General features: G+C 38.9%; 5 protein-coding genes across 7 annotated transcripts; 4 read left to right on the top strand and 1 right to left on the bottom strand.

Moving 5' to 3' along the window:
* Positions 1-34,268: 34,268 nt before the first annotated feature.
* phf24 (PHD finger protein 24) lies at positions 34,269-73,225 on the top strand. 2 transcript variants are annotated; one of them, XM_074617900.1, is made up of 9 exons: positions 34,483-34,626; positions 47,930-48,345; positions 51,626-51,811; positions 60,881-60,959; positions 61,668-61,870; positions 63,542-63,708; positions 67,538-67,570; positions 69,986-70,063; positions 71,642-71,848. In XM_074617900.1, the coding sequence occupies exons 2-9, from the start codon at positions 47,932-47,934 to the stop codon at positions 71,736-71,738; spliced, it is 1,257 nt and encodes a 418-aa protein (XP_074474001.1). In that variant the 5' UTR covers positions 34,483-34,626; positions 47,930-47,931; the 3' UTR covers positions 71,739-71,848. The 2 variants fall into 2 exon arrangements, with proteins under 2 accessions (XP_074474003.1, XP_074474001.1); XM_074617902.1 differs by lacking the exon at positions 67,538-67,570 and having other exon boundaries at positions 34,269-34,626; positions 71,642-73,225.
* A 24,993-nt stretch (positions 73,226-98,218) lies between these two features.
* Positions 98,219-107,603, top strand: prkab1a (protein kinase, AMP-activated, beta 1 non-catalytic subunit, a). Of its 2 annotated transcripts, none has more exons than XM_074617785.1 (8): positions 98,219-98,348; positions 101,055-101,237; positions 101,333-101,502; positions 101,908-102,001; positions 102,425-102,539; positions 103,424-103,557; positions 103,910-103,978; positions 105,695-107,603. In XM_074617785.1, exons 2-8 carry the CDS (start codon positions 101,088-101,090, stop codon positions 105,770-105,772), a joined length of 810 nt encoding a protein of 269 aa, XP_074473886.1. In that variant the 5' UTR covers positions 98,219-98,348; positions 101,055-101,087; the 3' UTR covers positions 105,773-107,603. The 2 variants fall into 2 exon arrangements, with proteins under 2 accessions (XP_074473886.1, XP_074473887.1); XM_074617786.1 differs by lacking the exon at positions 98,219-98,348 and adding an exon at positions 98,415-98,553.
* A 2,864-nt stretch (positions 107,604-110,467) lies between these two features.
* Positions 110,468-112,006, top strand: LOC141757531 (phospholipase A2-like). Its single transcript, XM_074618061.1, has 4 exons — positions 110,468-110,612; positions 110,730-110,877; positions 110,960-111,093; positions 111,620-112,006. Exons 1-4 carry the CDS (start codon positions 110,564-110,566, stop codon positions 111,733-111,735), a joined length of 447 nt encoding a protein of 148 aa, XP_074474162.1. The 5' UTR covers positions 110,468-110,563; the 3' UTR covers positions 111,736-112,006.
* Positions 112,007-112,894: 888 nt separating this feature from the next.
* On the top strand, positions 112,895-114,446 carry LOC141757150 (phospholipase A2-like). Its single transcript, XM_074617440.1, has 4 exons — positions 112,895-113,341; positions 113,459-113,606; positions 113,710-113,843; positions 113,972-114,446. The coding sequence occupies exons 1-4, from the start codon at positions 113,293-113,295 to the stop codon at positions 114,088-114,090; spliced, it is 450 nt and encodes a 149-aa protein (XP_074473541.1). The 5' UTR covers positions 112,895-113,292; the 3' UTR covers positions 114,091-114,446.
* A 4,547-nt stretch (positions 114,447-118,993) lies between these two features.
* Positions 118,994-120,655, bottom strand: ppp1r3c2a (protein phosphatase 1 regulatory subunit 3C2, duplicate a). The gene is made up of 3 exons (XM_074617389.1): positions 120,571-120,655; positions 120,367-120,450; positions 118,994-120,259 (listed from the first exon to the last, which is right to left on the bottom strand). Exons 2-3 carry the CDS (start codon positions 120,378-120,380, stop codon positions 119,215-119,217), a joined length of 1,059 nt encoding a protein of 352 aa, XP_074473490.1. The 5' UTR covers positions 120,381-120,450; positions 120,571-120,655; the 3' UTR covers positions 118,994-119,214.
* Between the last annotated feature and the right edge of the window lie 23,524 nt (positions 120,656-144,179).

Below are 144,179 nucleotides of genomic sequence, written 5' to 3'. Positions count from 1 at the left end.
GATAAGAAGTAATATGTAACACTACAATTACATCAATACCAGATAAGCTATTGGTCAAAGAGATGTTTACTGAATTGAATTTCATGCACTTTGATTGGTTTAACTCTCCAGTTTCAGGGATAATATAAATACTGTTATACCTGAATCTGATGCCACCCAAGTTTACCATTTCAGCGGACCTACCAGAGGGCTCAAGGAAAGGAACATGTCCACAGTAAAAGGCTTTAGAGTGCTTCTAAAAAGGGTCGGATACAATATACGGCTTGAAATGCACAGTGAGGGCAGCAGGTTGTAGGCTGTACAGGACATATACCTTACACCTGTTTTGCTTGTGAAGAGAAGACATATGGACTGCATTCTTGACCCTATCTGCTACATGCCAGCCCTAGCCTTAACCTCAATTTAAAAGATAATTATATAACCTTAACATTCAAACCAGCACTGAATCCTGAAATGAACAGTTAACCTTGTCCCCTGGAGAGACGTGAGCCCATAATATGACTATGTGGACCCCAGGCTATTATATCCTAATAATGTGTTAATACACACACGTACACGCACACACACACTTCCTAACCCTGTGATATTCAACTTATGGCCCGCAGGCATTATGGGTGCCGGGTGGACCACCGAGCATTTTTTAATTCACAATGAAAATAAATTCATTCACAATGAAAATGTTTTTTTGTACTTTTATATCTTCAAATCTCATACAGGGCGGCTTATTTAAGCTGCTTCAGCCTGCCTACCCTAGCTGCTTCCTCTAGAAGCTGCTCGCAACCCACCTCCACCCCAACACCTTCTTTTAATACGGTGTCTGACTTAATCAATGTCATTTCTGTTGTCATTATGTTCTGCTCCCAGGGGGGGCTTTGCTGCTGCTCTCCCTGCCTTTGACTTTCCATGTATGCACATGGAAGGGCAGGGAGGTCATAGAACAGAGCCATACCACCGTAATTAGGTGATAATTGGCAAGTAACCTACTTGATGTTTCTTTGGAATTACTGCCAAATTACCCCTATATTTACCTCAGAAGTGAGCCTAAAATACTTTATTGTAAACATTATTTAATAATTATATTCAGCTATTTCCCAATATATATTTAATACATTTAATAATATAATGATACATTTAATTAATTAGCAAATAACTTCTTTAATACATTTCTTAAAAAACTCCCTGAATCATTATATTGGCTACCAGGTTACATTTGTGTAGACAATAACACAATGTATTTTGTATTTATGGCCTTTAATAGGCTATTTATTGTGTTTATTGTTTTTGTTTGATGATTGTGTGGTACTGCTGACTGTACAACAAATTGCCCCTAGGGGGATAATAAAGTTTTCCTTGACCTTGACAATAACACAATGGTGAGATTTGTGCCTGATCAGAAGTGTCTTCTATTAGTTTTGGTTTTCCACCTCCGATGAAGAGCAGCACACAGCTGCTTCTCAGGCCTAAGAGACCTATTTTAACAATTATATGCTATTTTAGCATATAATCGTTAAATCATGTTTATAATAAAGTAATTTTCGATACATTTTGAGGTAAATATAGGGGTAATTTGGCAGTAATTCCAAAGAAATTTCAAATAGGTTACTTGCTAATTATCACCTAATTACCATGAAATTTGCGGACTTGTAAAATTAAGTGTTACCCAATTTTTATTTGACTAAAGTGGTCCTGACTGAATAATCCATACTGAATAACCAAGGTGTAACATCTAAAATGTGTGTTTACTGTAATTATGGGGATAAAAGGTGCAATAATGGAAACGTAATCCACAACCGCAGATAAGAGCAACTGGACACAAAAGTCCTCTTTGTGCATTACCAATCTATGGGAATTCACAGCGACAGAATACTGCAAGTATGTCATACTGTACTCTCACTTGCACACTGAAATGCAGGCGTATGCAGCCCCCACAGACGCATAGCATGAATCAAACTGGACATATTCCAAGTTGAGGGTTAATGATCTTGACTCACACAGAATTGGTAGCCGACGTTTGGAAAGAGTGAACGTTTTATGCTCGAAGAGATTTTCCGTTGGGTCACAGCAACAGCACACATAATCGACTGAAAACACACACACAGAGGAGCTATGTGTTTGCACATGACTGCACTTGTGTTAGCTTTCTCTACTATACGTGAGATCTGCCTCAGCTGCAACAAAGCAGAGGAGAAATTTATTTTCAGAATGATATATAACCACGGAGGGAGACAATTTGTTGCCTGAATGCTTTGAGCTCGCAGAGTTACTTTTTTTGGAGACACAGGTAATTACATGCTGCAAAATGTGACAACTTTGCAATCAAAGTTCTGCAGTTTAGAAGAATATTTCATAGGGTTCAGCACTCACACCAGAAAAACTAATTTAAATGTGTTTTTAGATGCACAACAGCAATAAATGCTGATACAGCCCAAGTCTAGCAGAAATCATAAACAAGTAATGGAAGAAACCCCAGGAGAAGAAATTCAAAAATATATCTCTCCCTCCATAGATGGCTCTGGATGCAATAGAGCAAATTATCAGAAAGTTGTAACAAATAAAAGGGAAAAAAAAAAAAAAATCTATAAATACAATTTAGCTAATTTAAAAAAAATATAGTGATATAATCCAATATAGGAATTCGATAAAATAAAATCCATAAAATGTGTCCAGTGGCATTAGTTAAATGAAATAAGTTCATGAATAGTGAGTTAAAAGGTTTGTCTTATCAATAGTTTTACACTAACAAAGGATCAAATCACAATGTGTAATGTCAGGTGTCACTCATGACTACGAACCCGCGCTGACCAATCAGCCAATTCCGCAGTTCCCTCTCAGTTCTACAGAGCGTTTTAGCGTCTTTTAGCTCATTGTTTTGTTTTCCAGCACGAAGCTTAATTCTAGTTTTGGTGACAATAGCGGAGCATTTCGTAGCTAACGAGCCCAATATTTTCTCCGGACTTGGTGGAGACTATGGTTAAAATTGTTTTCAATTTTCAATTAGTTTTTATTTTATTTCAGTTTTGACTTTTCGATTTAATTTTAATTGTAGTTTTCAGAGTGCATTTGCTAGTTTTAGTATTTCAGAAAGGTTTAGTTTTTGATATATTTAGTTTTACAGTAGTTTCAGTTTGTGTTTGTTTGGGTCAGGTATAATGTCTCAGAAGTGTGTAGCTATATTCAGTACATATAATGGCAATTTCAGTGGTGCCGCCCACCCGTGTCTCTTTCTCTCTTTAAACTACGTCCCCACAGCACTTTGTCCGTTCACTGTTGCTGCAGATGGGCAATGGAAAGCCTGGTGCGTCTCATAGCGGCTCCTCATGCGGCTGGTATCTAACGCCAACAGCCCTGACAAAGAGTCGATATTTGACGCCCTGGAAATGAGAATAGGCTGGACCAATTAAAATTAATTAAAAATGTGGACACATAAATGAATGCTAATGTTATCTGTCTGTCATAATATGTCAGGGTTGTGTTAACAGCTTGTTCTGCTGAACCCAAGTGGCCACTTTTTTAATTAATTTTAATTGGTCCAGCCTATTCTTATTCCCACTTTTTTTTTTTTTTTTAATCAATAAATAAGTATGGTGGAACAAGGCTTTATATGTCAGGAGAAATCCTCGGCTCCAACAGGAAGCCCAAGCAGAGAGGCCAAGCCTGGAATTAGGATGCTAATGCAGTGTGAATTTGATGATGCAGATGGCAAACACAGATGGGCAGCAGTAGAGAATAATAAATATGCTCTTTTCCCACTGCAAGACAGCTCCTACTGTGAGAGTTAAAGTCAGCATCCTGTCTGTGTAATCTAACATACTCTCACCTCTCTGGCCAGTCGATTCTTTGGTCTTTCCATTTATGTGTTTTCCACAAATCCAGCCTATTTTTGTGTCTTTGTAATCGTGATCATGCATTGTCCTCTACAGTATAGAGCCTCGCTATAAATTGATTTTCCCAGGAGGATGACGATATCATGTTTAACTGGAAGAAAATACAGAAACATAACAGAAATCTAACACACAATAGACAAAAAAAGGTTTTAAGATTGGGCGAGTGGTTATGTTTCAGTCCTTGGAGCAGAAATTGCTTGTAGGCGTTTTGAAGTGTGAAAGAGAGGTAATTGCTGTGATGAGATAGTGATCTCATCCAACAGTTTTTTTTCTTCTGCTAACAGGGTTTCAGTGCTGCTTTTGAAAGCTGGTAAAGGTCTCCGTGCTTGTGGGGAACCTCAGTCTGTGCCCTACTTTTTTTAAAAGGTCACAGAGCTGAGAAGATTCCAAAGAACTCTGAAACAGCTGCTAAATGAACTGCTGTGACGATTTTACTTCACCATTGATGCTCTGAAGTGGAAGAAAAGACCAGATAGATCAGATTCTGGCATTATAGTGACCTAGTGATTTTCTATGGATCCTCCTGAGGACAAAAAAATCAAAGGTCAGGTTGCTGAGGCTTGAATTCAGGCCCAGCAGCTCTAACACGGTCTCCCTGTCGAATATACCAGCGTGATGCATGGACTGGGTTTACTGCATCAGGCCAAATTAGATAGGGTCAGAAAAGTCATAAAGTACTAAAGTAAACACATGACTTTACACTGATATCTTGTAACATTGAAATGATTTCTTCAGCAAACAAGACAATTCAGCAAGTTCAGTTTTGAATCATTTCTAACCATAGACTGTATATATAGATGGACGACATGACAGCTCCCCAAAAGTGAAGCCAAAACATCTCGATCGCCCCCTGGTGGCTGGCTGCAGTATAGTCCTGCCTCCATGTTAGTGGATGGGGACATGGGCCAAACTAAAAATAATCAAAGAACAAAGTCAAATAAATTTCTCCCAAAGATGGTTTCTGTCATTTTAGGTAGTTCTTATCACACTGTCTATGTTCAAGTGTTAATTTTTCTTATACGTTTGGTTTTAATTAGTTATTTGATGCTATAAAAAGGGTGTTGAGACGTCATGATTGACGTCTGTGAGTCTCTGTCGCCGACAAGCTGCGGCCGCACTCTGCTCCCGATTGGTTCGGCGGGTGTGTGGGGCGGGACTCCAGCTTGGATGGCAAACAGAGCTCAACCTACAGGGGATCTATATACAGTATATACTGGGGAGCTGATTAGGCGATTGGCAGCAGGTGTGCAGGTGGGTGTGTGTGGATCAGGTTCTGGTGACAGCAGCTGGGAATAGGTACACTGACGACTAGTGCAGGACAGATTAAGGGAATGGCAGGCTCAAATAGAACGGAGACATCATTAATGTTATGAGTAACACCTGTGCTTTTCCTACTGCGACAAGTCAAAAATGTCTGCTGTGGAAAGAAAAAAGCCTGTGACAGAACAGATGAGTGATTGGCAGACAGAGAAAGCAAGACAACGGGTGAATGACATGACCATTCTGGTGACAACTTTGCTTCCTTCAACAACACTCTAGTTGAAATATGTCAACGTCTCAGTATAGTTTGAAATGAGTCAGACGGTGGGCTCACTGTCAGTGACTACGTTTACATGCACACTGATATTCCATTATTATTCCCAGTATGACAATATTACAAATTTGATACGGGTCATGTAAACAGCATAAACAGGTTTTAGGAGCATTCTTTGTTTATTATTCTTTCCTGAGAATTAAAAGTTAAATAAAAAGTAGGCTAAAATGCTGTGGCAGTGTACTCATTATTTTGCTATTTTAATTTTTTTAAAGGAGATATATCATGAAAAACTAACTTTTTCAGTGCTTTTGGGAATACATTTGGGTATCTGGAGTGTCTACCAAACCACAAACTGTGAAATAAGACAACCCAGTCAGTCAACCCACGGCATGAGAACAGCCTTTCCAAAGTTGCACCATATTTTTCCTCGCAAGCCAATCGGAGCAGACTGGGCTTTTTTTGGGGAGGGGAGGGCTTAAAGAAACAGGCGCTAATACGGGGTGTTTCAGACAGAGGGTGAAAACAGGTATATTCAGACAGACACTATGAGGAAATGTGTTTTTTGAACATTAAATAAACATGTTCTAGTAGAAACACAAAGTACGAGTATGAACCTGAAAATGAGCATGACACCTCCCCTTTAAAAAGTCATAAGAATACAGGAAACAAAGTCTCTGAAACTCCAATTTTAGTACGTCATGTTCATTTCGCATATTTCTCTGAGATCAGGCCTTATTTTGCCAGACCACTGAGTGGGCTGATCAGACTGAATGTCCCACTCTGACTGACTGACTTCCCACTGCTGAAATGTTCATGCATGAGATGGAGGTGTGCAGCAGACTCCAGGCTCCATTGCCCTTACTGTTTGATGTGGGGGTGAGAAAAGTGTTTTCAACACCAGTCTGTCTCCCTGTAATGTTTGCTATAGTTCTCTCTAACGTTTCCATGAAGACGAATATCGAGAATACTTGTGGCAGGAAAGTATGAAGTGATTTTGGGGTGAATACATCAATTGTGTCAATATTACAGATGTTTTTTCATGTGTATCAAGGGACAAAATGTCATATCATAAACACTGGATGGCACAGTTTTCAATACAGTACACGTAGAGTGAATCCACTAAGCACACACTGTTCCATTAATACATCATCCAATCACGCCAGAAGAGATAAGATAATCATCAACCAACATTTCCTGCAGTTAGAGGAGTGACTGCATGCACAACAAGCTTGTGAGGAAGGAGCAACCAGACACCAGCTTTGCATGGATATGAGCTGATTTCAGGTGAAAACTAATGGGGAGGCTTCTTCTTTGACTGTTTCAAAGTGACAATCATTATCTACACATCAGATAACTGTAAACTGGTGTAATACGCTGACTTTGTACACCACTTTGTGTCTGTTTTGTGGCTCATCTTAATGAAAAAATATTGTTTCCTACTCATGCTGATGGATATAGTCCAGACCCTTTTTTGATGGAATTTGAAGACCAGTTTTAATGGATAATTTTTCAAGTTTTACACATATTACACACATTTGTATGCACAAAAATACACAAACTTTTTGTGCATGCATATTGAAATATTTATGAAGGGTTCAAAAATCAGCTATTCTAGTGGTGTTGCTGCACATCATGCTGGAAGAATAAAACTTTAATAAAGTTTGAACTTCCTTTCACTGAAAAATATGTATTTAAAGGTGCAGTGTGTAGGATCTGGCAGCATCTAGAGGTGAGAATGCAGATTTCAACCAACTGAAGCTTCTCCCGTGTGCCAAGTGTGTAGGAGAACTATGGTGGCTGATGCAAAAAAGCCCCTTTCTAGAGCCAGTGTTTGGTTTGTCTGATCTGGGCTATTGTAGAAACATGGTGGCCAGCGCTGTGAAGAGGACCCGCTTTGTATGTAGATATTAACGGCTCATTTTAAGGAACGATTCCCATTTTCACGTGATTATACACTAAAGAAAACACACTTACTAATATTATATTTCCATTTCTGCCAATATATCCCCCTAAATGTTACACACTGTTCCTTTAAGTAAGCGTTTTTTCAATAAACGAATCAGTTTGAACCATTTTTCAACCAGATTTTAGAACCTGCCGCAAGAAGATGCTGTTCCCCTGACTGATACATTCCAATAAAATAGAAAAAAATAAAGAAATAAAAATGTCTTTTTCACTCAGTCCTTGGAAGACTATGAAAGGAATCTCAGTACAAATGACCCTGGTTCTGCTTTTCTTCTTCTGGCACAAAGTACCTTTTCCCTCATTCAGGTGCATGTTGTTGAATGTATGTCGGCCTATCATCATGCTGGCAGGCAGAAAACTCCCGAGCTTTACAAAGGGAAGAGACGTGCCCGGAAAGAAAAGTAGTCTTGTTTTTGCAACCAACAACCAACACCTGTGAAATATATAACGTCATCACCCCTCACACACACACACACACATACACACACACGGTTATGTTTCCATCACTTTAGAGGACATTACATTGACTTCAATTCATTTCCTGGAGACTTACCCTAACCCTAACCCTAACTGCTACTTGTCTTATCCTAACCTTAACCTAAGCCTAACCTTACACAAAGTCTTCACCCTAAAATGTCATGATTTACATTATGGGGACGTGCATTTTGTCAGGGAAGGTACGTCCCCACAGTGTGACTGTGCAAACCGATTTATGTCCCCACAACATCAGTAATACAAACACACACACACACACGCAAAAATATGAATTGCAAATGGATGCAATTACACAGCAAAACTCTTGGGTTATTTGGCGTGTTACTTTTTCCCCAGCTGCCAGGTAATCCGACAAATTAGTCTCAGCTGTTCCTTCTTCGTCTCTGGGGGGAATATTTTTTTCTTCTCCGTGGCTCCTGAGAGCCCAGGCTTCCCTTGGCACGAACTCACACACAGACACACACATATAACAAGTGCACGTCAGATGCCTCTCCACTGCCTGGAGCACATAAGGCAGCGATATCTCATCTAAACCCCCAGTTGTATACTTTTTTTTCCAGACCAAATAAAATAATGTCATTGATTTAGATATGACCCAGAGAGCGCTCAGGGAGTGGTTAAAGTGTTTTGTAATGCTCAATAGACATACTAAAATAGGTGGTGGTGCTGTATGTGTTCCAGTTTATCGTAACAGGAGGGTTGTCCTGATTCTACCACACATCTGCCCGCAGCTGCACAACAATCTCTGATGCTCAGCCAAGAAAAATCCTCTCCACCTCACTGCTTCCAAAGGTGGCTTGCAGAAATGGTCTCGATCATACAAACAGAACGGACGGAGGTTTCTGATAATTGAATCCCCGGAGACTCAAATATCCGGCGCCCCTTTCTTTCCGACCTGGACAACTTGGCTGTAATGGGAGGCTGAATCTGGAACTCATTATTTTCAGACATACTGTGTACAGTAGCACTTTTTGGTAGCACTGGGTGCAGGTGGTCTGTGTCCTCTTGCTGTGCTTTTCAGATTTTGATTGGGGACTCTACAGCTAGCGGTAATGATAGCAACACTTGAGATTGCCAGGTTTAAAACAATGTAAAATTTGGATGACAGTATTTCCCCACCTGTGACCAAATACCTTTTTTTGTGTTCTAACTTTATTTTAAAAGCACGTTATCTGGCATAATAGTACATATTCATGCGCGTTCGATTGCATGTTTCCCAGTGAAATTAGGTTTTGGTAACATTCCCTGGAGTGAGCGGGATATTTTCACGCACATCATGAAATGTGTGATGTCTCTACTTTGCATGGCTAATCATCACGTTTGCATATTTGCAACCTGGAGCAGTGAGCTCTGGACCTTTCAGCAGCACTGACAGCTGTGAGGCATATGCTGCTGTGGCTGTGCGGCAGATGCTACTGGATGCATCCACTGGATGGTAAAGACACTTCCACTGGCATATGAGCGAATGCAGAATCAGGGCCATTACTTTGTTCCAGAGGATTTGGGACACACAGATAGCACATTTCTCACTGAAAAACTAAGCTGTGCGACAAATATAATTAACAGCTGTAAATTATGATAGTTTTTTTATTTGCTTTTTTTTTGCCTTGGGTGGCTGATTGGGAACAGTCTGTAACAGCCCCACACTCATTTAATCTTTTTCTCATTTCCATTTTCATATTTATTTTGGTGTGTGGCAAATGCTTTTCTCATTTTGGCTTCCACCAGCACCTGACTCATTTATACTCCTGTGGATTCCTGTCTCTCCCAGATTACAAACTGCATTACTTAATTAAAAAAAGGCCTTGCTATCTGATCAAATATGCAGTGACCATTGCAAAATTTATTTTCACAATTATAAGAACTGTATCTTCTATGGCCAAGCCATGTCTGGGGAAAAGATCAAACTAGTTAGTGTAGAGTGGTACATATTAATGGTACATATTAAATATGTTGTTATGTCTGTGGTCTCCTATGTTTTAAGGTTTCAAAATCCTCTGGTGTGGACCAGGCTTAAGAGAGTAAAAGGATAAACTTGCAAAAGATATATGTATATCCACTTTCTAGGTGCAATAAGACAGCTGGCTTTAGTCTGCCATGTAATCGTTCATCTTCTTAGTCTGAGTACAGGGCATTTAGAAAGGGAATGATACAAACAATTATGACCAATCATTATCTGTTAGAGGAGGCATAACTCACTAATACATTGCAATAATGTCTGTCTCATCACCCCAAACACAACAGAAAGGTGAAAAGAGAAGAGCACATGACATGAAGTAGTCATTGGGGCATTAACGAGATTGGCTATTGAGTGGAAAAGAACACATTAGGCTAATGGATGAAGACAATGGACTTCTCTTCAACCTCCCCAGCCTCCAAACACCATCTAGAACCTCTGCACACTAATGTATCCTCCATCCAAGGCATGCTGGACAATTGCTATCCTCCCTAAGAGACTATACGGGATGCTTTTTATGGATACATGCATTTTGGAAGAGAATACTTTCCAGAAGGAGCTCGAGTCTGAGGTTTGAGAAAGGCAGCTGCGGAGTGAAGCATTAGTGGAAAAATAAGTAAATTACCGACAGTACACATCAAAACATCCATAGAAACTTCTCAAACCACTTCTGGAGCATCTTGACTTTTGGAGCATCTTGACTTTTGTTTGTATGCCTCGTGTTACCATTTTATTTGAGTCTCAGAGTATCCGATTTTCCGAAAAATAAATACAGCGCAATCTTAAAATACTCTTCTTAAAGGTGCTATTGATAACATTGAGCCACTAGATGACGCACTCTCCCTCCTCCATCCCATTGCATTCACTTCACAACAAGTGGTTGCCAGTTCGTTACACAACCTGCATATTTTATGGGCGATTGGAGTGAGACTCAGACAGTCATATCAAGGGATGAATTTTTCATGGTAGAGTGATGAAGTCATTTTGCAACATGTAGCTATTGGCCTACATTAGGTGTGTGTGTGTGTGTGCGGCACAGTGTGCACCCCCCTCCCCCGCTCCAGTAATTTCAGCTTGGAGATCGGCTTTTCTAAGGTCAGATATCTTCCACAGAGATAAACAAAACATTCATTTTGGACCCATCGGATTCTTTTTAATTTTTTTTATTTACAATCACAAAATTTTATTGGGGACATTTCTAAAAGCTCTGTGGATGTAGACTATTATTATTATTATTATTATTATTATTATTATTATTATTATTATTATTTTTTTTTTTTTTTTTTTAGTCTACATAAAAATGTTATTAATATGACCTTTAACATCCTGGTGAAAAAATATTCTGTCCACTGCACTATAATAATAATAATAAAAATAATAATAATAACAATAAAATCAAACCCATTTCCAAAGTTTCGCCCCCTTTTCCAGAAACTTTACTTGAAATGACAAATTTAGCCGGAAATGACATATCTCCTTGCTAAGTTTGTACAACATGAAACTCATTCAGTTATACTGGTATATGTGTCTTTCTTATATTTGATATTTTCATATATAAAATAAAATGTTAATATTTATATTGTATTTTAGAGCATTGCCGGTTAATTGTTGTTAAACTACACTCTGGGTTTTATCGACGGGTATACATTTTTGGAAAATCGAATGCTTAGCTCTGTGAATCAAATGTAATGGTAATACATGAGAGGCTATTGATCCGTATGTTCAATTATGTTTTTTCTTGGTTAATACATTTTTTAAATAAAGCTTTAAAGCTAGGAGACAGGGAGTTCTGTTGTGGAGAAATAAGAGTGTCTGGATCAACAGTAGAAAATGGATTAGGAGTGGCTTTAGAAGTTCCTGTTAATGTTTTGTTGCCGTTGGAATGAATCCATTGCAACGGTTGTGAATCCAAGCGGACAGCTGCTGTCCTCTGTGAAGGAGCAATCTACCAACTTTTCAGAGCCGGCAGGTGATGTGTGTTCAAAAGATAGATTTTCGATGAATTTTTCAATGGAAATATTTTTTTATTATATATTTTTAACGTTAAGGGGTATTTGATAAAAAAACCTGGAGGTACACCTCAGAGGACAGTGAAAGCCATCCCTCTCAGTAAAGACAAGGACAAAGATGTCATCATGAGACATCACGTTATTTTAGAGCACAAGAGTGACAGCGGAGGCCTTGAATTATTCATGTGTAGTTTTAGTGACATACCCATAGGGCAGGTAGATTCTCCTTGATCCAAGGTGGGCTGACAGTAGGCAGTGCAACAGATACTCCACTGAAAACTGTATGATTTAACCATGAAAGTGAATTGTGGGTTCATGGATGGCCAACAACATCTGCAGCCAGACTTTGATGTGAGTTTTGTGTTCATTTTATGACTGCTTCTCAGTTCCTGTAACATCCCCTGATTTTGAACAGGTTTTGGCAGCTGATGCATAAAGGGTAGCATCCACACTGGCATACTGAATCAATGATAATGCTCGTCAGCTTTTTACTGATGATAGGGAGGGTGCATTTGTGTCCCACGGTTTGATGTGAATAATTAGCAAAGCTACAATTAGAAAGAATCACACTGGGCTCCCGTTGCCCAGTGTGATTATGGGCTGGCGTCTCTTTTGTCAACCTTCCAAGTGCATGTTCCTCATCCAGCTGGCATGTTGTTAGCAGGCTTTTTGGCTTTTTAGAGTGATGCTCGCTTTCAAGAACCACTGAATGCCTTACACTTAAGAGTCAAAGGGTTATGGGGGCAGTGCAGAAAGTCTTTAGGATATCTTATTGTTGATTAGTAAATAACAGATCTCGATTGAGAAAAAAGTGGGTACTTACTCGGTCACTTATTCCCCCTACCTAGTGCTCTTGAGAAGTCGTGACTCGTGACATGAATATATTGATGTCAAAATAATCGAGAGCACGTAACAAATTTGAGCGCAAGTCAACCTTTGAGAGCGCACAGGCACTGATTTGTGCATGAGGGGTGACAGAAACGTGAGCGTAACAGATGATTTGAGCAGCGAGAGGAATTGTGTAACTACATTTGAGCTTGTAATGATCAAATCTGTTTGGCAGTCTGAATCCCCTGAGCACAAAAATCAAAATGATAGCAGACCGTCACCTGTTCAATTTAACCAGGAAGTGAAGGGTCATCCAGGTAGACTCCTTCCTTCTACATTCAAAATAAAAGCTGGGCATTTTTTAACCACCAGATGAAGACAAAGAGCATTGTTTCATGTCTGTATTATCTTAAAAATCAAAATGCGTTGACACGGAATGACTGAAATCACATTCAATTTGTAGGCAAGATCTTGTAATTTTGGGAGTCAGATTAATTTAAAAGTATTTACTAGCTATATAGTGTTAGCTTCTTATTTACTTCTATTTCTAGTGTGTTTTCTCATTTCTTCTTTTTACGTTTTTATTAAATTATTTTGGGCTGTGGTTACATTCAGAATGTAAATCCGACATACTGATATGAATAAACTATAGGCGAAAGTAAGCGGATCAGTTGGATCATCAGAATTTCACTGAACTTCAATCTACATTGCAGACTTTAGGCCCACAATAACTGAAATAGTAGGCAAAATGATAAGGCATATTGGCATAAAATAGTCAAAAGTGGTTGGCAAGCAACCTTTTGTTCAGAAGCTGCCAAAACAGCTTGAGAAAATTGAAAGAGCAGACTCAGAAAAACGCGCATGATCAGGATTACGCTCTCAAAGTAGCGCTCAGAATTAGTTTTTAGTCCTCTCAAATTTTTTGTCATCAATAAACTTCCATACATATGACCAGATCTTATAGATGCCCTCGGGGGACTATAATCATAATAAAGTCCATGCATTGGGGAATGCAAGAGCGATCACATTCATATTATTACTGCTGCTGTAAGCCGGCGACAGACAACACAGACGGATGTGAGAGCAAAACAACATGGTCGAGGCTCTCTCACCTAAGCCACTTATTTCCAGATGGAAGGAAGATCAATACAGTTAGTGAGATTTACTACAGCGAGAAAGATCATTTACACTGAGAGCAGGACAGTGTTTTAGTGCTGTTTTTTCCTTTCAGTCAGTCTTGTTTTTACTGTTGAAAATATCTCTAATGCTTCTGAGTCAGAGAATGCTTTCAAGTCCTTTATTTCATCTTGTGATGACAATCACTACTGCTGCCACTGTATTTTTGGTATTGATATTTTTAGCTGTAACTTTCTTTTACATAATAGAACACAAAAAAACTTTTCAGCACCGCTCGTCTCTTTTTTTTTTAAATGTCAGCACGCTGCCTTGTCTGCTTTTGTGGTTTGGCCCAGCTGTTTAGTTTCCACTTCTTAGTTCCAGTGGGATTGTGGATGTTAGTAGTACATTTTCATTCCCAGAATCTTAGCCAACATTGACCTACTGAAAGAGACATAACCGTACAAATGAAAAGTGCTTCTAGTGCCACGGGTCAAACAGCTAAATCAACTTCTGAGAAGAGATACTCTGGGCAGTGGAGGATACATTTTAACCTACTAATAAGGAGTTGCAGTATGTGTGATTCCACAGATGCATGCAGGTTATTAAATAAAAACTTTGCATTAAAAAAGTAAAGTTATATCTCTATTTGTCCGTTTATTTTTAATTTTTTTTTACGAATATTGTAATTCTTTTGTATGTTAATGTCATAGTTTTCCTGATATTAACCTTTCCCTCAGCAGAACATCACATCCTCTCATTAACATTTGTTGTTAATACCCTGTCTTTCCTGCAATATCCACTTTATGCTGTGTTATAGTCTGAACAGCTTGTTTAAGCTATTGCTCTACTGTGCGGGCTAGAGAAACAGCGCTTTTAAATGTTATTGTTAACATGTTCTAATATGTCCAATCTCCGGAGGTGGTTTGGGTGGTCAAATTAGTCCACTCTCAATGTGTCTTGAGTGCATTTACACCTTATGGTTAAGTGCTCTCTGGTTACAATAATGTCAACCAAGAAGCATGCTAGTACAGGTTAATTAGATCAGAGAGTGCACCATAAAAACTCATTGACTAATGGTTTGAGACAGAAATACTTCAGATGCATTCAGCATAGGGCACTGAGAAAAACTGCTTTTAAATTCTAAACTACAAAAGATCAGAGATTCTGAAATAGGATATGATGACAAAAGTCAGGGTCTATTAAAGTGTTTCAACTATCTGTAATTGTAGATTCATAACACAAGCGTCACGATTTGATATTCTATAACCCTGAACATCTGTAGGCTGTTTCATCTTTTATGGTTTCTAACCTTACTAACCTTTGTTGTTCGAAGCTCTCACAGGAAAGCTTCTTCTGACAATAATAATATCCATGCACGAACCACTGGGAGGTGCAATGGCATCCTCACCAATGTTGGAGGCGTGGAAACCCTAGAAGAAAAGTCGTGGGTGTCAAGTTATTGGACACAGAAGAATCGATTCCCAATCCCCACTGACTGATGGCCTTGGGCTTTTGTTGTGAAAATCCTAGCACTGTGAATGGGCAAAAAAAAAGAAGCTTGACTCCCACTGAGACTTCTGCTTATCTGCTTGTTTGGATGCTCTCTTTGGTGCAAAATCACATTGGCACTCAAGTAACACACTTTTCCCAGTCAGAGAGCCAGACAGCTGAATAATAGTGATACTGTATTCACTGATGGCACCGAGTAAGCTTTGGACACAAGCATCCACCAGAATGCAAAGCAGCTGCATGTGTCGTTTTCCATTATAACATCTGTCGTGAGGCAGTGAAGACCTTTGTCCCTGCTGGCTCTTAAACTTACACAGTGTATATTGTTACATCAACTTGAGTTTAATGAAATCACCCAAAAACTAAGTGACACACAACAAATGTGTGTGGACTTTTTATGCACTGGGTTTTCGCCTCTTAGGCTACATAAAGGCTACTCTTCCTTAATGGTGAAGGTTGTTGGGGCTGTATGAGTATCAGGTTTCTTACAAAAAATAAGTTTATTCAAGTGTGCTAATTAATTAAAATAAGAGAGTATGCTTTTAGTTTACTTTTTATATACTTATCAGAGACATACTTAACAAAATTATACTTAGGTACTTGCCTTATACCGACAAGTATACAGAAAAATCCAAGCATATTTGGCTTATATTGAAAAATTTGCAGAAAGTATAAGTATATTTGGCTAAGTACTATAAGTTCACTTAAACAAAACTTACAAGTATACTTGCAGTATAAACTATTAAACTAGTAGTTTACTGAGAGTATACTTTAAAGTGTACTTTCATAAACTAAAAAGTGGGCTACAAGTTTTAAAATAACAGTATACCTATGAGTTCACTTGTAGTATAGTTCATATTCTAGTTGTAGTACAAAATGCAACTTGGATGTAAACTAGTTGTGTACTCAGAGTTTACTACTCCTACATTTAAAGTATACTTTTATAAACTAAAAACTGGGCCAATTTATTCCCAATAAGTATTGAAGTAGTACACTTACTAGTATACTACTAGTACATTGATATTAGTATACTTATTACATAAAGTATGCTTGGGATTACTTGAACTATACTTAAGTATATTTCATAAAATAAACTTGAAATATAATTTTTTGTAAGGGTGTATCTATAAGAAAAGAAAATAAGAAAATAACAATTATTTTAAGTAGGGCTATTGCATTAACCATATAGACTAAGGTTGACATATCATTTCTGTTCTTTTATACTACCATTACTCTGAAAAGCACAATACCCAGTTTAATCATTATTTGTTTGATTTAAATGTATAGGCATGCAGATGTAATACTGTGTATATACATATGAATATATATATTTTTCTGTTTTACTTCATTGTGTCCTCTATATCAACATGGACGACATGACTGCTCACCAAAATCGAAGCCAAACATCTGGATCGCCCCCTGGTGGCTGGCTGCAGTATAGGTCAGAAATCCCACCTCCTCCATGTTAGTGGATGGGTCATGGGGCAAAGCTAAAAAGTCAAAGTACACGTCAAATACATTTTTCCCAAATATGGTCATCATGCTGATGTATGTTCAAGTGATCATTTATTTGATAAGTTTGGTTTTAATTAGTTATTTAATGCTATAAAAAAGCACTCTACCGGATAAGTACTTAAAGTGGACAAACAACTAGTGGAGTATTTAGCAGCTAATGAATTGGTAAAGAGCAAAATCAGAGATAAAAAGAAAGTGAATGCTGGACTTGCATTTGTCAGACCATCTAGCAGGTAAATGTGGTCTTGCTTCTATAAACGTGAAGTAAAGTACTGGGACACATTTGTGGCAGAATGCCAGAGTGCATCTATTTTGCAATCTGAAAGTCATCAGTCAGAAGCAGTGAACAGTGAATGACAACAAAACACATTATTTCTGTGAGCAGAAGATGGTCCCATTCAGTTGTAGCCCTTTCACTGCATATTGAAGACGAGCTGTCGTTTTTTTGTTTCTAGAGACGGATGACATCTTTTGAAACACAATTTTTCCATTTGTATGGTTTCCAATGAATGACAAAAAAACTAAAACATACAACAGCAGCTTTATTTTTCCATTTCTCTGCAGCTGTGTACCACACAAAACAATATGTGATGGGACATAAAAACTGAAAAAATAAAAAAAGTAAAAGATGGGAAAAACTGTAGGTGTCTAACTTTTTGATGCTATTGAGAGTTTTATTCAAGTAGCTGTCGGTCCAACTTGCCTCCACAATCCATTTTGCAGCGTAGCGCTGGTGGGCACAGTAGATGACAGATTATGTGGAGTAGCAATAAAGCAGCTTCAATAAAGCATCAAATGAAACTTTCTGGATGAAGCAGAGGAAGATGAACAGTTCTGTGATGCTGTATGAACTCGTACCTCAGATGAGTAAGATGTCACAAAATCAAAATGCCATAGGTGGAAAGATAGACCTGTCTGTGCCTGCTGGCAGTTTATAGCTGTGAACAATTTGAAGCACCAGAGACACACTAAAAAAGCAATTATGGAAGATCATCACCAATCAAAAGTAATGTGAGTTTATGGATGTAAGTGACAGAAATGTCTCTGGAAAGAATGCAGGAGAAGCATCACTCTTCCAGCTTTCAAAATCGTCACATTTTATATTGTGGATAAGTGTCATAAAGCACAAAGAACACCCAACCTGATCTCATGGGAAGACTTGGAAGACTTAGACTTACTACTCAGAAGTAGTAACTTCCAAAACATTGTTGTTGTTGGCTTTATTTTACATGTTAAAGTTGAGTGATCCAGGTCAGACTGGGACAGAATGAGGAATGAACCAAATTCAAATCCCAGACCCAGCAAACATGGTGTGTGCCTCACCCAGCGAGCCCTCTTCTTAATCAAATAAGTGCTCAAATCGTCTTCATACGACTTGATATTGCAGTCCTATTTATAAATCCTCCCTCTTAACCTTTTGACCATCGTGTATCCATTTTGGCAACAGCCAGAGAGGCTTCGCTCGAGAAAACAAGACATCCATAACAGTGCATCTGCGATAAGTGGCAGTCCATTTCCTTTCACATTAGGGCCCAGCCAAAGGGAAACGTTTTTTTTCCGACTCTCATTGTGCTCAACAGCATATCCGTCTTTCATCTAACCCAGTGACTCGATCAATTATGCATGCAAGCTAAGCACGCCTTTCTTACTCAAGTATATGAGAGCATCACGGCTGATATAGTGAGGCGCCAAGGTGTTTGTGTACAATGACAGGGTGTCGTCGCTTCTCTCCTGCTTGTGGTCAGACCTTCAACTCTTACTTCACTAGTGTCAAGAATGAATGAAAGTTTTTCTTTCTTTTTTAAGAAAAATATATTCAGTCCTTTCATACCAGAGTTGTAGCTATACATCAGCTTAATGTGTCCTAAAACAGATGAGTGATCCTGTATCCTTAAAAACCATGCTCATTGAGGCTGAAAAGACTGTGATTTATGCCACAGTACATCATAGCATTAATGATAATATTAAAGGCCCTGAAAACCTACTTTTTCCAATGAGCTTTTACTCTTAGTGATGGGGCTCTCCATGAACATTTTCTGCCAATGTTTCAACAGATTTCACACGAGAGATTACTGGATGTGTTTTTGTCTCATTGGTTTAAAGTGGGTAGAGCTCAGTTGAAATAAGGTGAAGTCAAAAAAATGTCCATGAAAGATTGAGTGTTAAACTTCAACGTTACATAAGGATGTTTAATTTAAGCTTGCTCCGATCAGTGTTATCTGATGTTATCTGTGTTTATTGAGCTTAAAAACAACTGATAGGCAGGCTATATAAAGAATGACATCATCACAAACAAAACATTTTTGCTTCCTTTCGGCTGGAGCCACGGCATCAGCGGCCTCCGTGACTTCAGACTGTATCTCATACTCGCTGTCATTGTCATTAGATCTGCTGGTTTCACAAGGGCTTTACCAAATAGTTTGAATCTTCACTCATAACATTGACATTCAAAATTAAAAACAGTTACAAACAGGCTTGGTAGTGAATATTAGGTTTCTATTTACTATTTATAGAATTAGATTCCAGTAGTGGTTGGATAGGATGTTTCCGACTAGTGTGATCTAAACATTTGAAAAGAGATAGATGTAATAATTTCCAAAATTCACAACATGTTTTTATCTAACAAAATGTTATGCTTCAATCCATATTTGTTGGCGTTTAGCCTTTCAAAAACAGCATTTTCTCTGCGGTCAAAACAATGTTTTCTCTCCCACCTTTCACACACAAAGGGAGGCACGCACTGATAAGTTACAGATCAGCTACACATTAATTTATAGAAGGACATGTAGAACTTTAACTCTAGCCTGTTTTGATACTATTCAAATTGTGCTTTGAGGGAACTATTTTCACCGGAGATTATGACCATCGCTCTCGGGTAATGCAAACATGCATATTTTATCATTTATCAGAATCAGATGGACCAATTTATATCATATAATATATCCTTTAGGCCTATATCATTTTCATAAATTATCAATGTGTTTCCTTGCCAGATCACTCGCAGAAAAATATAGATCAGACAGACGGCGAACCGCAGCACTGGGCCCACGCATATGTGTGTGTGTCTCCAGCTGTGTCTTTAATTAAAGAGCAGGTGAGAAAAAACAGGCAAATGAGTATTGAAAATGTTTCAATTCAGAATTCATGCATCATCTGATCAGCCTTTATAGAGATCAATGATAAAAAACTATTTAGAACGAATATCGTCTGGTAACGATCGGTGACCGATTGATCGAAGCACTCTTAGTTTCATTCTGAACTTAGACTAGACAATTAATGTTATATTGATTGATATTGAAGGGGCCTTAATTTCTCACACTAAATAGAAAACATTTAGTTGTTATTCTTTCCCCCTTGAGCATTTTTCTACAGTCTTTTTTCTCCATTTGTTTTTGCATTTTAAACATTTGTCATTGTTTAGTTGGAACACACAACAGCAACACATAATATCTCAAAACTAAATACCTGACAAACTGTAATAAACACCTGAGGATCCTTCATACGGAGCTCCAATTAGCCCGCCTGCTCAGCCAGGGACTTCTCTGTTTGTTTCCGTGTAATAGAGTTGAAGCATGAGATATTTTACTTATTAACATACCCAGTGATTTGGGGAGGCAGCTGTACTGTAATTGTGGAGGATGTGCGGAAGAAAGTAATTAGATCATTGCGATGCTGTGTTTCGCCTGCAGCTGTCTGTTTTTCATCAGTTTTCTTTTTCCAAACGGGTTTGTCAGATCCCTCCTTCTTCTTCGTCTGTACAGAAGTCCAATTGCGTTTTTATTTGTGTGTGATAATTCAATAAGCATTGGATGATTGCTGTTAGACATGCCTTGGATGTGACAATGGGTTCTAGACAAGGCCCACGGGGGGGCTTTATACTTGGTTGGTGATGATTTCAAGTGATGGCATATCTGTCTTTTGTGCTTTTTCACTTATTAGAGCTGCATTCCCACCAGCACACTCCAAAAAATCAACCGCAAGATGTCATCTTGTGGTTAGCTTGCATGTTTTCTTTGTTTTTGTATAGCTGACATCCGAGCTACTGACCACATCCTGTCTATTGTGATCTTCCTCCATCTGAAACACAGGGTTTCCATAACAGGAAGGGTTCCTATCAAATATTAAATTGCGCTAAAATGCTCTGTTGGGCTCCTGCCATGGAAATATGGACTGTCATTCGTACTCTAAACATTATCCTAATTTCTGGATCATTGTCGGCTCGCAAAAGAGGCAGGGAGGTGGTTCTTATATGCACAGCTAATGGCTTTTCCTTTCATTACTGCCTTCCTCAGAGTGCACAGAAATTAACCTCCATATATTAAAAGATGAAGATGACATGGGGGGGGAAATGATTCGGATAGTTTCTCGAAATAAACACAAGCAAAGAAAAACTCACGTGAAAACTTCACGAGGCTCTGTATTGAAATTGCGAGGCTGAACCTGACTCTCTGGTGGTCTCAGATGTTGTTTCCGTTTCTGTCACTTCATGTCTAATTAATTAACCCTGCCAGGTCCTTTCAGAGCCCTCGGCGGCAGAAGCAGGTTACCTTGGTAGCCACAGATCACACTACATCTCTACGTGCGCTGGTGTGAGCAGAAAGTACTCAGTAGATAAACATCTCTTCTTTACTGAGGGATTTAAAGTTATTCCAGCCTTTCTATTTCTGCAAACAGGCACAAATAGGATGTAGTCACAGTTGCTCTATAACACTTAACATCAGTAAAACATCTTCATGTACAGGTAAGGTTTTTATGAATAGATATATTCACAATGGCTGTAAGATTAAATGTACATTGCCCTTGCAATCACATTGCCCACTGTTTCCATTTACAACTGCCATCTTATGTTGTTATGTCTGATGAAATAGCACAAACAAGCTTTTGATAAAATTGAAAAGAATACAGCTTTCAAATTTAGGTCGTCAAAACAAATCCAGTCTAAACTAGATTTAGGACATGAAAGGAGGATGACTAAGCACAAATGTTTATCCAACCAAGCCTTCAGGGTTAAAAAAAAACACTGAAAAATTAGGAAAACAAAAGTTGAGAAAACAAAACCGATATAGCACAACATATTTCACAGTCAAATCACGCTACTTATTGCATTGCATAATATAAAAAACAAGACATGACTGATTATCAGCCCTCAAATATATTATTCAGCTAGCATGCCTTAGGACAAATCAATTTTTTATCAGAGACAAACGCGCTCAGCTCCTCAATCTGCCGGGATAATGTGTACTTTTTTTTTTCCAGCATGGATTGATTATTGCTGCCAGAAAAATGAAGTTCATGTCATAGCAAATGCTCAGAGAAATCTAATATGGATCCATCAAGTCTCCCTTGAATTTTTTATCATCTCTCTGGTACAATTTGAAGACATCACAAATGTATAGCTGTGGATTGTAGTTGTTTTTTATTCACCAATATTGGCTCCGGAGTTTAAAGGATTTAAAAGCCCTAAATTGAGTTGTATTATAATATTGTTATTCGGAGCTGACAGGCAATACCGCCATGTGTTTTTCTATCAACCTTATCTTCTCTCTAACAATTAATTTCAAAAGTCTGGCATCTTGTTAAAGCTACGGTTCCCAAGTGCTCACATTTTGAAAATATGTGGCTCTTCGTTCACAGCGGGAGATAAATGAGGTAAAAATGTTCTTGCTGCGCTCGCAGGAGTTACAGCCTGTCCCCTATTACTGCATCCAGGCCATAAATAGGCAGCAACCTGTGACACATTTAATTAAATTCAAAAGCCCAAGCTGTCAGACGTTGTGTTTGGCCCGCCCCTTCTCTGGGTCCTAATGGATGCTTGTGGTCCATAATGCCCCGGTGCCAGATCCACTCTGTCAGCTCTGGGGAGTGATGCTGAATAATGGGGCTTTGTCAGATCTGGCAATAAATCTACATCGTCAGACAAAGACGTCGAATTGTCTGAGGAAAAGAGCACATCTCCAAATCATTAATCAACCCTGAGGATTGAGGAAATGACCACGTACAAGCACAATTTAAATTGAATTTAGAAAAAAAAAAAAACATCCACGTGATGGGCAATTTGCGAAAACAAGAGGTAAACAGCGCTCAGTCTGTCAGAGGAAATCGTCTGATCCGGTTTGACGAGGAGGAGAAAGGACAGTGGCCTTGATTTATCGAGAAAGGCTAGAGCAGCATCAATTTGGCAGGTAGCATCTGGGTAAAATCACACCAACTGTGCCTAGTCATGAGGTAAGCAACATGTCACTGAACGAGCTCCACGATGTGACAAAGAACAGCTGTGCTCCACCGCTACCAGATTAGTCAGTGTTCTTCTTCTCTGCTTTGTCATACTGTTCCGCAGTGATTGACAGGTAGATAAGAGATTAGCATTTGGCAGCAGTCTATCGGATTTCAGCGCGAAGATGGAAATCCAATTACCACTTCATTCTATCATATCATGCAGGGGTGTGTGAGTGCGGGATAAGCTACTCCAGAGGAGAGACATTAGTAGTAGTCTTAAAGGGGACAAACATTCAATTCAAAGCTATACAGTATGCAGTCATTTTTACATTTTAATATCAATAAAGGAATATTCTGGAGCTATCGTCATGGGATTTACTTGTGTAAATATGCGAGTCAACTGGAAGTCCATTCATTCCTATGGGAACCTCTGTGATCCCCGATGTGCGAAACTCCTCCTTCCATTTTTTTTGCATTGAGTATATTGAAAAATTTGCACTTCTGCAGCAGATTTCAGACACACCATGCTGTGTGCCACAAGAAGTTAGCAAAAAATAAATATAGTATAATAAAAAGTAAGCATTTTTATGCTAACTTCATGTGCAGTTAGCGAATTAATAACTGAGCTCTGTTTATAGTTTTTTTTCTAAGTGAAAAGTTTGAGGCAACTTTTTGCAAGTTTAGTGAAATGTTTTGTTAAAAGAGAAATTAACCAATATGCAAACACTCTATATGTTACACAGCTACCTGTGTTAGCTAAATATGTCGTTGAACTTTTCACCAAAGAAAAAATGTATAACATTAAATGTGACTGGTCTAGACTGGACGGCGAAAAACGGACAAAATTAACTTCTCTCCCATCTCTGCGGTTGCGTTTCTATCCATCGATACCACAGATGCATTTCCTTGCGTTGAACACTAGGCGGTGTACTCAGTATACTATACGTAATTACGGACACAAAAGAAAACTGTTTGGAGGCGTAACAATTAGGATCTTCACAGAATCACATTTGATTGTATACGTGGTTTAGCGACACCCCCGACAGCAGCATGACTCACCAGAAATATTTTTACAAAATAAAATAAAAACAGGAAGATAAAGATTTATAACAATTACGCATCTTCACTCTCCTTTTAGCTCTGTTTTGCATCTCCACCAACTACTGAGGGAAATATATAACAGTCATTTTAAGCCAAACCATTTAGTTTTTTTTTTACTAAATTAACAAAGTAGTTTCGTTGCCTAAACCTAACCAAGAAGTTTTGCTGCATTTTTTTTTTTTTTTTTCCAGGGGAAAATATGTTTCCCTCGAAACATAATTGAGAATACAGTTTAGTTGTATGGGAATGTTATTGTGAGAGACATGGTTGGTTCACCCAGCTAGTAGCTAACTTTGTCATCTGTGAGTGCAAGAGTGAATCAAAACAGCAAAGTTACGGGCTGTAAAACCAAAACAATTAGCTGGAAGACGATAAAATGCTCTATCGAGCTGAGGGGCTAATTCTCTAAGGCTTTGTCACTACGAGTTCCCCCTTTCAAGTACATACAAGTGATCTATCGTTTATATAAAAATTTTGATTACTGCCTCTTTCACGCTTGAAGCCTTGGTGAAGGAAGACATGCATGAAACATTTTGTAATGACAGAAAACTTCAATAAAAGAAAGTAGAACAAAACTAAATGGGTCGGAGAGCAAAGCCCAGTTGCAAAATCTAGATCAACATCATTATTGCTTCTATTTATTACAGACTTTCTGGCTTTGCTATGTGCTTCTTCAACACATCTGATTGCACAACAAATGCAGCTATTTTATAGATTTACAGTTGATGCTATAGATGCCATATATTGTACATAATGTATTGTCTTGACCTGACCTGGCATGACTCAGAAAGTCCCAGCTGGAAGGTTTTGATAACATCCTCAGTGCAAAAACAATAATGAAATGGATGTGCAGCTGTCACCCCCCCTTCTTGCCACAGATAATATTAATGTCACCAATTTATGGTAGAGCTCTCTAGCTGGTTAGCAGAAATCACCCAACGGCAAACTGCATTTTAGTTTTGAATTGTAACTTTCATTCAGTGTCCAGCTTTCACAGATATCTATAAAGCATTACAAAATGTGTATGCAGCATAATCAAATACAACAACCCCAAAACTATGCAAGTAACTAAAACTAAGCCTGCAATCTGCATAACCTGCACCCTTGATCTTGAGGATATGAGGTATAAAATATGCACATCTTATCACGTTGAAGCAGAAGGTGTATAATATTCACAACTTCCTCCCCCTCAGATATTCAAGTACTTGCGCCAGCGCTTATTGCTCATGTTGAACTGTCTACCTAGAAACGCTTTGTGGTTTGAGGTCTGTCCCTTCACTTGGTGGTGGTAAGTTTGATAATGTACAGCTTTATTATAATGTGCAAAGAGTATTGGTGGTTTAAGGTCAGAATCAGGAGCTGGTAATGTGTCTTCATTAAAATATTCAAATTAATGTTGAATATGAGATTATTTCCACTTGTAAATGCTATATAAAATTCTTAAGCTTAAGTTACAGCCCCGAGTTCTTTGGTGATAATTGTTATATTCAACGACATATATGACAGAACACGGAGGTTTAATTAATACAAATTAAATTATTCTGTGACAAAGTGTGAAGGCAGGCTTGACTGCAGTGACTCAGTGTTATTTTTCCGTGAGACAAAGTTGTTTAAGATGAGTTGGCGTCTGAGGGACTGATGCGTTTTCTAAAAACCTTGAACTCACACTTTAAACTTTGTAAACAGAAAACAGAAAATTGACTGAATCGGAGTGAATCTAAATCAGTTGCGAGACTGATCAGTTGCCTAGCAACAGTCTTGGTATTGGCATCAACAGGTTTTCTCCAGCCTACAGTCTTTAAAGACATGCTTAGAGACGCAACACACGGTTTCTGAATGAAAAATAAATATTCCTTAGTATTATAAGGTTATGATACACTGAAAGGAAAGACAATTGGGGAGGATCTATTAGCCGAAATGGAATATAATATTCATAACTATGTTTTCATTAGTGTATAATCACCTGAAACTAAGAATTGTTGTGTTTCCGTTAGCTTAGAGTGAACCCTTCATATCTACATATGGAGCGGGTCCTCTTCACTGAGTCCGCCATGTTGCCCCGCCATGTTTCTACAGTAAAGCAGAATGGACAAACCAAACACTGGCTCTAGAGAGAGCCTTTCGTCAAATTGGGCCAGCAGCCCTTTCTCATTTCCAGGGCATAAAATACCGACGCTTTGTCACGGCTTTCGGTGTTCGATACCGCCGCACAAGGCAGCTTATAGCGCTGGTTTGAGATGTACCAGGCTTTCCTTAACTACAATATAAACCCATCTACGGCAACAGTAAATTCTCAGAGAAAGTGCTGTGGTGACGTTGTTTAAAGAGCAAATGGAAGTTGATGGGTCAAACAAAAAGGCTTTCATCCAGGAGACCGTGTTTGTGGCCTGTGCGTTACGTTTCACTTAACTTTACAATCAGCTGCTCCTTCGTGACCTGTGTACACAACGTACAGACACATTTTCATTGTAAATACGTAGTAATTTTAAGCCCACCATGTTTGTTTTTTTCCTAAACCTAACTATAGTGGATTTGTTGCCTAAACCTAAGCACGTGTTTTTGTATAATTCACAACATTAAGCATGTGTCTACTGCGACTGAAAAGTGATGCCGTCAATGGCCCGTCCCTACTTCCTACCTTCTTTTGGCGCCCTTGCTCGGACCACATCCATCTTTGAACAAAATGAAGCCTTCATTTTGACATCAGCTACACACCTGTAAAATGTTGTGACTGCATCTTGCACGGTTGCGACGCTATCACAGTCACAAAATCTGTCCACCTGGCAAAACACTCAACACCACTTCAGTAGTAGTAGTAATAGGCCTACTGTCGGTGTCCCCAGGACCACATTTTGCTACACGCTGTCGCAGCTAGTAAATACAGTGTTTCAATTCAGAGTTATGTTTCATGTTTATAGTGAAGTTCTGAAACATCCGTCCATCTTCCTTTCCTAATCCACACTGTGCTGAGATGCGAGGCTGAGTCATCTTTCAGTTAATCTGATCATGCTGGAACATCAAACAAAGCTTCGAGCACAGCCTTCACTCAGACTGATCCGAAACTGCCTCCAGTCAAGATCTTTCTGTAAAATGTTGAATAAATGTTTAGATAATGTGACATAAAAGATGTCTTGTCATTCCCCAAAGCAAAGCAACTTCACCTTAATTATTTTGCATGCATAGCCGATACTGCCTTTGGGCAGTGAGCATGTTTGACCTCTGTATCTTTGACTTTCTGTGATTGCTGCTTTTTGTTCAGTTACGTGGGCTGAATAAAAAAAGGACGTAATCCAGAATTGAATGTTTCTTGAACAAAAGAGATAAGGACTTATTGAAATGAGACAATGACATGAATAAACATCAGGGTCGGACAATGAATGATGATTAAAACAAAGGTTGGAGGAGAAAAGGCTCCTTAGTTGTTGTTAAACTTTACTCGTTCTCGTATGGCACAAATGCAGTTTACAATGATAACAACGGCAGATTCTAATAGCTAATATTAGCTCAATGAGTTGGTCGGAAAATGCTGTCTGCACCATCACTGGCTACATTTTTAATACTTCTAGTTGACTCGTTTTAAAAGGAGAACCACGTAAAAGTGTAGATATCACAGAAAATACGTGAAATGACCCCGACCTCTTAACAACATGTAATGTGTTAAAATGATGCGCCGCCACCACAGAAACAATTTAACGTTAGGTTTAGGCAACAAAACTGCTTTGTTAGGTTTGGGAAAGAAAAGATCCTCAGCGTTAGTGACGTGTTTTCCATACATCTGTTACGTTGGTTCCGTATTTTACTTAATTTACGTACGTATTTTAAGCCCAACCATGATGTTTTCCCCAAACCTAACAAAATGGTTTTGTTACCTAAACCTAACCGCCGCCGTTACTGTATTTTTGTTGTGTTCCGATGCCGAGGGGCACTGCCCAATCGGCGGAATTTGAGACCGGGTTGGCCTACTATGAACACAATTTTGAATCCATTCTTTCACTTATACATTTATATCAAAGTCAATGTCATAGTTATGTATTTGCATAACCTGAAATTAAACCCTGCATATATTATGATCAGTTTTATAAATATTAGATGGACATTTAAGCTACTTTTGTCTGTCTTTTTTAGCCTATTTGGTTTGGTCAAATTGGTATGCATGTCTCCTCCTAGCAATCTGTAACTTGCAAGAACAATACAACGCTTGAATATTCTTAATGATCTCTGGATATTTATGCAAACACATGCAGTGTCAATGCAATCAGTTTTTTCGGCAAGAACAATGTGTCCAGATGAAAAAGAGTGGAGTATTTGCCATGTTCTCTTTTAAGTGCCCAACCAAAAGGAATAAAACGTGTTTGTCCCTTCAGTAACATATTCAGACTCTTTCATGTGAAAGCACATGTTCGTGGACATGAGAGCACCAAGCAACTCATTGTGTAGAAATATCATTTGGAACAATGACTGAGGTCATAGGTTCAGGGACAAGTGTCGTGCTGACATGAATGTTTTCCATGAGTATAAAGGACATGGCAGCTACCTGAATGCAGCAAGACACCGGTAATGCTGTAGAGAAGTAGCCTTCAACCACAATACAGGAAGTATACATGCTGTATGTACATAAACTCAAAGTAATTACTGAGGAAACAGAATGAAACCGTGTTTGGAATGAAATAGAATAGTATATACAATATATTGGATGCCAACTGGGAATAGTGAGTGAAACATGACTCATGTTGAATGAAATATTTTGTGACGTTACAGCAGTTTCTTAATATTTATATATTCATTAATTAAGATTTTGCTTTTTTGTTTTCACAAGTCAGTGCTCATTTATCCCATGATGAGATTTTATCCAAAATAAGCCAAAATTGGAGCACTGCTCCGTCCCTGGGGGCTTGTCACCTCCTCGGCTTTCTCTAGTCGCAGCATTTAGGATTTTAAATGAATAAATAAATGTTGTGAAATCAGAGTAGTGTTTCTGGAAAGAGTACCATATGTAATTCTGACCTTGTTATCTCCGTAATGAGTTCAGTATGTTGCTGGTTCAATCAGTTCCATTTGGTTCATTGCAAAACTAGGCCTATATAATCACTGTTGATGAAGTTTAACTAATAGTTTGACATATTTTGAGAAATACACTTTCTTGCCGAGATTTAGATAAGAAGATTGATACTACTTTCGAGATTGGCGTCAATCTTCTCATCTAGACTAACTCAAAGGAAGAAAGCAACTAAGTATATCCTAAAAAGGCCAAACATGGCAAACACTTATCTGCAGAATTATCACATCGTGATAGCTTTTGTTGGCTTTTGAGGTCCTTCAGTTTGAACATGTGTTGCATGAAATGACAACAGTGTTTTCAATCACAAGTCGATGGAGCTCCAATGCACAAAATTACTGATTCTGTTTGTGGCACGGATTATCCACGACACGTCACAAATGTCACTAAAAATGTGACAAATGCCACTAACGTAACTTTCAAAGCAAAACATCGGTTGCGCACACCGGTCTCCTGGTTGAAAGTCCTGTGTTCCACCCACCATAAGCAGTCTTTCTCACTTTTTATTCTACGTCACTAGCTCTTAGCGCAGCATATTGACGTGGATACATTTACATTGCAGTCAGTAAAGACTACATGGCGTACAAATGACATGCCTAAAGCAAGAACGGCATTCTTATTACACGTGTTTGCCTTGCACATTATCGAGTCATTCATACGCCTTTTCATTCCAGAGAAATATTATTTAAATTTAAACATAAGTCTATAGGCTTTTCTTCAGCATTAATTTGTTGTTGTTTTTAATTCAGTCATTGACTACCTGAGCATTGCTTTCATTAACTGAAGCTACAGTGCCTACATTCTACGTTTGCAATACATTCTCCGCCCAGTCCGGTTGCGCAAAAAGGCGTGTGAATTACACAATAATGCGCAAGCAAAAGCTTGTAATAATGCTGTTCTTAATTTTGGCATGTCATTTGTATGCCATGTAGTCTGTACCAACTGCAATGTAATGACGTTGAATAAAAGGGAGAAAGGCCATTAATGGCGGGAGCGAGGGGTGGTGAATGGGTCCAACAAACACAGGACTTTCAACCACGAGCCCGATGTTGGAGCCCGGTGTTTTGATGTTTTGTTAGTGACATTTGTCACATGTTTTCCGTAGTGATGTTACGTTGTTTCTGTACGTATTTTATTTAGGTTGAGTACTTATTTTAAGAGCAACCATGACGCATTTCCTAAACCTAAGTGAGGTTTTGTTGTTTTGTTGCCCCCTACTGATACTGCACCTAATATTCACGCCTCATAGTGATGACACTGACAAGTTATCATCTGGTGGACAGGCAGGTCTATTACACACTTTGGCGTGACATTGGGTTGCTCCACCAATGCTTCCTACTGAGTGCATAATTGCTCCACAATATAGTAAAAATGGAAATTTACACCCTCAGAGTTAATGCTGATGGATGTTTATCACCTCAACCTTAAAGGATTATAACTAATTATATATAGCTACCCTTGCAACCCGTTTGGCCCCCCCAAAATTTAGCTTCCTACCATTTTTGACCAAAGTCGTGATTAGCGGGGGAGATTAATAACATGACAGATGCTGAATAAGGGGTCATTTCTCTAATTGGTGCTCTTGCAGTGAAACTACTTCACCACAGGAACAAGTGACAGAATAGAAAGAGAAAAGGTGCAATTACTGCTCACTTGAATGGTCCAATCATCAGGTGCCTTCAGGCTCATTGTTCTCATTCCACAGGGAACGTAATTCAGGGCTGAAAAGGCAGTGATTGCAGTGCTCCAAAACTCCAACTCCAAATCCATGGGATGCTTTTATAGTAAGAATGCAACTGGACAGTGAATGGACTGCTAATAGTGACAAACTGCCCCACTGAGACCATTACAAGTATTCTGAAAGAGGAACTGAGGCGATTGCTATTTGCTTTCCCAGCCTAATTCTTCTTTTAAAAACATTCCAAGCTTGGCGTTGCCTCCGGCACTTGTCTTCATTGAGAGCCCACCTCTGTAAAAAAAAAAGAAGCAAAATAAAAGTTTTAATCAACACATTTTCTCTCCTCTTATAGACTCATTTATGTTTCTTGGCTGCTTGTGTGAAAAGCCATGAAACACATTCAGATTGTCAGACAATGTTAAAACAAAGGAGTTTAATTAACATATTTCACGCATTTTTCAAGGTTCCACATTTCTTTTAATGTGTTGCTCTCCTCGAACAAGACGCCACGGTTGCCTAACACAATCTAGCCAACGTGGAAAGAAAATCCATATCCCATTTGTTTTGCAAAGAGCAGAGGTGACTACAGGGAAAAAGTGTCAACGGCAGGTAGGTCAGGGGTCAGGTTTCATTTGTGACATACCATAGCATACCATTTCTCCCTCTTCCCTCAAGACCCATGGGGTCATTGTGCACTTACGTCTTCTGAATAATGCATGGCCTTCCATCTGAACCAGCAGGCTGTGGAACAACACAGTGGGAGGGACATGGCGCATACCAGTTGTTCATACATTAACCATATACCCTGCTGTAGACAGGACCCGCTGTAATGATACTGACTCAGCGGTTTACCCCTGTGAGCTGTCATGCCACATATACACACATTTTTTATCTATGCTTGGATTTTTATATATTATGTGCAAGGAGTCACTCATTTATGCTGTAATATCCTTTATGTGTGAGTTTCATTAAAAAATGCTGACATACAGCAAAGATGGATTTCAAGTTTTACTATTCTCCTTGTGGGGGATTATTATTTCGCACAAAAATGTCACTAAATGTAAATCAATTTCATGTGGGACTGATGACGAGTGCTGAGTACTAAGCAGAGATTATTGTCCCCACTCATTTATCCTGCTTATACTGAATATGTTGAAAATAATATTGCGAACAAAACGAAACCCCTTCTGTATGTTAGTGCAACTTAATATATCATTTGAGTGGGACATTTTCACTCAGAAGCAGGATTGTGGACATTTTTTCATTATATTGTACACTGTAGTTCAGTGAAATTTCACTGAACAAACCAGTTTTAAGCCCAACCATGTATTTCTTTCCTAAACCTAACTATAGTGGTTTTGATGCCAAGGGGCGTGACGTCAAGGTTGCGGTATGACGAGTTGGGATGAGAACTTGTTGAAAGGTCGTTAGATGACACCTACCAAATTTGAAGTTGCTCTGCTTAATTCTCTGGGGGAAGTTCATTAAAGTATAACGCCCATGAATGACTTCACTTAGGGGGGCTCCCTCGAGATATTTTACCACACTCAAACCCAAAACCCATATCAGATATTAAGTTTCGCCACTTTTGATCCATGTGTAAAAGGCATATTTTTTAATCCCATAATATGAGGATGATATTCAATAGAGGCCTACAGGAATGAACCCTTAAACATGGAAATTAATTAGCATTTTAGCACTTCCCGTTCCCTTGTCTGGAAGTCAATGTTTTTTTTTTTAATGGATTTTTGGTTAGATGCCTGAAATAAGATCTGTGGTTAACACAAAGTTAACAGATTTTAACGTTTTGCTCTATGACATAAAATATGTTAATAAATACCCCGCTCGTGAATTTTGAAGCCTTTACGCGTCATTAAAAAGGCGGTTGCTGACAATGAGACTATACTAAACGTCATCACGCCGACCTGTTCGCCTTTACAGCCTCGTTGTGTATACTTGCGTTAATGCGACTGCGTTGTATTTGTTTATAGCCTAACGATAGCTTTTTTACTTCTGGAGATTATTTTACGGAAAAAAAAGTGTAAGTATCATAAAAGTTTGAGCTTATTTTCTGCAATATTTCAAAACCCAATAGAAAAATCCCATTGACTTTTCGTCGAGGCAACCCAAGGGCGATGCTAACTTCCTGGTTGGCCTACAAAAATACTTCATCCCTCTTCAGCACTCTATATACAGGATGTTTCCTGGTGTTTGGGGGGATTATTGCAATCATCAAATAAAAGGAATGGAAGCACTGCACTAATTATGTGGGAAACATTTAAGAACATAAATTGCTTTTTAATCCCCAATTTCTTTTTATTTAAATCTAAATTGACATTTCTTTTTTTTTAAAGATTTAAATCTTTTTTCATGTTCTCCCCTCCTCAGCATCACAGCAGCATATATTTAATCTGCACAGTGCAGCTGCAGCTCTGCTTGCGTAAAATACAGCTCCATGTCTCACACGTGCTAAATCCTGACTTCAGGCTCCCCTCTCACTGCGAAGCATACCATGCATAAATGTCTCTCTTGGTTTGAAGTAAAAAACGGACTGCTGCATTCATTGATGGTTTTCATTAAGAATGTCATAACAACAAAGACTCACTTTATTTTTTACAAAAATGCAAGAATGGAATTCACTCCCAAATCAGATTACACAACAAAATACTATATATAGTTTAAAAAAACAAAACTAAAAGTGCATCACTTAGGAAGAAACTTTAGTAATTAATAAGTATTCTTTGGTGTGTAAGGGTATTATGGGCATTCCATGTTAAATGATGATATTTATCTCTTAGATCATGATAGATTCAGTCAGAGCCTTTATTCTATTTTCTTTGTGTTTTTGTCATTTAAACTGTCAGTTGTTATTGTTTTATTTACAGTTGACGTGCATTACAATGTGTTATGTTAGTGAATGATGAGTCATGTGAATGTGTATTTTTGTATTGTCACCATGTAAACTATGTTGACCCCAGGAAGAATAGCTGCTGCTATGCAAAAGCTAATGGGGATCTAAATAAACAAATAAACAAACCACCACAACCTTGAAGCTGCATGCACTCCCCATTCTAAACCAAATGATCCCCTTTAAAAAAAAAAAATCCCTGTGTGACATAATTGTCTGCTGAGGAAGCATCTTTGTTCCTAACGTCATAATTTGGGGTCCTGGTGGTGGATCAAGCGTGAGGAGCCCACAAGTTGTGAACCTAAAATGATCATGACTATAACTCAGAGAGGAGGGGGGAGGAGGAGGAAGAGGAAGAGGAGGGGGCTGCAAATATGATGGTTATAAATCCTGCGATTGAACTTCAGTGGCCGCCTGTGAGTCTGCAGCAAGGTCTCCTCCTGCCTGCCTGCCTGCCTCCAACTGCCAGCAGAGCTGCGTGTCTCCTTCAGATGCTGAGGGAGTAGCTCGGGGAAGGAGGGTGGAGGAAGAGAAACAGAGAGAGAGAAAGAGAGAGAGAGAGGAAAGGAGAAATATTTCAGCACCGGAGCTGTCCGTGGCTCTTTGGGAAGAAGTCTCTATTCCGACTGTACATTTTCTCTGTGGGACTGTGAGAGAGGGAGAGGAAGGAATAATAAACCGTGCCGTGCCATTCATCTCTCTGCGGGGGCTCCAAAGGCGCGTAACGACGCACATACTTCATTCGAGCGCAGTCTTTGCCATGCTGGACGGCCGGGCTTGAGACAGAAAGGATAAAGTCTCCACATAAAGTCGAGCTGAACACCATCAGCCTTTTACTCTTCTTTTACGGTGAGTCCACTGCTCTTTTAAAAAAAAGGGTTACATAAGAAAACTGCACATGCTGAACATGCAATATACTGCTCTTTTCTTTGTTGATGTTGCAAAGCTGTGATGGGATGGGATGTGTAGTATTAGGTGGGGTTGGTTTGCTGGGAAGCCTCATTACAGATGCGTGCATGGGATGAATATTTAGGTCAGCATCCACATGGGTGTGGATGGATGTATGCATTATCAAACTACAGGAGTTCACACATGCACACTGTGGGTTTTTTGCTGCTTTTTTTGTCCCCTTTTGGGAAAAAAATCAGTGGGAGTGAAAATTGAGGGAGTTCTTTTATTTTGGAATATTGGTGCATGTACGTCATTGGGAGATTAAAGCACCAGGATGCTGCTTTTTTCATGACCTTAAACAGGAAGTAGTTGTATCAATGAGAGATTCTACAAACTAATGGATCATTGTGAATTCTCTGCAGCAGACTCTTTACTCTGTCCCCCCATGAAGCAGCTCTTTCCACTTTTTCCCAGCACTGTCCCACAGGGGAGAGTCCATTAAAGCACTCCATCAGCCTTTGCTTACAATTGTTGTTTTCTCCCAGCCCCACTACACTATACGTCCACCAACAAGCCAATCTCAGCAGCGTTAACCTTGGAGTGAGTCCTGCTCCTGCACTCTGTGACAGATCCCTGCAGCCCTGAGCTGCTTCACTGACGCCTCTTGCTCTACTGTGGTTATTGTCAGACTCTCTCATCCGAGCGTTTCGGCTGGCACACTCACTCTCCGCCTGGCAGCGCCTGAATGCCAACGTGATGTCTCCAGTCTAACGATGCATTGAGATTTAAATTCCTCCTCCATTCAGACACTTTTTTAGTCCGTTCACGAGCTGAATTTCAAACCCCCGTATGCATTTAGTTGAGCATATCTTTTGTGGAGAATGCTGTGTTCAGGTACAAGGATGGGAGAGGAGGCACAATGACACGCCAGAGGGAGAGTTTTGTGCACATAGCAGTGTTTTCCTTCCAGACAGAAATGAGGACAGATCAGCAGACGGCAAAGAGAAGCACACTTTAAAAGCTCTTGTATTTGATTTATATTTGCCCCTGTGTGTCCAAGTGCACGTCCATCTGTAAATGGCTGTTAATGATTCCACTCACTCGCTATTACAGGGATCAGGGTGAACTCGTTAGTGTAATTAGTTCCAGGTCTTTGCTTCCCTGGTCCGTGGGTGCAGATCTCTCGGCTAAAGGGGGGGATTCATTCCCATGAAAAGGCATGCTTTGTGGTGCTTCCATTGAAAAAATCCCCCCCTCCTCTCCTGAAACAAGCAATGAAAAGGAGGGCTTGGTTGGGATTCTAATCAGCATAGCAGTGACATCCAACAGCTTTTGGGAAGAGAATCATACAGTCAGAGGAGCACTAACTCGCATAACATGCGAGCAAGCCAGATACAGATTAGCATCCTTTTCATGCTTTTATTATGTAAAATGTATGTAAACATAACAGTGTGTCGGACAAATGTGGTTTGAAAATGGGGGTCATTAAAAAAAACACTAAAACATCCCATTTAAAGTGCTATATGACTGGATTGCTTGTCATGAAAAGCATTGGTTCCTATCCTAACCTGGACACTGAAAGGGTCCCGAAGATAAACTTAAGGTGTCACAAGATGGTTAAGATTAAAAGAAAACAAAACTATTTCTGCTACACATTTTGTTTTTGACTTTTTCTCCAAGTGATGCACCGGATACATTTCCCTCTCCAAAACCCTGCAAATACAACCTGAGAAGTAAAACACTTTGGTTGAACTGCTAACAACACACCTCCGCACTGTGACTTTAACCTGTGACAAATGATTGCAAAATTGCTTGCTTTTAAGTGTTCACAAGCCAAAATGCTGGAAATCGCTGATGTAAGTTTTGTGTTGATACAGATAATGGAAAATAAATCTTGCCTCTCTCTGTTTTGCCAAATATGTTGTGGAGAAAATACCCATTGCTGGTGGATTATGTGTTTTATGCAGGCTGTTCTCATACACCGTTTGTTGCTATGCCTACAAAAAGTAATGCACTGTAATTTGTATATACATTATACATTTAATTAATAATTATGTAATCCACAAAATTGTGAACCAGGAAGTATAAAGAGCGACAAACGTCGCATAGGGAGGTCAGGGCGGATGGGTGGGTCAAAAAACACAAAACACCGGACCTTCGCCCAGGAGACCGGCGTTTGTACCCCGTGTGAAACCAGAAGTCAATGTTGATTTATTTGTCACGTCACTTCTGGAGTTAGTTTAACCCAAACCACGATCTTTTCCTAAACCAAACTAAGTAGTTTTGTTGCCTAACCCTAAGTTGTTTCCTGTGCAGACGTACGATTATTTTGAAAAGACTGTATGCATGTAATGAGCGGAAAATGGCGCACGTGTTGCCGGACATTTGCAGGAAAACGCACAAAAAATGAGGGATAACTTTTCATAAAATACCATATGAACCATTTTATGATCTTTTGACAGCGCACTCAATAGAATGGTGCAAGAATGAGTCATAAATCCCGGAAATGAGTTAGCATTTTAACACTTCCGGTTCCCTCGTCTGTAGGTCAATGTTTTTTTTTAATGTTTTTTTTTGGTTAGATGCCTGAAATAAGGTCTGTGGTTAACACAAGCTGAAGAGATTTTAACGTTTATTCTACGATATAAAATCTGTCATAAATATACCTTAAAAAAGTCTTAAAAAAAGCAGTTTCTAACAAGTAGCTAAACTATTAAATGTCATCACACTGACTTGTCTGCATTTACAGCTTCGTTGTGTATACTTGCACTCATGCGACCGTGGTGTAGTTCGTTTCTGGTGTTATCTTTTTACTTCTGGCGATTGCATGTAGCCTTTGCTTCAAAAGCTATCAAAGTGGTGGTCATTTGTGGAGATTATTTTACGGAACAAAACCCGAAAGTATCATAAACGTCTGTTTGCCACATATTTACATGCTGTATAATGTTAAAAAAACCCTATAACAGTTATATATATATATATATATATATATATATATATGTATACTGTATATACTGTATATACTTTATATATGTATGTAATAATAAAATGTAAATTCCCAAATAGCCCATGAAATAAGGAATAATCCCACAACATTATTAATTATTCATATTCTACATTAATTATTATTAGTTATTCTCAGACTGATATCGCTGTTTGTTGGGGTGCAATTTACACGATAAGATAGACACTAGAAAGTATGTTGTTATTATAATAATACATACAAGAGGCTAAAATACACACGATCCCATTGGCTTTTTGTCGAGAGAACCCATGCGGTTTCTAACTTCCGGTTTAAAAAAATACGTCATCCCTGCACCACTCTATTACGCTTTCAACATGACAACATGCGCAATTATAAAGGTCCGCCTTTTAAAGAAGAAGTTATCCAAGCTTAATTGTCGAACTTGGTTGTCTGTCACCGTGACCTTGTGCATCATCTTAAAGCAATATCCTCTCTGGCACCTGGCCAGCCAAATGCACTTTCAACAGGGCCTGGTTCTATACACAATTACAACTGATAGAATACTCTATTTCAGCTGTAAAGTGACCGGGTGTTGACAGTGATGTTGGTTAATATAGTGGTGGACTATTTTCTGTAGACTGATAAATGGCTGTTATATATATGAGCTCCTGCAGGTCTCAATAACGTCCCCATGGTGACACTTGGGCAGCAGAGGACTGAATACTAATATAGACCTTAAGGTGTCCCTGCTGGCCTCTAATACACTGCTGCTTACAGGAGGAAATGGATTCCAATTCAAACTAAAGTTTCATTTCCTGTTCAAGCATAATATACTAAGTTCTTGCTACCCAGTCTAGGTGACAAAAATAGATCCGACAACATGCTTTTTTAAAATTTTTTTAAAGATGCATAGCATTCACATAATGAGCGAATGGTGGAAGTAAGAATTTCACATACGCAGTGATGATGGAACGCCAGGCCAGTGTTGTTGTTGTGAACTGATATAGAGTTGGAAGAAGTGTGTTTTTGCCCCGACATGGTCTGGTAGTGTTAAATTAATGAGTGAAGAGTGGATTGGGCTACAAAAGGATTACTCAGAGGAGCAGAAAAAAATCACGAGGATTTGAAGAGCACTTTGGTGCCACCACCCTTCTACAATCATCAATATTTAATTAAACCAAGATGCTCCTGAGAGCTTCATCATGTGAGAGCATGTCACTCCCCAATTGCTGACATAAATCAAATATACTACATATTGAACCTAACATGTTTCACGTGCAAAATGTATAGAAAGTGTCAGAGTAAATGGGGGAACAAAATGACGTATTCGCTTCTCCGTATGTGGAATATGGATGGATCCGAGATCATTTCACGCGAGACACAAGAATGATTCGATTGCAGCCATACCTCACCATCTCGAGAATATTCTGTCGCAGTGCAGCTTGACAGAATAACATTTCCTCAGCCATATATGTCAGGTTCTGCCCCAAGGAGTGGCCCTGTTTTCCTTCCCTTCGTCCAGATCTTTTTTTATCCAGGGGCATTTAAATCATTCAGAGGGGTCCGGGAAGGAGAGCAGAGCAGCGGAGGCAGCTGCTCGTGCAGGAGTCTACTGAACGTCAAGCCTGAGGGAGTTTTATCCCATCCTCTTCTATTGCCCTCAAATGCGATATGAGGGGTGAATTTGGGTGACTGCTGAGCCTCAATGGCATCACTTTTTTGATATATATTTGGCACTTGAGGGAGAGTTTTCCATTTATCACAACTTGTGTCTGGTTCTGGCCATCATTTCTATCAGGTAGGATAAAATCGCACTCAGCAAAGCCGTGGTAACACCGTTCGCCTCGCTCAGAGGCCATCATCACCATAATAACACTACTTTTGGAGCAACGGAAGTCAGACGGCAGCTGGTGGCCTGTAGGTGTTGCACTCTGCAGCTCACGTTATTGCAGTTTCACAAGCGCACTGCAGAACTACGGTGGCCTTCAAGTAACGTAAAAATTCGAAAGGCTCTCTCTAGAGCCATCGCTTGGTTTGTCCATTCTGGGCTACTGTAGAAAGATGGGAGGATCAACATGGCAGAGTCCGTGAAAAGTTTGTGTCAAGAAGGAAGCCAGCAAATTGCGAAATCTGATCTGACATCCGCAAAAAAACTCTCACGAGACGCGCTGTCCGACAACCTATCCTAAACTTTACTATTCGAGATCAATGCCTAACCTTGACAATCTCTAAGAGTTTCCCCAGTTTGCAGGCTCCCTTCTAGCCACCACTCTGTGAAGAGGACCTGCTCCCTATGTAGATATGAAGGGCTCATTCTAAACTAACGAAAACACAATGATTCATAGTTTCAGGTCATTATACACTAAAGAAAACATACTTGAATACTATGAATATTATATTCCACTTCTGCTAATAGATCCCCTGAAATATTACACACTGTTCCTTTAAAACCATAACTGAGAGCACAGAACATGTCTGTAATAATCCCTTATTGCACAGGAAATGTGTGTTCAACCACATTAGGTTGAAAGTAGGAATTTGGCAGTGTTGGGCAGGTTACTTGAAAAATGGAATCAAATACTCATTGCAAATGATTCACTGAAAAAAAATACTTTTTCTGTTGAGTAATTAAAGTAATGTAATCAGTTAAATTACTCGTTACTCAGCCTAGCTCGACTTAATGCTTGGCAAAGGCAGCGCAGAGCAGATCCACTTCTTCCTTTCTTACCTTTCACAATAAAAGCCAGACATTGCTCTGGGTCAATAGGATCCCAATAGTTGGTCCTCTGCCTGCCTTAATCTATTGAAACATTAGATAAGACTTTTTAAATTTTACAGGTCCACAAATTTCATGGTAATTAAGTGATAATTGGCAAGTAACCTATTTGAAATTTCTTTGGAATTACTGCCAAATTACCCCAATATTTACCTAAAGAATGATAGAAAATAACTTTATTATAAACATTATTTAATAATTATATGTTGATATAGAATATAATTGTTAAAATAGGGCCCTTAGGCTTGAGAAGCGGCTGTGCGCTGCTGTTCATCAGAGATGGAAACCCAAAGCTAATAGAAGACACTTCTAATCAGGCACACATTGTGTGAATTAAATTACTAGTTTATTACTGCTTATTGGGAAATAGCAGAATATAGTTATTAAATAATATTTAGAATAGATATAAAATAATAATAATAATAAAAGTCCAGAGTCAAGTCCCAACTCAAGACAGCCAAACAAAGTAATTTTTCATCAATATTGAGGTAAATATTGGGATAATTTGGCAGTAATTCAAAAGAAATTTAAAATAGGTTACTTGCTAATTATCACCTAATTAACATGAAATTTGAAGACCTGTAAAATGAGGTGTTACCAAACATTTTATTGAAAAAGTGTTGCAAGTGTTTTGCATAAATGTGTGCAAATTTGCATCACTGCCAGTATGAATGATGATGATCATCCGACTCCTGTTCCTTGTCCCCTCAGGTGTATTTTTAGCATTGTCAGATTTCAGCAATCAATGAGTAAAATGTTATTACTACAGATAGGGATGGCCAAAACTACAAAAAATAAGATTGTGGTTAAATCGACATGGATGAATGTGTCTTTTCTGTAGATACTCACTCGAGTGCTGTGGTGCATGGAAAACAAATACATCACCTATCTCTCTTGTGAGTATAAAGTGCACGCAAGCGTTGAGCTGCACAAATGTGGCTGTCAGTCAGGCATGAGGAAGGGTTGAGCGGTTTGACAGGCATCGTGGTCAAAGGCCTTATAGGATCTCAGACTTGCAAAGCAACCAAGTGGCAGGTTACTCAACGCTATCTAATAAACTAAGGTATCAAAGCCAGGGACTGACCCACTTGTGTCAGAATAGACTTGTACACGGGGAGAAAAAAAACCCACGAGGGCCCTTATGTAAAATTCATGAGTTAACCTGAAAGTGACAAGGTCTTCTGTGCGCTCGGATATTTCCTCATCAGCAGTGGCTTCATTTCCAGCTTTGTTTGAAGATTCAAATTGTGAGAGGTACATGATTTCTAAAGCATCTTGTCTTCATCTTCCTTCTGGCATCATTTAATTCCCCTGTACATACATGAGTGTACATTTCCATTGAAATATGTCAGCAAATTGTATTTATTAATAATGCAAGAAGATGGACACTATTGCTCCCTCTTTCCTTTTTTTTATATGTATTTTGTTCAATACTAGAGACATGATTTTGACTAAGAGTTACAAGTGCTTGACTTTCAAAGGATAATGAAAATACATTTGTGCTATTTACTGCTGGTATTGATTTGATGGAGTATACAAAGACCTTGGGGCCTGTAATAGCACTTAGTTTATTGTTATTGTTTCTTATTTTCCCCATAGTGTTTCATGAAGCCTATTCACTTTGCTGGCCATTAAAGAACAATTTTTTTATTGTTGATTATGTCATTTGAAATGGCACGGCCCATTATGTGCACTGCACAGTAATTGAGGATCCAGCTGTGGTGGCACCGTCTAACCAACATGTCAACCATATACCATTATTTTAAGCCTCGCCTTCGAGCACGCGGAAACCTTGCTCTTTTTCCTTTGGGTTCGTGTGAAAGAGGCGGCAGTTTACAGAGTTTGGCATCTCTGGCATCTAAAGGCTGTCGCTGTCTAATGTGTGTGCCAGCGCTGCTCCGAGCCAGAGCGGGAAGGTCACTTCAGTGGATAATTAAGTCCCTATAATAATCAGTCTGCCACCCTGTATTGCGATCACCACGAAGCCTGTATTTGCAGAGCATGTATGAGCTGTTTGGAAGCTTCTGCTAAGAGATTTTTATATATATTGCTTCAAACATTTAAGTCAATTGGTCTGTCCACCATTTCCAGACTGATGAAATGTTGTACAGACATTCAGGATGAATCCTACTGACTTTGGTGATATCCTGACTTTACCTCAAGCACCACCATGAGGTCGACATTTGTGTTTTTTGGCGAGGGCCAGCCCTAGAAACGTAAAAGTCTGTCACTGAGTGAGTGACTGAGTGAATGAGTGATGAAGTTACACGATTAGTCAGCCAAAAGTCCGAGTTTCCTCATTGGCCATTGCTCTTTCAAAATGAAAAGGCGGGAACTGTCCTTTGTTAACGTTTTCAGGGGTGGGCTTGTCAGCGGTTCCACTCACCGGCGCAATCTCAACTTAATGTAAATGAGCACGTCCGGCTCACGAAACTTGGACCAAGCTGTCAAACTAGGCGATATAGTTCTAAAATGAACGGAATAACAGAAAGTGTATGAGCAGGCCGCCCTGTTGTTTCGCAGAACCAAGCAGAAAACCAGGTAACATCATTGTTGCATTTCACGATAGGGTACGTCACAGCTTGAACGACTGGTTGAGCGGAGCAGCACGTCCACTAGTGTCCTCGCCGGACCTGGTGGACATGTACCTATGGATTTAACATAACGTGTGAACAAACAAACAAACGTGAGTCAACAAGTCATTCAGATTTGGCTCCCCTTCCTATGCTTATGAGTATTTCCACTCTCAAACTAACTTTGCAAAGCTGCACCAAATTTTCTTACAAGAAAATCAGGGCTTTTTTTCGGGAGGGCGACTTTATTGAATACATGTATACTCAGACAGACACTATGAGAAAAATAATGTGTCTTTTGAACATTAACGCATGTAAATATGTTCTAGTAGAAACCCAAACTACAAGTGTAAACCTCAAAATGAGCATGATATGCCCCCTTTAACAGTGTGCAGTACAATGTGCATTTGGAAGATGATTCATATATATCTGTGTGTTTGGAGGAGAGATATTTTTCTCTTTCCCCCGTTATCCCCAAAAACCAATCCAAGCTACTCCTACATTAAGATAATGGAACAGAACCTTTCAGCCTGAGCTCATCTATGCTAAAACCCACTGAGCTGATTGTCATTCCTGCCGTTAGGAGAACAGCCTCTCCAGTATTCCAGAGTCATGCATACATGTATTTTTAATCCTTGTGTATTCTCAGCATGTTGCTGTCATTTGTTAGACCGCAGGAGATCTCTGCTAAGAGGAAGACTGACCTTTTAAATTAAGTGGTTGTCCTTGAGGAGGATATTCAGTCCCACTTTTTTCCACAGAGCAGAGCGAGGCTTAGCACTGTTATTAATCTTGTAAAAAGCTGTTTTTTTTCCAGTGATTTTTTTTGTTTTCTGGCATTGTAACTGAAGTTTTTTCACCACCATCTGCTAATTTTTCCATTTTTGTCCAACTCTGAGCACCTCTTCCGTTCCTATTTTGCACTGTGGCATAACACAGTCCATCACCAACACCCTTGAATGATTTTTGTAGAGTATACTTCATTTAGTAATTTTTTCCAGTCATACTCAAAAAACATTGCTAAAATGAGTCTGATGGGACACACTTCATAAATCCCTACCAGCTGTGGGAATGCTACGCTTCAGCTGACTTGACCTTTGACCTCGCTTTAAAGCCAAAAAAGATATCCAGTGTAGTAATCAATAAAGTATCACTTTGCCTCTGATTTGTCTGCGTGAAAGCAAACCAAACTAGAACAAAGAAACCGAGAAGCATTTGATTTATTTTATCTGTGATGACATGTTTGTATGCCTGGATGTTATTTTTGAGATCATTTAAATGCATGAAACCAGAGAGAGTGCAGTGTGGATGTCTGTGCGATACAAATGAGTTTTGTGTCCTCTACAGTATAGTCTATGAAGCACCTGGAGTCCACCAGCAGCTTGAGAACATAAGGCCTAGAGGGCTATTAGAGTCTCAGCCTGGGAGGAAGAGAGAGGGAACGACTCCCATTTCACTTCAGATAAATGCGATTGAATTTCACACAAGCACTTACGTGGAGCGTGGATGGATGGGATTGCATTTGAGAGCATAGACACATGTCCCATAAGTACCATGTAATCAACTTGAATCCACGAGGTGCCTTTTTTTTTTTTTCAATAATGGAACTCACGGTTCTGTCTCGCTTAAGTGGAAATGAGAAGTCAGTTTCTGCATCTTTTTTTCTTTGCTGCATTTTATACAGTATGTGATTTCACCTTATGTGTTCGGGAATTATGCAATCACTTGAAAACATCCGGGACGAGTTCCTTACAAATGCAGGAGTTGGCAGTTTTTGCAGATTCCAGCACAATGATGAAAGAAAAACAGTCATGCCACGATGTCTCATAACAAAGAGCTTATTGCTTTTATATGCTTTGAATTGATAAAAATCACTAATTTATTTGCTGAAAATGAAACAATAACATCGTCAAAGTTAAATCGTTTTTAGCATTTAAGACAAAGGCTCAGCAGTCTAAAGGGTAATAACCAGCAAAAAACTCATTGGAAACCTGCAGAGAGAGTGAAGTTAATTTTCTCCTCTGGGATCGATAAAGTTGATCTTATCTCATCCTATCTGAGCTCGACTCATTGCGTTTGGTGAACAGTCGTGTTGTCAGAAATCGACGGCTGGCTGAAGTCAGCAAGTTTTGGTGATCGATGCTGCGTGTGATGGGCATTGTGGGACCATTAAAAAACATATTTCATATGCGTACATACTTCTATGTTCTCTGAACTCAACTGCTAAATGTTGCCAGATCCTACACACTGCACCTTTAATTTCTCAACTTTGTAGAAATAAATTGTTTACTGGCCAGTAGTAATTTGTACTATTGGGAAAAATACACAATGTATAGTGTCTGTTAGTATGTTTTATTATCTTAACCTAAATGGAAAAAACCCTTCATCCATATATCAGAATGTTGGGGATACATGACCTTCTAAAGCTGTTGATTTTTTACTGTTATGTTTTGTATTTCTCCAGATGTTGATGAGCAGTTGTTTATTGGCGTTCAGATGCATGACATCCATTACATGATGAGTTGTGGAGAGCCACAGACACATTAGAGCAAAGTATAGATTTCTGCATCAATATGTACCATATCCCTTATTCACGACGAATAAGAGGCATCTTTGTGTGTTCAGACAACACAGGTGTTTTCTTAAACATCTGCCACCACTGCAGGGGCCTTTTTTGGGGGATTTGAAATATCATACCTGGAAGTGTTTTTTTCAGTGTTCTGTGAGCTGTGAGACCGGCTTTCGTTTACACCTTTATATTTGTTGCTTGAATCATTCGAGCAAAAACCTAATCTCTGTCAACAATATCCACAGCTTCATGGATGTGGAACAGAGAAATACTAGCAGTGAGTCACAGAAATGTGGGAACAGGAGCAGATGGGCAGGGTTTATTAGTAATAAGGAGAGGAGTTCAGGGACATTGTTGCTGATAGAAAGAGATTTGGGAGATTTGAAAGGGGACTGAGCTGCTCAGTCAGTACGGAGAAAGAGAAATGCACTCAGTAGCTCTAAAATACGACGTGCAAAGAGAGTAAATATTTTCATAGGTTGATAATCTCGTCTCTGTATACTGCAGTGAGTTCTCACTTTGTTCATTGTATTCTTTTGCAAGAGAAACATGATTGCACCAGAGAGTAGTTTACCATCTGTGCTATGTACCTCTATTTTACTCATTCTTCAAAATGACTGTCCTAACCCAGTATACATATGCTTTAAATGGGAGGTACCACTTCATGTGTGTATGCACTGCACATGACTGTGTATTCATTGACATACTGTATACTGTAGCTGTTGCAGTGTATTATGTATTGGTCTTGTATTAGTGTTTTACACTGTTCTTACTGGTTTTAAATGGGTGGACCTCAATTGGCAAAAACTAGCAGTATTTGAATCAGCTGTGGGTTTGTTTGCTTATGTTGCTGGTCAGACCACACTGTATAGTCCTGACAGCCTGGTCTCCCTAAACATTATGTTCCCATTAGGACTGTCAATTGATTAAAATATGTTAGTGAGATTAATCACATGATTGTCCATAGTTAATCAGGATTAATCACAAATTAATCACACATTTTTGTATCTTTTCAAAATGTACCTTAAAGGGAAATTTGTCAAGTGTTTAATACTCTTATCAACATGGGATTGGGCAAATATGCTTGCTTTATGCAAATGAATTTATATATTTATTATTGAAAATCAATTAACAGCACAAAACAATGACAAATAGTATCCAGAAACCCTCACAGGTACTTCATTTAGCGTAAAAATTATGCTCAAATCATAACATGGCAAACTGCAGCCCAACAGGCAACAACAGCTGTCAGTGTGCTGACTTGACTATGACTTACCCCAAACTGCATGTGATTATAATAAAGTGGGCATGCCTGTCAAGGGGAGACTCGTGGGTACCCAAAGAACCCATTTTCAATCACATATCTTGAGGTCAGAGGTCAAGGGACCCCTTTGAAAATGGCCATGCCAGTTTTTCCTCGCCAAAATTTAACATAACTTTGGAGCGTTTTAACCTCCTTCACGACAAGCTAGTATGATAGGGTTGATACCAATGGATTCTTGAGGTTTTCTAGTTTCATATGATATCAGAATCTTGACTCTTCATGCTGAGCCCGCTACAACCTACATTTTTTTAGGTTTAGTTGCGTTAAAGAAATTGGTGTCGTTAAAACAAATTTGCGTTAACACATTTTTATTGCGTTAACTTTGACAGCCCTAGATTCCCATACAATGAAACTGCATCGTCAAACACTTCAAGGGAAACATATTTTCTCCTAGGTTACTTTTGTTTTGGATGTATCACAAATATGTTTCTAATTATAGTCTGCGGAAATCCGCGTAGGAATGAGGTCGAGGTTGATGGGTGGGTCAAACAAACACAGGACTTTGACATAGGAGACAGCTGTTTGTGTCCCACATGAAACCAAAAGTCAATATTGACTTATTTTAATTTACTTCCATAACTTAAATAACGTAACAAATGTATTTATTTTAAGCCGAACCATGATCTTTTACTAAACCTAACCAAGTAATTTGAGTTTTTATTTTGTTTCAATATACAATATTAACCATGTGTTTAAAACTGCAACCGTAGAAACCAGACAGAATACGTTTCCCTTGAAATGTAATTGAGAATGCAGTTTTAGTTATATGGGAACGCAATTTTGTAGGAGACAGGGTTGGTCCTGATGATGCAGACTATCTGACTTTTTGAGAGTTTATCTCTTAATAAATGCCACTCACGGATGTTTTCTTTACTTTGACTTTTATTGTTGCTGATTCAGTCATGAATATTCATGAAAATACAATTTGAAAACCAAGTTTTCAGGGGCTTTAATCTTGGATAATAACTGTACTAAGTCACTGTTTTGATAAATTGTAAATGCAGTGTACTTGTGTAACCGTTCTCTGTCTCTTTCTCTCTCCATCTGTCTGCAGCCATGGGAGTGCTTATGTCAAAGAAGCAGCAGGTGGAGAAGGTGCAGAAATGCAACGCTGTCGTCAATGCCTTCCAGGCGGGCGTCAAGGAACGTCCTGCCTTCGCCAAACCCGCAGACAGCGAAGCGGATGAAGGAGAAGGCCCTGCCAAGCCCTCGGCCAAGGCCGACGAGAAGAACGCGGAGGAGGCGGAGCAAGAGGAAACGGACAACAGCGCAGGCCCGTCGACCTCGGCGCCAGCGAGGGACGAGTGTAAGGCCAACCAGGAGGCCTGGTCGAGGTTGCGGGACGGGAAAGGCGTGGAGCCTGAAGATCTTGACAAGAGCCATCAGCTCACGCCGCCTGCTTTCGTGCGGCCCAAAAGGGAAGCAGATGATGACCAGTCTTTAGAGGTGGAGCTGGAAAAGAAAGAGCAGGTAATAAATCATGCGTTGGCTAGTGATCTTAATTCATGGCCAGGGTGTTATTTAAATCAGGACTATAAAAAAAAAAACAGCTTTTACTTTGACAAAACACACACACATTATAAATCCCCAAGTCCTGGGATTAAAGAGATGCATGCAAGATGTCAAAGAATCTCCATGGCAACAGCAGCACATTATCTCTTTTCCTCCCTCAAGTTAGGCATTATGATGAAGCAGTTCAGACGGGCTGTAAAGAGACTCTTAACTTTATCTAAACACCCTTGTTGAAGGTGAGAAAGTATTAGTATGAAGTTTTTTTTACCTACAAGGCTTTTTATTTCCACACGAATGAGCGATGTGATGTGTTGTTGTTGTGCGTGAGGGCTCTTCACAGCGAGCATCTCGTGGGCGGGCTGCTTTGGTTGTGGCTCATAGAGGTGACCATATCCAGGGCGACGCTGACTAACAGGGGATGGAGTTCACAGGAGCGCTGACACCATCAGGTTTTCTATTTTCCAAACAGTCAACATCACCTGTCAACTTTCTGTACTGCCGATGATGCACTTTAACAAGAGGTGCAAAAATAAAAGCGTCCACCTAGCAATAATAATAGATATGTACTTCAGATTGTTTTTGAAAGGTTGGCAACTGAACACAAATGGTATCTAGACCACAATGAGTAAAGCAAAACTATGGGATGGTTTTGCCAGCCTAATGCTCCTGATGGGTGGCTTTATTTGGTATGGCTTTACATTGGTTTTCCACACATTGAAAGCTCTGTATCTCCATTAACTGAATCAGTCTCCTTATTTTAGTAATATGTTGTACCTCAAGGGTCAATATTGGGACCAATTTTATTCTCCTAATATATGCTTCCTTCCCCACGACATCCATTGACATGGTGTCACTTTTCAATCTTATGCTGATGATACTCTGTTGTTCGTTAGCAGAACAATTATGTCCCCATACAACTAAACTGCACTAAATGTCCCTCTGGATTTTATTGGCCCCATGGTCTTTCCTTTAGTACAATCTTGAGGACAAGAATTCATTCTCCAAGTTTCAGAGTAGCTAAAGTCAGTTTGCTGTTTGTTACATTCAACACACATGTAGCACGGTGTGGCATGATGAAAATCAAAGCCTGTAGCGCCACTTTAGATAGATAGATAGATAGATACTTTATTGTCATTGTCATTGAAAACAACGAAAAACAGTTTAGCAGCTCTTTGCAGTGAAAAACAAACATTAAAACATTCAGTCACAGAACAATAAATAAGTGGATCATCATAAAGTGCAAATTATGGTTCAGCAGCTAGTGTCCTCAGCCTTTGGGGGGGGGGGGGGTTCTACACACTTGACAGCCTGAGGGTAAAAGCTGTTTCGTAGTCTGTTGGTGTGTGTTTTAATTGTCCTGTATCTCCTTCCGGAGGGAAGGGGAGCAAACAGTACATGTCCAGGGTGGGTGGGGTCTTTGGAGATACAGCTGGCTTTCTTACAGAGCCGACCAGTGTATAGGTCACTGAGGGGGGGTAATGTGGTCCCAATCACTTTTTCCGCCATCCTCACCACCCGCTGCAGGTCCCTCCTGTTCTCCACTGTGCAGCTAGCAAACCACACAGTGCAGCAGTAGGTCAGGAGGCTCTCAATGGTTGCCCGATAGAAGTTGATCAGCAGGTGTTGAGGAAGGTGAGCCTGTTTCAGCTTCCGGAGGAAGTAGAGTCTCTGCTGGGCCTTCCCCACCTGATGAGAGATGTTTTTGGACCAGGTGAGGTCTGACGAAATGTGGACTCCGAGGTACGTGAAGCAGTCCACCCTCTCCACCTCCTCTCCACGTACGCAGAGGGCAGAGTGCTCCACCCGTCTTGCTCTCCTGAAGTCTATTATCATTTCTTTTGTTTTTGTTGTGTTTAAATCCAGGTTGTTATGGGAACACCATTGTGTCAGATGTTGGATCTCCTCCCTGTAGGCTGTCTCGTTGTTGTTGGTTATCAGTCCTACTACAGCAGTGTCGTCTGCAAATTTGACCATGGTGTTGGTGGGGTGAATAGTTGAGCAGTCATATGTGAAGAGGGAGTAGAGAAAAGGACTGAGGACGCACCCCTGTGGTGTTCCAGTGCTCAGGTTCAGAGTGGCTGAGGTGTGGTCCCCCATCCTGACACACTGGGGTCTGTTCCTGAGGAAGTCCAGCACCCATGTGCTCAGTGAACTGCCTAAGCCCAAGTTGCTCAATTTTTGAACCAGTTTGTGTGGAATTATTGTGTTGAAAGCAGAACTGAAATCAACAAACAGCATCCTTACATATGTGTTGTTGTGATCCAGGTGTGTAAGGGCTGCGTGAAGAGCTGTTGTGATTGCATCATCCGTCGATCTGTTTGTCCGATAAGCGAACTGGTGTTGGTCAAGATCGGCAGGGATGACAGTTTTAATGTGGGACAGAACTAGTCTCTCGAAACATTTTGTGATAATGGGGGTTAGAGCAACTGGCCGGTAGTCATTCAGGCAGTTCACTTTGGTTTTCTTGGGTACAGGGACGATGGTGGTTTCCTTAAGGCATGTGGGAACAACAGACTGTTCAAGTGAGAGGTTGAAGATGGTTGTAAATACCCCTGTTAGCTGGTCTGCACAGGCCTTAATGATTCGTCCGGAGACCCCATCCGGTCCTGACGCTTTCCTGATGTTGACTCGGCGCAGGACGGATTTGACCTTTAATTGTTAGTCTTGCTTTTTAGATATAGTCCCTGTCGACAGGCTAGATCCCATTTCGACTATGATGCAGGGAGCGTGTTGATGTAAATGGAGTCATCAGGTCACAAGAGGTGGGCCATAACTATAAGATAAGATGTAACTGAGGAAATTTGACAATCTGCGATGCGTCCACTGCCTACATGAAGCCGATGCCATGGCGCTGAAATAGAGATGAAAAAGAAGAAGTAAGCTATGGAAACTGACAATGTCTTTGTGTGGTTAACAAGCCAAGCATTCTGCAGTCATGTCTCCTGGCTTGACAGCACAGTCTATCCTGGCTGCAAATGGAGTCTACAGAGAAGTTGGAGAAAAACTGACAATGTTAACAAAGGCACAGATATAATTTTCATGTCAAAAGCAGTGCTGTCTTAATAATCTCAGACTGTGAGCAAAGAACACAACCACCTGACGTGTTATTCAAAGATTTGATGGACAGGAGATGAAGCAATGCTTGCTTGTATGTTTGTAATCCCCATGACTGTCTTGCAACAAAAAATCTTTATGTAAATGACGCAATCTGACTGTTTTGAATCTGTTTTTACCTCAGCCACCCAGCGATGAAATGTGTGATGTGTGTGAGGTGTGGACGGCCGACGACCTGTACCCCTGCAGGATCTGCACTCGGATGTTCCACGACGGCTGCCTGAGGGAGCTGGGCTACCTGCGAGCCGAGGCCCTGCAGGAGATGAGAGATACGGCCCACACTGTTACTGGCTGGAGCTGCTACTATTGTGTAAGTCTGCACAGCTCACTGCCACCATCAGTTGCTGGACAACAAACATGCAGTTTTCATAAATACAAATACAAAAAAAATACACCATGTTGGTTTCAGCGTTTACATTTTTTCCACTGGCCTGTGGGTTATTAAGGAATTCTGGAGGTTTATTTCAGCAAAACCTGACACTGTATTTTTCCTCTGTATTTTTTTTATTTTGCTGTTCACCATTCATTTGAACGGCAGCACGGAAATAATTCTTGACTGTTAGGGCATTTTACAACTTTTAGGACCTAATGATTTATATAAGGGCTATTTAAATGTGTTAAGGTTGATTTACCTAAAAAAAGGTATATCTGCTGAGTTATAGACATCTCTTTCCCATTGAAATCTATAGGAAAAAGTCCTTTTGGGGCCCAATGGCATCATGTGACGGACACAGAATTTGTAATTCAACGGTTTGGCCCCTACGAAAATTTGCCTCAAAGCCCACATTCTTCCTGGAGGCTTTCTTAAGATCAGCAGCAAACCTTATTCCATTTTGAGTGATTCCATGAAATCATTTAACATCATGAACAGGATAAAGGTGACCCGGGACATCCCAATGCTACAGAGGTTTATTACATCAACAACTAACTGTAGGAATATTAAGGTGGGCCTAAATCTACTAATTTAAAACATAAAACTAAATTACAAAAAAAAGAAAAAAAGAATTTGATAAAAAAAATGAAAACGTTGATCTTCTGTGATGACTGAACAATTTTGATGAAAATATCAAATTGGGATTATTTCTTATGAATTAAACTAGAGTGCTATATTTGTGATTTACGAGGTATTAAACAAAATGTGCTTGCTTACGAAGCACAATCACAAGCTTATCTTGTTTCTGCAGGAGAAGAATCAGATTAGATAAAATGCTGCTTTGCATGTTCTTGAAGTGCTCCCTGAGTTCTTATCAGTTAATTAGAGGAAAGCCAACTTCTAGGTAAATTGACTTAAATTGATCATGACATTCACAAGTGGTATTGTATTTATTGATAAAGGACTGTTGGCTAGTTATGGTTATAATGACAAACTGCTGTTAAATCACATCTGACAAGGTCTTGACATCTGACTGATGACATCATTACCGATGGCTCTGTTTCCTTTAAAAGGTCAGTGACAGCGAGTTAGCAACATTAATTAGCAGCTGAGCACATTTTGCCTGCGACTGTTGTCATAGCAGCAAATTAAATCAACTGTTGCTGTCTTAAGTTTTAATACAGTGTTAATTAAAATTTATAATTAAAACTGCGCCTGTTGCAATGTGACAATGTCTCAATTTTTTTTTTTTTTTATGTATGAGAATTGTCTAATATGTACCTGGAGTACAGGACATGTATATTCCAGAGTTTGTGGAAAGTCATGTGTCAAGCTAGAAGCATCTGACCTTGCAAGGCAGCTGGATTCCCAAAATCTCACGAGATCACGCAAGAATCACGGGATTACATATTACACGAAAATCCGTCTTGTCAGGCTTCAAGTAATGCGTTTGTGTCCTGCAAGCCAGACCACGGACCAATCAGCGTCCTGCGAGGAGATACTGGCAGCTATGGGCGTGGCTTAGGTGTGTGTGAGGTGAAACGGTGTGTGTGAGGTGAAATATATCAGAACTGGAGTGTATTTCTTCATTGAAAGAAGAGCAAAGAACGGAACTGAAGGCTTTTCTCGATGGAAAAGACGTTTTCGCTCTTCTCCCGACTGCCTTCGGCAAGAGTTTGATTGACAGATGGTTCATCCAATCACCTGCCAAGTATTTTTTGAAAGTGCCTGTCCTTTTCAAAACAGTTTCCAATGAGGGCTTCTCAGATGGTTCTGTGTTACAAACCATCTGGTGGTCTGGTTAAGAAGTTTCAACATTATATAGCCCATAGGCTAACTTTGTTTTTTAGCAATGGTGAGATAAGGACAGTGAGCTCTTTGACGTGGCTTTCTAGCAGGCAGGTGATTGTTTCATGTATGACAGCAGCCATTGTACTGCACAGCTGTAATGCTGTCATGTTTTTAAAGGGAAACTAATTCAACTAGAGGTCAAATAAGGTGAGGCAACGTTCTGGGAGAGTTTTCAGTATCTTTTTGTAAAACAATAAAACTTCTCGGCTTCTCATCAGGAATTCAAGGCCCATACCAAAATCGGTGACTCTCTGGTGATCGTCGAGAAGCATAATGCAATCTGTTTTCATTCGAGCATAAACAGCTGAAGAGTGCTTTTGCTGGAGGACCCTCTAGATTGGAGAGGGGGGCTTCGCTGTCTTTCGCCAGCCCCTGAGAAGCAAAATCGCTTGCCAGAGTTGTGCTTAGAGGGGGATGTTTTCACACAATCGGAGAGAGGACACTGAAAGGTCCTCTTTCTTTGGCCGGCTCCTTCGGTGTGTGAGGAACGGGGGCGGAAAGAGAGACAATTCAGCAAGGGAGAGAGAACTGTTTAATTTAAATTGTGCATTCTCGTCCTCATAGCTAAAGAAACCAGCTTTTTTTGTTAGCACATGTCACTCAGCTGTTACAAATCCCCCCCCCCCCACACCTCTTCTGTGGCATCTGACATTTAATTTCACACAGGCACCGGAGACTGCTGCCGGCAGATGGACTGAGTTTCCTTGAAAGTGGATTTACAGTCAGCTTTCAAAGCAGACTGCTGCATGCAATGGCAGCCAATCAGACGGAGGAAGGGTTCATGAACGAGCTGACCGTTCTTTATAGCGCTGACTTCTTTTTAATGCTCGCCGCTGGCTCGTAAGGGGTCCTGAGGGCTCGGGGGTCACGCTTCAGTCAAAGTAAAGAGTGCATTCATAGCTACAGCAGGCATGCTGGATGTATAAATGGCAGGGAGCAAGGTAAGCATTCATTTTTAATCCTGTTTGTGTCCGCCAGCATTCTGGGGAGCGAGTATACTGTACACGTTTATCAGGGATTTTTCACTGAAGCGTGCAGCTGGAAATGATGTTGAGTGGAGTTTGCAAAAAGTGGTTATGCACCCCGGTCTCACGGGAAGGCGTATAAATACCAGAATTTTACACAAACGTTCCGCGTGTCATGAGTACCCCTTTTCGTTTGTCGTTTGTACACCATGCAAAAGTCCGCAGTTAGGTTTAGGGCAAGAAAAACACTAGGTAAACTAGGTAAAACACATACGGAAACAATGTAACAACTGCAGAAAACACGTCATAAATGTCAGTAATGTAACTTACAAAACACCGGTCAACAACGGTCTCCAACACGGGTCTCCTGGTTAAAAGTCCTGTGTGTGTTAGACCCTCCCACCATAAGTGGTCTTTCTCGCTTTTATGTTAAAAGTCCTGTGTGTGTTGGACCCTCCCACCATAAGTGGTCTTTCTCGCTTTTATGTTAAAAGTCCTGTGTGTGTTGGACCCGCCCACCATAAGTGGTCTTTCTCACTTTTATGTTACGTAGCGTTTATACGCGGATGCATTTACATTGCAGTACAGGACACATGGCGTACAAATGACACACAGGAATCAATAAAGGCGTATTTAATGCACGCTAAACGCTTTGCGCGTTATCGTGGTATTTATATTGTCTTTTCTTGCCAACGGGCTGGGTTCTGTCACTGCTTGTTCACATCACTCAGTCACGTGACCCATTGTTCGCATAGAAATACTGATTCTTGCAGCTTTGAGATCAATAAGAAGATTGTTTTTTTTTAACTTCCTGCTCTGGCACTGAGCTTAAATATGAGTTATTTAAAGCCGTTTGAACACACAATCAATGCTGTCATTTTGTTTTTTGAACAGGACAGTCTGAAATAACTATTTATGCAAAGCTGCCAGAATAAGATTAGAATGTGTTGCTATTATTATACTTTCTCCTCCCCGGGGGCCTTTTGTGTCCGTTTTCCAGCTGCTGTCAGTAGGTGTTGCATAAAACCCTTAAATCACTTTTCAGGTTTTTCATATGACATTAATATAAGCTCAGATGAAAAATGGTATCAGACAGACAACAATATAATTATAGAATCCATAGCGGATGGCCAGTTTCATTGTTTTGCAGACATTTCGTGTTACTAGGGGTAATGCTTGATGAGCATAATGACATTGCAGATGAGAGATGCACAGAAACAATGTCTGGCACGGAGCAAACAAAGGAAGCAGTTTCCTGACGATGACAGCGTGATCAATTTGTTTTGTTGCTTATTGATTTTCATCTCACTTTTAGATTGACATACAGATAAATGGATATTTTATGAACTCCTCTGGGAATTTCAGTTTAATCAGGAGATTGATAAAATGCAGCACACTGAGCACTGTAATAAATATGATCATAAAAAACACAATAAAATAAGAGTGACAATACAGAGGGATAAGCACACCATTGCAAATATGATGCAATATTTAACACCACCCACATGGCTAAGGAAAGTCATATTATTGGACGAGTGGTCTCAAATTATCACCTAAAGGACTTAGAAGACAAACATGATTGTACATGATGAAACTATTTCACTGGAACAAGGCACCAGAATCAACCAGTGATCTGCAGCGAGATACATTTAACTCTGTTATACACAATAGATATAAGGATATTTTCATCTATGCCGTTACAGCTCTGTTTCACATGCCATATTTTATTCTGAACTGGCTGTCCTTTCTTAAAATGTATCTATTGCACTTGAGGATGATTGGTAACAGGGTTGGAAATTAGCACCAGCCACCAGCCAAATGCTGGTAAAATATGCAGGTGGCTGCTAGATTCGCTTCATTCACCAGACAAAAAAAACAATGGTAATCTATTGAGTTGCTGGAAGATTTTGGAATCCTCTAGTCACAGTGGCAGGTGGACAACAAAGTTAATTTCCAACCCTGTGGTGGTGTGAGTTTTCCTAGAAAAACTACATTTATTCACAAAAAGGAGGGACTTTTGAGGAAATAATGGTTTATAAACTTAAAGATCTCCATTTTCCTGGAGAGTGAAAAACACAGACCAACCAGATCGCTGTCTCCCAAGACCTGTTATACCCTGTCACCTGCTGTCTGCGGCCAATCAGGCAGGATCTCTGGAATTAGGGCCACTTTAGCCCAGGCGGCATCAATCTCCCCTCATGTCGAGCCAACTGGTAGTCAAATGGACTTAGACAAAAGATATGAATGTGCTCTCTCAAGACGCATGAGCAAAACATACATATTGTTAGTGAGGTAGAGAAACAAGTAAACATGCCCTTCTTTGGAACTGACTAACATTACAGAGAGAAAAATGACCCACAAAGACATTTTAAGTAGTGCATTTCATCTTCTTAAAGAGTCGTGGAATTAAAGTCCCCCTACAGAAAACCTGAGTAAGCAGAAAGATTAAACACAAGTGAACAAGCATTTCTCAAAAATCACATTAACGTCTTATATAATTGTTGAACGGATGAGTCTCAAATACAACCAGTAAAGGGTTAACTAAAGTAGGTGGGACCCACGATCTGATTGGACTAAACCCAGCACACTTGATAGAGCCATTCGCGTTTTCACATTTTTGACCACCATAGATGTCTTATACGCTTATTGGCACACAGGTAAAGCTTTAGTTGGTGTCAATCTGCAACCTCACCGCTAAATGCCACCAGATCCTATACACTGCACCTTTAAGGAAAACACAAATTTCAGGCAGCAGGTGACTAAACCTGCAGTGCGCTCCTCCAGTCAGAGAGTTGCCCCGCGGCAGCTGTGGACTTGTGTCATAAGCAGCACATTTCCTCTGTCACACACTCCCCCCACACATGTTTTTTTCTAACAAAATGTGTCATGATGAGTCCAGTTTTTACGCCTCGTGTGGATGGTGCACAAATGCCTCTGTCTGTGCTCAGCTTCTCCTCTCCTCATCCCTCTGTTTGTGCGAATGTAGAAGTAGGCTACTTCAAAGTCACGTTTGCCTCTTTCCCCCTAAACGGCGGCGTTTTTTAAGGCTGATATCTCATTTGAACAGGCATTGCTGTGCCGCCAGCACTGAACCACAGATTAGCCTACAATGATACACAGTGTCGACTAGTGGTTTAGATATTCGACTACTATGTGAAACACCCAAATACCAACATTGACTCAAGGAAACACATTGGGAATAGAGAAAATAGGCTCCATGGCGTTCCTCAATGGTGGACCGGTATGGCTGGAGGGCTACACACCACCGCAGCATCCGGGCATTCTCATGTTGCATTGAGCGCATCCTATTCAGAGCTCGGTGGTCTCCATGACACCTGGGGCTTTTGAATGGCTTTGGTCATTGTACAAAAACTACGAAACTGCAGAGAACAGCCACTAGCTTGGAGGGTTTTTCAGTGTGAAAACAACAGCCCTCTGTTGGCTGGTCTGTGGCCATAGCTCTCAGTCACTTTACGCACTTCATACTTATAGTTCCACTCTGTTGAAATTATATGTATCAACATTTTGATGAGGGCGCAGCGCCCCAGACTGCACCCCGACACTTTTTTGGAGTGTTGCAGACAGTACGTGAGTCTATTATTCTGGTTCAGTTTAATTTTTACATTTCCTTGACTTTGGAATGACCATTAGGGGCGGAGTTGTGTAGGTTAATCCTGCATAATTGGGTGCACACATAATGAAGGAAATGACACATTTCTTCATATGAGTGATATCCATTAAAAGTATTAATCAATTTAGGCAGAACCACCCACTTCTTACAGCACCCAGATATTAGCAGGACGGACTGTATTCAAGGCAGTGTAAATAAATAAATGACACACACTCTTGATCTGTAAACGTTGCAGACAGCGGGGTAGCGAGGTGGTGGCGGTTACTGTTGATGACAGGTTGAAGAAATGCAGGAGGACATCACGCAGCTTGTTGTCACACTCGTTCAGCTCCCAGTGGCTGATATAATGAGGCCATGTTTGTGAGTGAATCAAACTTTTCTGCCTCGGAATAGGCTGGGTGTTGGTGGGGGGAGTTCAGTCAGGGGCAGTGTGTGGGTGAGGGATAGTTTTACATCTGGGTAGTGTTCAGCTCCCTCATCTTCTCATCTTATTTATTTAATGCTTGTATTTGTTGCTACTTTAGCATTTGTGATAATTGGTTTACATTAACATATGTGCTTTTTATCCGTCCCGGTTTAGATTTTGCTGTTATTTTCTGAGCTCGAGGCAGTTTTTTCATTTGTTTTTTAAGGGTGGGCGGTTGCACATTTTCATTTGGATTTCATAATGTGGATTTTATGAAGCCCTGACAGATTGTAACAGTGATTAAGGCCTATGTAAACAAACTGGAATTGATTTACCCCAGTAATCCCAAAGGGATCATTAAAGTTCCATCACGCCACTTATCTGATAAATAATGTACAAATAGTACACAAATATAAATCAGTGTCTCATGTGTTTTTTCCTTGCATGTGGATTTGCTAATGCCTGGGAATAAATGTATATATCACTGTACACACATCTTACATCATGTTCATTTTCCATAACTCTGATTAAATAGCGAAGTGATGAAGTACCCAGATCTTTCGACGATCTTCTGTTTCCATTGGGCCCATATAGAGCAGGCGCAGTAGCGTTCCATAACCGCGCCTCCCAGCTGCGGTCCAGCCTTGGTCTGGGTCTCATTCACATGAACAGAGGATTCAGCTATTAGTGCATTTTTCAAATATTAGGACCTCATGATTTAAATAAGGGCTATTCAAGTGTTCGTACTGGGTAGTTGATTCACCTCAAAAAAATTATCCGCCGAGTTACAGACGTCTCTTTCCCAATGTAAGTCTATGGGAAAAAGTCTCTTTGGGCCCAATGGCATCACGTGACGGCGACTTTGTGAAATTTGCTTCAAAGCCTGCCGCTCTTCCTGGGGGCTTGGTTTTGAAGCCTCGAGTTTGGCTTTTTGGCCTGTCACCATCTTGTTTTTTTGCAACTAGAAGTGACACGAGAGGGTGGAGCCAAGTACAACTGAAAGCTGAATATACATTTTTTAGGTGAACAAAATGTTACAATTAACTTTCCCAGACCGGACAACGCTGTGGTAGTGACCTGTCAATCACAAGGTAGCAACGCCCTAAAGCATCCCCTGATTTATGGTCTATTTGTCTCTAAATGGGACCATAATTTACTAAAATTTATGAACATCATGCTGTATTGAAGAAGACTTGAAACTAGAGATTGAGACCATAAACTCATGTTTACAATGTTACTGAGGTAATAAATCAAGTGTGAAGTAGGGTCATTTCCTCATAGACTTCTATACAATCAGACTTCTTTTTGCAACCAGAGGAGTCGCCCCCTGCTGGCCATTAGAAATAATGCAAGTTTAAGGCACTTCCGCATTGGCTTCATTATTTCAGAACTAGAGGTTGCTGCCTGACAAGGGTTTTAAGCAGATGCTCACATTTAATTAAGCTCTGCCCCATGATGTGATGTACTACCATGTTCTAGAAAAATACATGACATATTTTGCACTTAAAAGTTTTGTGAAATTTCAAGCCTCATGGCACTCATGCAATTACAGGAAATGTCTTAATTGAAATTAACCACAATCTCTCTTTTCTTTCTGGCTTTGTTTTACTAATGATACAATTATGAAAAGAGTGAGAGAACAGCACATCATGTGAGTCACCTGGGAAACAGAGTAGTTGCTGAGATGGATTCAATCTATCGAATACTTTGTATGCTTGTGGCTAATTACAGGAGGCCCATGTGGGACTAAAGCCATATTTATTTATTTATTTATTTAAAAAGGATCCCCATTAGCTGATACCAATGGCACCAGCTAGTCTTCCTGGGGTCCGAAATCATGTACATTAATTTATCACATACATACTATATACAACATCACATTTGTGTTACACTAATAACACTCAAATTTTCAAACATATATAAATTTCAAATTTCAAATTTCAAATTCATACACAAATCTTCCACAATTTTTTTTTTTTTTTTTTTGTTTAGCCTCAAGGCCCATCATCAGGGAAAAAGGAACAAAGAAAACAAAGAAAACCATACATGACCAACACATATAATTAGAGCCCAGTATAAAAGAAACCGTGTGAGCATCACTTATATTTCTTATTAAGTGTAATTGTCTGCCCTCACCTCATCCGTCTCTGCAGGATAATCTGAATCTACTCCTAACAGAGGAAGAGATGTACAGCCTCATGGAGACCTTCAAGCAGTGCAAGATCATCCCAGGTGAGTCACCGACTCAAGGTTAGAAAAATACATTTTTGTTCAAGTGTGGCAGGAGGTGGGTGATTTGATCCATTTCATTAAACATTTGACAGTTACAGAATGTTTCATATATTTTTTAGGGATAGCAATGTTGGCTGTAGACTCCTGTTTTTATATTTCCATTGGCCCAATTAGTCTAATTTCCCATGTTTGTTCTTTCTTCATTAAACATATGAAGATATCACACAAAAGATATCCCAAACTCAAAATGAGAGGGAATTATAATAAGAAAAAAGTGTGTACAATATGTAATTGTTAATCAAGACAGAGAGCACACTCGAAAAAGAGATTTTTATCTCAAGGGAGTTCCTTGTTAAATAAAGGTTAAATAAATAAGCCACCATAATCCGGAGACAGGTACCAGTACTACCTCTTGTGCTTGCCCGACAGTTTTACATACATAACTGACAATAGCATCAAACACATTTTGTGTAATGTGTACACACTTTTGTTTCCTTGATTTTTTCAAATTGTATCAGTCAGAATTATTACATTATTTGCCGTCCCCACTGTCTACTTCCAAATGTGTGGTATTATTCCGCCGCTTGGATGGAGGACACACAGTGGGAGGTGGTTGCAAAGAATGAGTCACAATAAGTTAATTACATCTGGAAGACTGCTCGGTGACTAATTAGGTCTGATGTGATGAATTGTTCCTTGCTACTGTAGAGTCATGCCTGGTGTCAGATGAGCTGCTGCAGTACCGCCACTTTGCATCCAAGCAGCAGTTCGACAAGGACCTGACTGATGAGCAAGAGGAGGAAGTCCTGGCCCAGTTTGCGGCGCTTGATCCTGAGAAGAAGGGTCACATTGAATGGTCGGACTTCCTTTACTTTGAGTCTCTCGCAGTGTTGAGGAAGTTTCGCACAGAGGTAACGTATTAGAATGAGGAAACAAGTTAGATATATACAAAACATAATTATAGACAGTTTATTAACTTCCTGAATTTGCTACAACATCCAATGGTGCCTTTACAATCCCCAAATTTCCTCATCACTGGTATTGTACAGCAATGCAGCCAGAGTAATCTAGGAGGAATTGTTGGGATTTGGGGGCGTTATTAGGCACAATAGAGAATCATCCGGCGTAAAGCATCACCACCATATAGTTTAGAGAATATTATATATCAAAGACGTAACTGACAGAGAGGTGGGACTCAGAGAAAAAGTCCCAATTACAAATCCGCCTGCTACTTCAGCACCACGGACAGCACCATGGCTTTATCAATACACAGCACAATTAGGCTACTGATATTTCGGAGCCACGGTCGGGGCCGTACATCTAACTTGCACAAAGCTCAGTCAGATAAATGATCAATGAGTCATGCAGACATATATTCAACAAAAAAAACCTATGCCCCTGCACTCTCTCAGCTATTCGGGGATGGAGAGGCATACATTTTGGTAATTTTACTAACAAGGGTTTACTTATAGAACTAATTTGAATCTCTCTTTTCTGTTTTAAACACCATGGCTTCATCCAGAAACAGTCTACAATTTGCATACTATTGGTTTCATACTAAGGTTTCGGACATACAAAAATATCTCACATACTAATTTAGCGTATTAAACAGCATGTTAGTGTGGAATTTTGGACACAGCCCATGAAATACAGTTCATGAGCCCCAGAATATCTAGCATTTGCGTTGCTAGGAAACATCGAGCTAAACAGGAAGAGGTTCGTGACCATACTCAACCTACAACAAAAGAGAATAGCACATTAAAACCTTCTTTCCAGCAGAGATAACATTATGTAGCTCTCTCTCTGTCTCTCTCTCTATCTCTCTCTCACACACACATACAGACACACACACATAGACACACAGACTGTCCCTTTGGTTGTCTCTCTGGTCGTTTTTCATTCCCCTAAATTAATCCACACCTTCCAACCAGTCAGAGTGCAGAATTATCCGTGGCCATGGTATAACTCAAGATAACTGTGTTTACATTCTTTCATTCTCTTTGTGACATAGAGCAACCACAGTATATAGAGTGATGAGAAGGTTTGCCTTGTCGCATTCCCCAAAAAGACACTATTGTCTTGCAGTCAGTCAGCCAAATTAATGGTGTTTACATTCTTTCATTTACTGTGGCAGAGATCGTTCTTCAAACATAGTTGGCGTGTGAGGTGTCTGGCAAAGGTATACCATCCCACGGACAGCCTTGTAGAGAATGCAGGAATACAGGTCAAAGACTACTTTATGTTGACGTTAGTTTGATAGTAAGGCTCAGGGGCAAATACTACAGAAATGTTGGCTTACATCCACCTGCCTGAGTTACTCATTTTTATTGTCACATCACAACAGTTTAAATATTTCTGCTCTGTTTTTGGCTCGGGAGATTAAATTTGCGCTGCGGAGAAGCACGGAGTAAAGCAGCGCGAGCAGATTATGTCAGACAGCTCTAATGTGATTGATGGGATTGAGGCCAAAGAAATCTGCCTTAAAATACCTTTTACAGGCCCCTAAATTACAGCCGTCAAAAGCGTGAAAGGGGAAGGGAATCATCAATCACAAACAGTGTTTTGATTTTATTCTTTTCCAGAACTCAATGGTGCGTCTGTTGACTGCCAAGGAGAGAAACAACGCACGGTCGGTGTTCCTGGGTGTGGACCTGGACGAAGACGGTGTGATCACAAGAGCTGAATGCCGCCAGGCCCAGCAGTCCTGGTTCCACAAGCTCAATAAAGACTCGCAGTCTTGCAATGTGAGGTGAGTTCACCAGAAGAGGGTCCCCAACAATACATAGTAAAATGCAGTTGTATGGAACATTAGTTTGAACATTTAGAGAAAGCAAAGGTATTCAATGTCTAGACTTAGATGAAAGGCACATGTCTATGTTCAAGTCTGGCAGGAGTTTGGGGAGTAAGGATCTCATCTGTATGCAAACTGCAGCTGGCAGAGGGAAAAAAGGTTTTGCTGCTTAGGGAGAAGAGACGGTCAGAAAGAAGACAAGATAACAAGCTGTGTTCTTTCCTCATTACATATTCTTCCTCTGGTCGACATAATCCGCACTAACAGCGTCCATTTTGATTGCTTTGCGGATGACACACTTCTTTACTTGTCCAATATATCAAATAATGAAATCAGTTGAGTCAGTCTTGTGTGTTTTCAGCATCAGTCAATAGTCTTTCTCAAAGCTGCATTTGTATCACATTTTGCATGCATCTGCATTTACATTCATTGCTGTATTTTAAAACAATAGGCTACTATTAATACTTCCAAGAAACTACTACCACTAATACCAAAGATATAAATAGACAAATGAATAATTAATGTGACAATGTGAAAGGGATCACTCGTAGTTTTTGTTCAGTCTCACCAATGTCATAGCATAGACAGACACAGTCAGTAACTAGCTGGTGAACATGGTGGAGTATTTAGCAGCTGAAGAGCCAGATTATTTCCTTCAGGAGTTAGTGCAAACCAAAACCAAAGCTGAAAGAGAGTGGATGTTGGACCTACATTCATCAGGTGGAAAGAAACATGACTCTTTCAACTTAAAAGGTGATGATATGTCAATGTTGCGTTGACAACATGTTTCCGCTGCCCCCCCCCCCAAAAAAAACAAACAGTTAAGCAGGGTTTATGGTCGCCGTAGTGAAGCTGACGTGAGGTGCGCGTGCCAGAAAATTACGGCATGCAATTTTTGGCGGTACATCTGTGTTTACTGTTGCCAGGCAGCCTACTTTCCTTTCTGGTATCACACGTTGATGTCTTGGTTATCCACAGACTATTTTGTTTCTACGCCTCCTGGCGTTTCGGAGCATACTGCAACGAACAACGCGCTGAGCATAGAATGCCTCTGTGCATGCTCGTAGCACTCGTGCCATCTACGGAGGCCCGCGCCACGGTGTTGCGCGCGAGTACAAAGAAAGCTTTACTGTCTGAAGTTTAATTATCGTATTGCTAAGACGGAATGTTAATGCGTCAGCCCGCCATTTATTTTGTTTATCTACACTGGCAAATTCTCTTTAGGGAGAAAGGCCTTAAATCACAACCTGAACTAATCAACTAATGTATTTGAGGGTAATGTGTACCGTCTGTCAATGAGGCCTCCATACAGTAGCTTTTGGAATTTCACCACAATAAAGTAAACCCCATAAGGGAAACCTCACAAGGTCGCAGGGCTCAATTGCTACAGCTGTTGATGTTGCTGTTCTTCTGTGCAAAACAGTAATGTTTATGTTAGCTTTAGAGATGGAGGAGGACAATTTTAAAAAAGATAACAAAGGCATTCTTATACCAATGCACCATTTGTTGATTACACCCATTTGCATCACTCTTTGCTTCCAAGATGTCAAAAGGGAAGGTAATATCCATAAATCAAAAAAAATGATAAATACTCAGCAACCGTGTCCTTCAGTTTTTGCACTGGTCACATTTATTATTTACATTCACGTCCTCTGGCTGGTGTGCCGAATCAAACCTCTCAAGTGTCTGCTTTGACTACAATTTCCCCAAGGTCATGCAGCACAAACTGGACTTTTTGTTTACCTCCTTCTCGCTCCGCACTGTAACAAGACATCGGGGCATAACAGTGTTGTTTCTCTGTCCTTCTGCAGAGGAGCTCTCAGCTGAAACAGATCACTGGAGAATGGATGGTTTTCGACTGCAGAATGCAATAAATGCTCACACCAGCACAGAGAAATTGCAAAAGGGACTTGCGATGAGCCAAATCAAACATAAAAATCATGTCTACATGAAAAGTAAACATTTTAAAGTAAATGTAGCCAGCTCCTACTCTCATATTAAAGGCACTAAACTGATGCGTTTAATTCAATAATGCATTCTGTGCTGCCACTCATGTTGTTAGCAGGCACTTAGTTACCCGTCAGAGTATGACTGAATTCCTGCTATTAATAAATTGTCACGTATTAGATTGCTGAAGCTGCTTTTGCTTGGAACTCACTTGAACTGTGTTCTTTTGAAGACGCTTGAAGGAGACTCAGTAGAGAGCTTTTTGCGCTTTGTTTGGCTCAGATCAAATGAAGGTTCCGCCCCTGAAATGGCTACAGGGTCTGGACACAATAACGAACATAGGGCAATCCAATACAACAACCCTGCAATAAATACTACCTTTGTGAAGCTTTTTGTTCATACTGGATCAAAGGAGAGACAAAATATTAGATACATTTCACAATATAACGCAATCCGGTGCAACTCCACCGCAATGTACAGCCTCGGAAAATGACCGGAGAGTTTAATCAACACCTCTCAGATGTAGTCTTAACAGAAATTGAACATCATAACCTTCAAAAGAGCAGCCTTTGCTGGATGATTAATGTATTGGATTGCATTGTAAAGCTGTTGTTTTTATGGTGTCCATCCCTTGCTGTCTCTATTATTTATGGCATAAAATGCAACAAGGAATCACACTCAATATTACACAAATATATGGGATATTTAAAAAAACAAAAAACTTATTACTGTTCCTTTATCAGTATATACTCACGGACAGACCTCATCGGCGTAATAGTCAAATGAAAATCAGCTCTGATTGACTCTGGGGCCACTTTTGTTTGTAACCACTGTGTGTTTGTGTATGGATGTGTGTGTTAGTGGTCTAGAAAGTATTCAGATCTCATGTAAATATAGCCATACCACAATGTGGAAGTACTCCATTACAAGTGAAAGTCTTGCATTAAATTAAAGTACTTATCCGAAAAATTTACTCAAGCATCAAAATTAAAAGTACTCATTATGCAGAATGACCCCATTAGAGAGGGAGTAAAGTTACTATTCAACGTATCCTCATACAACAGCTCGTATGATATGTTACGAAAAGTTATTCCTCATTTTTTGTGCGTTTTCCTACGATTGTCCAGAAATACGTGACTAATGTCCAGCAACACATGTCAATTTCCGCTTGTTACATGCCTACAACTTGGTTAGGTTTAGGAAAAGATCGTGGTTTGGCTTAAAATAACTATGGAAGTGGCGCCACTTAAGTACGGAAGTTAAGTGACAAATAAGTCAATCTTTGGGTTAAAATAACTATGGAAGGGGCGTTACTTTAGTACGTAGGTTACGTGACAAATAAGTCAACATTTGGGTTAGAATACTACGGAAGTGACGTCACATAAGGATGGACGTTACGTGATAAACAAGTCAACCTTTGGGTTAAATAAAAAAAGTACGGAAGTTACGTGACGACAAATAAATCAACGTTGACTTCTGGTTTCACACGGGACATGGATACCGGTCTCCTTGACGGAAGCCTGGCATTTATAGCTATGAATGATGTATGAGAACAGCCGGTAATATTATTACTGCTTATTATTACTAATGCATTTGTAAAGTAAATGATAAAATGTTTCCCTTTGGAATGCAGTGGAGTACAAGTATGAGGTAGCATTAAAATGGAAAGTGCAAGTACCTCAGATTTTACTGGAATAATGTACTTTCCATCACTGGGGTGTGTGTTAACTGTATGTGTGCATGTGCTTGTTACTGCTTATAACCTTCTTGTGCTGTCAAATCTTCCTATGCTGTACCATTTCATCCCTCTCACCTATTCAACATGCGGCATTCCCCACAGACTCATGGGACTCTGCTCTCCTATGAATTGTGGGTGAGTGTGACTCAGCACTGCATGGCTTGTCTCCTTTTCCTCACTTCAACACCCTCGAGCACTCAGCAATCCTCAAGTATTCTCAGACAACCCCTCAACTTAGATTTCGTTCGTAATTTAACCATCGCTCTAAAAAAAAAAAAGAAAAGAAAAAAGAACCCTCTTAACGGCAAACTGGAACTCTTTCCGAACATACAGCAATTACAGACGCATGCATCCTTGAATGAAGTTTAATGAGCAAGAAGCCCTTCATAGGATTAGGTCTTGTTATACGGAGGCATGGATAAGATTCAGGCTGGCCTCTAATTGTAGGGATCAAAAGAGAGCCTTTTGTTCGCTTTAGGGGAGCTTTGCTTTAAAAGCCTCACTTACTAATGTAAGAGGACACTGCGGACCAAAGGGGTGCGAGTGTTCGCTGTGAACATCAGGTCCACGCATGACGCTAAAATGCAACCTCATTCGAACTCATTGAAAAGCAAATAAAAATCAAATGAGTCAGAAAACTTGGCTCCCTTTGATCGCTGCATTATAGACCTTCACAAGCTACAGTGTGAGAGTGAAAAGGAGTTTTTTCAAGGTGCCATTCGGTAGCTGAAATGTAGTGAAAAGTGGCATTGTCTTGCTCCATATTTGTTATATAACCTATTGAATTTGGCATCAAAAAAGATAATCCACTCCAAAAAGAATTTACATTGAGTGTGAAAGTTCTTTGTTGACTTTGGAAACAGTAGTTTAACATACAATATTAACTTAAAGGGGAATCAGCATGTGTGAACTTGTGCTACTCTTTCTCAAGATCAGAAACCAGTAAAGTAAGTCTCAAACTTGTGATGTCATCAAGTATAATGTCTGGAGCTGCCCCATAGACAATGGTTGCATCCGAAATTCCATGCTAACATGCTATTTAGTATGTTAAAACAGTATGTGAGATTTTTTAATATGTTGAAAACCTTACTATGAAACCAATAGTATGCGAATTGCATACTATTTCTGGTGAAATATTACAGTATGCAAACACTGACACTACGTAGTAGTAACGACAACATTCATAACAGACAATGGCAGACAGCTCTGTAATGTAAATAAGGCTTCGATTTAAGTGTGAGTGTAAGATTCCACTTTACTAGAGGCGTAATATAGTTTTTAAATGAGTACAAACTTTATGAATCTCAGAAATCATCATTTGGTAACATAAGGTTGGTACGGGTTACCATGGTTACGCATCACCAACCGGCAAGGAGGCTCTCAAGAAGTGTGTGATTTTGGACGCAGCTAATGAATGGGAGACCCACAGAGTGTTTGTTTTATTCTTTATACCCAAATGAGATTTATTCTATTGCATAGACTGTATATAAGAAGTGGACGTAGTCACTGTGGCGTCACCCTTTGGTTTGTGGACTGCTGTTTTGTAGCCTCAAGTTCTGCATTTTGCAGTGGCAGAGTGGAACTGAACACATTGTTACGACAGAAACTGGTTATGAGGAATAATGCTAACGTATACCTCTTCTATCCAATCTCCATAGTCTGGAAATAAAAGGAAGGAATTCTTGTGATTTCTTTAATTGTAATTAGAAAAACTACACAATTTAATACAAAGCAGAAACACATACTGTTAGAGTGGAATTTCGGCCAAGAAATGTAAAGAAGCGCCAAGCTACAAGAGAAGCAAGAGCTCAGCAGGGTGGCAGTAGACATCACTCTGTCTCTACTACTGTGTGCTTCCTGGTCCATCCCTCTTCGGCATGCCACTCAGAATGCGATCGAAACATGAGGATTTGATGGAGATTTATAGAAAGTAAATCATTTTTTTTTGGAGCAGAGACTTGTGACTTTTTCTTTCCAATTTTTCAAAGTGGAAGTTTACTGTCGGAGCAGCTGATAACAGCACAGTCCAGAAAAGACTTCTTGCCGTCTGTTAAAACTGGATTAAATTTTGTTGATTGGTTTTGCCATCTGACGACTACATTTTCAACACATAAATCAGTTCTACAGGATCTCTTGGACATATTTCTTGGCAAAAGCACATAGAAATATCCTTGAAACTATAAACCTTTACAAACATAACAGTGTTATACACGGTTTTACAAGTGGCGGCTTGTCTGTCTCTTCCTACCACATGGGTTTGTCTAAATATAATAAAATACTGACTAACTCTGTGGGCTCACCAACATGCCATCCAAATGAGTTTTATTTGACTGTAGGAATTGTAGACATGGATCAGAAAATGTCCTCATATCCCAGTCAAAATCCTCCCTTATCCAAAAAGTTTGAATGGTGAAATAATTTAGGGTGCATTTTCCAATTATTTTTTTTTATAAATTCCCTTGTTCCCTTTTTTCAGAGCAAGGAAATGCCTTGTCCTTTCATTGTTGTAGCCTACTATCTAACATGTACTTTTCTGTCCTTTGGTTACAGTATAAGTCATGTTGGCCCCATGTGTGAGAGCAGCCCAGCCAGCTCTGGCAGTGAAAGGAGCAAGACGGATGACAGCAGGTTTGTCCTCTTATATTTTTGAGTGAGTGTGTGAGGCGGGTGAGAAATTGTTCGAAACACCAGACAGCCTCGCATCGAATACCAATTTGATGAAGCTCTCCTATCACAGGCTCTTGCTTCTAACAGGCTTTTACAGGCCTGCAGCCTCCCTTCAGCTGTGAAATTTACATAAACGTGTTCACCCTATTAGAATAAGCCTTTTCCCACTGGACCGGCGTGAGTATGGCTGCTGCGTCCCCGCAGTGGGACAGTAAGCATTCCGTGGGCAGCAAAAGGTGGATTAATTCTGAGTGACACTGCCGACAACCTTCACGCCTCAGGCTTCACTGCCCCTGCAAATGACCTGGAACTCAGATTCCCAGAGTCACCAGATAATGAAGATAAATCCTTTTTTGGCATGACTTTTGAGACTTTTTTACTTCATGCCACATTACAAAACATTTTCCAATAATTGCAGTTAATGTACCAGCACTCCAGGCAGCGACTACAGGGAGCCACAGTCACAAAGCTACACAAGAGACTCATATTAAGTTGAATGCTAATTAGCAGAACATGCAGACAGAGGTCTGACGATCTCTCTTTTTTTTAATATAAAATCATTTTGAAAGCAGCATGAGGCAAATTACAGCAGAGCAGAGGCCAGATACTCACTATAATGATATTACAGTACCAAATCATTTTTGACTGCAAGGTTACTGTGTTGTATTGTAAAGTGGTAAAGTATGCTGTGTGGGGTAACACCTGCACATGTTCATATTTAGTGTGGTTATCATGAGCTAGACAATTAAGGCCTTTACACAGCGGGGGAGTTTTTGTGTGTGTAATTAAGTCACACTTCAATATATTTTTTCAAACGGTTATTTTCATCATGAGTACTTTCATACAGAACGTGAATATTGCTCCGCAAAAAAGCACACAACAAGTCTGTATTTTTCGTATGCATTTTTTATATTCGTCATCCAATGAAAAGCATTACACACAGAAACGTGGGTGCAAATGATAGCATTGTCAATGAATGACATTAGCAAAAAGCTATCGTTTAGCTGCCTAGTGCACAATCACTACTGTCTAATCTTTCGTACATCCTTTGTTTTGCGGCCATCCCAGATTCCAAACTGTTCTGCAATCTCTGTGTTCTTCTATTTCTTTATCGTAAAGTCCTTTGTCCTACACAAAATTAATCAGTTTATCAGATGCCACTTTGGATGATGGCGTTTGCACAGACGGTGGCTCTGAGTGGTCAAACAACCCTCTTTTGCCTTGTGACAGATGCCAAAAATACAGAAAATGGAACCTCCCCCGAAAACTTTAATAATGTACGAAGTTTCCGAGTCGGTGTGTAACGTGATTGACACAACGTGAGGTCGTAATTATTCTTAGACATATGACAATTTCGGACGAAAAATACAGAGTGTGCAAAGGCCTTAGAAAAAAATGATATACAAACAGTATTGTCTTTCTTGTGTTTAATGATTCATGTCCCTAACCTCATCCATACCCCTAATTTTAGTCATACATTGAAAAGACAGTGTTTTTCTGACTATCAAATTAAAAATAAATACTCTCTTCATTCAACAGGCCGGTGACATGGGCGGACTTTTTAAAGGAGAGTGCCATCTATGTTGTGGCTGCGCGGCCAAATAGCTCTGCCATGCACATCCGCCTGCCTCTATAGTCCAGGAACCTCCACTGATCCCCAGCAGAGAGAGAGAGAGAGAGAGAGAGAGAGAGAGAGAGAGAGAGGGAGGCAGAGAGAGATAAGAGGGTGTACCCTATAGTCTACAAGATGAGCGGAGGAAAGATAGACGCGGCGACACGATGACATGCGGAAGGCAACTGAGCGAACTGGATGAAGCACCGAGCGGAGACAGCGGATCAAGCCATCGACGGAGTCTCTCCTCCTCTGCGCCACCTCAACCCCACGACACTTGACAACACACGCGTTGACTGACACACCGACGACGCAAGTGACAGCAGCTGTCACAGGTCCCCCACTCCCAAAACTTGACGGCTTCCGACAAATGTGAGCGAGATAGGACGAGGAAGACAACCACCCACCCACCCAGTCAGTCAGTCAGGGATAATTCTGAAACTTTGAGTGTAGCGATCATGCATACAATCAGACAAGCTCCTAGGATGCTCGCACTCTTATTATATGCCAAACTCTATGGCCGTCCAGCTGCATAACACACCTCTCCATGCAGGTACGTAATGTGACAAGTATTCATTCCTTTGGGCCTCATCAAGCCCTAATAATAGCTCCATGCTACTGTAATGGGATTGTGTTATTCACCATCAAAAATTGGTAATCACACTGCAACAGAGGCAAATGCAAATTCATACTGTTTGACAAGTGGATAGACTTCTGGGAGGAGATTAACCCTGCAGTTGCCATTATCAGAACGTATACCAAATGGGAATGAAAAGCTATCCATCCATTATCCATTATTCTTCGCTTATCCAGGGCCAGTTCGCAGGGAAAGCTATCCGCGCGCCTTGATATTATATGAGAACTGCTATCCATGCCAGTATAAATTATTATTATGCATTAAAAAGCTGTATTTATTCCTGTATCCTCTGATGTATCCTCTGTTTTCCCCGGTCTCATCCGAGAGTCTATGTTCTTCTGAAATACTAACCGTGAAAAAAAGGATGTTAACGAAAGCTAACCCAGTAAAAAAGACGTGCATATACTGCCATATAGTACATTTTGTTCCCGTTGTTGCTCAGAGCTGCACTTTGACAAGGCGGAAAACATCTACCCTCCTGTTCTAGTGTCCTCATTTGCACTGTGGGAATGAGATGCGGATGGACTACTGTGTGACATAATCACTGTAATGACAATACCGAAAGACAACGGGAGATCTGGAGCAAACATTTGTCCTTTGTTAAATATGCAGAAGCACTGTTTGAAACAATTGTTGTGGAACACGTGGTGAGAAAGTTACAGGTTATACAACAATTTAAATGCACATGAAACTGCCCATAGAATCACTGGAAACATGCTGTAACAAGTAGAACTTCATGTAGTGTTTATGCCATGTAATGACGGGTCTATACGCCAGGACCTCTAAGTGAATAAAGTATGGTTATGACATGAGTCTTGATTGTCTGAGGGATATGTCACAGTGCTGAAATAAATGCATGGCATTTACTCTCCTCCTTGAGAATCTTGGGTTTGTGTCTTTTCTCCTATTTTTTTTAAGCATGAATGCCAACAAAAAACAAAAAACAAACATTAACTGGTACAATACTGATATCCTATTAAACTATAAAACCTAAGGAATACATTGGTACCAACCATGTCATACTAGCTTGTCAAGAAGGAGGCTAAATAACGCTCCAAACTTGCGCTAAATTTTGGCGAGGAAAAACTGGCATGGCCATTTTCAAAGAGGTCCCTTGACCTCTGACCTCAAGATATGTGAATGAAAATGGGTTCTATGGGTACCCACGAGTCTTACCTTTACAGACATGCTCACTTTATGATAATCTCATGCAGTTTGGGGCAAGTCATAGTCAAGTCAGCACACTGACACACTGACAGCTGTTGTTTCCTGTTGGGCTGCAGTTTGCCATGTAATGATTTGAGCATATTTCTTATGCTAAATGCAGTACCTGTGAGGGTTTCTGGACAATATTTGTCATTGTTTTGTGTTGTTAATTAATTTCCAGTTATAAATATATACATATATTTGCATAAAACAAGCATATTTGCACACTCCCATGTTGATAAGAGTATTAAATACTTGACAAATCTCCCTTTACGGTACATTTTGAACAGATACAAAAATGTGCCATTCATTTGCGATTAATCGTGATTAAATATTTTAATCCATTGACACTTCTAACCCCCCTACTTCCGGCGCCCTTGCTTGAACCACACCCATCTTTAAACTGCCATCATTTTGGATGTGACGCCATCGCGGTGACCAAATCTGTCCCCAGGCATATAAACACCTGGCAAAGTACTCAAAACCTCCTCTGTGCTAGTTCCCACTACAGTAGGTGTCTCAAGGACCCACATTTAGCCATTATGACTCACACACACACACACACAGAGTCACAAGTTGAAAACAATACCAGCCACACGCTGTCGCGGCGGGTGGATACAAATGGCCAAAAAAAGAATAAAGACAATTGATTGCTCGCTAAAACCATCCCTTAAGCTGTGATTGTCTGTGGTTTCCGCTGCTGCTGTACAGTCTGATAGCAGCAGGTAACAGAGGAGCACCTGAGGCGATCAGTTTTGCACCTGGTGGGATGATCCGGAGGCTGAATGAGCTGGCCATCTGCCACAGCATGAGAAGGGTTTTTTTAGGGCTTTTATTGCCTTTTTTATTAGTGCAGATAGAGAGAGGTGGACACGGGCCGCTGCCAAGGACTAAGCCTACATGGGGTGCACACCAAAATGGATTTGATCTTGTTCCTCATCCTTCCTTTTGACACTGCCTCCAGACTGTCAAGTTCAGTCATTTTAGCATTATATCATGTTTATAGCCATCATATGCAGATTTCAGACCTTTTTACAGGGTTCTTGTTGTAAAACAAATTAACTGGAAACATTACAAAGTCAGTTAGAGACAGTGTTTTCAACCAACTCACTGATTTAGAGCGATAATACAAGGTTACTCTAACTAGCTACAGCTGATAACTTGACAAAAACCTGCCTTTGTTTACCTCTGTGTTGTTTTTTTCAAATATGACAAAAGAATTTGGAGTTTTAGATTTCCCGGAAATCAGGATCACAGAGGACCTGTCACGGCCGTCACACATATTCACTCTGGTATAAAAAAAAAAAAAAAAAGCTCAGCAACAGCTTAACTTCTTAACTTAAGAAGGCAAAATCCCTGTGCCAAGATTTTGTTAACTTTTGTAGAGGAACAATAGAAAACATCCTGACTGGAAACATAACAAGCTGGCATGGGGCGTGCACGGCGCAGGACCGGAAGACTTAAAACCGCCCAAAGCATCAGTGGTGCCCATCTACCGAGCACCAGTGATATCGGTTAGATGAGCCTAAAAGGATACTAGAAGCCAATGCACCCCATCCACAGCCTGTTCGCCCTGCTGCCGTCTGGCAAGCGATTCAGAAGTATCGGCTGCCCAGACTACAGAGCAGCTTCTTTCCTCAGGCTGTGAGACATCCTCTGCACACCACCGGGAATAAATGACTCTTCTCACAAACCTCAGCTCTACATGTTGTTATACATGCACACTGTTCTTTACGTTGCACTGCATTGAACTATTCTGTTATTGTTGGTCTTCTTATGTACATACGCAACCGTATGTCTTTGTTGAAAACATTTTGTTTTCCTTTTTTTATATTTTCCTATAGTGCTACTTTGATATACATATTTTTATTTCTTCATTTCTGATTTTAAATATTTTAATATATTTGTTTTGGGGCTGTCAATCAATTAAAATATTGTATCCTGATTAATCGCATGATTGTCCATAGTTAATCGCGATTGATAGCAAATTAATCACACATTTTTTTATCCGTTCAAAGTATACACTAAAGGGAGATTTGTCAAGTATTTAACACTCTTATCAACATGGGAGTGGGCAAATATGCTGCTTTATGCAAATGTATGTATATTTTTATTACTGGAAATTAATTAACAATACAAAAAAATGACAAGTATTGTCCAGAAACCCTCACAGGTACTGCATTTAGCATAGAAACATATGCTCAAATCATAACAAACAGGCAACAACAGCTGTCAGTGTGTCAGTGTGCTGACTTGACTATGACTTGCCCAAACTGCATGTGATTATCATAAAGTGGGCATGTCTGTAAAGGGGAGACTCGTGGGTACCCATAGAACCCATTTTCATTCACATATCTTGAGGTCAGAGGTCAAGGGACCCCTTTGAAAATGGCCATAAGAGTTTTTCCCCGCCAAAATTTAGCATAACTTTGAAGCGTTATTTAGCCCCCTTTGTGACAAGCTAGTATGACATGTTTGGTACCAATGGATTCCTTAGGTTTTTTTCTAGTTCCATATGATGCCATCTAGCTGGTCTGTAGTGCCACTCTAGCTTTAAAACTCAGCCTGCAACAACCAAAAAATTGCATGTTACATTAATGTGTTAAAGAAATCAGTGCCATTAAAACAAAATTGCGTTAATGCGTTATTATTGCTTTAACTTTGACAGCCCTAATTTGTTTATATATATTTTCTGTTTGTAACATGGAGGAGGCTACGACTGCATTTCATTGTGCAATCCTGTCTTGTTTAATGATAATAAAGCTGGACCTTGAACCTTAAATCTGCCACCTTTAAAATTGTAAACTGCATATGTGCTATGCTAGTCTGGAGAGCTTGACAGGCCTAGCAACCATAACTCTTGGTCTGGCGGGGATTAGCGTTCAGCCAATTACGGTGGCAATATTGAATGTAAACCTGTTAAAAATTCAGCCAGTTATCAGCTCCCTTGATGTGATTGCCTTCTGCTCACTATGCCATTTGGATGGAGCAGAATACATGGCGTGATACAACTGCTTCATCAAGTGTGATTGCACGGATTATACATTCCACAGGGGGCAAAGGGCTTTCTCTAAAAACCTTATCCACTCAATCTCAAACGCATACGGTATGAATGTCAAGAGGGTCTTGGCACAGGGACAATCAGAAGTGGCAATGTGGAGCAGATAGGAGCTCAGGAGTGTCTGCTCAAGCTTACATCAACAGAACCTGACTCATAGAGCAGCATGGCCACTGGACCTTTCACCTGCCTACAATTAAAATAAAAAAAAGGATCTCGTACCACCAAGAGGTCACCTTCCCACTAAGGAGTTTGCTAGAGAGGGAGGAGAACAGAAACTTTGGTTTGAACAGTGCTGTGCAGCTTTGAAGAGTCAAATTGGCGGTAGGAAAAAGACATGACTGGTTGTTCTACGCAACCATACATCAAAGATGTGTCGGCCGTGTGCTCTTGGAAAACGGGGAAAAAAAGGTAATTGGTTGACCAAACCATTCAGCTTTACAGATTCACTTTTAATGCCCTCACTGTGATACTATTGTGCGATTTCATTAACCGCAACACTATTTTTGTTATAGGCCGTCTGTCTTGGGAGGCTTTTTTTTTTTACAAAGGCTGTACTAAAAGGGAGGGATCGTCTCACCATGCATAAATATGCCATTAGAAATAGGAATCACCATTACCCCATGGCTAGACACAGGGGCAGAGAATACAGAAGCTTAACCAAAGGGAAGCTTTTTGGATCTATCGACTGGATGCTTTGGTCTCAATGAGCAACCCTGTCTCCTAAAAAATTACGTTCCCATACAACTGCATTCTCAATTACATTTCAAGGGAAATTCCACTTTTGAGGTTGTGAACACCACAAAAAGAGGGTGCATATAGACTCTTTTTGTGAACACGGTAAATACAACCCCATTTGAAGGAAGTAATAGACTCAACGTATCCCCACATAATGATTCACATGATATCTTACAAAAAATTATTCGTCATTGGTTGTGTGTTTCCCAACAAATGTCCAGCAACACGTGATGCACGTGTCAATTTCCGCTTGTTACACACATACAGTCTTTTCAAAATAAACTTTTGTCTCACAGGAAACAACTTAGTTAGGTTTAGGAAAAGACTGACTTGGTTAGGTCTAGGCAACAAAACTACTTAGGTTTAGAAAAAGATCGTGGTTTAGGTTAAAATAACTCCAGAAGTGGCGTAACTTAGGTACGGAAGTTACGTGACGAATACATCAACATTGACATCTGGTTTCACACAAGGTATGAGCAGAGGTCTCCTGGGCGAAAGTCCGAAGTGTGTAATCCTGGTTATCACATCTCATGTTATTTCATGTTTTGATCATTTTCAATTTGTTTCACCTGTCATGTTATTATCGGGTCATATGATTGCCTCCAATTGGTTGTTGGTAGATCAGGCCACACCTGTGTTGTTTATTTGTTATTAGCTGTGACAAAGACCTACGGTGGTTGAAACATGTTGGCTTTTTTAAAGATTCCACCACCTTGTTGTGACTTGTTCTTATATTTTGTAATGCCTGGATTGCCTTCCTATTTATTCTAAAATTGGTAGAAGTCAGACAGTGTATCTATATAAAGCCTCTTATGCCCTGAAGCTTATCGTACTTTTCTTATCTGTCAGTAAAACAAAGAATAGAACGTCCAGCAGGAGCACCTCCCCCGAAATGTTAAACTGAAGGTCAAACAGTAAGAATTGGTGAGATAAAAACACACACAGTAGAAATAGAGAGAAATACACACAGAGACAAAACAGGAAATAGAGATAAAAAGGACACAGAGATAAAGAGAGCGTGTGGGAGAGAAACCATTTAGATGAGGATGTTATGTAATTGTTTCATAACAGATTCAATAATGGCGTTCTTGACCGGGCTAATTGCAGCATTAAATGCTGAGTCAAATGGGAAACTTGAGCTTTGAATTAGTCCAAGGTTGTCCCACCCAAATAGCCTCACAAATTACTGGGCTAATGAGAAAGATGGTTTTAAACCCTGTGATGCAGATTTCATGTCATTGGGGATATTCAGCTTATGATCAAGTCTTCATGTCTCCATGAAAAGAACACTTTAAAGGGTTGAAACCAAAAGTTGAAGAGGGCTGAAAATAAATCAGACATGCCAGGTTTGATTATGTCTTTTTGGTATGAAAACAGCAGAACATAAAGCAGTAAAAATAATACAAATGCATTTTTTTTCAATATCAGTTTTCTTTTTATAACATAAAACAAATGAATACATCTGTTAAAATGTTAACAATTGAAAATAAACTTGTATCAAGATTTTCTAGAAGCAAGTGTCATTTTTCAGTATTTTTTTTTCTGTTTTACAGTGCACTTGTAAACCCAGTTGTTTCTTTTATGTTGTGTCAAGGCTTAAAGATGAATCTTTCTTTTATAAAAGAATGAAACTTAACCTTGGACCCCCACACTCTAGCTTAAACCTGTATTTACTGAGGGTATTGATTCCATCAATAGAGCCGACAGTTCTTATATTCTGTACAACAGTTCTACACAGACGTGCAATTCAGCTGCAGTGGTGCGTATGACTCAGTTTAATGGAGGTGTCAGTGGAACCATCTATTCAACAAAGTTGTTCCGGTTAATTTAAACTGCTAGTAGACCATAGCAATTCTTGAAAAGATGTCGGGCCAATCGACTAATCAATCTTTCAAGCAAGCAGTGTGAAACTCACGGACAAAATAAACTTACAAGTTTTGAAATTCTTGGTGTACAGTATATACCATGTCTTCAGGATTTTACCTAAAAGGATGAGGCTGGCAATATTTTGTATTTTTCTTATAGTCAACACCTCACATTTAAAGACCAAAACCAACAATGAATTAATCCCATTAACAACTATTGTCCACGTCTAAATTTTGACGTAGCTTATTCCTCTGTCAATAGACCATAAACACACAAATGAGCCACAGTGTTGCACTGGCTGACATGTTCCAGCATCACCATGAACGTGGGCACTGTTGTTTTTAAATCAGTCAAACAAACACCGCTTTGCTGCTGTAAATACTCATTAGAGCACTGAACATGTATTAATCCACCTCTAAAAATAGTCCCTAAGAAATGCACGATTAACTCATGTTTGAGTAACGTTTGATAAAAACTACATGCCTACAATTAATGAGTCATTTTTTAAAGAATGAAACCATATATTTATCTCCTTTTTTTTAAAGGTTTATTTCAGTAGGAACCAATGAGCCTGCGGGCCACAGACAGGCTAGGTAAGTCGGAAAACGTGAAGAGATGGACTGACATTGTTGGTTGGATTTTGGTTTTTATGTTTTTTTTGTTTTTTTTTGGACACTACAAAAATACATAATAACACCATTTTTTTCCCTTTAAGATGAGACAGGAGGATGATTTTATTCAATTATTTCAGCGCTTCAATAAAACAACTTTTTATTCAGTGTTTCACAAAGGAACAATTGCGCGGATACAAGTGTGTTTCTTGCACAGATGTGAGAGTGCCAAGGCAACAAGTGTGAGTTTCTGAGTCATACCCACCCCCCATGTGTAATCCAGAGGAACTCAGAATAAAGGTTATCTGGCTTGTCCTACAGAGAGTCTATCAGGGCCAGATGCTGGCTGAAGTGCCGCGGTGCTGTGGCGCGGCCGGCTGCCGCTTCGTGATGACTTCACTCCGCAGGGATGAGTAATGGTAAACAACAGTGGCAGTGTGGTCACGGCTCTGGGGGGAAGCGGTGCCAGAATGGAGCCACAGCAAAATGTCAGCACATCATTCACATCACGGAGTTCATCATTGTCTGTCGGCCAATACAGGGTTTCTAATGAGGCTGTGAGAGCTCTCCCAGTTTGGGCTTCAGCTTTAGGCTTTTTAGCTTTAGAGTGAAAGCTGTTGTTATAAAGACTGAAATTCTCCCTAAAATATCTAATAATAATAAAATATAGGGCTGTTAATCAATTAAATAATTGAATCGCAATGAATCACATGATTGTCCATAGTTAATTGTGATTAATCACACATTTTTTATCTGGTCAAAATTTACCTTAAAGGGAGATTTATAAAGTATTTAATACTCTTATCAACATGGGACTGGGCAAATATGGTTGTTTTATGCAAATGTATGTATATATTCAGTATTGGAAATCAGTTAACATTGCAAAACAATGACAAATATTGTCCAGAAACTATCACAGGTATTGCATTAAGCATAAAAAATGCTCAAATGCTCAAATCATAACATGGCAAACTCAAGTCCAACAGGCAACAACAGCTGTCAGTGTGCTGACTTGACTATGACTTGCCCCGAACTGCATGTGATCATCATAAAGTGGGCATGTGATTCGTAGGTACCCATAGAACCCATTTTCATTCACATATCTTGAGGTCAGATGTCAAGGGACCCCTTCGCTTTAAAACTGAGCCCGCTTCAACCTAAAAGTCAAGTTAATGCGTTAAAGAAATTAGTGTCGTTAAAACAAACTTGCGTTAACACGTTATTATCGCGTTAACTTTGACAGCCCTAAATATAATATATGTTTTATGGACTAACAGACAGATAGGAAGAGAGAAAAAAAGAGCTCCACACACATTGGATCGAACACAAAACAAAAGACGGCTTTTGAAGTCAAGAGACGATTAAGGATCAGGGTTAACCGACTCCCACCTCAGCCCTTTGTTCTACCATTGCCAACTGATTTTCAACACATCAAAACTAACAACACGCCATTCCATCTCTCCAATCTAGTTTTAGCTCCACCTCCGCATGCAAGCGAAAACATCACAGCCCACCTCCAGCAGCCAGGCCAACTTCTCCCTCGGAGCCCACTCAGTCTCCTCGGCTGTCGTGAGCCAATTACAGTACAGCCACAGTTGTCTGGTTTCAGGCCGGTCGTCTTAACAAGCCTGGCTCTTGGATCTTTAAAACTCATTTGAGGAAATAATGAAGGGCTCTCGTGAATGTGTGAAAGTGTTCGTGTATCTCCTCTACTCTATGTGCACAAAAAACATGCAACATATAAATTATTTTTATCACCCAATAACAGTCTTCTTGTTTTCACGCTTCAATATATTCTCCCAGATAATAAGTAATCAGAAGAAACCAACAATATAAGCTGGTTATTACAAGGCATAAAGGCTGTGAAGGGACAAATTAAATCTCTGTAATTGAACACCCTGTGTGGACTGACATCTGTGTACTACATTCGACTGTGACCGTGCCCATAATTTGGGGCTGTGTCTGCTGTGACATTGCAGATAACAGGGCCTTGTGAAATGTAGACTTCTTCTGTTTTTAAATGGTCCAGTGGAATCTAACCTCCCTTCGGTTCACACGTCTCTGCTGGACACTTTTTTTTATTTATTTAGCTCCTCATTATGTGCCAAAAGCCCCCTGTGTCTGGAGGAGGTTGGAGTGCTGCTTTGGGGGGGTGAACATCATTAGTTCTATTAAATCTGTGTCGAAGTTTGAGAGAAAGAGAAGTTAGGGAATGGCGGTGAGGGGACAAAACAAAGATGAAAAGGCACTGTTTTTGGCTTTTGCTGCAGCTCAACATGACTCGGCACAACCGAAAAACACTGTAAGAAAAGGTACTGAACTGTATCCCAAAAGAAGGTGTAAAGAAAAATGCTGATGGCAAAAAAGAAATGCAACAACAGCTACTGTTTTGCATACATAACAGCTTTGAATGAATAAAAAAAAATGTGTGGTTTCACTCCATTAGATATGTCCTTGGTATTATGCATGCTGTCCTTGGTATTATGCATGCTGTCCTTGGTATTATGCATGCTGTCCTTGGTATTATGCATGCTGGCCCACTAACAACTACTGTCCATGTCCAAATTGTGATGTAGCGTATGCCTCTGTGCCATAGACCATAAAAACATCAGTGAGCCACAGTGGTGCACTGGCTGACATGTTCCAGCATCACCATGAATGTGGGCACTGTATTTTTTTTTTAAATCAGTCAAACAAACACCATTTTGCTGCTGTAAGTACTCATTGGAGCACTGAATGTGTATTCATCCACTTCTAAAAATAGTCTCCAAGAAATGCACGATTAACCCATGTTCAAGTAACGTTTGATAAAAATGACAGTGCCCACAATTGTTTTGGCTTTTGCTGCAGCTCAACATGACTCTGTGAACAGAGTGCTGATGGCAAAAGAGAAATACAACAACAGCTACTGTTCTAAATCTTCAGCTTGTATTGCATGCAAAACCACTTTAAATAAATTAAATAAAAATATGTGGCTACAATCCTTTAGGTGTGTCCCTTGATATTATGCATGCTGGCTCATTTTTATGGCTCATTGGTACCTAAATTGTAACATTAATGTTATTAATTACACCTGCGCTTTTCCTGTTATGACAGTTCAAAATATCTGCTTCATCCATTGACAGGAGCACTGGCACAACAGCACTGCTCGGGGCGATTGTGACCACAACAGCTGTGTGAGGTTTGGCACCGACTTAGGTTCAGATTGGGCTGCCTGACATTGGGCTGCCTGGCATTAGCGATGCGCTACATCATCACATCTCTATGGAGTGTGAGTAGTAATAGGAGGGTTCCTTTGCGCGTGCATGTGAAATGCGCGTGCACGTGCGTGTGTGCGTACATGTGTGTACATGTGTGTGCGCGTGCGTGTGTGTGTGTGGGTGGATACAGGTGAACCCTAGGTGACCCAGGGGACCTTTTTGTGACCCTGGTGTCCTTTTTGTAACCCTAGGGCTGATGTTAATTATTGGTAGTTGTCCAAAGGTGTCTGCTGTAGGTGTTATCAGTTGCTCTGCCAACAAAAAAAAAAGAAGACCCCATCCTGTGGATCCTGCTTCAGTGAACAAAACACCGTTGTATCCCAATATGTGTGTTTATTACAGTACCATTAAAAGTTCAAACAAACCCCTGGTCCCTGTGACCAAATGTTTTTGCCTTTTTGGTGTGCCACAGAAGACCCATACTGTTGATCCTGATTCAGATAAAAAAAAAAAAGTCAGTTGTATCCAAGATGTTATCAGTTGCTCTGTAAACAAAAGAAGACCCCTCCTGTGGATCCTGCTTCAGTGAACAAAACACAGTTGTATCCCTATATGTGAACTCCGATGCATCCCAATATGTGTCTTTATTACAGTACCCATAAAAGATCAAGCAAACTAGGGTTTGCTGTGGTCAAAATGTTTATGGCTTTTGATGATGTGGTGGTTGGTACTGTTTGCAGGCTATAGCAGCATGGATCCTGTAACCATATGTTTGTTTGTGAGAGGGTGTATGGATTAGCGTTGTTCGTAGTCGATATTAACATGTATCCAGGACAAATGGTGTGAGAAGGGAAGTATGTCATCTCCTTCATGTCATCTCCTAAAATTCTTTATGAGATGTATCTGTGAGAGGGGGTGGGGTATGGGGATGTATTGTTTGTAATAGATATCAGCATGTATCCAGGGACAAAGGGGGTGGATGTGAGCGGGATGGGGGTCAGCTCTTGTATGCCATCTCCTAAAATTCTTTAGGAGATGTATCTGTGCTGTAATGATTTGTTAACATTTTAAATTGGTAGATGTGTGTTAGTACACCACTAATTTTGCTTGTAGTCATCTCCCAAAAAAAAAAAAAGCGGTGCAATGTCGGTAGAGTTACAATATAGTGGGTTTTTAAAAAAAAAAAAAAAAAAATGTATGTAGTGTGAATGGGGCAACCTCAAGGCCTGTCAACCATGCGTATTCATGAGATGTCACTAGCTCCATCTTTTACCTACACTTTGTGTATATAGTCAGCATTCAGCTGAGGCCGTGTTTACCAAACTTCACAACTTTTGAAGAGGACGCTTTTCCTAACGCCACTCTTGCATTTTGCACATTAGGTACAGTGTTCTTTTCTTTGGATGCTTCATTTTTGGCGTCTGTGAACATAGAGCTGATGTGACTTGCCAAAAAGCCCCAGTTTTGTCTCATCTGTCCAAAAGACATTCTCCAAGAAGCTTTGTGGCTTGTCAATATGCATTTTGGCATATTCCAGTCTCACTTTTTTATGATTTGGTGTCCTCCGGGGTTGTCTGCCATTAAGTCCACTTTGGCTCAAACAGGAGAAAATGGCTCATGGACTACTACTAAAACACTATGAATACTATAGAACTAACTAGCATTGTTAGAAAAATAATTATTAATGGGACAAATTTCTTGGGTATTTTAGCGTGCGATCAACTACCTAAACACATCAGGCTGCTTGGAGATGGTCTTATAGCTTTTACCTTTAACATGCTTGTCTATAATTTTCTTTCTAATCTCCTGAGACAACTCTCTCCTTAGCTTTCTGTGGTCCATGTTCAGTGTGGTACACACCATGATACCAATGTTTAATGTGTCCCTATGGTCAAATTATTTTAAATCTTTTCTAGGGGTACCATCATTTTTGTCCAGGCCAGCTTCATTAGTTTGTTTTTTTAAATGATTCTGAACCAAAATTCAAAAACATTAGCTGATTTTCATTAGTTCATTTTCAATACATTTTTATTATTACTTTTTGTCAGTCTCAAGTTATTTCAGTGACCATTGTTTTTTTATTCTTTCTTTAACGGAAGGGTACCAACAATTTTGACTATGTGTGTAGATACACACACACACACACACACACACACACACATACAGTATATACATATGTCTATATCACACCCGCTTACATATAGATATCCACTTAGACACATTCGCTTACACAGTTATCTATTCTATTTTACAGACAAAAAAAAAAAGGACATATTTACATCCCTTTAGTTGACCTTTTTGTCGACATTACTTATTAATTAATTTTGTTTAACTCCAATCCTCACCCTGACTCAAAGTAGCCCACCCATGATCAAAAATGATATTCTGTTCTTTTATTTCTATTAACATCCCTCTCAAGAACCCACTGATGTTTCAAAAACATTTTTGAAATGTTCAGTGTTTAACTGTTGTCTTTTTATAGCTTTAAATATAAATGCTTTCCCCATCATAATGATGATGTTGTTCAGGTCTTTTCCTTTTTTTCATCACCCCTTAAATCACCAAACATTATAGATAAAGGACAACTATAGAAATTTGATTTGTAGACTGAGATCCACTTTTTTTCAACGTTAATCCAAAATAATGCAACTTCCTTACAATACCAAAAAATAAATGAATGTCTGACTCCTCTTCCTCCTCACACAATCTACACATGTCACATTGTTGGATGCCCCATTTTTTTTTTTTTTAGCATTCTCTTAGTAGGCAAGAATTTGTAGATTAGTTTTAGTTGTAAAATTCTAATGGAGACATCAAAAGAAGTTGTGTAAATACATGCATATACTTTCCTCCATGGGATACATTTGTCTAACAAATACCCCCATTTTTGACTGGATAGCTACTGGTGTAGCAGAAATGTGTTTAAGTTGCATGTATAACTGATATATTTTCTTGTTTATTTTTGTCTTATTCATCCATGTTGTGTCCTTAATGTAGGGGTAACATGCCATTTGTTTTGTACATAATAATAGTTTCCTTTTCCAGATCTGAGGTATAGCTGCACAGAGTTGATTAAATGTAAAAAGGTCACAAACATTACCGTATACTATTTTAAATTCATCATAAGTCTTGATTTCGCCCCCACTATTCAAGAGGTCATTTATAAATAATATTCCTTTTTTCAAACATTGATTCAATAAAGATACGGTGATCATTAATCAAAATATTTCTATTATACCACAACACTTGGCTCTGGATTTCATAACTTCACTCTGGTTGATGATATTGGTATTGAAACCAACTGACTATGGCCTCTTCCAAAAAGCCGGATAAGTATGGAAATGACTTTCTCTTTAATATAGTGAACTGAAAAGCAGTTAACTGGAGGTAAGGATAGAGTTCTTTGTGGAACAGAGGATGAGCAGACCTCAATCATTTTGCTGAAAACCACTGCGGATTTAAGATACATTTTGGTATAAGGGATGCTTTTAGTGCAAAGTTGAGTGCCTTAAGGTTTAACAATTTAAGTCCACAGTGTTTGTAATCATTATACAGATAAGCTCTTTTTAATTTTGTCAGGCTTCCAACCCCATATGAAATTGAACACATTTTGCTCATATTTTTTAAACAGCTCCTCTCCTGGGGTAGGTAATGACATGAGGATATAGATAAACTGAGGAATCACTAAGGAATTTATCACTGTTATTTTTTTCCATATAAAGTTAAGTTAGTCATTCCCCAAACTCTTTAATTTTCTGTCTACTGTATGTAGCTTTCTATCAAAGTTTTCCTTCGTGATAAGGTCCATGTCTTTAGGGATATGTATACCAATGACATCTATTGGGCCATCTGACCATTTTAGTGGGCAGATTACTATAGATATTAAAATTTGTACCTTTCAGAGATCCAATTCGCAGCACAGTACATTTATCATAGTTAGGTTTTAGTCCGGAAATTACTGAGAAGTTATTCAACTCTTTAACCAATGCAGTAAAGGATGCAACATTTGGTTGATTTTGAAAGTTTACATCGTCCGCATACATTGATATTTTTGATTCCAAACTATTTATTCTCAAACCTTGTATGTTGTTATTCATTCTTACTTTTTTGTGCTAAGATTTCTATAGCTATAATAAATAGATACGCAGACAGTGGACATCCTTCTTTCAATCTTCTATATTGCTTAATTGTTTCAGAAAAAAAACATTGTTTATTATTTTACACTTTGGATTACTATACATTACTTTTTATCCAACTAATTAAAGAGTCTCCAAAGTTAAAATATTCTAAACATTTATAAATAAAATCCATACGTACTTTATCGAAAGCTTTCTCAAAGGCAGCAAAAAAAAAAAAAAAAAAAAAAAAAATGAAAGCAGGGGTTTTTGTTGAGTCATAATATTCAATTATTTCAATTATTTGTCTAATACTGTCACTGATAGATCGACACTGTAAGAAGCCACAATGATCTGGATGAATAATATTGGGCAGTACTAGTTTTAATCTGTTTGCAAGACATTTGGCTAATATTTTAGCATCGTTACATTGTAGTGTGATTGGCCTCCAATTCTTTAGAGTAGTGGGATCTTTATACCTTCCACCTGAATCTTGTTTCAATAATAGTGAGATTAAACCTTCCTGTTGAGTTTCTGTAAGTTGTTTTTTTTTTGCTATATAACCAGTTGAAGGTGTTCAGCAAAGGTGTTTTAACAGACTCATAGAAGGTTTGATAAAAGTTTACAGGTATGCCATCGGCTCCTGGACTTTTTACCTTTTTCAAAGGAGTTAATAGCGGGATGTAATTCCATCCAGCGTAATAAGTCCCTCACAAGATTTGTTTCTTTCTCTGTTAACTTTACGGTATTATCGTCTTGAGAATTGGGGCTAGTATTTTGAGGCAATAAATCCTCTGGTAGGCTCTGTAAGGAGTACAATTTTGAAAAGTAATTATGTTGTACCAGCAAAATTTCCCTTGGTTTTTTCAATGATTTTATTTCCTACTACAAGCTTCAAAACATTTTTCTTTACAGTGTTTTTTATACTGCAGATTTAAAAAATATTTGGTTGATCTCTCCCGATTTTTCCAGCCATTCTATTCTATTTCTCAAATATGATACGTTGGCTTTCTCTGCACATAGTCTTTCTAACTCTCTTTCCTTGTGCTCAAGATTGTCCAGTAGAGCTTGTGACACATTTGTATTATTGTCTACCCGTTCTGTTAAATCTTCTATCTCAGCTATCAATATTTTTTCTGTCTCCAAACGATTTTTAATTTTCCTTGAGCTGTATTGAATGCAGTGTCCCCTTAAGGTGTATTTTAAAAGCATCCCATATAATCAAAGGATCCGCTGTATCATTATTCACTACAAAGAAATCTTTTATGAATTTGTTTGTTGTATATATAAACTCTTTATCCTTCAATTAGCTTCTGATTTAATTTCCAGTATCCTGGACCCCTATGAAAAGTTGTGGTACAAATGCTCAAGGTTATAAGATGATGATCTGACCTAAATCTCTCTTTAATCTCGATTTTATTCATTTTTGGAGTCAAAGAAAATGATGTTAAGAAATAATCTATTCTGCTAGCCTGATTTCCTCGTCCCCATGTATATCTTGTTTGCTTTGGATTTTGCAATCGCCATATGTCAATTAAATCTAGTGAGGTCATGAGGCCAGAAATAGCATTATATGCTCTAGAATGATAATTCTTAGTTTGTATGCCTTTTCGATCCAGATCTACATCCAACACAGTGTTGTAGTCTCCTGTCATTATCAAATTTTTATCATGTAGTTTTTTTTTTTCTTGCAACATGTTGAATATATCTTGAAAGAAGAGTGGATCATCAGAATTAGGTGCATACAGATTTACTAATACAAATTCTAGGCTATTCACCAATATATCTTGTATAATATATCTACCTGCTTGATGTATTATTGTATCATTGACCACAATATCTACTTCCTTTTTATACATTATCATTACAACTTTAGAATTTGAGCATCCGTGTGAAAAGTATATGTTATCCCCTCCACTCTGTTTTCCATTTAATCTCATACAGTCGGGTAGAGTAAACAAAATATATCATAGTTTTTATCCGTAAGCCAACTATTAAAGTGTCCCCTTTTCTTCCTATCAGCTAAACCGTTACAGTTGAAGCTTGATATTACTAACTTAGACATATTTGATCTTCAGTGGATTCTATACTTTCATGATTCTTGAAAAAAAAAAAAGGAAGGAAATAATAATAGTGACACCAAAACAACGGGAAGGGGCTGAAAAAAAGAAAACATACAAAAGGCAAAAAACAATTAAGGTAATATAATAAAGTAAATTTAAAAAATAAAATACAAAAACAGAAGCATATAACACAGGATCATATTTGGATCCCTCGAGTAAACTGACGTAAGATTGGGATGCTCAGCCTGAGCTCGCCTTGCTTAATTATAAAAGGGGCACCGTAAGTCTGATTGTCTTACAGTAATTGAAGGTGGTTCAAATAATGCAATTTGCTTTGCGACACTAAGCTATTCCCCTCTCCCCTCTTCTCATTGCCCATTCCTGGACACACCATACCAACCCAACTTCCCACCTTCACGTATTTCCTGTTTCTTCCATCCTCTGATGATATATTTTCTATTGTCATATTTCTCTCCCTTTTTAAATAGCGTCTAAGAGAAACATTTTACTATAACAAAACATCCAATCCCAATTTATGAGAACAAAAGATCATCAATGCAGAAAATAAAAAAATGATGATCTTTTGTTCTTAGTTTTGCGCTCATAAATTGGGATTGGATGTTTTGTTATAGTAAAATGTTTCTCTTAGACGCTATTTAAAAAGGGAGAGAAATATGACAATAGAAAATATATCATCAGAGGATGGAAGAAACAGGAAATACGTGAAGGTGGGAAGTTGGGTTGGTATGGTGTGTCCAGGAATGGGCAATGAGAAGAGGGGAGAGGGGAATAGCTTAGTGTCGCAAAGCAAATTGCATTATTTGAACCACCTTCAATTACTGTAAGACAATCAGACTTACGGTGCCCCTTTTATAATTAAGCAAGGCGAGCTCAGGCTGAGCATCCCAATCTTACGTCAGTTTACTCGAGGGATCCAAATATGATCCTGTGTTATATGCTTCTGTTTTTGTATTTTATTTTTTAAATTTACTTTATTATATTACCTTAATTGTTTTTTGCCTTTTGTATGTTTTCTTTTTTTCAGCCCCTTCCCGTTGTTTTGGTGTCACTATTATTATTTCCTTCCTTTTTTTTTTTTCAAGAATCATGAAAGTATAGAATCCACTGAAGATCAAATATGTCTAAGTTAGTAATATCAAGCTTCAACTGTAACGGTTTAGCTGATAGGAAGAAAAGGGGACACTTTAATAGTTGGCTTACGGATAAAAACTATGATATATTTTGTTTACTCTACCCGACTGTATGAGATTAAATGGAAAACAGAGTGGAGGGGATAACATATACTTTTCACACGGATGCTCAAATTCTAAAGTTGTAATGATAATGTATAAAAAGGAAGTAGATATTGTGGTCAATGATACAATAATACATCAAGCAGGTAGATATATTATACAAGATATATTGGTGAATAGCCTAGAATTTGTATTAGTAAATCTGTATGCACCTAATTCTGATGATCCACTCTTCTTTCAAGATATATTCAACATGTTGCAAGAAAAAAAAAAACTACATGATAAAAATTTGATAATGACAGGAGACTACAACACTGTGTTGGATGTAGATCTGGATCGAAAAGGCATACAAACTAAGAATTATCATTCTAGAGCATATAATGCTATTTCTGGCCTCATGACCTCACTAGATTTAATTGACATATGGCGATTGCGAAATCCAAAGCAAACAAGATATACATGGAGACGAGGAAATCAGGCTAGCAGAATAGATTATTTCTTAACATCATTTTCTTTGACTCCAAAAATGAATAAAATCGAGATTAAAGAGAGATTTAGGTCAGATCATCATCTTATAACCTTGAGCATTTGTACCACAACTTTTCATAGGGGTCCAGGATACTGGAAATTAAATCAGAAGCTAATTGAAGGATAAAGAGTTTATATATACAACAAACAAATTCATAAAAGATTTCTTTGTAGTGAATAATGATACAGCGGATCCTTTGATTATATGGGATGCTTTTAAAATACACCTTAAGGGGACACTGCATTCAATACAGCTCAAGGAAAATTAAAAATCGTTTGGAGACAGAAAAAATATTGATAGCTGAGATAGAAGATTTAACAGAACGGGTAGACAATAATACAAATGTGTCACAAGCTCTACTGGACAATCTTGAGCACAAGGAAAGAGAGTTAGAAAGACTATGTGCAGAGAAAGCCAACGTATCATATTTGAGAAATAGAATAGAATGGCTGGAAAAATCGGGAGAGATCAACCAAATATTTTTTAAATCTGCAGTATAAAAAACACTGTAAAGAAAAATGTTTTGAAGCTTGTAGTAGGAAATAAAATCATTGAAAAAACCAAGGGAAATTTTGCTGGTACAACATAATTACTTTTCAAAATTGTACTCCTTACAGAGCCTACCAGAGGATTTATTGCCTCAAAATACTAGCCCCAATTCTCAAGACGATAATACCGTAAAGTTAACAGAGAAAGAAACAAATCTTGTGAGGGACTTATTACGCTGGATGGAATTACATCCAGCTATTAACTCCTTTGAAAAAGGTAAAAAGTCCAGGAGCCGATGGCATACCTGTAAACTTTTATCAAACCTTCTATGAGTCTGTTAAAACACCTTTGCTGAACACCTTCAACTGGTTATATAGCAAAAAAAAAACAACTTACAGAAACTCAACAGGAAGGTTTAATCTCACTATTATTGAAACAAGATTCAGGTGGAAGGTATAAAGATCCCACTACTCTAAAGAATTGGAGGCCAATCACACTACAATGTAACGATGCTAAAATATTAGCCAAATGTCTTGCAAACAGATTAAAACTAGTACTGCCCAATATTATTCATCCAGATCATTGTGGCTTCTTACAGTGTCGATCTATCAGTGACAGTATTAGACAAATAATTGAAATAATTGAATATTATGACTCAACAAAAACCCCTGCTTTCATTTTTTTTTTTTTTTTTTTTTTTTTTGCTGCCTTTGAGAAAGCTTTCGATAAAGTACGTATGGATTTTATTTATAAATGTTTAGAATATTTTAACTTTGGAGACTCTTTAATTAGTTGGATAAAAAGTAATGTATAGTAATCCAAAGTGTAAAATAATAAACAATGTTTTTTTTCTGAAACAATTAAGCAATATAGAAGATTGAAAGAAGGATGTCCACTGTCTGCGTATCTATTTATTATAGCTATAGAAATCTTAGCACAAAAAAGTAAGAATGAATAACAACATACAAGGTTTGAGAATAAATAGTTTGGAATCAAAAATATCAATGTATGCGGACGATGTAAACTTTCAAAATCAACCAAATGTTGCATCCTTTACTGCATTGGTTAAAGAGTTGAATAACTTCTCAGTAATTTCCGGACTAAAACCTAACTATGATAAATGTACTGTGCTGCGAATTGGATCTCTGAAAGGTACAAATTTTAATATCTATAGTAATCTGCCCACTAAAATGGTCAGATGGCCCAATAGATGTCATTGGTATACATATCCCTAAAGACATGGACCTTATCACGAAGGAAAACTTTGATAGAAAGCTACATACAGTAGACAGAAAATTAAAGAGTTTGGGGAATGACTAACTTAACTTTATATGGAAAAAAATAACAGTGATAAATTCCTTAGTGATTCCTCAGTTTATCTATATCCTCATGTCATTACCTACCCCAGGAGAGGAGCTGTTTAAAAAATATGAGCAAAATGTGTTCAATTTCATATGGGGTTGGAAGCCTGACAAAATTAAAAAGAGCTTATCTGTATAATGATTACAAACACTGTGGACTTAAATTGTTAAACCTTAAGGCACTCAACTTTGCACTAAAAGCATCCCTTATACCAAAATGTATCTTAAATCCGCAGTGGTTTTCAGCAAAATGATTGAGGTCTGCTCATCCTCTGTTCCACAAAGAACTCTATCCTTACCTCCAGTTAACTGCTTTTCAGTTCACTATATTAAAGAGAAAGTCATTTCCATACTTATCCGGCTTTTTGGAAGAGGCCATAGTCAGTTGGTTTCAATACCAATATCATCAACCAGAGTGAAGTTATGAAATCCAGAGCCAAGTGTTGTGGTATAATAGAAATATTTTGATTAATGATCACCGTATCTTTATTGAATCAATGTTTGAAAAAAGGAATATTATTTATAAATGACCTCTTGAATAGTGGGGGCGAAATCAAGACTTATGATGAATTTAAAATAGTATACGGTAATGTTTGTGACCTTTTTACATTTAATCAACTCTGTGCAGCTATACCTCAGATCTGGAAAAGGAAACTATTATTATGTACAAAACAAATGGCATGTTACCCCTACATTAAGGACACAACATGGATGAATAAGACAAAAATAAACAAGAAAATATATCAGTTATACATGCAACTTAAACACATTTCTGCTACACCAGTAGCTATCCAGTCAAAAATGGGGGTATTTGTTAGACAAATGTATCCCATGGAGGAAAGTATATGCATGTATTTACACAACTTCTTTTGATGTCTCCATTAGAATTTTACAACTAAAACTAATCTACAAATTCTTGCCTACTAAGAGAATGCTAAAAAAAAAAAAAATGGGGCATCCAACAATGTGACATGTGTAGATTGTGTGAGGAGGAAGAGGAGTCAGACATTCATTTATTTTTTGGTATTGTAAGGAAGTTGCATTATTTTGGATTAACGTTGAAAAAAAGTGGATCTCAGTCTACAAATCAAATTTCTATAGTTGTCCTTTATCTATAATGTTTGGTGATTTAAGGGGTGATGAAAAAAAGGAAAAGACCTGAACAACATCATCATTATGATGGGGAAAGCATTTATATTTAAAGCTATAAAAAGACAACAGTTAAACACTGAACATTTCAAAAATGTTTTTGAAACATCAGTGGGTTCTTGAGAGGGATGTTAATAGAAATAAAAGAACAGAATATCATTTTTGATCATGGGTGGGCTACTTTGAGTCAGGGTGAGGATTGGAGTTAAACAAAATTAATTAATAAGTAATGTCGACAAAAAGGTCAACTAAAGGGATGTAAATATGTCCTTTTTTTTTTTGTCTGTAAAATAGAATAGATAACTGTGTAAGCGAATGTGTCTAAGTGGATATCTATATGTAAGCGGGTGTGATATAGACATATGTATATACTGTATGTGTGTGTGTGTGTGTGTGTGTGTGTGTGTATCTACACACATAGTCAAAATTGTTGGTACCCTTCCGTTAAAGAAAGAATAAAAAAACAATGGTCACTGAAATAACTTGAGACTGACAAAAAGTAATAATAAAAATGTATTGAAAATGAACTAATGAAAATCAGCTAATGTTTTTGAATTTTGGTTCAGAATCATTTAAAAAAACAAACTAATGAAGCTGGCCTGGACAAAAATGATGGTACCCCTAGAAAAGATTTAAAATAATTTGACCATAGGGACACATTAAACATTGGTATCATGGTGTGTACCACACTGAACATGGACCACAGAAAGCTAAGGAGAGAGTTGTCTCAGGAGATTAGAAAGAAAATTATAGACAAGCATGTTAAAGGTAAAAGCTATAAGACCATCTCCAAGCAGCCTGATGTGTTTAGGTAGTTGATCGCACGCTAAAATACCCAAGAAATTTGTCCCATTAATAATTATTTTTCTAACAATGCTAGTTAGTTCTATAGTATTCATAGTGTTTTAGTAGTAGTCCATGAGCCATTTTCTCCTGTTTGAGCCAAAGTGGACTTAATGGCAGACAACCCCGGAGGACACCAAATCATAAAAAAGTGAGACTGGAATATGCCAAAATGCATATTGACAAGCCACAAAGCTTCTTGGAGAATGTCTTTTGGACAGATGAGACAAAACTGGGGCTTTTTGGCAAGTCACATCAGCTCTATGTTCACAGACGCCAAAAATGAAGCATCCAAAGAAAAGAACACTGTACCTAATGTGCAAAATGCAAGAGTGGCGTTAGGAAAAGCGTCCTCTTCAAAAGTTGTGAAGTTTGGTAAACACGGCCTCAGCTGAATGCTGACTATATACACAAAGTGTAGGTAAAAGATGGAGCTAGTGACATCTCATGAATACGCATGGTTGACAGGCCTTGAGGTTGCCCCATTCACACTACATACATTTTTTTTTTTTTTTTTTTAAAAACCCACTATATTGTAACTCTACCGACATTGCACCGCTTTTTTTTTTTTTTGGGAGATGACTACAAGCAAAATTAGTGGTGTACTAACACACATCTACCAATTTAAAATGTTAACAAATCATTACAGCACAGATACATCTCCTAAAGAATTTTAGGAGATGGCATACAAGAGCTGACCCCCATCCCGCTCACATCCACCCCCTTTGTCCCTGGATACATGCTGATATCTATTACAAACAATACATCCCCATACCCCACCCCCTCTCACAGATACATCTCATAAAGAATTTTAGGAGATGACATGAAGGAGATGACATACTTCCCTTCTCACACCATTTGTCCTGGATACATGTTAATATCGACTACGAACAACGCTAATCCATACACCCTCTCACAAACAAACATATGGTTACAGGATCCATGCTGCTATAGCCTGCAAACAGTACCAACCACCACATCATCAAAAGCCATAAACATTTTGACCACAGCAAACCCTAGTTTGCTTGATCTTTTATGGGTACTGTAATAAAGACACATATTGGGATGCATCGGAGTTCACATATAGGGATACAACTGTGTTTTGTTCACTGAAGCAGGATCCACAGGAGGGGGTCTTCTTTTGTTTACAGAGCAACTGATAACATCTTGGATACAACTGACTTTTTTTTTTTTATCTGAATCAGGATCAACAGTATGGGTCTTCTGTGGCACACCAAAAAGGCAAAAACATTTGGTCACAGGGACCAGGGGTTTGTTTGAACTTTTAATGGTACTGTAATAAACACACATATTGGGATACAACGGTGTTTTGTTCACTGAAGCAGGATCCACAGGATGGGGTCTTCTTTTTTTTTTGTTGGCAGAGCAACTGATAACACCTACAGCAGACACCTTTGGACAACTACCAATAATTAACATCAGCCCTAGGGTTACAAAAAGGACACCAGGGTCACAAAAAGGTCCCCTGGGTCACCTAGGGTTCACCTGTATCCACCCACACACACACACGCACGCGCACACACATGTACACACATGTACGCACACACGCACGTGCACGCGCATTTCACATGCACGTGCAAAGGAACCCTCCTATTACTACTAGTGTGATATTTTAGGCATCACAGAACTGACAGAAAACAAAGTATGGCCTTGAAGTTTTGAAGATGACCTTATAAGGCATTGTTACAACTGGACCTCCGTTGTTCAAAGGCCAACTTGGAGACCTTTTGTGAGAATGGCAAGTTGCGCTCACTCACTGCACGTGATGTATTGCTGCGCAAACTCTCGGTAAATGTCAAGACTGGCACGAAGCTGTTTTCTTTTTCAATCAGTAACCTAAATTTAGCTGAAGGTATTCTCAGTGCCAGCTGAAAGAAATCATTAATCAGTGGCATGACATTAAGAACTACAGCTCATAATCTAAATTAATCTTATTACATACATATAATCTCATTACTAACGATCCATGGCGTTATATGCTATATGTAGGCCAACATAATACACAATAGACATATTATATGTATGTATGTATGCGTACAGCTTCGGTAATCTTTTTTTGATATATGATGGTGATTTGATGCTATATAAAAATACATTTAATTTAATTGAATATAACTATGTATTCTGTTGGCCTATGCCAAAAAAAAGAAAAAAAATAGCAGACAATTTTCCTGACTCCATTTTTTGTCCGTTTTTGTAGTTCAAATTTTTTTGGTAAGTGTTGCACAGGTCACCTAATTATATATATATATATATATGTATATATATATATATATATAGTATATACAGTAGGTACCAACCATGTCATACTAGCTTGTCAGGAAGGAGGTTAAATAGTGCTTCAAATTTACGCTAAATTTTAGTGAAGAAAAACTATCATGGCCATTTTCAAAGGGTTCCCTCTTTGACAGACATACCCACTTTATAATTCTATGCAGTTTTGGGCAAGTCATAGTCATGCTAGTCAGCTGTTGTTGTCTGTTGGGCTTGAGTTTGCCATGTTATGATTTGAGCATATATTTTGTCATACTAAATGCAGAACCTGCGAGGGTTTGTGGACAATATTTGTCATCGTTTTGTGTTGTTAATTGATTTCCAGTAATAAATATATAGATCCATTTGCATAAAGCAAGCATATTTGCCCACTCCCTTATTGATACGATTGATACATACTTGACAAATCTCACTTTAAGGTACATTTTGAAGAGATAAAAAAAGTGTGATTAATTTGTGATGAACTATGGACAATCATGCGATTAATCCCGATTAATCGCAATTACATATTTATATTTATATATTATATTCAAGATTCAAGATTCAAGCCCTTTATTGTCATTGTGTAGTACAGCAAAATTAGATTGTGACAATCCCATAGGTGCCAAAGAAAAGATAATACAATAAAAAAAGAGATATAAATATAAAAAAATATATATATAAAAAAGATAATACAATATAAATATAAAAATACAATATGTATATTGATGAGATTACATATATATATATATATATATATATATATATATATATATTCCTTGCATATATATTTAAACAGTATGTATAAATGTGTGTCACCCTTTTATCTGCTCACTACATGCAAACAGAGCTGTATTTTCATTCTGTACATTGTCACTGTACTTGAGTCAGGCTTCCATCTAGTGTTGACTATATGGAATTACATTACAGAGAGGCAGCTATAGCCTTTTAAAATATAACCATGCTTATAAAATGACCATAAAGACTGACACAAATATGAACTGTTATACAATGTTAAGCGCATGCGTGGGGGAAATAATGTATTGTCTGGATTATTCAGAAATTTGTAATGATATTTTTTATTTACAAGTGTACTATAATTTATGTCTGATCTACTGCGCATGCGCAGACAAGGGGGTTGGGTTTGTTTAGTGTGACCAAATGTTTTGTTGCTTCTTGCCTCTGAATGAGATGGATCAGATGAGCTAAACACGGACTCCTGCGACGGTAAACGCTTCTCAGGTAACTAAACTAAATGTGTATTTCTAGTCAGTGCATTCATTGTTTGAACTGGCATCACTTGTATGTTGCAGCTAGTGGAGATGTTCAGGTTAACAGCTGCACAACACACTGAGGCTAGCTGCTAGCTGACGGTAGCTTCAGTAAACCATAGTAACGGTACGTCTTATTGACACTCAGGTAAACACTGGCTCTGACTAAACTACAGGTGAGTCAAGCTTTGTTCCTACAAGAGTTAGTAATGGAGCTGATTTCATTGCACATCAGGTTTTAAGATGAGCTAATGAAGTCGTCTGAAGCCCTGCAGTGCTGTTATGCTACAAAATAACATTATAACTGTTTTATATTATCATCTATCTAATTAATATTGTCAGAACACAATAGAATAGAAAGCTTTATTGTAATTTTATTAAATACAACGAGATTCACAGTTTGCCACTTCTGGTCAGTGCTTTAAAACAAATACTTGACAAGAACTAAACGAGGTAGATAAAACATAAATATAACAGGTAAAACACACACACAGTTATAAAGCAAATAAAACAGGTAGAGTAGATGTAATAAATAAATATAAACAGAAGTGTTACACTAGAAGTATAAAATATAAAAATTAGATGTAATGTAAACAGAGGTGATTGCACTTGTAAAATAGGTAGGGTAGATGTAATAAATAAATATAAACAGAAGTGTTGCACTAGAGGTTTAAAATATAAAAATAGATATAATGTAAACAGAGGTAATTGCACTTGAGGTGTATATTGCATCAAAGGATATATTGCACAGACAAATGTATTTCACATTCAGTGTATTAATATTGCACAGATGTATTGTTTGTTCAGTGTCCATATGGCGCAGGGAAAGAAACTGTAAGAAACCATAATGGAAACAGTAATGTAACGTTACTTTACTCACTATCTTGACACTGTCATGCAATGGAAAACTACTCCAACTTCATCATCAACAGTACAGCAGTAAAAGCAAGACCCTGGAATAATCCATTTATAATCATAACTGCGTTCACAGGACCTCTTTGTGCTCTCTGTCCTAAAAGCTTTTGCATATTCTGCACCCTCAGCCTGGAATTTGCTCCAAAATGACCTAAAAATCAAGGAGCTGGTATCATTAAAACATTTGAAATCTCAAATGAAGGCTTTAGAAGCAGACTCTATGGCATGCCAATGTTTTTAGCTTCCCTTGTTGTACAGCTGACTCACAGAAAAGCTCCTTTTTGTTCCCCCCATTTGTCTTTAGATGGTTCTCTTTTAATGCAAATTTTAGTGCTTTTAGTTTTTGTGAATTGTATTTTATATCTCTATTTGTGTCTGCAACTTTGTGTTCTTGCTGCTGACCGTCTCCCTTGGAAAAGAGGTTCTTAATCGCAATGGGACTAACCTGGATAAATAAAGGTCAAATAAAAATAAATAAAATAACTACCTTAGCTTTTATGAAATAAGATCATGCAGTAAACGGTTGATTTATTATTTATGATCAGACACTGACAGGGAATTATAAGATTTTTTTTTTTTTGTATTTCACCAGAAAAACCTACAAAATTTAAACAATTGAACACCAGCCTTCATATAAACCATGACTAAGACACATACAATAATCACATTATAATAATTGAATTGCAAAGAAATGTCAGTAACCCTTCTAGGGAAATAACTCATGTTTCAAACAACTTTGTCTGTTTTCAATGCCACCTCTGGTAGTTGGTTTCATTTCATTACACACAAGGTATGAAACTGAATTTGCATCGCCTTGAAACATCCTGGAAATAGGTGATCCATTACTGTAAATGCCATATCAGCCTTTATTTTGTCAAGGTTATGTTACCGTTGCTTACTTATGCAGCTGGCACTGCATTACTACTATCATGCAGCAGTAGCAGTAACACATATTAGAAAAACACAAGTAAAACAAAAAGATGAAAGTGAATATGTGTTGATTGTGGTGGATTTTCTATCTCAATTAGGGATCTAGTTCTCTCTGCAAATATATTTTATATGGTAGTGAAACTAAGGAAGGAAAAACGTAAAAAAAAACGTATAGAAAGTGTTGTATTTTGAAAATGTTGATGTAACAAATATGCGATATGTGGTATCCAACAAAACATTGGTCCTCTAAAGGGAGAAGGTATTACGCTGAAATAAACGTTATGTAAGGATAATTTTGAGCCTGACACAATAAGCCGCTTAAATTTTAACTTTGCAGGCCCCCAGGTCCAAAACATACTTGTCCACTGCTGTCAGTTTCCACATTTCAGGGATTGTTTTATGACCATGCAGCTTGCTCTGTTTATAAAGCCATATTTTGCACTGCGAACAGCTAGTAAATTCAGCTGTCAGATGACATAGTGTTGTAAAAAAGTGCTGTCTCTCTCTGAAGTAGAGGAAATTATAAGCCTGTCAAGTCCTTCTACATTCTCCTGACCCTCTGCTGCTTGTAATTCACTGCACATTTGAGTTAACTTATTCTCCCGTTGCACATTGTAAATCATTCTAGATAGGAACGTTATAGCGCCTGAGGTGTAAAATGTTTTTTATCTTTTTCATTTGAGTGATGAGGTCTTAAAAAGCAACTAACTTTTGTTGCCAGTACTCCAGTAGCAGCTATTAATGATTAATTCCCTTATTTGAAGAAAAAAAAAGAGGCAGATTTTTTGTGCAGTCTTCTCAGAATTTCAGGCTGGCTTTTTTACTCTCACAGTGACCTTGTACCAGCCTACAAGAAGACAAAGCCATGGGGAATACAAGCAGCGAGAGGGCTGCCATGGGCCAGGGGGACAAGGCTCAGCGGAGGGACAGCCGAGGTACCAAGGATGGAGGGGGGCCAAAAATCCTGATGGACAGCCCCGAGGACGCGGATATTTTTCACGGTGAAGACATGAAAGTAAGTTTGTGTTGTTGTGTCAGAGACAGGTTATCTTTTGCTAACACAATCATGTCCATTTTACATTAATGGTGGTTGTTTGATGCATGTTTTAGGCTCCTTTAGAGAAAGAGGAGTTCCTTGCATGGCAGCAAGACTTGGAAGCAGATGACAAAGGGCCAACTCTAGACCGACCGACAGTCTTTCGCTGGACCGGAGACGGCAAGGAGGTCTACCTCTCTGGATCTTTCAACAACTGGGTCAACAAGATTCCCCTCATTAGAAGGTGAGGCGGCGTCCTAAGCTCTATGGGATAGTGTGTGTTTTCAGTGTATCGTGAAATTGTATAATTCTATACTCAATACTTGTTATAAGTAACACTAAATCCATAATGCACCGAACAGGTTTTACTTGAACCCTTCCATCTCTAATTCACAACCAAATATCAAGATTGTTTTTCATGTAACAGCTGGTTGTTGTACGAATGAAAACGGGTAACTTCCCCCCCCCCCGAATTTCACTACATCTCTAAGTGCCTGGAAGTAAGAAGTATTCTCTAGATCCAGTTTATTGACTTGTTCATTGTATGCCCTTACTAATTAGAGAACATACATATCATTGAGGTTTAAGAGAAGTACTGTGTTAACTCACCTGTGTGCCAAATGTTCTCTTCTTGTCATCTGTGTTAAAGCCAGAACACCTTTGTGGCCATTGTGGATCTACCTGAAGGGGAGCATCAGTACAAGTTTTATGTGGATGGCCAGTGGACCCACGACCCAACTGAGGTCAGCATTGCATAATGAATCATAATGGATTTGTAGGGCATTAGTTGTAGTTATACCAGTAGTATATAACCGCAGCAAGTGTAGAGTGAGTGAGTTTTTAATGCTGGCTTCAAGCAGTAACCCGAGGGAGACCATATCTATTATAATGTGTTAAATAACAAGCATTGTCCCGTTTCTCTGTAGAAATACAGTAACAAATGTGAAAATGATTTATCACGTCCTGTAACGTTGACAAATTGTGCAGCGAGGGACATTTTTGAGAGACAGAATTGAAGGTGTGGCTTGTGTAATTATTGTTCACCTGTAATTTGCCTTAACTTTAACAGTAGTTATTTATCATAGACATGATATTGTGTCTGTCTGGCTTGTTTATACTTTTGAGGTTTAGTTTGTGAATGTGATTGTCTCCCGTTTCCTTCACAGCCAGTTGTAACCAGTCAGCTTGGGACAGTCAACAATATCATCCAGGTGAAGAAAACGGACTTTGAGGTGTTTGATGCTCTAATGGTGGACTCGCAGAAATGCTCTGACATGTCAGGTGAGTGCTGACGACCCCTTTCAATGACTGCCCTGTTAGATTCAGTGATGGGTAGGGCAGGGGCGTAATATTTGGTCACTCTGACCACAATGTCTAGCCACTATTAGTTAACATCATATTGAATTATTTACCATGATCTTTGAGTTCATTTCGAGATTCAAACTTAGTAGTAGAATTTAAAAATTTAAATTTTCATTATGATTGAGGCTGTCAATGCCTGTTGTTTTAACGCCACTAATTGCTTAACGCATTAATGCAACTTGTGATTTACAGGCTCAGTTTTAAACCTAGAGTGAAGATACTGGCATCATATGAAACTAGAAAACCCAAGGAATCCATTTGTACCAACCGTGTCATACTAGCTTGTCTGAGAAGGAGGTTAAATAACGCTCCAACCTTGCGCTAAATTTTGGCGAGGAAAAACTGGCCATTTTAAAAGGGGTCCCTTGACCTCTGACCTCAAGATATGTGAATGAAAATGGGTTTTATGGGTACCGACAAGTCTCCTCTTTACAGACATGCCCACTTTATGATAATCACATGCAGGTTTAGGCAAGTCATAGTCAAGTCAACACACTGACACATTTACAGCTGTTGTTGCCTGTTGGGCTGCAGTTTGACATGTTATGATTTGAGCATATTTGTTATGCTAAATGCAGTCATTGCTTTGTGTTGTTAATTGATTTCCAATAATAAATGTATACATACATTTGCATAAAGCAAGCATATTTGTATTACATACTTAAAAATCCCCCCTTTAAGGTACATTTTGAACAGACAAATGACAGCCCTAGTTATGATTTCTAACCGGGACCGTGGGAATGTTTGAAAATTATGATCAGTTGTACTAATCCACACTTGCTCTGCCTTTTCTTCCTCATTAGACCTCTCCAGTTCTCCTCCCGGGCCGTATCATCAGGATGCCTATGTTCCTAAAACGGAAGAGAAGATTAAGTCTCCACCCATACTCCCACCTCACCTGCTACAGGTCATCCTCAACAAAGACACTGGCATTTCTGTAAGTAGCTGTGATACAGTTAAATGAGGCTTATTCCACACAGTTATTTCAACTGTGGACTTTCCTGAAATAATGAACTTTGTGTTCTTTATTTTGGGCTGACATGCTTAAAATACATTAACTTGAAATAATCAAAATATTACAGGTTTTTGAAGAAGCAACATTCCTGTCATAGACCTTTGTCAAGCATCGACAATGTACATCTATAAAATGAGACAAGCAATGCATCAAAAGATCTACTTAACACAGTAGAAATATGGAAATAGAAAACATGAATATCGCACTTGAAAAGAGGAATATAATCTGGTTAAATTCTGTTTTTTCTATTTTCCCTGTTTCTGCTCATATCCAGTGTGACCCTGCATTACTCCCAGAACCCAACCATGTCATGCTCAACCACCTCTACGCTCTTTCCATTAAGGTAAGGTCTCAAGTTGACTGAATCACACCATAAAGTTATTATGTGTTTGCTATTTTTCAGCACCGTTGCACACTGCTGAAATGTGGCAAAAACTTCCTGTGGTGACACTTTGAGAAATGACCAGTTTTGTTAGCATTTTTATTGGAAACTGTGAGCTGCTGCAGCTGTTAGCGAGCTTGCACAACAGATTGTATCTATGGAATGCCAACAATGATAACAAGCTGCTAATAGGGGAGCTGAAGGACAGATACTTGTCCTTTTTTTCCCCCACATTGTGACAGGAAAAACAAACTAAATGTGCAATTTGGGAGCAGCAGATCTGGCCAAGCTGGAGCTCTGTTAGTTGTCCCAAGTTGCTCAACATGCTGATTGTTGGATAGCTCTTTATGGCTAAAAAAAATGCTGCTAAATGGCAAGCTTACTGGATGTTTTCATAGCTACTAAGCTAAAATAAGCCTAATAGAATGATGCGTGTTTTTTCCATACAACAAGAACGGCACGCTAAAAGGTGTAGCTTACCTTAATGACATGTCGGAAGGTTTAAGTTGTACCTCGTCAAGTGCAGCTCTTAATGTAATCAATCATTCGCAATTGCAATAGTTAAGTGATCCACTAAGAAGAAAGCACAGAAAAAAGAATCCATATTTTACAGTAAACCATTTTCTCTGACAACGACCTGCTGACCTCCGGCAATAATGCAATGAAATCCCTCCAGTGGTTTAATGGTGAAAGACCTTTTAGAGGATAGTTTCACATGTTCTCAAGTTTCTCTTCAAACAATACTCACATGCTCATATGTACAGTGAAACAGTATTTGCTTTCTGGAAACTTAAAAGGTTGTAAACTTATCCTTTAAAAGGAACAATGTAACATTTCAGGGGATCTATTAGTAGAAATGGAATATAATATTCATAGCCATGTTTTCAGTAGTGTATAATCACCTGAAACTAAGAATCATTATGTTTTCGTTAGCTTAGAATGAGCCCTTCTTATCTGCATAGGGAGCGGGTCCTCTATACAGAGTCTGCCATATTGCTCCAACATGTTTCTACAGTAACCCAGAACAGACAGACAGACCAAACACTGGCTCTAACGAGAGCCTTTTACGTTTCCTGAAGGCCACCATAGTTCTCCAACACACTTGTGAAACTAGGGTTACGTGAGCCGCAGAGTGCCAAAGCGTGATACCGACAGCCGACAGCTGACTTCCGTGGCTCCTAAATTAGTGTTGTTATGGTAAGGATAGCCTTTGAGAGAGACGAAAGGCGTTGCCACGGTTTTGCACTCTGCGGCTCACGATACTGCAGTCTTGGAAAGGGAGGAGTGAGTGCAGGGGTAGTCAGTCGGTTGCAACCACTGGATGCCACCAAATCCTACACAATCTAATGTAAAGCAGCAAAAGAAAGCGTTTGGTTTCCTTTTAATAGTTGCTTAACAGCAGCAGACTCTACTGCAGCTTTGAATCCACAACAGATGAGAAATAAGAATATAGTAGTGGTAGACATATTGCCTCGTTGTTGACGGGGATTAGTGAGCGGAGCAGGTCGTCGAGATTAGTTGGTGGCCCGCCCACTAATCTGTGGTTTACAGTATGGCAACACAGCACATGGTATGACTGATAACATTGTTCCCTGTGGCCCACATGTAAGCTGTAAGCTTGTTTAGATAGTTTTTTAAAGTGTATTTTTCCTCCATGTTGTCTTTTTTGTGTCACAGGATGGAGTGATGGTGCTCAGTGCGACACATCGCTACAAGAAGAAGTATGTCACCACCTTGCTATATAAACCCATCTGATTTTAAGACTTTTTAATCCTGTCCCGAGTGTGTTAACTGTACACTGAGTGTACAAAATATTAGCTCCATCAGCTCTTTCTATGACGTAGAGAGAGTAGGTGAATCCAGGACTGGATGAGAATCTTAGATTAAGCTAAGGCTGACAAGAGGTTATCAGCTCTGAGATTATATCTTGTACACTCACTGTATATTCAGTTATTGTACACATCTGTTTAGGATGATAAATGTCACTCAGTCACCCCTAACCTTACATAATCTGCCTTTATTTGTTCACCGATTGCCCTCTGTAGGTTTCAACAACACTATCTTTGCTTAGTAGACATAGAGAGGCAGTAATAATGGAGGTTGGACACTATGGCGTGTCTGTGATCAAAACAGACAAAACTAACGCTGGGGGAAATGTGACTGACCGTGTTTCGCACGATTGAGAAGACAACAGCGGTACAATCAGGAATGTGAAGGTTGAGGTCAGAGAAGGAATAAATGCACTGCAGTAGTTCTCCACTGTTTTTTCACTTGCCTGTTTATCTTGAGAACAGTGTTTTATTTAGTTATAATGACAAAAGCACACAGTAGATTTTTTCTATCATTTGTGATGTATTTTTTTACTTTGATGTGGTTTGTTTTGTTGTCAAAACCCTTCTATATAGTTAGTGGCATTGTTGTGGTCGAGACTTGGTCAAGAGCAGCTTGTTAGTTAGGGTTAAGACAACGTAGTTTAGACCAAAAACATAACAATTTATTATTTATTGAGAAGTTAATTTGGTCTAAACCTTTATTAGCTCTGCACTACGATAACGTTTGTTTTTAATGTAGAATATGCATACAGTGTATGTACACTTGCAGCACGACAATGTATCAGAAGAATAATGCTTACCCTTTTGGACTTTTAAGCAGGTTTAGTTGTTTTCACACTGAATAACATCATTTTCCTTCTTTTATACAATGTAAATGCATTCCACAAATTAAGAGTAGTTATAGTATATATTAAGATAGTTTTTCCCCGCTGGCTTAGTCAGCATGGCATCATTGGTTGGTGCCATGGAACATTGCCAATCTTTAGTAGCAGCGCCAGATGGTTGATGGAAAAAGACATAACAGAAAACTAAATGTTGAGGATATGACAATGAAAAAAAACAGCAAGTAAAAGACCAATATTGGCTTGAAGAACCACAACACCGATGAAAGGACGAGCACAGGATCATGTGACAGAGTCAGACTGTTAGTGAAGTGAAATTTAAAAATTATTTTTTTTTTATAGTTGACATGTTTGCACTGTTAATGGTCTGTGTATTTCCTGCCCAGTCGCACAGCAGTTCGTGAAATAGTCACGCAATTTAATGTATAGATTCCATCACACAAATTTCAATTTCAAAAAGGGAAATTCGTGTCTATGTACACAAATCAAATAGATTAAATGTCCTGACTATTTCACAAACTGCCGTGAGACTGTGTTGGTACTTCATGAAGTCTGAAGGAATGGAATATGTTTTAAGCTAAATGTATGACTTGTAGCATCTGTTTTATATCAATGTATCATTGTCAAACATTGGTATCTTGATTAACAAATGACACCATGATTATTTTTGTTCTATGCTAGAAGGCCAGTAGAAGCTGACAATCTCCTCAGTAAAGATCTCACTTGTTTGTGTTACTCTGCTGTTGCCTCAGAACTAACATGGTGATAATTTATCGATGCGAAAATGCTAGACTTTCAAATGAATTGCAGTATCGTTTAAAAAAAAAATGCTGTTGACCCTTTGAACCATGCTGGTGTGTGAACTTTTTCCATTTTGAGAGACTTTTTATTAAAGATTAAGTTACAAATTCATATGCAGTTTGTCGTATTTTTTTTTACCGTACCGTAGCTCTTTAGGTCAACAATAATTGACTCACTGTTGTGTTTGTGGCCGTATTGTTTCCCTAGCTGAGTGGGAAGAAGCCTGAGAAACAGTTCCCAGCCACATTATACAAATATATTTACTTGGAGAAACAATATAATTATAAGTGCCTTCACAATGAAAAAAATGCCTCTTCAATAATAAGGAAATGTGTATAAAGAGAGTTTCAATGAAATTAAACCAATAAACAAAATAAAGCCTGCGGGTGGGAGACAAGCACAAGCTCTTGCACAAATAAGGTCTGCCCTGATGCAGGTAACCTGGTGGGAAGGTGTTCTTTATTTACTCCAGTAATGTTGCAGAATGCTCAAAATCACACTCGATTGTTAATTAGGAGCCAATCCCCACACCTTGCACAACAGGTGATCTGAATAACCCTCCAATCAACTCAGAGACATTCACTTAAAATTAATTGATAAATTGGAAATGACAGCAACCAAAGAATGACAGACTGCTACATGTTCATAACAGTCATAATAAAAAAAAGTGTGTATGCTTGTTAATTGTCTCTTTCAGACACACAAGTCCATGTGTAGAAGCTTTTTTGACTCCAGTTTCATGGTGAACCAGACCTTTGAACACATATCTTAACAGATTACAACAACATTTTAAAAGCATTTATCTCTCAAGTGCAAATTCAAAGAAGAACAGCTATTTAACATATTGTAGTGACAGCATTAAAGCCTTAAAGCTGCATGGGCAATGCTGTTTAAAGCAGCTTTTTCTTAATGATTTGATGGTCATCATTATGATTATGTTTTATACACTTAAAGCTTGTATTTACAATGTGCTTGGCCAAAAAAGATACTTAAAGACCAAAAAGCAAACATTGTGTTTTTATAATGCTTTAAAGGTGCAGTGTGTAGGATTTGCTGGCATCTAGTGGTGAGGTTGAAGATTGCAAACTTGTTTGGACACCAAACACCTTTTTTTTTTACGTCTTATGAAGTATTATTTTGCCCATATTATTCACTAACCTATACTTAATACAATCCCAAACGCAAAAGTCATATTAGAGCCAAATAAAAACAGAAATATCACTGTTATGAATATATCACAGATGTGCTGGAAAATCTGACACATTCCTCAACATCCTCATCATCATCATCCTTCATCCTCCACAGCTACTGTACAGTACATGTGCCTTTGAACACGTTGCTCCCAACCTCTGAGTGCTCATCGTATCATCGCCATTCATATCACCATTGCTTTTTAAGTCTGGGATTTTCCACCTCTCTGTATATATGGCGGAAAATGTCAACTTTGCAGGCTATATTTGGTCTCATGTTTATCTCTATAATGGACCTGTGGTGACACGTAAATAAGACATTCATAGACATCATGATACTTTATGTCATGCCAAGTCACACACAGAGTTTATAAATGTTTGACCAGGGTTTCTCACCTTTTCTAACCCATGACTTCATGTTTAGGCCGTGATTTTAAGCATACATTATCAAGAGCATGGAGGCAGAGCGCGTACTGTACATTACAGTGGTGGGGAAGTATTCACATCCTTTGCTTAAGTAAAGGTAGCCTACTAATACTGTACCACGCTGTAAAAATACTACAAGTATAAGTCTTGAATTGAAAAATGCTACTTAAGTAAGAGCAAAGTATAATCAGGACAATTTACTTAAAGTATTAAAAGTACTCAATGCAGAAACATAGTCCCTGTGAATGACATCTTATTATATTTGGTACTTATGGCGATAAGTGGTAATTGTTTGTTTTTGGATCTCCCAGAGAGCACTGCTTGTGAATTTTCCCAGGAATGTCGCCACAGACACCCACTTTGTAATTCTGCAAGTGCAAAAGCTCAGAGATCAACGGGCCATAGGCTCAATTACCATTGCGTTACCTCATTCGGCGATAGATGGTGACTTAAGAGGCATTTATTCAAATGAAAATCTTATAGATTAATTCTTTCTACACAGGATTTTACATTTGATTTGTAGTTGGTTGAGGTGGAGGTCATTTTTACTATTTTGAATAGGACTGCAACCAATGATTATTTGAATTTGGGATTAATCTGCTGATTATTTTCTTAATGAATGGATTGATAGTTTAGTAGTTTGTAAAAATGCATAATAGTGAGAAATGCCATCACAATTTACGCAAAAATGACACGTTCACAATGCTTGTTTTTTCCAAACGATTGTACAAAATGAAAAATTATCAAAAATGAATTCAAATAATCAAAAATCATGAAAAAGGACATTTGAGAAACTGGAACCATGAAATGGTTGGAATTTTTGAATGAAAAATTACTGAACCAATATCAAAATCGTTCAACTTAACGTTTCAGCTGTACATTTTCATATTTTTTTGTGGGCAATAGCCTTTGTAAAGTAACTAGTATGCTAACTAAAGCAGTCACATAAATGTAATGGAGTTTATTATAGTGGATTATAGTGGAGTAGAAGTATAAAGTGGCACGAGAAGAAAATACTCAAGTAAAGTAGAAGTACTCCAAATTTGTACATAAGTACAGTGCTTCAGTAAATGGACATAGTTACATTCCGCCACTGATCAGAGAGCACATACCTCAACCAACGCTGATGATATATTTCAAACCTTTTAACTGAGTCTTGAACATAACTTGTAACCATATTGGTATATAGTGCTCCCACATGGAGCCCTATCCCCAACGCTGACCAACTCTGGTCTAGACAGAACATCGAACACATTCAACAACATGGCTCACATTTCAGGGAGTGTGGGAATTCTTACTTGTTTTTACATATGCTGGTTTGTGTTGGAATCTCTGAGTCCATACATTGAGAATCCTGTATAGTATGAACAGCTGACAGGGCAGCTCCCAAGGTCCCATACTACATATATAAAGAGGACCTGATATTAGAGTGAGAGCTTCTCTGTGACTTACACGATGAATACCCTCCAGGCTCTGTTTCTCTTGGCTGCAGGCCTCTCTATTGGTGAGTACAACTTGACAAATAGGTGTCCATCTGTACGCTTGGTGGTTTCTGAATAGATGCATCTTCTAGTATAGAGTATAAATGGAATTCTGATTGTGTCTGCTTGTTGTGTTTCAGCCCACTCATTGGACTACAAGGCACTCAACCAGTTCAGAGCTATGATGCTGTGCGTGATGCCTGATAGCTGGCCTATTTTTGACTACGCTGACTACGGCTGCTACTGCGGCAAGGGAGGCTCCGGCACACCTGTGGATGATCTGGATAGGTGATGATTCACTCACTCTGCTTCATACTATAAAAAAAACGTTGTTCAGTTTGTTTCAAAATTCATCTTGTTTGACCTGTAGGTGCTGCCAAGTGCATGACCAGTGTTACAGTGACGCTATGCAGCACCCTGAGTGCTGGCCCATCTTCGACAATCCGTACACCGAGTTCTATGACTATAGCTGTGACAAGAAAAACAAGAAGGTCACCTGTGGCAGTGAGTACACCCAAACAAAGTTTTTTTTCTTGCATAGCCTATACAGTAAACTTGTTAATTTGCAACGCTGTTGTAATATGCATTGTTTCCATTTCATCACTATACTTTAATTTATTGTCTTGGGAAATCAGGGGTTAAATATGAAGTGTTGAGAAAAAAAACTGTTACTGATATAATCAAATCAATACTATTCTTAGGGACGAATTCACAAAAGGATTGCGCTTTTGCAGCCGTTAAGCCTGCACGCACATATATTGGAAAAAATAAACTGTAAACTGTAAAGTTTAACTGTGTCTAAATTAGGTAACATGCAGATATTTGGCGCAAAAAAAATGCCCCTTTCTATGCAAATGAAAGATACAGATACAGTGACATTATTAGCATCTTCAGACCCCAACCAATTGGTGGTAGTCTAACTGAATCACATTTATAAGGAGTGTCACCAAGGTTATAATACATTTTCAATTTATTTTGTTTTATTTTTTACTTTTTGATCACAGAGTGCTCTCTGCTTTACCTTCCACAGACAAAAACACAGAATGTGAGATGTTCATCTGTGAGTGTGACAGGAAGGCCGCAGAATGTTTCGCCGTTTCACCTTGGAACCCTGAGCACGAGCACCTGCCCGGCGTACACTGTTAGTAAAGACCAAGCAACTGCATCAAATAAAAAATGTATCCTTCAACATGACAAATCCATTTTTTTTGTTAGTTTTCACAAGTGACAGATCAATTTGTTGAAGATCCTTGGTGTATTAGAAATATTTACTTATACCTTATACATTCACGCACAGTGTCATGATTTCTGTATGGGAGTAGCCATCCACCATTCCCTCCATGTGCTGAATTACTCTTGTAGTGTTTGTAATTGCAAAGTTATCCTGATAGTAAATACAGTTTGATCTCTCATTTGACCTAGCATCCTGTTTACTGATGGCCAGATATTAAAGAGTTATGAATTCACAGATGTGCTGGGAAATCTGACACACTCTCCTCCACAGTAAATGGGCCTTTGAACACGTTGCTCAAAACCTCTGAGTGCTCATCATATCATCGCCAGTCATATCACCATTGCTCGTCAAGTCTGGGATTTTCCACGTCTCTGTACATATGGCGGAACATGTCAACTTGCAGGCTGTGTTTGGTCTCATTTTTATCTTTATATTGGACTTGAGGGTATTACACAACTATGAAAAAGGGCCTTCATTAAACCTGCAGTTGGCTTAATGTTTTTGGCATCATTGGACAGAAATCCATAATAACCTTTCAGCATATTGTAATTCATGTGCTCTGAGAGAAAACTAGACTTCTGCACCTACTCATGCCTCTGTATTCAGCCTTTAAAAAATCTATTACAGTATTAGCATTACAGTAACAGAATATTAATTCATTTTTGATCAGTGCTGCCTTGTTTGACCGTTTGATCGGAGTTTGCGAGTGATTGACAGCTGCTCAGAGATGGCAGTCTCTAGCTCGGCTCTGATTGGTTGTTTTCCTCCGGTCTTATCTCCCCTTGTGGCAATATTGCCACACTTTTGACTTGGCAAATAAGACTGTAGCAGGTCATGCTGCCACCACATGATTTCCCTCAGCACAGAACACAGATAGGACAGTCTGTTCACAGACAATTTTGTTTTCATTTAGATACACAACTCTTCCCTGGCGTACGGCTCCAGTCTCTCACAGCAAACAAAATCTTGGGCTGGCGTGGCCATCGAAACGTCGTGTGTGGCAGTCATCCGAGGGCCGGCATGCTATGCATTTAAAGGAGAATGTAATTAGTCAACAAGCACCAAGCTGTGCCAATCGACTCACCTGGCACTACTCTCATGATCCAACCCCCACACCTCTCACTCTCCTGCTGGTGAATGTCAAAAATGCTCACCTCCTCAGGTTTAAATGAAGTCTTTAACATAACTTGTAACCCTATTGATATGTGTAGTGCCCCCCACATGGAGCCCTAACCCAAAGGCTGAGCAACTTTAGTCTAGACAGAACACTGAACACAATGCTCAGGGTTCAGAGTTTGTGAGAATTTGACCTGCTTTTACATATGCTGGCTTGTGTTTTTTGTGAGGCGTGAGACCCTGTGACGTATGAACAGCTGACAGAGCAGCACCCAAGGTCCCATACTACACATATAAAGAGGACCTGATATTAAAGTGAGAGCTTCTCTGTGACTTGCCATCTGACTTACACGATGAATACCCTCCAGGCTCTGTTTCTCTTGGCTGCAGGCCTCTCTGTTGGTGAGTACAACTTGACAAATAGGTGTCCATCTGTACGCTTGGTGATTTCTGAATAGATGCATCTTCTAGTATAGAGTATGAACGGATTTCTGATTGTGTCTGCTTGTTGTGCTTCAGCCCACTCAATGGACTACAAGGCACTCAACCAGTTCAGAGCTATGATGCTGTGCGTGATGCCTGATAGCTGGCCTATTTTTGACTACGCCGACTACGGCTGCTACTGCGGAAGGGGAGGCTCCGGCACGCCTGTGGATGATCTGGATAGGTGATGATTCACTCACTCTGCTTCATACTCAGACGACATTAAAGAAACCAACCTTCAGTCTTTTTAAAAATCCGTCTTGATTGATTTTTTTTTTTACCTGTAGGTGCTGTCAAGTGCATGACCAGTGTTACGGTGATGCAATCCAACACCCTGAGTGCTGGCCTATTGTCAACAATCCATACATCGAGCTCTATGACTACACCTGCGATGAGAAAAACAAGAAAGTCACCTGTGACAGTGAGTACACCGGAACAAATTTATCTTCCTTGTCCAAACTGATATTATTCTCAGTTTTTATTTAAATTCTATGAATGTTTGTCGGTCGTTTGATGATCACAGAGTGCTCTCTGCTTTATCTTCCTCAGGCAATAACAACGCATGTGAGATGTTCATCTGTGAGTGTGACAGGAAGGCCACAGAGTGTTTCATCGTATCACCTTGGAACCCTGACTACGAGCACCTCCCCGGCAAACACTGTCAGTAAAGACAGCTAAAGATTAAGTGGCAGATCGATTGGATCCTTGTCTCATTAGAAATATTCACCTTATACATTCACACATGCACGTATTGTGATTTGTGTATGGGAGATTACTGTGATTTTGGTGACCTATAACCATCCATCTTTCCCTCAATGTGCTGAACCACTCTTGTTGGGTTTGTAATTGAGAAGTTATCCTGATAATAAACAGTTTGATCTGCATTTGTCATTATACCTCTCATGCTGTTTTAACCATAGAGGGCACTAGAGTCTAGCTTTTTCTTTCCTAGTTTGCAGGATGAAATCGGCAGTACAGTACAGCATAAACTCACAGTATCTGTAGTCCCATATACTGTATGTAATATTTGCATTTAATCAAATAATGAAAATAAATTTGCTTGAAAATAAAAGGCAGTATTTATTTGATTGTTGTTTCACTTCTGTTTTATTTCTAGTGCATATGAATGAAGATGTTATAGTGTTTTTTTTTTGTAAATTAGTCAGTAAGTTGGTGGTTTAATCTCGTAAATAACGTGTTCTTTGTTTAGTAGTTTATAATATTATTATTATTATTGTCCTTTATTTATACATAAACTTGTATGTATAGTAGCCTTTTTATTTATTTTAGAATGCACATTTTGATACTTTGAAATGTAAACTTTTATTGAATTTCTATAACACAACGCACATTTGCACATTGCATGTAGTTTATTCTTAATTAATTTACCATAGATAGAAAAAAAGCTGAATAGGTAGACCACATATAACTTAAAAATGTAAAGATACATTTCACCACTGTCTAAAAGTGTATTTGAGGGAACAGTTTCTTAAATATCGTACTCTCTGACACTTACTGAGCGTGTCTTCTTACCTGACGTACAAAACAATAGTATTGCATGTAGGTTTATAGTACATGACCATGCAATGGCTGCTGTTGTAAGGTTGGGGAGGGTCACTCTTTACCATGTATTTATTTTCTGCCAACAGCTACCAGCAGCCACTTTTGGCAAGGACAATACAAACACATTGTTGGGTAACAAACAATCCATTTCCAACTGCTTTTGTATTGCTGACAACACTGGTTATCTCTATAATTTCTTTCTCTTTTCAGCTGCTACACAAAACTGATGGTTGCAGGTGAAATTGTGGTTGCTTTTGAGATTACTTGGCACTAGAATAAAACAAATCCGGGCCACCACCGTTTGCTCCTAGCAGCTCACTCACTCTTTGTGATCCCAGCTGTGGCTGCAGCCCACTGGATCAGTCTTCAGGCTATTGTGCAGACAGCACTAAGCATCCGCACTGTGAGCACCAGCAGCTGGTAGCTGGCCGTCAGCCAGCTGTGGCTGCTGCTGGCTTGAAGATAAAATGAGAGAAATGACATATGCAAGGAACCAAAATAGATACTGACCCCTGGAAAGTCTTTCTCTAGCCTAAAACCTTGTGTAAATGTTTGCACATCTTTCTTATTTTGTGTCATTGGCTGTTATGGTTGGTAGAAGTGGCTGGTGCACCTGGTGCCTGGTCGCATGAAAAGGCGTAGCTATGAATGACACGATAATTCGCAAGGCATTTGGTGTGCAATAAGAGTGCCGTTCTTGCTTATGGTGTGTCATTTGTACAACATGTAGTCTGTACAACGTAAACGCATCCGCGTAAATATTAGAGCTAGTGACGTTAAATAAAAAGTGAGAAAGTCTGCTAATGGTGGGCAGAAGGGAAGGTGGATGGGTCCAACAAACACAGGACCTTCATCCAAGAGACCATTGTTTGAGACCAATGTTTTGTAAGTTACGTTAGTGACATTTGTGATGCGTTTAGTGATGTTTGTGACATGTTTTTCTAACGTATTTCGGTACTTATATTAAGCCCAAGCATGACTTTTTGACTAAACCTAACTAATTCGTTTGTTGCCTAAACCTAAGAGGTAACTGTAGTTTTGTTGCATGGCGTACAAATGACAAATGACTCAAAAAGCCTTAAATGCGACCTCATGACACATGTAATATCCTCGTGATGTTGTGCTATTTATAAGCCTTCACGCGAGATCAGTTTGGACCAGGAGACCTGTTGTCTGTCGTTCAAATTTACGAACATAACTTACACCTTGATGCTCATAAAATACGGATATGTAAAACAGGAAATCAAAAGTAAAAGCAAAATGATAATTTAAGGCATAAAATAGTGCAGTTAAAAATATTGGCTTAAATATAAACACAAGTAAATATAAAATAGTAATATAAAGGTAAATTTGTAATTTTGTTGAAGACAGTATTTCAGATGGGAAAACTGAATGTAAACAGGATGTAATATATGTATATACAGGGTGATACGTAATATATGTATACATAGAGGGGTAAACAGGAATGTGGTATGTAATAATTCGAAGTACTAAATATATATACAGAGATGTGAACGGGAATGTAATATATAAAGGGGAAGTAACAAAGGTTAAGTCCACTTTTGCTCTTGATACCGACGACGTAATTTCTCTTAATCACAAAATTCGTTATGTTATGTTGATTCTAACAAGCAAAAATAACGTATTGTTTTCTTCTTTATTTAATTTCTTCTGGCTCTATTTTTAAAATTCTGTTAATATTTCAAATATGTTTTTAGCGTGACCCTAATCCTCTGTACTCTCTTGAAACTGAATGCAGTAAGGATCATTATGTCATTCTGTTTTAATGTCCTTTCCTCATTAGAATGACACAACAGAGCTTGAATAGATCGTGCTTCTACTTTACATAATTCAAATCATCATGTGGACATCATTTACCATTTATGACTCAAGATAGCAATCACACTTCTGACTATGAAATGGGAAATACCAACCCCGAATATTACAGGAAGGAGTATAAATAGCACGACATTACCGGGACTTTCCGCATGTCAGGCAACAAGACTATAAGGAAACAAAACCACTTAGTAAGGTTTGGGGAAAATGTCATGGTTGGGCTCAAAAATAGGTATGTAAACTAAGGAAAACACCTACGGAAACAATGTAACAGAAGCACGGAAAGCCCGGCACAAACCTCACCAAAAAGCACGTCACAAACGTCCCTAACATAACTTCAATATAACTCAACAACACTTGGGAACACGAACAGCGGTCTCCTGGTTGAAAGTCCTGGGTTGTTTGACCCATCCATCTCCCGTCCCACCCACCATAAGCATGTCTTTCTTACTGTTACTGAGCGCAGCATATTTACGCAAATGCATTTACAGTACATTGCAGTTAATACACGGCATACAAATGACATGCCAACAGCAAGAAAGTCGTTATTGCACGCAAAATGAATTGTGAATTACCGTGTCATTTCTACATCATTTAGAGGAACCGGGCTGGAACGCTCTCTCAGGGACTTAAATGATCTACCTACTTTTTTTTAATAGATAGGATCTAAGATAGGACAGTATGGAGGTAGGCAGGAAACAAGGGAAGAGAGAGAGAGAGAGAGGGGTATGAAATGCAACACAGGTCCTTGGCTGGAATTTATATTGCGGTTATGAGGCACGCCCCTATCCCTTCTAGCTTTAATGATAATTGTGATTGTTTTAATTGGTGTGATTAATGATCTGTGTTACTGAACTGTTATGTAATTAATTCACTCAGGTTTCTCATGAGATCTTGATCTCAATGAGATGTCCTGAATAAATAAAGCTTTATTAACATGAGAAGAGTATAGGCTCTTTAACGTGTAAATGGTTCATTACTATACTTTAGATTACGGGCTGCCAAACGGCTTTGAAATTTACCTCTGTTTATAAAGCATTGGATACTACAGCTACATGAAAATCATGGTAACAAAAACTAGAAATAGATCAGTTTACTATATTTGTGATCATGCGTCTTGTTCTATGTCTCAGTTTAGCTTAGTGGATGTTAAGAGAGAGGGGGGGAATCTAACACCTGACTGACAACACTGTCTGTCACATGTAAAATAATCACATGTGCTTGCTTGTGCTCACCTGTGGGAACACCAACATGAAAAACGTGTCCAAAAACCACGTGACCCCTTCACATGTTTGACTGTCACATGTGGTTTTCACATGTGACTTTTTTGTAAGGGGAGCCTCATGAATAAATAATAAGTGCTTTAGGGTACAAGTCTGCTACATGCGCGAACCGCTCACATGTTGGTTGATGTCACTGTCCTGGCTGAGAGGACAGTGGCCTGAGAGAAAAGAAAGTGAAGGACAAAGAAACAAGTCTAACAGAAAGGTGACTAAGAAGGTGTGGAACAAGAGAAGCAGACAGAGCGACTCTCTCACTGCTACAGTATTTAACAATGACTCCACCCTTTGCATGTAAACGCAGGCCCAACCATTATCTAAAGTGCATGCCGACACCGATGCTGCCATGGTTACCCGCTATTGTCGTCACCAACAGTGTAACAAGTAACACTTCCCAGCGTGTTATTCCACCTTTCACAGCTGGTGTAGGGGAGTGTCTAGAACAGGCTGTCTCATGCACACCATGTGTTTCATTTTCCCGGAAGATCTTTCACATTGTTGACTTATTCTGTCTGGTATGCTTGACATACTTTATGATACAGCACTGGAAATGTGAGATTGAGCCAAGAGAAATAATGTCTGTGTGAAAGTGTACATCAGATCATTCTTTTGTTGGAGGAAATGGGTTAGTAGCTGTAAGCTCTAATTGTTCTTGTAATAAAATAATCTCTCTTTGTGTACTGAACGCATGTTTATTTTTGTTCTCTTCTCTCAGACAATCACAGGTCTGGTGTTTTATTTCCCTCAAGGGCCCATGTATCTTAATCAGGACTTATAGGTCATACAATGCACAAAAAACACATTATAAACTTTAAGCTGCATTTCTAAAAGGGCATGTGTTAAACGATTAAGATTTAACTTCTGAAGAGGGAAGAAAAACAGAAAGAAAAGCTTCTTTAAATAAATGGATTTAATCAGAATATTAACTTAGCATGTATTATTCACATTTCAGCAGGGTAGTTGAGCTGTTATTGAACAGTAGGCTTCAGACCGTCCAGCACTTGGGATTCGAGAAAGACCATACATTCTTAAAAGCCATAACTCTCTCTTAAATATTTCTTAATTAACACAGTCACATAATTTACATTTTCTCATAGCTCTAATTTCGCTGCTCTACTTAGGTGAATAGAAGGTTTTCCAGTCTCTGACCCTGTTTGACAAACTCCTCTGAAGATACTGAGGATCAGAGTTCTGCGTACCAAGGGGCCCATACGAAGGCCACGACGGTGGCCGATTTTTTGTAAGTGTGGTGTAACAACGGAAAGCATCGCCTTGATAACCATTGCCTTGGTAACCATCGCCTTGGTAACCATCTGATCCATCTTTTTCCACGAACACCCTGTAATTCTGCCCCCTGTTGTTGTCCAAGTGTAGCGTCGCGCCAGGTCCAGGCTTGAAGGACACCCAAAACTCGACTCGCTCATTTGGATCTATGTTCTTTGGTAAGTTTAAGTCAAAGGCGAAAACGTCCATATCGGCACCGCCGTAGCGCTGCTGCTGCAGGAATGTGCAGGGAATGTCATGGTGGCTCCGCCAAGAGTCAAAGGTCACGAGTACATGCACAGCCTTTTCAATACTGGCATGGGAGACGCGCACTTTGCCACTCAAAGTGTGCTCTGAAATGTTGCAGCTCTCCAATTGCACGCACGTGTCTCTCAGTTGTGCGAGGAAGGCTTTAAAGTCAAGCGTCGGCTGAGGGAAACCCAGCCGCAACTTGTAGCGTGGCAGTTTGTTTGAGGTCGACTGTAGGCCTTGCAGTCTGGCGAGGGAGGGTTTCATCATCAGAGTAGAAGCAGGGGAAGAAGGCTCGGGGATGAATAGCCGCACAGCAGTGAGAGCCAATCCCTTGGCGTCTGCGAAGACCACGCGCTTCTTGGTCAGACCGCCGCTTACTCTGCGGAAGCAGCTCCGAGGCGACGAGGGCACAGGGGAGGAAGGCTGAGACGGGGGTGAAGACAAGGGGGAGGAAGAAGAGGAGGAACGTGGAGAGTGTGTCCTCGGCGGACAGTCGGTCGGCTGATAACGACACTGAGCGGGTTTCAGAAGAGCCATGGACATCAGTTGATTAAGAGGTTGACGCTGGCTGAGGCTCAGACACCTGGCGAGGTCGACTGGCATCACAGCTGGCTGGGGGTGACTCCCAAGGGCATGGAGGACTCTGAAAAGGAAGACATGACGGGGTTAAAAATTTGATCTATCGTTACAAAGAGTTGTACCAAAAGTACAGCGCAGTAAAAGGAGTCCAATGAAAGCACAGTAGCTTACCTTGCACAATTCATTTTCAGGCTGTAGATGTTAAACTGTAAGTCTGTTGTCTTTGCCAGATGGCTGCAGCAAGTTCAGAATCATCTATAAGCAGAAATCAGGTTTAATGAATTAGTAAAACTTCTCACTGAATTAAACAACAATACTAGTACAATACAATCAATGCAACTGTAAAGGTAATTTTTCAAAGACAAATATACTTACAGGCTGGAGACCATCATGTGTTTCATGCAATCAATGACAGAGCAAAAAGGAGATGAACGTGGTTCTGCTCTCTCTGGAGCTTATGTGTGGAATTTAGAGATGAGGCTGAACCGTCTGTGACACCATATTTGCATGCGGGTGGATTTTAGCCAATGAGGTGAAGCTCCTTTGTTTATATCCTGCCCCCAAAGAACTGGTTCATGCAAGGCAGAGCCTCGAGGATTTCCTTTCATGGCATTCTGCTGTCGTGATCCAGTTTCTCAAATTTTGAACAGATATGAACTTGGAGATTAAGAAAATTGTTGTTTAAGATAAAGGGAGGCTGAAAGTGCAATATCCAATTGATTAAACTCTAAATTCTAAAATTAGAGTTGTTGAAATCAAACCGTAAAGAAGTTGAAAGCTGAAATCAAACCGTAAAGAGATTGACCTCAGGAGAAAATTGTAATGCATGAAAAGAAATGGCCCAACATTAAGCTTTGATGTTGCTGAAGGAGAGAATTCTATTATTTTTCATGGTTAAAGGAACAGTGTGTATAATTAACAGGGATCTATTGACAGAAATTAAATATAATTTTTGGCTAATAAGTATGTTTTCTTTATCTGAAAATAAGAATCGTTCTTTTTTCGTCACGTTGGAATGAGCCGTTTTTATTTACATTCGGAGCGGGTCCTCTTCCGAGAGCTGGCATCCATGTTTCTAAAGTAGCTAAGAACGGACAAACCAAACACTGGCTCTACATAGGGCCATTTCAGGTTGGCCACCGTACTTAGTCCTCCTACATGGAAGAAGTTTCAGTTGGTTGCAATCTGCAACCTCCCCACTAGATGCTGCCAAATCCTACACACTGCACCTTTAAGTTAAAACGGTGTTGATATTCAACGATGGTAAATATTCAAATTTGATAATATTACTTTACCTATACCTACCCATACCTCCACTAGTTAGCATGTTATATCTTTTTTGTTTTCTCCGTACAAAATTGGTAGTGTACAAATTACACTATATTGAGATATAACAAGCTATAACGTGGTAGTTGGTTAGCTCTAGAAGTGCTGGTAGGCTGATTTTGCTACCATTGAGCCAGGCTAGCTGTTTTCCCCTGTTTTTAGTCTTTCTGCTAAGCTAAGCTAATTGGCTGCTGGAGTTAGCTTCATATTTAAAGGTGCAGTGTTTACGATTTGGTGGCATCTAGTGGTGTGGTTGTGGATTGCAACCAACTGGGTACCCATCCGCTCACTCCTCCCTTTCCAAGATTGTGATAATGTGGGCCACCTAGTGCAAAACGCCGTTCACCTCGCTCAAAGGCCATCCTTACCATAATAACACCACTTTAGGAGCAATGAAAGTCAAATTGCGTCGGCGTGTCGGAGAACTACAGAGGCCTTTAGGTAACATAGTGGCGTTAAAAGCCCTTTTATTTAAAATTGGTGCTAATTATATTTAAAGACATCATTGGCATGGTGTAATTTGATAAATAACTAAGATATTGCATAGCACTGTAAACCTCACAGGCCTTTGGATATATTTAAACATGTTGTTTATTACTCCTATGTCAGCCAGGAATAGTTTCTACTGGCCCATTTTTTTTTCTTATCTCCGCCAGGAGATTATGTATTCAGTCGTGTGTGTGTATGCATGCGTCTCTGTGTCTGTCAGAGGCTAATCTCACGTACTGCTTGGCCCATTGGCCTAACATTTGTTGTGCTCATTTATGACTGTATACTCAAGGACCTGTACCAGCACTGTCCAGTAACAGAGCTAACAGCTAACGGCACTAAACACACAGCGGGACTGACTGTTTCTGTTCAGAGGAAGTGTTAAACAGTCAACATGAAGCTGGTGCAGATAACTGCATGGATTAAAAGGAGAGCACATGGGATGAGACGTGCGATTGAAAAATGTGTCTGATACGCTTGCGGCATAGACGAGGGGCAATTTTGGTTTGTATTTATTCAATAAAACAAACATTACAGCAGTAGTGCAATTTTATAATTTAGGCTTTGCTGTAACAAAACGAAAACATCTGTTATGTAATAGCTCACAACGGGCACAGGCTGTGACCAGTCTGGGAGTTTTCACCTTGTTACACCCCTGGCAGCGAACAGAGCATTCCAGTGTGGTAACATCGGCTAAAGTTCCGTGGGTATCTGGGAGAGACTTAAAAGAATTTCAAGGTGTTGCCTGAGGCTGTTTTCAGAAACTGGTTCAAACAAACAATACAATCTTATGATGTGAAAGAGATCAAGTTCTTGAAAAGTGCGGTTTGGGGTTCCGTCCAGAAACTCGGGCCCACCCTGCTCTTGGGTGTTGACTGTTGGATATTTACACGGCAATGCTTTTGATGAATTTGTACAGGATATTTTGTTAGAGCAACACATTCAACGATCATATATGACATCATTCTGTGAACCAGTGACCTACACTTTATAGCCTAAGGTGAATCAATATCTTGTGCATTTCCTTATAAGCCTATACCGCAAGTTTTTCACCTTTATTCAGAGTCATGAAGGCTGACTGCAACAGTACATATTCACTGTATACTCGCAAGCAGATAACCTGGTGTGCCCTTTATGCATACTCGCAAGCAGATAACTGGTTTGCCCTTTATGCAGACTTTCACAGGTGAGGTGAGGACACCCAACCAAGCAGTTAGTAAGGCTTTATACATACCTTCCACTGCAGTCAGAGTATTCGTCTTCAGTCTCACTTTATTAGTCTGTCTGTCTTCCAGCATCTCTTCATGGTAGAACATGCCATTCAGCTCCTGATGTCAAGACGAATACAATGTGAATAGCAGAAGCATGTTGGTACGTGTGTCTGTATGGGACGTTATTGGGATCTTCTTTTAAGGTGTTGTTTAGTGCCACTCGCTTGCTTGAGGTGTATTAGGGCTAGATGAGTTATGTAATCTCTACAGCGTGTTCTGGGTCTACCCCGGGGCCTCTTACCAGTTGTACGTGCCTGGAAAACCTCCAAAGGGAGGCATCCAGGAGGCATCCTGATCAGATGCCCGAATCACCTTAGCTGAACCCTTTTGATGCGAAGGAGCAGCGGCTCTACTCCGAGCTCCCTCCGGATGTCTGAGCTCCTCGCCCTATCTCTATGGCTGAGCCCAGTCACCCTACGGAGGAAGCTCATTTCGGCCTATTGTATCCGCAATCTCATTCTTTCGGTCATGACCCAAAGCTCATAACCATAGGTGAGGGTTGGACGTAGATGGACTGGTAAATCAAGAGCTTTGCCTTCTGACTCAGCTCCCTTTTCACCAAAAGAGTACATCCTCATAACTGCAGACGCTGCACCAAACCGCCTGTCCATCTCCCGCTCCTTTTTCCCCTCACTCGTGAACGAGACCCCGAGATTAAACTCCCTCGCTTGGGGAAAAGACTTAAACATCTAAGGTGGTCTAAGTAAGTCTAAGGGATAAATCATGATGAGGTGTGTGCTAATGGATCCTTTAATACACACCTTATTGTGGATTATCCCACAACCAAAAGATGGCGGAAATGTAAAAGAGCATTCATGTCAGTTTGTTAAATGTTTTGGGGCCGCATATTTAAAGGTTAACAAGAAAAATAGGTTTTAGAGGTTTGTTACTGTTTCACCATGGATAATACAGGTTGGCTTTGTGCCCAGTGTGTGAAAAACTTGAACCTAACCACTTTTGCTCTTTTATACATTAAATGTTCAGCAATTATATGAATATGGACTATTCCACCACAAGATGCGCAGCAGCATAATATATCCTCTTTAAGAGTATTCATATTTTGAATCAATACATGTTTTAAATGGAAACTTTGTGTTGGCAGTCAACAGTTCCTTTACAACTCCAACAAGTAGGAAAAGCCATAGCCTATTGGGTAACACAATTAGATTTCCAGATTTTGTTAGGGTTGGTTATAAACCAATTCAATCAGGGATTGTTTCTCTGACAGAGAGCAAAATTGAGTCATTTTCTAAAGACCCCCTATATGCAAGTAATAAATAGCTGCATTGAGAACAGCTTGAAAAATGTAATAAAATGCTTTATCATTCAATTCAATAAAAGCACGAATAATCATCTCTTTAAATTTAATTCTCTGCCTCTTCTTTTTTTTCTATATTTAAATAATATAGTGCACACTGTAGCCTTGTCTCATATCAACCTATAATTCCTCCAGAATCACATTACCTATGCGGTATGTAAGAAGGGCTGATACCAGAGTGTCAGATGAACACTTTTCCTTTTTCCACTTCAGTACATGGCATTGTAGCCACTTGTCTTGACAAGTCATATTAATTAGATTCGGTAAGGTTTTGCCAGTTAATGCTTCAATTAACATCATTATTATGAAAAAAGCACAGCCATCTGCTGCTATATATGGGTAATTCACATATCTATTCTACATTCATCATTCACACATTGACCAATGGGCTACAAGGCTCAGGTGGTTCTCTGTCTTATCTTACTGTTTGGTTCTGGTTTACTCACCTCACATGTGTATTATATTACGATATGCATTGGTGATGAATCCAGTATAGTATCTGATGGTATAAACTGATCTATAATGACTTCATCCAGCCGGTCCTCCCCCCAGTCGTTGAGAAAGTGATGATGCATACCAATTGAAAGCTGTCTGCTGCATGCAGATGTTCAATGAGCTCATATAGAGTCATACGGCATGCATCATTAATCTCAGTTTATAGCGTCTGTCTGTCTGTCTGTCTGTCTGTCTGTCTAGATTTCTCAATGTGTCATTACCGTGGGATCAAATGTATTTAAAGAGGACATTTCTATCTGTTTCTTTTTTCAACATTTGCGGGATCAACAATTCTTTTGTAATTTCCCAGCAGCGGCACAAGTACAGTGCGCACTCTCTCTTTCTTTATCTCCCTCATAAACACTCCTCCTGTCACTAATTGCCACTTATGTCGCTATAACACATCAGGAGTACATGTTAGCTAAGCTGAGCTGTTTGTTCTAATCCAACAGGGAGCTGTCGGAGGTTAGCTGTTTATTCTCATGACAAAACAAATTAGGCCCCCTATTTGCATGCTTTGAAAGATGCTTAAGAAATTATAGTATGCAGAAATCTTTGCTCATGAATGCAACAATGATTGGAGTGGGGCCATTCAGCCTTGTCTCTGCATGTTTGCTTATGAGAGAAAGAAAGGAAAAAAGAAGATTCAAGATTCAGATTCAAAAGCTTTAATGACCCCAAGGGGTAATTTACTTAACAGACAGAAGTCCAAACAAATACATACAGTACACGACACAGCCCAAGCTCCATATCTTCTACACTGTCACCATGAATCATGGAAAAAGCAGACCCAATGACATCACATCCAGAGTTGAAGTCTGTTTAAAAAAGCAATAGCAGATGGAACAAAGGACAATATGAAAAAAGAAAGAAAGAAAGAAAGTAAGAGTGCCTTTCATATCTCATACAGGTGAATCACTGCAATGGGGTGGAATGTAACTAAGTACATTTACTCAAGTACTTCCAAAATTTACTTGAGTATTTCCATTTTATACTTCTACTCCACTACATTTATTTAAAAGCTTCAGTTACTTTGTAGATTCAGATTAATAATACAAAATATAACCAAAAAGTAAGTTACATCTATATCAATATGATAGTATTGATCCCCAGGAGGGAATACACAAGCTACACAGTAGTATATAAAGTAATATATTAATATTAGGGCTGTCAATTGATTGAAATATTTAATTGCGATTAATCGCATGATTGTCCAAAGTTAATCGCAAATTAATCACACATTGCTTTCTGTTAAAAATGTACCTTAAAGGGAAATTTGTCAAGTATTTAATGCTCTTATCAACATGGGAGTGGACAAATATGCTGCTTTGTGCAAATTTATGTATATATTTATTATTGGAAATCAATTAACAACACAAAAAATGACAGGTATTGTCCAGAAACCCTCACAGGTACTGCATTTAGCATAAAAAAATATGCTCAAATCATAACTTGGCAAACTCAAGCCCAACAGGCAACAACAGCTTTCAATGTGTCGGTGTGCTGACTTGACTATGACTTGCCCAAAACTGCATGTGATTATCATAAAGTGGGCATGTCTGTAAAGGGGAGACTCGTGGGTACCCGTAGAACCCATTTTCATTCACATATTGTGAGGTCAGAGGTCAACATTTTGTGTAACTTTGGAGTGTTATTTAATCGCCTTCGTGACAAGCTAGTATGAAATGGTTGGCACCAATGGATTCCTTAGGTTTTTAGTTTCATACGATGCCAGTATCTTCACTCTAGTTTTTGCCAGCTGGAACATAAAAATAGTACGTTGCGTTGATGATTAAAGAAATAATTACAAAAATGAAAAGCATTAAAACGAATTTGAGTTAGCGCGTTATTTTCACATTAATTTTGACAGACCTAATTTATATGTATAAAGTAATTAAAATGAGCTCCACCTTTACCAGCTGCAACATTAAAGTGATGAACACATTAATGCATCGATAATTATAATCCAATAATATATTATTGTGAAATGGGCCATTCTGCATAATGAGTACTTTTACTTTTGGTACTTTAAGTATATGATGCCAATACTTTTGTACTTTTACTTCTTCTTCCACAACTGCCACCCACAACTATGCATGCAGGCATGACTATACTTTTGCTTCAGTCCTCATGTGTTTACGCTCGTCAGCTCTGAGTTAAAGTGCGTATGATATTTTGGGTCAAACTGTTTGTTCTCGTTTGCCCTTCAAGCCTTGACATGAATATGAAAGGTTGGTTATAATTACATAACTATCAGTTGTCAAAACATCCACACTGATATGGGTGTTCCTTTATAAACCAAGCCAACTTGCAAGCAATGACGAACAACAAGTACAGAAATTGCCAAATTGTTTTGTGTCTGTGGTTTATTACTTTATTACTTGCATTAATATTGTACGTTGCCATTATTAACCCTTTGTGGACATCAACCGTTTTATTTTTATAATCTAACTATAAAGCGAGGAATCTCTGTCTGTGTGCTATTCGCATATCTCGACAGCCGCCTATCTGATCTTCCTCACACTTGGCGGGTGTATTGCCCCTACCCAGCTCTGTGCAGCAGCGGGGTGCAGCAAAAAAACCTTTCTTCACTTCCCAGCAGATAGCCAACAGGAACAGCGCCACTCCGCCATTGCAACTCAAATTGTGTATTTGTCATACAAACTTATATTTTTACTGCCGGCAAAATACCGCCGCTAATTAAATCCATGCTCTACTTTATAACCACGGTGGTTATGTCAAAGCAAGCGACTAAAATGCCTATTTGGAAATTACTTCTGCTAAGTGTATTTCACCAATGTTTCTGACCTGTGTGTGTTTTAAAAACACAAGGGAAATACACTGGTTCTTCCCGTGAACCAGAGTGTATTTCTCCGGTCTTTCTGACCGTAAGTTGCCGCGACTTTTGTTTGTGATGCAACTATATCGTGGTAGGTGTATTGCTCAGGAGCCAAGACGCGCAGTGTTGAGTGTAAAGTTGTTTTTATGAGCAGTTCTCGAGAAGGCTACAAGCACTAACAACACATGCCAAACATTTTAACGGGCACTGCACTAGTTTTACTGACAAACTCTGAATTCCATTCTTTACAAAGGCATTTCTAAATTACTATTTTCTCCTGACTGCCAGCTGTTTGTGCTTCATGATTTTTACTGGTATACATGCATCCCATGCTGAGTTACATGTAAGGCACTGTAGAACAAGTAGTTTGTGTGGGAGTCTTAGGAACAAGTGTGCAGAAACCAACAATTTAGATTTTCTTTTTTTTCCACTGCACTATAAAAACACTACCTTTCACAACTGGAAAAAAAAACATATGAATGTCATTATAGGAAACAGCCAAGCAAGGATTTCCAAGAAAGACAGAGAGATATAGAAAGTGAAATGAAAAGAAAAAGAGAAAGAGGAGAGATGTTTCTGGAAAATAGACTGGGGTAATTCCCTCTAACTGTGGCTCTTAAGAGTAATTATATGAAAATGAAACAGTAATTATAGGTGAAGGTTTGAATTCATTTCATGATGCTCCCCCTGTGTACCCATTGCTGCTTCATGGCAACACAGTGCTAAATGATCATATTACATTACATATTGTTAAGTTAAATTGAGATGACTAAAAAAGTAGGATTTTGATGGACGAAATATTTTCTTTTATGTTGTATGTTGTATTTTCATTATGTTGTTACTCTGTACACATGACATCTATTATATGTCTGTCATTCCTGGAAGGGGGATCCCTCCTCTGTTGCTCTTCCTGAGGTTTCTTCCATTTTTTTTTCTTTTTTCCCTGTTAAAAGTTTTTTTTTGGGGGGGAGTTTTTCCTTTTCCGATGAGAGGGTCGCACTGTAGAGGACACAGGGTGTCGTATCCTGTAGAGATAAATAGATAAGACCTAATTGATGAATTTAAATTATTATTGGGAAATTAATTATTTATACTATATTTCAATACTTAATTGAATTTGTTTCTGAAAATATAAAGTACCTTAATGCACTGTTGCAAATCATTTTTTGGGATATTCTGCTTGAAACACTTTTGGAGTTTCAATTTTAAATCTGAAATGCCTCAGACACTTTTTAAGACTCAAGTCCATTCTGGGGAAAATAAATAAATAAATAAATAAATATATAGCTATAATAATAGTATCTTCAAAGCCAAAACTTTATTTCTTTTGGGGCGGAAAAAAAAGAACATCTTCAAAGCCAAAACTGTATTTCTGCTGGCAGAACGATTAGGATTCCGCTTTTAAGAGGAATGATGAGGGAGGCTGATGTAAGCTTGCAGGGGTAGAGCAGAAAATTGCACACTGTAACCCCATTACCACCCTTGGCTGAGTGAAGATAGCAGCCTGCAGGACCTCCATCATCATTTGTGCTGACTCTCTATACGGCCAGAAGGGATGAGGGAGGAGCACCCTCCTGTGGGAAGAGAAGGGAGGACTCCTCTCCACTGTGAGAGGCAGGCTCACTGGAGTGTTTATGTAACAGAGCAATGGATATGTCTCTGATTAATAGTCCTTGAGATGTTGGGAGGACAAGCAGCAAAGGTGCTGAGAATAGGGTGACCAGATCCCAACAAACAAAAGAGTATGTTTGCGTGGGATAATGTGGGACACATTACCAAGACTGAGAGGTTGTCTACAATTTTGCTATAATAAATATTTCTATTCTACCCCCTTATCTTGTAACATATCTATGCTTTGCCCGAATGCATCCATATATCGGCACATTACCTTTTGATCCGTATGTTTCTTGTGAGACTCACATGAACTGTGTCGCTTCATGTCATATTCCCCCCTGTGTGAAATTGAAAAAAATAACTGGCAAATCTCACAAAATACTCTGAGAACCACCTTCCATCGGCTCATGAATACTTATGAGGAGTTTCACGGTCTTTGTTGTAGCTGCTTTTCCTTTTCTTTGTGGTAGTTTCCATCATATTCTGCCTAAATCTGCATAGCTTGTGACTTTGCGATGACTCGCAAAAGACGGTGACAAGTTAACCTGCACTTGACCCACATGTGCGCAGTTTGACAGCAAACACAGCACCGTGATAACAGCCTTCCCTGCTTTTATTCACAGCCCTGCGGTGGTTTTTACTTTTGAAAACTAGAGCCAATGAAAATGTGGGACATCGTGTCAATATGTGGGACGTGGGACAAGAGATAAAAATGCTGTGCAGTCCCTCGTAAAGCGGGACACCTGGTTACGCTGGCTGAGAACCTGCTATACTTTCAAGCATCCAGTGAGTTGTATTTCTGGGTTGTGAAACAGGAACATCAACAGGTGTAAAGCCAATTTAAAGAAAATACATGATGCACATTTGGTGCTGTGTCTTTGATCGTTAATAATGACTTCATTATGGATGTTGTAATATTGCTAAAATAAACACATCTGCAAATACATTTGTTGATTTTATCTTATGTCTATATTGAGTCAATGTTTCAACCATTGCTACAAACAGCAAAGATAACAGGCTGTACCCGTGTCTGCTCCCTAGTCTTGTGTAAAATATCTCCAATAGCATAGCATTAGAAAAAGAAAGTACGACCAGACTTTTATAGCGATTGTATATCATAAAAGAAATAAAAAATGTCCACACATTCCAATGAAAACATTAGCTCCATTCAACCAAAAACATTTCCTTTAAAGCTTTTACTGACACAAGGGCAAATTCTATGCTGTCTTTAAAATCACATTGAATAGCTTCCAAGAACGTTCTGATATTTGAATATCTCTAGCTTGAATACATTCAGCAATGAAGTGTGCGTGGATTATGTCAAGGTGTACTTTGGCAATTCTCACTTTTATAATCATATCACAAAGATAGGTCTGTAACTCACTGTACTATGTCCTTCTACCTGGTTTGAAATAACTGATATGACTATATAGTGTACCTATATGTCTATGCATCAGCTCTTTTAGTGTTGTTTTTTTAAAGTTCTAAATCTTTCTGGCCTTTTACTGTATATGCCCTTCTGTATTTATTGCTTTGAATGGGGGGATTGGCTATTAAAAGATTATTAGACTGTTATAATAATAATAATTGATGCAGCAGAACCAGACATAAGGGCTGCATTCAAAATCACATACTTTTTCTTTTTACTTTTAGTACATACTGCTGCAGCCATTACAAAAGAATGTACTGTTGTATGCAGTATGCATACACTGGGACATACCATTGTGCCTTGACCTTTGATCCTCTTACTCATATATCCGCTGCGCAGAGGACTGTGGATCCGAACAGCCAGAAAAGCATCCTGGCTTGCATACTGCAAAATGCGACCGGCTATATAGGAACATCTTGGTATTTTTGGCATACTGTATTTGACACACTATGTATTAGGACATACTAAATCTTTTTCTGGCCTACTAAATAGTAAGGTATGGGTATTGGAACGCACAGTAAATCTTTTTTATTCCATGCATACTTCTTCCTTGTCAAAACCTGGCGCCTACAAGTCAACTCGACTGCCGACAGGTGACACCACTTGAAGCAATTCATCAGATTTTGTGCAGTTGGGATCAAAAGCCACAAAAAGTTTTATTCAACTTCTTCTCCTGTAAAGTTGTTTTTGTTTGTTTTGAGTATATGATATGGATGGTCCTTAATGTGCAATTTCATAGTGTAGTGTGTATTATCCTCTCCTTCTCGAGCTATGGAACTGTTTTTTGTCTTACTTATTTATCTTTTGACTGTAGAGGTGGGCCCAGATCTGGCAACTACTGACTGTAATTGTCTTTCTTTCTTAAAATTTTATTTGACTCAGTTAGTGCTTTCAGTTTTTCATGGAAACAATACTGTGAAGTGCCTAATGTAAGGTCGTCATATTACGTTTTTCTATCTGTAATAATCAAAAGGGCAGTCCCCGTGACCATTTTTAAATTCCCAAATTTCAGACATTGCAGTTTTCCACAAGCGCTGGAATGCACCAGTAAGGAAACATATCAGATCATGACTGCTCATAACGGCATCACTGTGTATGCAATGACAATGTTACATTTACAGAGATATACTGTAATACGGCTACATATCTACTGTGATGTGTTATTCATGTCAAGCGAGTTTTAAGTCTTTGGGAGCTGATTTTCACATCATACTGACATAAAATGTAACCAACGTCTCCTAGGAATCCAAAATCTAAGATCTTATGATATGATCCTGTGTCATGAAAATGTAAAGCCTAGTGGTAATCATTAAAATCTGACAGATATAATCTGTGCATGGCATGTTATGAATGAAACAGTGAATGCCAGCACATCGTTTCCAGCCGAATAAGGGCCGGGAAATCAAGATTAACTGGTGAGATTTGCACTATTGCTTTACCACAATAGCTGAGTGGCTTTTTTCTTAGCTATTAGTGAAATCAAAATCTGGAGTATTAAATCTATTTTGCCGCTGGCTTCATGGGAGTGGTGGAGCAAGAGATCCGTGCTTGCTGCCAAGTCAAGCGCAGCCATGGGTCCTGCTCCTAGCTTTTGCCAGGAGTCCTCAGCATGGGTCCAGGCAGCAGCTGGGACACCCGAGTCTAAGCTGTTGTAGAATCGCAGCAGGATGTTATAGAAGGACCAGGGAGTCCGCCTTAATCTGGTACAATAATTTTCAATAACATGTTATAATAACCATAATTTATAAATGGTAAATTGATACTTAATTAAACCTAGATAATAGTTATTTTACTGTTAACAAACAATGGAATGATAATAATGATATTAGTAATGCTATAATTTATTCCAACAGTTTATTGATGTACACATTATAAAATTTTATATAATACATATAAGTATATGTTAAGATTAAGATATTTGTAAAGAAAAGAAAAGAAGAAGAAGAAAAAAATTGTTTGTAAAACATCGATAAACATTATTTGCATGGCCATTATAAAGTTGCAACTGATGATTTTAATTCCTTGTAGAATAGTTAATAAATACTTTGTAAATATAGATAGATAATAGTTAATATTTTGTCAATGGTTAATAATTGGTTTCTGGTCCATCTACCTCTGTAATGTTTTACAAACAATTTCTTAAAGGTTTTCAAATCATTTTGTCATCATTATCAAATACTTAATGTAGTATATAAAACGTTATTATGTGTGCAACGATAAACCGTTAATAAATTGTTAACTCATGTTATCAAAATGTAATTGTTATACAATATAGAATTTATAAACTAATTTTTTCACATTACACAAACTAATGGTAAAAGAACAAAAACTATAGCATCACTTATAATAAGTAAACATTATTGATTATCATTACATTGTTTGTTAACAGTAAACAAACTGTTAACTAAGTTTAATTATCAATTTACCATTTATAAATGATGGTTATTATAAAGTGTTTCCTAGTTGGCCATCATCTTCATGTTGTGTGCAGGGCCTAAGTCAGACCCCATCTGCTACAATGGCCTATCTATTAACGACAGTGTCACCCACCTCTAAACATCAAGCATTGCATACAGTACCGCAGTGTTAAAGAGTAATTCATCAGCAACAGCAAGGTTAAACGACAGGTTTTGCGGAAAATGTTGAAGGCTTTTGAAGGTATAAACAACAATATGGGAAATCTCACACTGCTGCAACCCATCTGTGTTTGTCTAGAATCAATTTGTACGGATCAAATATATCTGAAAAGTATGCCGCCGTGCCCGGGCCACCCTTTCACATCACCATCTTATATTGTCTGTGACCTTCCACCAGGAGCTCCTTATTTATTTGCACAGAGAGCAAACAGAGCCCGGTGTTGAAATATTGCCAAAATGGGTTTCGAGTGAGACTAAAAGTGTTGTCAGTCATGAGGCAGTCAAGCCAAATGGAATATTTTTGACATAAGTCAGAAAGCTGTCAGTGTTGGGAAATTCAAATTGAAATATTATGTGCATATAAAAATAAAGCCAGTGGAGCACAAAGGAAAGATGGCAGCTCCGATCTCCATAAAATGCTATGATGTTTCCTTCTAAAATATATTAAAATGATTAAAAGAAAAGTGATATGACACGAACCCTCTGAAGACACAGGAACTGTAGTTAATTGTATCATGATAACTGCGATGTTAAACATGTGAAGTGAAATATATAGGATGGATGTAATATCCACAGAGACACTCATTAAACACTAATGTACTCCAGAATCAATCTTTCATATGTTAATGAGTTTCTATGGAATGTAACCATCGGTGCGCTGGTATATTATGCATTCTTTTCTACATTTGTACCGTCTACTCATATCTCATAATAAATGCTGCACAGTGCGTAAGTGGAACAGTGAAGATGTGCAAATGTGGTTCATGAAATAAAATTCCCACGAGGCGTAAGCGTTTGCAAGTATATGTATGCATGATGGATCATGTAGTATACGTATAGCATATTTAATAACGTACCGGCAACATTCCAACAGAGCATTTTAGTGAGAGACATGCCTTAATGCCATACAATCCCACTGACATTTATTCAGTAAAGTACAGTGAGATGAATGCTTTCAAATGCTTTTCAGGAAAGGAAAGCTAAAAAAACATTACTAAGACTTATATGGGAGATATGAGACACACTTTGATCATACAGTACATTTTTCTTTCTTTAATTCTACAGTATATTTTTGGCAAGTTCAAGAAAGGAAAATGGTCATGATAGCCATTCCCGGGGTGTCAAATACCGAGGATTTGTCACGTCCATTGGTGTTCGATACCGCCGCACAAGGCACCCCTTAGCACCAGCGTTACATTAACAACAATCTAAACCCATCCACGGCAACAGTAAACCCTCCGAGAAAGTGCATTTTCATTTTCATTTTCACTCTACAAACATAGTAGTTTTAAGCCCAACCATGTAGTTTTTTTTACCTAAACCCAACTATAGTGGTTTTATTGCCTAATCCTAAAGTGACAAAGCTGCATTGAGAACGTTGACAAAACAAGTTGGGTTGAGAACGAGTTGGGATAGTCCCTTTCATAAGTGATTATAACGTTTATTTTGATTGTAAATACAAACAATCTGGAGCGGATTTGCCTTGGTGCACGCTCTTTCAAAAGTATCACTCAGTTCCCTGCAGACTTTTCTCCTCATCGCAAAAGTGTCACCTCCAGCTAAGCCTGGAGATTGGAAAGACTTGAGAAACTGACACCTGAGAAAACTGACACCACTGTCATGCTCCAGATCTTGAGACAACGGTGCATTATCCTACTGAACATACATTATCATGAAAATAAGGGTCTACTTTGGCCTTGAATGGATGCACCCTGTTTTATCAATGCCATTGAAATTATGCTCAGTGCTTAAGACTCATCTTATTCACCAAAAAAACAACACATTCCCTGGCCTGCACCATTACACCACCAACACCTGCCTTCTCCTTTGACACAATCCTGGACATGGATTTATTTTGCTAACACCACATCCTCACCTTGCTATCAGTGCATCACCTCCAGCTAACGGACACTGGGATTTGTCAGAACAGGTATAGCATTAGGCCTATGTCCTAGAAAACTATTTTTGTTACCTGTGGGGGGCCATAAAGTCATTTCCTTTACCCTTCTGGCACACCGTCTGAAATAAAAAGTGTTGGCATTGTACGTTTCTGAAAACCTTGTGATACGTTGAATGTCAACTTTTCTGAACCAAAAATATGTTTTATGAATATGTTTCATATCAGCCTCGTATCATGCTTGCAGAGACGCACAATGCCACGTGGTTAACGTTGTGAAACGATTGGTTAGGTTTAGGCAACAACACAACGTAACAGCGTAACGTAACAACCTCACATAACAAGATCACATAACGCAACATAACAAAATAACAACTGTAACAACGTAACTAACATAAATAAATAACAACCGCCATTAGCGGACTTTCTTGCGTAATGCTATGTAACATGCGTAACAGCATTACGTAACACGCGTAAAGTCAACGTGTAATTTTGGGGATATCTCCTTTGTGAAAGTCATGTGTTTGTTTGACCCACCTGCCCTTAGTGGACTATCTTGCTTTTTATACTTCTTATTATACCACCTAAATTTCAATAACGGTCGCTTGATATACTACGCCACTTGGTTTTCACATTACATCACACTGTACCAGTGATATAATTTGCCTCAGAATAGATTTTAATGGGTGTCTTTGTGAGAGTCAAAGTGTGTCAGCACATGAGTTTCTGATGGGGAGATTTCTGGCAGGTCAGGCGGAGTGTAAAAGTCACGGAGCGCATCAAAAATCCACAGTGCCTGGAGCACATTGGACAATGCCTACGTGCTAGCTGAAAAGGTTGAGAATCACTGGGATAAGGGATGTGTTGTCTAACCTGAAGCATCTTTAAATATCATATACACTATACGGGGTAGTGTACAGATGTTCCTATGAATGAAATCAAACCATTTTGAGTCAGAAAAAAACTTGCAGTCACAAGGTAGGAGCTGCAATCAGCTTTTGGCAGGTGAAAACTGTATTTTATGGGTTGTAATGGTCCTTTCAAGGAACTTCAGCAGGTAAAAATGACTGAGTGGGGTATAATCTGTCAGATATAATCCTCATGAATGAAATCAAACTTTTCTGAGACCTAAAAAACCTTTCAGTCACAAGGTAGGAGCTGCAATCAGTTTTTGGCAGGTGAAAACTGTATTTTATGGGTTGTAATGGTCTTTTAAAGGAACTTCAGCAGGTAAAAAGGACTGGGCTATAATCTGTCAGATATAATCCTTTTTTGACATTCTTTGACAAACCCTCCACACAAGTACAGGAATAAATAATTAAATAAATTATCATGTTTCAACCCTTGACACACACCTCGATATGGTTGTAGACATTTCGGGCCTGGACGTGCTGCTTCTGCTTAACCTCTCATTACGACTCAAAGGCGTTTCATTACTCAATTTCACTTTGTGCCTCGTATTAACTATACGGTCTTTCATTGCGAACACTTCAATATGCGTTCATACCATTCCTCTATAAAGTAGAGCCAGTTTAACACCACCAAAGACAGCAGGGAGTGGGAGACGTTCATCGTGTTCTATTTGCAATTTTATGTAAACTGTGAAATTCAATAAAAAAGAATTATGTGCTTGCTTAACTGTACCCGCATTGCCTTGTTATTATATGAGGGAATTGAAATCCAGCACGGTGTTTAACTGCTGCTCGTCTGGTTTCGAGGTGACCTTTTGCTTATCGCTGTCCTAAGATGCTACTTGGACACCTGTGGATCTCCTGTGAAACACATTTTCCTCTTTTAGAAAAGCAGCTGAATTGATTTATTTCCCCTGATGTTTATCAAGACAACGCAGGGTGCAAAAGCAGCAGCCATTTGATGGTTGATGTAAATATTCTTGGTCACTATAGCAGACAATGCCTGGCCCATTCTTACAGTAGTTAGTTAAACAGTAAAAGAGTTGTTCATCTTGAGAATTTCAGTGCATTTTCAGAGGTCAGCGATATTCCAAAACCAGATGTGTCCTAATTTACAGACTGCCGGACCATTTTGCTCAACAGCTGTGAGTATAGCGGAACATTTTCTATTGGGTGTACTTTCGCAGCTGGGGAGTAAATGGACCGGTCAGGTGAATCCAGGTGAAAGTTACTAACCTTTACGGCTTTGGTCTATTAAATCCAAATGAATCTTGATGGGAGATATTGGGGAAAGGAAAGGGCATGTCAGTTCTTACACAAATACAGAAGATTGTACAAAATGGATCTTCAAAGCAAGTGGTCCTGATTTTGGTTAATTAAAGTTTATAAGCGTGATTGTAACATCAGAGAAAAGTCTTTCCAAAATGCTCAAATTCCAATGCTACTGATGTTGTATCTTGTTGGATCAATTAGTCAACCAAACACATATTCGAGCGAACAACATCTTTACTTCCCACCCCATGCCTGATTTACCCAGAATTCACTTGTTTCAGGTGGAGTCAAGCTGGTCTCCATGTGCACACTTTGAATGCAGTCTCTTGCAGATCCACTTGATGGCAGTGGAGTATCAGTCATAGGAATAACACACGACTCCTTTCTATTCTGCGTCATTAAGTTCCTACACAAAACATAAGCACAATAATAAAAAAAAAAAAAAAAAAAATATGCTCTGTACCTTCTTCATTATGAGCAGCACACCCACACTGGCCTGCAGCCCACAGGTGTGTTTGTGGCTTTGGCTTCGGCTCAATCAGCCTGATAGAGCCTCATGAAATATTTTTCCACAAACGCAAGCACTTCTGTAACCTTGGACAGAATATCAGCCAATGATGTATGTTGTTGAGAACTTTAACAACTGGAGTAGCTCCTCTGCCAGGCACTTACTGCACTTAGGGTGGTATTTTGGCACCTAGGCCATTCACAAACATTCTTAGAAATTCTCGATTTCACAAAATTAGGGTTTTCTTTTTTTTCCTGTTAATGACCTGTAGATGTTCTCGTGCTGTAGTAGAAAATATTAATCTAGTAAACTGAAAACATTAACACATTATGCAAAATAGCAAATTATGCCCCGCAGAGCACGTCTCATATCTAGCGAGGTAGTGTGAGACGTAGCCTCTGGTGCTGGAGTAGGATACACAGTCTCAAGTGCATTTGTATCAACCTCTGCTGCCGCTACCACGGTGAATAAGTGCAGCGGTGAGAATGCACATACAGTATTTATTGCATGAAAGGAAGTTCCCATGTGGTGCTGTAGCCTACAGACGATCCCAAGTAAATAATGGATTCTCATCCCGCCGAGCACCAGGAGGAACGCCGCAGAAGTCTCAAGTGCTATTGCTCATTTTGACCCATTTTTGCGATTGCATGATAACAGTGTGTTGACCTTGGTGAGGGCAAATTGGGATAGCTTATTTCCTATAATGCATGTCGTGATCCCATGGGGCGTTGCGTGGCAGAGTCTTGTAGCGATGCGTTGGACTTCTGCATTATTGAGAGGCCTTGAGCTTCAGTCTGGAGGACAGTGAACACTGTTAATTAAACACTGTGTTAACTCTCAGTTGATTTACTGCAAGAGGTCAGCATGTCACTGTTCATGTGGATTGATATTTTGAATACTAATCAAAGCACATAAAGTATGTCACTATTATTATTATTATTATGATTTGAAATAATAACGCAGAAATACAGTCTTGAGATCATTGCAATTTGTTTTTATTTTTTTAGATTAAAAAAAGTGTTTTTACAAACTTAATTATTAAAAACAATAATAATAACAATAATAGTATTTCAATAATAATGCAGAAAAAGTCTTAACATAATTGCATTTTTTTATTTTTAGGATAAAACAATGTAATTTAAATAATACAATTATTATCATTAAAAAACAACAATAATAACAATAAAAATAACAATAATACTAATTAAAATAATAATAGAGACATAGAGTCTTGAAATCACTGCAATTTGTTTTAGGAAAAAAAACTATGTAATTTAAATAATAAAATTCTTATTATTAAAAACAAAAAAAAACAATAATAATAATAATAATAATAATAATAATAATAATAATAATAATATACTATTATAATTAAATTACACTTTTTTAACCTGAAAAAAATAAATAAAAAAATTGCAATAATCTCAAGAATATTTCTTGCAACATGACCCCGGGTGGGAAGGAAGGATGCTGCAAAGAAATGTAAGCAGCTGGGCAAAAGTATGCTCTGAGCAGTAATGCAATCAGTTGAACTAACATATCTGAGTTTACTGCTCCCCATGTCAGTGCGAGTAAGTCATCCTCCGCCTTGAAAAGACACAGTCGGGTTCGAGCTGCTTTCAGCTGAAAAGAGACGGCTGAGGGAATTAGCCACGCAGGTATAGGCAGGACTGTATTAAAAATTCTCTCTCTACTTCCTCATTCCCTGTGATGCTGTTTGATCTCGTCCTTTTATTCTTTGTACCCTCATTCATCACCCCTTTCACTCTCTCTCATTTCCTCTTTATATCTAAAAAAGGAAATTCTTGAAACCCATAGAATTATTGTGCATCCAGGGTTCACAGATGGACTTTAATCATCCAAGGATCACATCTCAGAGGTGAATTCCAGTCATAGCTAGGCTCCTTTTGTTTGATAATGGACATGTAACTCATTCTGTAGATGAGTAGAGAGAAAATGTAATGGGACTCTTGCCTGTAATAATTCAAGAAAGTGGTGATGATGCTGATATGGCATGCTTAAGATTTACAGAAATTATATTATATATATTATAATATTATATAGATTTGTGAAAATCAAGTGTAAGTCATTAATTGTTGTTAAATTACAATTAATAACTGATTTATATATATATATATATATATATATATATAAATTAATTAATTAATTAATTAATTAATAAAAGCACTGCTCAGGAAAATAACTAAACACATTATTTAGCTATTTATTATAGAATTAAACAGTGATATGAGCTTTGACAATAGAAAAGTTACAATAAAAGAGTAACACATTGTCTTCCATATCATATTCTACTATTTATATTAAATTCTGAATACCCTAGATCTTATTAAAGTGAGAAATCACTTCTCTTGCAAACTTTACTCCTTGGAGAAAATATGTGTCTGCAGACAGTGTTCCTCACCTGGAGGTACAGTTTTTTTTTTTTTTTTAAGATAACAGTTATTTTCTAAAAACCTTTGTTGTGCCCGCTCTCATATCGGCTCAATTAACTGTGAACTGCTGCACTTCCTGCCTTCAAAGCATTGAGTCATGCTGAAACCACCTCTGTGTCTGGCTTTGGACAACACACATTATGCGTTGATAAGGAGGTTGAATACTTACACACACAAACTCTGATGTGAAAGGAAAAAGTAAATGTTCTCCAAAGTGGTGCTGAACGTTTAGATGAAGCTTTTTGACTTTTATCCTCGTTGCCAAACCCTCACCTAAATCAAAGCCTATAGGGGATATTCTAAATCCAAATCTGAAATATTGTGAGAAATACCTGAACAATAAGTCTGTGTGAATGTTAATTCTTAACCTTGGCAACAGAAGTTTGACAAAATAATTTGAACTGGAGGTCCACTTATCAGCTTTTTCCTATACTTTCAACCATATTTAATTTCCTTCAGTGGTAAATGAAGTTTGCTGAGTCACCATGAAGGTGTTGTTTTCAATTTTCTAATTTTGGAAATGTATCTTCACTGTCATGTCAAAAGGAGCGAGTATAACTTTGGATAGATGGAAATATGCTCTGTCAGTGTGTGTTGAACTTTCTATCTTGAGAGCATTATGATATAAGTATGATTCTTCACCCTGGACTCAATCGAATCCTTTAAAAGCCATTGTATATTCATTAAAATAGCGTTTTCTCATTTCTGATGAATCTCATCTTTCTTTTAATAGCCTAGTGCTGCTGATACCCAACCTATTATCAACAGACTATACTGAATAATGTATAAAGGTCTGAGATGCATGTGGTTTAAGCTTGGAGTTGGGGTTATAGATGGGGTCAGGTTGGGGTCAACCAGGTCAGGGATAAGGGTTACTCTCCAGGGATGCAGGACATAGTCAAGAGGCAACTTGCTGAATATCTTATCTGAATATACATCACTTTATACTTTACTATCAAGACTGGAATATTTGTACTTTGTCAACATTGTGATTCATACCAATTTATTCCACTTGTCTGTTTGATAAGGGACTCATTATACATACAAGTTACTACATGTTTGATGCAAATGTACTGCATCTTGTGTCACTCTATGCGGCAAATTGGCTGGATGTAAGAGAAAAGGGCAGGCCTTCAATGCAAGGGCTTTTTTGCTGGATTCATAGAAAAAAAAATCTTATCTTCCTTTCAATTTTTCCGTGGCATATTGGCGTGAGTTAATTCCATGCCTCCTTCTTTTTCTCCATCTGAATTTCATTGTGTCTGCCTAATCAGCCAGAAGCAGAAATGATCTGCTAACATTTCATTTCTCCATGAATATTTGATTGTCAAAAAATTGCCCCGAGGGAATGAACTGCGCCCAAGGTTGGGTTTTGATTTGCGATTAAACTATCAAGAAATCAATTTCATCTGCTTTGAATAATTCAGGGTTTAATGGAATGAGAAATGGCAAAAGGGGGCATGGGCTATGAGATGGTCTGAAGGGTGTGTATGAGTGTGTGTGTGTGTGTGCACGCTGGGGGGTGGTGTGTGATGTGGTGGTGGGGGGGTTACGCCACTCAAAGTGAAAGCAGGGCCCTGCAATATGGTGCAGAGCGGCCGAAGGGAGCTGCTGTCATTTCACCTGTACTGCTGGTGTGGCATGTTAATAAGGTGTCTGGGCCAGTAATTTGTTGGTAGCGGCGAGTCCAGTGGACCTATCTGAGATTACTTTAGTTGGACGGAGAGTTACTACACTTGCTATTTATCTCCTTTTCTTGTAGGAATTGGAATAGATCATGTGCAAAACGCAGAGGGAACATTTTAAATTTGCGCTGTAATTGGTCTCAGAAAAAGCTTTCAAGTTCTGCAGTCCAACTAGTCACTGATCATTTTTTACTCCCCGTGATGAATCTTAACTGGGGTTATTAGCCCCAAGTTAAGGCTCTAATAAAGAAAACAATAATGACAGAAATAAGGGAGAAAAAGAAGGAAAAGAAAGGGCTTGAGTTACTTCAGGGACTGAAGGAGGTTGTTCATGAAGAAAGGGCAAATTTAGTTCATATCCCAAATGAGCACCCTAATGGCGAAGGTTCAAAAAGACCTTTTGATATCAGATAGTTGCTCTGAGTCCCCAGCACTGTCCCACAGTGACGTGCACGACTATGTCATCGTCTGCTCTTGTCAGTTCAAAAAAGAATGGTGGCGCGTGGCGTTTCTTGACAAGACACAAATAACTGCATGCAGCCCGACCTGACAGTCGTTGAATTAAAGAGGGTGGCTGTGTTGTCAAAAGGCTCAGATGGCTGGTACCAAACTGGAGCCAACAGCCTTATAGCGCTGGTGGAGCTTGTCAAAATTGTTTTCATTTGAAAAAAAGTTAGCAAGCTAACTCTAGCGAGCTAACTCTGTTAGCCAGTCATCTTTACATTCGATTGATCTTTCGCTCATCTTCGTTTTAGGGATCTCACCTCCGGAATCTTGTTTTTAGAGGACCGCGGTGAATGATTGTGATGTTGGGAGAAGGATGACGCTTTGAAAGAAAGATTCCCAAAGCATCCTATTTTAGGGCTAATCACTTGCTTGCTAGATGGCGTGTCAACAGAAGTTGACATAGCCTGCTGAAGTATTTTGGAAACATCCTCATTAGTGGGTTTCACTCGCGATATGGGAGGCACAAGCGATCCTCCATAAGTTTGCAAGCTATAGTTGACTAGACGAGGTTGCTGACAGAGTAGGTCACAGTCAATATGATGTGGAGAGGTGGTGGTCACGCTGAGATGAGGAACGGGTTTATAGAGGACTTGAGGCAAAGCAGATGACGTCAAACTGTCTTTATGAACCACTGAAGCAGTGGACAAAATTAGAGTATAGACTCAGCGCTGACAGGAAAAAAATACTGTGGTCAAGAGGAAAGTGGGTAGAGAGGAAAACGTTCTTACCGAGTATACATTTTCATGAATATTTTACTATTTAAAAGCACAGTGTTTAAGCTAAATGCATGTAAATATATTTACAACCCAGTGAAGAGGAAAAACAAAAAAGAAGTTTATTCAAGTGTGCTATTAGTATACTTCTTTTAAACTTAAAATCAGCGAGTATGCTTTCAGTTTACTTTGTATGTACTTATCAGAGATATACTTAACAAAATTATACTTTAGTATACTTTGCTTACACCGACAAGTATACAGAAAAGTCTAAGTGTACTTGGCAAGCCTACAGAAAAGTATAACTATATCTGGCTAAGTACTATAGGTTCACTTAAAGAAAATGTACAAGTACAGTAAAAACTATTAAACTAGTTAAGTTCATTTGTAGTATAGTTCAAATTATAGTTGCGGTACAAAATACAACTTGGATGTAAACTAGTTGTGTACTGAACATTTACTACTCTTACATTTAAAGTATACTTTTATAAATTAAAAAGTGGGCCAATTTAGTCCCAAGAAATACTGAAGTAGTGCACTTACAATTATAATACTAGAATATTGATATTAGTATACTTATTACATACTTGCGGATAAACTTGAACTATACTTAAGTTTATT

Source organism: Sebastes fasciatus, chromosome 19 (genome assembly GCF_043250625.1).
Source record: "Sebastes fasciatus isolate fSebFas1 chromosome 19, fSebFas1.pri, whole genome shotgun sequence".
Lineage (NCBI taxonomy): Eukaryota > Metazoa > Chordata > Actinopteri > Perciformes > Sebastidae > Sebastes > Sebastes fasciatus.
The sequence above is the reverse complement of the archived record's forward strand: the minus strand, read 5'-3'. Positions and strand labels throughout refer to the sequence as shown.

Excerpts from the sequence above, each read along its gene's own strand:
- LOC141757150 (XM_074617440.1), top strand. The coding sequence starts at position 113,293 with ATGAATACCCTCCAGGCTCTGTTTCTCTTGGCTGCAGGCCTCTCTGTT. Across the intron at positions 113,342-113,458 it reads GGCTGCAGGCCTCTCTGTTG|CCCACTCAATGGACTACAAG; the intron begins GTGAGTACAACT and ends GTTGTGCTTCAG. Across the intron at positions 113,844-113,971 it reads CAAGAAAGTCACCTGTGACA|GCAATAACAACGCATGTGAG; the intron begins GTGAGTACACCG and ends TATCTTCCTCAG.
- LOC141757531 (XM_074618061.1), top strand. The coding sequence starts at position 110,564 with ATGAATACCCTCCAGGCTCTGTTTCTCTTGGCTGCAGGCCTCTCTATT. Across the intron at positions 110,613-110,729 it reads GGCTGCAGGCCTCTCTATTG|CCCACTCATTGGACTACAAG; the intron begins GTGAGTACAACT and ends GTTGTGTTTCAG. Across the intron at positions 111,094-111,619 it reads CAAGAAGGTCACCTGTGGCA|ACAAAAACACAGAATGTGAG; the intron begins GTGAGTACACCC and ends TACCTTCCACAG.
- phf24 (XM_074617900.1), top strand. The coding sequence starts at position 47,932 with ATGGGAGTGCTTATGTCAAAGAAGCAGCAGGTGGAGAAGGTGCAGAAA. Across the intron at positions 48,346-51,625 it reads AGCTGGAAAAGAAAGAGCAG|CCACCCAGCGATGAAATGTG; the intron begins GTAATAAATCAT and ends TTTTTACCTCAG. Across the intron at positions 51,812-60,880 it reads GCTGGAGCTGCTACTATTGT|GATAATCTGAATCTACTCCT; the intron begins GTAAGTCTGCAC and ends CCGTCTCTGCAG.
- prkab1a (XM_074617785.1), top strand. The coding sequence starts at position 101,088 with ATGGGGAATACAAGCAGCGAGAGGGCTGCCATGGGCCAGGGGGACAAG. Across the intron at positions 101,503-101,907 it reads AAGATTCCCCTCATTAGAAG|CCAGAACACCTTTGTGGCCA; the intron begins GTGAGGCGGCGT and ends TCTGTGTTAAAG. Across the intron at positions 102,540-103,423 it reads GAAATGCTCTGACATGTCAG|ACCTCTCCAGTTCTCCTCCC; the intron begins GTGAGTGCTGAC and ends CTTCCTCATTAG.